Here is a 142,644-nt window from a genome sequence, read left to right on the forward strand (position 1 = left end):
GTGGGGTGTTGAATAGAAGCTCACTGTCTGCTAATCCTATGTACGCTAGTCATGTGAGTGTATAATGTCTGTGTGTGTAGTTAGGAATCTGTAATCTGTGTGGAAACTGAATATTTCTCTGCATGTGGTTGAGCATTGGGCAGAGCCCAGCCTATGGACATGCTAATTAGCGAGGCCCTGTGGGACAATGGCACTCAATGGGCCAAGGACACACCTAAAGAATGAAGGCTGACACCTGAGGGCTGCCAGCAGGGAACACAGGGATAGGCCGCTGGCCAGGTGACCTACTGCAGCCAAGAAGAGACCAGGAAGGATGTATAAAGAGTCCATGTGGTCGACTCCATCTTGGTACTCAGCTCAGCACTTCATCCCAGAGGCAGCAGTGCAGGGATCGAAGGGCCGGAAAGAACTGTGGACCCATCCTGATCCTAGGATGCGCAACAAGGACTTTTAAACCAGCAGCTGTAACATCTCTGCTAGAGCCTGCATCGAGAACTGGGGGTATGTCTACACTACAAAGTTAATTCGAACTAACGGATGTTAGTTCGAATTAACTTTGATAGGTGCTACACTAGCGCTCTGCTAGTTCGAACTTAATTCGAACTAGCGGTGTGCTTAGTTCGAACTAGGTAAACCTCATTGAACGAGGACTAAGCCTAGTTCGAACTTACTAGTTCGAATTAAGGGGTGTGTAGCCCCTTAATTCAAATTAGTGGGAGGCTAGCCCTCCCCAGCTTTCCCTGGTGGCCACTCTGGCCAACACCAGGGAAACTCGTCTGCCCCCCTTCCGGCCCCGGACCTCTTAAAGGGGCACAGGCTGGCCAGCACCCAGCTAGCAGACCCTGCACCTGGCACGGCTCGAGCCAGCCACCCGCTGCCACCCATCCATCCCCCTCTTCCCGGGACCAGGCTGGCGGTTCTCGGGAGCCTGCCCAGGACCGCACCCGCCTGGTTTAGTGCGGACATCATGGACCTCGTCCACGACCTCCGCACTAGGCACAGAAAAGGGGCCGTCTAGGGCAGGAGAGCTGCCAGCCTGGCCACCCAGGAGCAGGTGTGCATGAAAATGAAGGTGGTCCACTGAGACCCCCAACCCTGAGCCCTGAGCTTACAATGGGCGTATTGGGTCATACCAAAGGTCCATCTAGCCCAGTAGCCTGTCTGCCGACAGTGGCCAACCCTAGGGACCCTGGAGGGGATGGACCGAAGACAGTGATCAAGCCATTTGTCTCGTGCCATCCCTCTCCAGCCTTCCACAAACTTTGGGCAGGGACACCACTCCTACCCCCTGGCTAATAGCACTCCATGGACCCAACCTCCATCACTTTATCTCACTTCTCTTTAAACTCTGTTCTAGTTCTAGCCATCACAACCTCCTGCAGCAAGGAGTTCCACAGGTTGAATCTTTGCTTTGTGAAGAGCAACTTTCTGTTAGTAGTTTGAAGCCTGCTACCCATTCTTTTCCTTTGGTGTCCTCTAGTCCTTCTATTATGGGGACTAATGGAGAACTTTTCTTAATGCACCCTCTCCACCCCACTCATGCTTTTATGGACTTCTATCCTATCCCCCCTCAGTCTCCTCTTTTCTAAGCTGAGAAGTCCCAGTCTCTTTAGCCTCTCTTTATATGGGACCTGTTCCAAACCTCTGATCATTGTAGTTGCCCTCCCCTCTCCCACCCTCTCTCTTCCCCTCTCCCACCTCCTTTTCCCAGTCTCCCCCAGTTTTGTTCAATAAAGACAGATTCTATTTTTGACCACACGTTTTCTTTATTTTGTACATCAGGAAGGGGGGCTAGGGAAGGGTAAGTGGAAGGAGGTGAGGGAGGAATGGGGTACGAGCCCCCGATGGGGAGGACTGGGCTGGCTCTGCGGGCTTCTGGGGGTGGAAGCCCCCCAATTGCTCCCTCTCCCCAGATGGCAGCCTGCGGCAAGTGCAGCCGGTCTGATGGCCGAGTGCTGTGATGTGCCCAGTGTGGGCACTCCGGGCACTCCAAGCCAGGACTGCTTTACAAGCGGGGCACCCCTGAGAACAGTCTGTCCGGGGTGGGGGTCGGGTCCCTTTAAGCACAGCCCTTGGCTAGCCTGAGGCAGCAGTTCCACGCTCTAAGTCCTCATCTGATGCCCTGCCGGCACTGCTTCCGGCCATCCTTAACCCCGGTTCAGGGTCCACTTAATGTGGACATGCTAGTTCGAATTAGCAAAACGCTAATTCGAACTAGTTTTTTTAGTCTGGATCCGTTAGTTTGAATTAGCTTAGTTCGAATTAACTAATTCGAACTAAGTTAGTTCGAATTAGCGCTGTAGTGTAGACATACCCTGGGAGATTTGATGCATGTAATGTACTATCCTTTAACAACCTTACTCTCATGCTTTTCTTTCTTGTGGTAATAAACCTTTAGATGTTAGATGCTAAAGGATTGGCTCAGCGTGATTTATGGGTAAGGTCCAGAGGGTAAATTGACCAGGGGTCTGTGGCTAGTTTCTTGGAACCGGACAGAACTTGTTCGGGGTAGGTGGGATTGGGTTCTAAGACCCACCACCAGTGTATGAGGCCCGGGGCCATCTGGGGCACGGATATTGCTGGGGTGTCGGAGGGGTTTTGCTCGTGAGGCTTCAGGCAGGCAGCTGAAGCGCTCTGTGGGACTGGTTTGTGGCCTGTTTGGAGAGGTCACCAGTCTGGGGGCTGTAAGGAGCCCCGAATTTGAGCAATTCGCCATGAGCGGACGCCCTCAGCTGTGTCCAGACTCAGCCCAGTCCGTCATAGCGTGGTACCTGAGACCACGTCAAGAACACACGACAAGCAACCTTGTACTGGTCCTTCTGTTTCTGATAAACAAAAATTACAGCTGCAGACATACAATTGTCAACTATGCATATAGTTTAGGCAACACCCCAAATAGGGGCATTGGGTATTTTACATATCCTACACAATACGTAATCAATTGGTAAATATTATTAGAACGACCAAGTCTCACTTTGCTATAAATTGGGCTTAGTAAGAACAGTTGATGGGAGGGAATGGGCAGGATTGACCCACAGGTCCTGCTCCAGGTAACTAGAAGTAATTAGGCCCTTCACGCTGGCAACCCAGCACATGGCGTCACATTGTGTGGGAAGAAAATGAACTACGACCTCCTGCCTGGTACTGTAGGTAGCATACAGGTGAAGTATAAGTGAATTAGGCTTTATTATTGTATTATAGTAGATCTTCTATTAATTGCTTTTGCATTGATTTGTGCTGTATTAATTGCTTTAGAATTTACAGTATTTAAGGTTTAAATGGTGTAGTAATTGTTCTTAAAGCTTGTAAACTTAAACAACTGTATTAACTGCTTAAAGCTTGCAATAAATAAGAAAGTGGTTAAGTATCTCTGAAGGCTATGTCTACACTGGCGGGTTCTTGCGCAAGATTATCTTGCGCAAGAGTTCCTGCGCAATAACTCTTGCACAAGAACATGTCCACATGGCCATGTGCTTTTGTGCAAGAGCATCCATGGCAGTGTGGACGCTCCTTTGCGCAAGAAAGCTCTGATGGCCATTTTAGCCATAGGGCTTTCTTGCACAAGAAACTCCTGCAGCACGTCCACACTGCTAGACGCCTATGCCCTTATCCCCAGCCTCCTTCCAGCAGTGGCTGGTGGGGAGGAGAGCGTCTAGCAGTATCTAACACCTGTTAGAAAAGAGCGTACCTCTTGCGCAAGAAGCCCTCTCTTCCGATGCCGTACTGTAAATCTTCTTGCACAAGAGCGGGCAGGCAGTTTGGATGCTCTATGGAAGAACGGCCATTCTTGCGCAAGAACCCACCAGTGTAGACATAGCAGAAGTGTCCTGGTTTCCCTTGGACCTAAAATAAATCGAACCACACGACAGGTGGAGATGGGTGTAGGAGACAGACGTGTTGAGAGTCTCTGGATTAGGTTAAAAGGGGTAAAAAACAAGGGTGATGTCATGCTAGGGGTCTACTACAGACCACCTACTCAGGTAGAAGAGGTGGATGAGGCTTTTTTAAAAACAACTAACAAAATTATCCAAAGCGCAGGATTTGTGGGTGATGGGTGTTGCATAAAACCCCCGCCCGAGCTATTACTTGATTTACACACAAATTTTCTGGAACCGTATTAAACTGTAAGGGTATGTCTACACTAGCTCGTTAATTCGAGCTAGGTAGGCATATCAGGCAACCGGAGTTGCAAATGAAGTCCATGATTTAAATATCCTGGGCTTTATTTGCATGTTCCTATCCGGCCGCCATTTTTAAATCCCCCTTAGTTTGAATGAACTGCCCGCCGCTACACGTGGAAGTTTAAAGTTAATCCAAACTAAGTCCTTAGTTCGAGTTAACGTTTGACTGCCGCGTATAGCCGCGGGCAGTTAGCTCGGACTAGGGGGATTTAAAAATGGCGCCCAGACGGGAAGATGCAAATAAAGCCCGGGATATTTAAATCCCGGGCTTCATTTGCAACTTTGAATGCCTACATTAGCCTCCCTAGTTCGAACTAGGGGGCTAGTGTAGACATACCCTATGAGTGTAACCCTGGGGTGGTCTCCAGTAAAATTTGGGGTAACAATGGGGGACTTGACATATCCAGACCTATTTTGGGAAACTAACACAGCGGGGCACAGACTATCCAATAAGTTCCTAGACTTCATTGAAGACAATATTTTTATTTCAGAAGGTTGAAAAAGCTACTGGGGGGAAGTTGTTCTAGATTTGATTTTAACAAATAGGGAGGAACTGGTTGAGAATTTGAAAGGTCAAGGAAGCACAGCTCACGCTCCGGGGCAGGACCCCTTTCCTGCCCCTATTACGAAGAACTGCACCACATCCTGGGGGGCGGTGCAGTCCCTTCCCCACCCCTGGTGGTGGACTCAGGGCTGGAGACACCCGTTGTCACCTAGCCGGGGGGCTCAGCCCAGGAGGAGGAGAACGAGGACGAGGAGCCAGAGGAGGAGGAAGAGATGACCAGCACAGGCCCTGGGGTATTGGCTCCATCACTTTGGAGCTAGTACCCCAGGGCCTGGATGTCTCCCAGGCATCCTCTGAGGACAGGGAGGGATCATCAGGTGAGTGCTCTTAGTTTTTCACACACACAGGGCGGGGTAGGCACTGAGCGGCTGTGGTGCGATTGTCGCTTGGCCTGGCCCTCACGTTGCAGTCTGTGCATGTGGATGCATGTGCAGCACTAGCCTGCACCACGCAGCCCCAGGAGGCAGCCCCAGAGCCCCCCAGGCTCCAGCTCACAGGCTCTGGGGAGGCCAGACACGCTTCTGACCCCTGGGCAGGGACGCTCTCCTCCCCACCAGCCACTGCTGGAAGGAGGCTGGGGACAAGGGCATAGGCATGCCCGCGCACAGACTCTGGAGGGCCGCACACAGGCATGCCTGCCTGCTCGAGGCACCACCCGCTCCCGGGGATAGCGCTGCTAGGCGCAAGTGTGTGTGTGCAGCCCCGATGGAAGCCCAGGCTGCTTGAGGCCCCTCTCCCAGCCAGGGGATCTCACTGTGGCCAGACACTTCCCTTGCCTGCTTGTCCATGGGACGTGGGGGTGGGAAGCATCGTCCCCTGGGCACCTCTGGGCCCTTGTGAGGCTTGGCCTGCTGTCCAGGTCACACATGGCCTTGATCGTGGGACATCACTGTCCTCTGGGCTGAGGACTGTTGCTCTCAGCTCGCTGATGAGGGCAAGGCCTCAGGAACAATGTCTCCAGGGATGACTGATTACCTCTCTTATTCTCCACACCTAGGCCAGCCGTGACTGTGGAGCGATCACCACCAGGCGAACCAGCCACCTGACCCCAGGGGAGCCACAGGCATCGGAGGGTCCAAGAAGAAGTAATGAGGGAGCACATGTCCTTCATCTGGGACATGCAGCAGACGCTGGCCCAGAAGGTCCGGGATAACACTCAAGAGTGGCCCCACACTCAAGAGTGGCCCCTAGCTGCTGCAGCAGGTCCACAACATGTGTGCCACCGTCCAGAAGATGATGGCCTACCCGGATCCTGTCCCTGCCCCCCGTCCATGCCAGCCCCTGTCTCGCGCCATGCCTGACCCCACACCAGCCCCCCGTCGTGCCTGTCCCTGGACCCGAGGTGGAATTTCCACCTGCACCATGCGCCACTCTCAGTCCCAGCTCTGAGCCTCTCCTCCCCCTCCAAGGTTCTCTCCCCCCTCCTCATATCCAGGTTCTCAACCCCCTCCTCCCCAGTTATTTATAAAAAAAGACTTTTTCTAAATGAAAACTCTTGTTTTTATTGACTGTACAGGGAAGGGGAGAAGGGAGGGGTTGTTGTGGGGAAGGCAGAGAGGGGCAAGGCACAGGCCCTAGAGGGGAGGCCCTGGGGAAAGTTACTGGGGTCCTTTAGAGAAACTCTTCCACAGAGCCTCGTGGATGCACACCCCCACTTGATGGGCCTGGAGGATGGCAGCTGTGCACAGCTGTTCGAAGGCCCTTCCCTCCCGGCCCGCCTCTGCCCCCCACCCTGGAAAGAAGGCCTCCTCCTTCCTCTTCACAATGTTGTGGAAAACACAACATGCAAAGATCACCTGTGGGATGTTATGCTCCCCTACATCGAGGCGGGTCAGGAGGCACCTGAACCGCACCTTCAAGCATCCAAAGGCGCATTCAGCTTGTCTGCGGGCCCTGCCCAGGTGGGCACTGAAACTGAATGTGCCAGCCTCCAGCTTCTGGTAGAGGCTGGAGATTCTGAACACCCTAATGAAAATGTCTGAGAACTGTCTGTGGTGGTTGACCAGGGCCTGCAGGACCTTGGAAATATAGCCCTTTTGGTTGATATACTGGGGTGTTCTGGAGCCCAGATGGGGATGTGGATTCCATCTTTCGCCCCCTGCAGTTGGGGAAGCCCAGGGCGGCAAATCCGGCCACAATGGGGTCCAGGTTTCCCAGACGGATGACCCTGCGCAGCCGGATGGAGTTTGTTTGTCCCCTTCTGCAGGGGGTAAGGGCCATAAAGACACAAAACAGAGAATCAAAGGGGGTGCCTAACCCCTTGGGAAGTCCCCGAGTCCCCCCTGCCCCCCACAAACACCCCAGCAGTCACCCCCATAAAATCCACCCACCCCCTGCAGGGCTGTGTGAGGGTGGGACTGCAGAACCCCCTAGGGACAGGGCTTCCCCCCATCCCCCCTTTCCCCAGGGTCTCCCTTTCCAGTACTCCCCACCCCACCACCACCACCTCCAGGGACTGCAGCTCGAGAGTGCCTTACCTCCATGAGGAGGACCCCAATGGTGGACTTTCCCACGCCAAACTGGTTGCCCACAGATCCATAACCGTCTGGTGTGGCAAACTTCCAGATGGTGATGGTGACCCACTTCTCCAGGGGGATGGCGGGTCGCATCTCCGTGTCACATCGTTGGAGGGCAGGGGAGACTCAGGCACACAGCTCTGTGAACATCTCCTTCCTCACCTTGAAGTTGTGGATCCACTGCTGGTAATCCATCACCAGCCGGTCCCACCAGTCGGAACTGGTGTCCAGCCTTCAGCACTGTCTCTCTACCATGGGGTGTGGTTGCAAGGGCCTTGCTCCTGCACACAGGCAGAGGTTCTCAAATATGAGCTCAGAGTCGAGCTCCTGCAGGACCATGAAGGCAGCCTGCAGAAACTGCTGCAGAAACTGCAGCATGGCCGTGTGAGGCCATCACGTGTACAGAGGCAGCTCCGGCTCCATGGCAAGGAGTGCCGTGGTATCCTGAAGCAGGGCAACCAGAGCATGCACTGCAAATGCTTTGCTGTCCCTCGAAGAGGTAGGCAAGCAGAGGAAGCTGAGAAACGGCTGCCCAGGGGGGTCCCTTTAAGCACGCGTCTCAGATAGCCTTAGGCAACAGCACCCGGAAGCAACTGCTGACCTAATGCCCTGCCTGAACTGGTTCCAGGTGGCCTTAAATGCAAGATAGCGTCCAATCAGCGTGGACACTATGGGTACGTCTACACTACAGCGCTAATTCGAACTAACTTAGTTCGAATTAGTTAATTCGAACTAAGCTAATTCGAACTAACGCATCTAGAACTAAAAACTAGTTGGAATTAGCGTTTTGCTAATTCGAACTAGCGCGTCCACACTGATTGGACGCAGGGGCGCATTTAAGGGCAGCTGAAACCGGTTCTGGCAGGGCATCAGGTCAGTAGTTGCTTTGTGTGGCTGCTCTCTGAGGCTATCTGAGGCTCGAGCTTAAAGGGACCCCCCCGGACAGCTGGTTCTCAGCTTTTCCTGCTTGCTTGCCAACCTCGCCGAGGGACAGCAAAGCGTTGGTCTCTGTGCCCGTCTGTGTCGGTGCTTCCCTTCGGGGGGGCCGCCGCAGGTGGCAAAATGGAGCCAGAGCTCGCCCTGCACCTTCTGGTGCATTTTCTGGACTTGCTGCTGCAAGCCTGCCACCAATGGCTCGAGGCTGCCTGGCACCTCCTGGTGCACGTCAGCCCCCTGCCTCTCTGCCTGGTCGCCCTGGGGGCCGTGGAGGAGCCGCGGCGGCGCCCCGGCACAGGCGTGCCCCGCCGCGTCTGGCGTCTGGACACCAGCAGCGACTGGTGGGACCGCATCGTCCTGGAGCGCTGGGAGGACCGACAGTGGACCCAGAACTTCAGGATGAGGAGGGACACCTTCCTGGAGCTCTGCGAGTGGCTCGCCCCTGTCCTGAGCAGAAGGGACACTCGCATGAAGCCCGCCATCCCCCTCCAGAAGTGGGTGGCCATTGCCCTCTGGAAGCTCTCCACGCTGGACAGCTACCGATCCGTCGGGAACCAGTTCGGCGTGGGGAGATCCACCATCGGAGCGGTGCTCATGCAGGTATGGCACTCGTCGGCCACCATGCCGGGGGGGGGGGGGCTGCGAGGAGGGGATGGGCTGCCCCAGGGACAAAGGGGGGGCGCCAGGAGGCGGTCCAGGGCGTGGAAGTGGGGGCACGCCTCCGGGTCGGCCCCTGGCAGGCAGGCCCGGGAGTAGGACTGCCGCAGGTCTTTGATCTTGCAGCGCACCTGCTCCCGGCTGCGCTGGTGGCCCCTGGCGGCCAGGCTGGCAGCCATGCGGCCGTAGACTGCCGCATTCCTGTGGCTAGTGCAGAGATCGTGGACATTGGAGGCTTCCCCCCAAACCTCGATGAGGTCCACGATCTCCGCACTTGACCAAGCGGGTGCCCGCCTCTTGCGTCCCCGGGCAGGCTCCTGGGAGCCGCCAGGCTGGTCCGGGGGAGCAGTGGAGGGCTGGGTGTCCTCGGGTGGCTGGCTCATGTTGTGGCAGGTGCAGGGTCTGCTGGCTGGGTGCTGGCAGCCTTGCAACTGGCACAAACTGTGTAGCCAGCCCGTGGCCCTTTAAGGGCTCCGGGGCCGGGAGGGGGGCAATAGAATTTGCCTGGTGTTGGCCAGAGTGGCCACCAGGGCAAGCTGGGAAGGGCTAGCCTCCCACTAGTTCGAATTAAGGGTCTACACAGCCCTTAATTCAAACTAGCTAGTTCGAACTAGGCTTAATCCTCGTAAAATGAGCTTTACCTAGTTCGAACTAAGCGCTCCGTTAGTTCGAATTAAGTTCGAACTAACGGAGCTAGTGTAGCACCTATGAAAGTTAGTTCGAACTAACATCCGTTAGTTCGAACTAACTTTGTAGTGTAGACATACCCTATCTTTCGAAATAGCACATTGCTATTTCGTTGCGTTTTTTGTGTGTAGATGCGCTATTTCGAAAGAAGCTTTTCCAGAAGATCTCTTCCGGAAAAGCTTATTCCGAAAGAAGCTTGCAGTCTAGACGCAGCCTAAGAGGAAAAACCACTGACGAGAGTTGGCAGTTTTTCAAACGGACATTATTAAGGGCCCAAAAGCAAACTATTCTGCTGTGTAGGAAAGATAGAAAATATGGCAAAAGACCAGCTTGGCTTAACAAGGAGATCTTGCATGATCTAAAAAACAAAAAGGAGTAGAAACTAGGACAAATTACAAAGGATGAATATAAGCAAACAATACAGGTATGCAGGGTCAAGATTAGAAAGGCAGAGGCACAAAACGAGCTCAAACTAGCTACAGACATAAAGAGTAACAAGAAAACTTTCTACAAATATATTAGGGTACGTTTACATTTGCTCCCTAGTTCAGACTAGGGATGCAAATGCAGACGAGCGAAGTAGCTAATGAAGCTGGGATTTAAATATCCCACGCTCCATTAGCATGATCTTGCCGGTGCGCTAGTTCGAATCACAGCTGATTCGAACCAGGAAGTGCGTGCCAGGATGCTTTAGTTCGAACCAAAGCCCTTGGTTTGAACTAACGCATCCTGGCGCATTGCTCAGCGAGGAGGGAGAAACAATAACAGGAAGCTTGGAAATGATAGAGGTGCTTAATGACTTCTTTGTTTCAGTCTTCACCAAGAAATCTGACGATGAAGGAATGCCTAACATAGTGAATGCTAGTGGGAATGGGGTAGGTTTAGTACAGGGGTGGGCAATAATTTCGGAAGGAGGGCCACTTCACAAATTTCAGAAGTGATTGAGGGCCAACCCGGAAGGGGCAGGGCCTTGGGAGGAAGGGGCGGGGTTGATAACTACCCTGCTGCATATGGTGACCTAATTTTCTGAACCAGCTACAGCTAGTAAGAACAGTTTAATTTAAAGTATGAAACAGATTAAGCATTTTAACATTCTCATGTTAGTTTATCAAACTTCATTTTAAATAAAGTAAAATATGTCCAACACAAAAGGTTTCAATGTTTTCTTTATTTATGTCAGGGGTGGGGAACCCTTTTTGGGTCAGGGGTCACCGATCCACAAAAGAATCAGTTGGAGGCTGTGGCGGCACGTCGGGTACCCCCCTGATCCTGCAACCCGTCTGCAGCAAGATGAGACTCCGCCAACCAGTAGTATAGAAAGGGTTTATTGCTCCTCCCGGATACAGCACAGCATAGACGTGATGTGGTTTCAGGAGTCAGGGCCAGGATGCCTCAGACCCCTTGGATTAGGGAGGCCATTGTCATCACTAGACCCTCAGCCCTCAGCTAAGGCTGCTTCCTTCATGTTTTCCAGCCAGCAACTGCCCCTTCCCCCAAAACCTCCCTTCCTTTGTTCCCCGCCTGCCCTCAACTGGTCGGACAGGTTGGGTCTTTTTGCCTATGTGACTTAAGGCAGCCGTCCTGCTGGGCAGTGCTACAGGTACTGGCCAGTAGGGGTCCATCCCAGCCCACACACAGCCACCAGAGGATGCCCAGAGGGTATGGCCTGCCCACTACATCACAGAGGCCACATAAGTGAGAAGCAAAAAACCTCCTCCAACCCCCCCCCCCCCCCAATGCTCACTGATGTGGCCCCAAGTGAGACTCCTCACTCCTCTGGTGCCCCAGCATCACGGGGTGAGGAAAAGGGAAGGAGGGAATTGAGGTTCAGGGCTTCCCATAGACCAGATTTACTTTTCTGGGGTTCTAGAGTTAGTGGATTTTATGTACCTCCTTAGGCACTGGGGTAGAAACAAAAATGAGGGGTAAAGTGCATAAGACAGGGCTGCCATCAAGTAGGATAGAGATGGGGTGCAAGATCTGGGAGGGAGCTGGAGTACAGAAGCAGGCTGGGAGTAGGGTGTCTGGCCAGGGGGAGCGAGCAGGAACAAGGGAGGGTGCCAGAGCAAGCTGAGTGTCTTGGGGAGGAGGGAAGTGATGGGATTGGGGTGGGGAGGTCTGGGCATGAGGGGGAGCCTTACCTGGCTTCGTGACCCCTTGCAGCAATAGCTGCAGCCACGCTGTCCTGGCCGCCACAGTGCCTGTGCCAGTTGCCAGCATCCAGCCAGCAGACCCTGCACCTGGCACACCATGAGCCAGCCACCCGCTGCCACCCAGCCCTCCGCCTCTTCCCAGGACCAGGCTGGCAGCTCTCAGGAGCCTGCCAGGGGCCGAAAAAGATGGGCACCCGCCTGGTCTAGTGCGGAGTTCGTGGACCTCACTGAGGTTTGGGGGGAGGCCTCCAATGCCCATGATCTCCGCACTAGCCACAGGAATGCAGCCGTCTACAGCCGCATGGCTGCCAGCCTGGCCACCAGAAGCCACATGCGTATCCAGGAACAGGTGCGCTGCAAAATTAAAGACCTGCGGCAGGCTTACTCCAGGGGCTCCCAACCAGGGGCTGACCCAGGCACCTGCCCTCATTATGAGGTCCTGGACCGCATCCTGGGGGCTCACACAGTCCGTGCCCCCCGGGTGGTGATCGACCCTGGGGCAGAGGGCCCAGCCCCTGAAACAGGGGAAGAGGAGGAAGACGAGGAGGACGACAGCCAGGAGCCTGCAGGGAGTCTGCCCAGCACCCAGGACCCCCGAGTCATCCCACAGAGCCCATCAGCTGTGTCATCTGAGGCCAAGGAGGGCTCCACGTGTGAGTGCCATCATGGTCCCCTTATGTGTGTGGGGGGGAGAGGGAGCCCAGGGACCGTGCACCTGGGCCTTGCCCACCATGGAGCAGCAGCTGGGTGTCATGCAGGGGCCCTGGCCCGTTCCCCACACACTGACCTCGCCTTGCAGAGGGGGGCTGGGTTTCACCCACTGTGTCCCCAGGGAGAACTGACCACTGCTCTTGTTTCATCACAGCCGCAGCACCTGCGAGTGCAGGACGCACCACCCCGCCTGGACCAGCCACCCGCACCCGGGCTAGCAGGCTCACCCGGAACCAGGAGAAGTACCAGCGGCGGTACCTGTGGCTACTGGGGCAGCAGCTCCGCACCCAGGAGCACTGGGTCCGTGAGGACCTACGGCTGCGGCAGCGGAGCTTGCAGGCGCTGGAGGACCAGGGCTGTGCCCTCCGAGGCCACCTCCAGACCCTGGTGGACAGGTTCCTGCCTCCTCCTGCTCCAGTCCCTGCGGCCGCCCCAGCTCTCGCTCCTCCTCCCACCCCTGCTCTCCCTCCTGCTTCCTCCGCCCCCCCCGTCCCTCCTGCCCCACCCTCCACACCCACTCCCCCCCGATGCCCCTGCACCCGCAGTGCTGCGAGACAGGAGAGCCAGCAGGACCCCGAACCCTGAGCTTTCCCTTCCCTTCCTCCCCTTGCCTCCCCTTTCCAGCTCCCTCCTCCCAGGTTTCCCCCTCCCCTCTCCTCTCCCACCCTCATTCCCCCCCGCCAGTTCTGTGAAATAAACAGACATATTAGTTGGCAAAACAGGTGTTTTTATTTTACATGAGGAAGGGGGGTTAGGGAGGGGAAAGGGGAAGGAGAAAGGGGAAGGAGATAAGGGTGGAAGAAGGCCCCAGTGGGGCATGCCAGGGAGAGTTCAGTCCTCCTCCACCTGGAAGCTCTCCCGCAGGGCTTCCCGGATCCGGACAGCCACCCGCTGGGCCTCCTGGATGGTGTCGGTGTGGGGCTGCGCGTACTGGCCAGCCAAGTGTTCTGCCTCAGCCATCCAGGTTGGCAGGAAAGCCTCCCCGTTCCTCTCACATAAATTGTACAGCACCGTGACGGGCTGCCAACGGACTGCATGCTGGACAGACAGGACTGCCGGGAGATGGGCGGGGCCACTGGCAGAACACCCCCGCGCCCTGGGGCTGCCGGAGAATGGCAGCGGGGCCGGAATCTGCCGCCGCGCTTGCGCTGTAGGGAGGCCGTGGGCCCCCTCCCATGGGGTGGCGCAAGGAGGGGCCGGTGCCATGAGTGGCAGCTGGGATGTGGTTGGGGAAGCCGCCGCGTCACCAGGGGGGCGGGGCCTCCAGACCGCATCAGAACCGGCAGGCCCTTTTGAAAGGCATAGAGGGAGGGGGCAACCTCCTCCACGGCAGGTAGAGGAGGACCGGGGCAAAGGACAGACCAGGTGTGCGCCAGAGACTGGCAGGCGGGAGCGACCCAGCCGTCCACAGAGGGAGCGACCCGGCCGGGACAAGGCAAGAGGGAACGGATCTCCAGGAGAAGCATCCGCGGAGCACCCCAAGCACCGAGCAGCAGACTCCCAGTAGGCACAGGGGGCCAGCAGGCGGGCTCCGGGGTCCGGAGGAAGGGAGGAAGCAGCCCGGGGTGGGGTCCTTGTGGCACCTGTGAGCAGACGTGTTATGGGAGTGACCCCCCCCCGTCTGCCGTGCAGGGGCGATGGCGAGCCCCTGCACTTAGGGCCCCGGGCTGGGACCCGGAGAGAGGGCGGGCCCGGGTCCTCCTCCCACTACCCCTTTACCTCACAACCCCCTCCATCTCGGAGCACACACAAACGTGTGGTTGCACCAGCCAGACGCCCGGGAGAGGGCTGGCCAGGCTAGCCTCTTGGAGGGGCCAAACTCGGGGCGCAGGGCTGGGGCAGAGACGGTGGGTCCGCTGAATCCCCCCTTGCTCCGCAGAGAGGGGGTGATCACACCAACCTACTGGTCCCAGGACCCTAACCAGTAGGGGGTGATTGCACCCCGCGACTCGTCCACAAGCACACAACATGCTGCCACCACGGGAGGAATATTGTGCTCGGCGAGGTCGAGGCGGGTGAGGAGGCATCTGAAGCGGGCCTTCAGGCATCCGAAGGCCCCCTCCACCACAATGCGGGCCCTGGTGAGCCTGGCATTGAAGGCCTGCCGGGAGGGGTTGAGGTGCCCCATATATGGCTTCATCAGCCAGGGCTGTAGGGGGTAGGCCGCATCCCCCACCAGGCAGATAGGCATGTCCATGTCCCCAACCCTGATGTGGCGGTCGGGGAAGAAGGTCCCGGCGTGCAGCCTCTGGCACACAGAGGAGTTGCGGAACACCCGTGCATTGTGTGTCTTGCCGGACCAGCCCACATTTATGTCCGTGAACTGGCCCCGGTGGTCAGACATGGCCTGCAGGATCACGGAGAAGTACCCCTTGCGGTTAATGTAGAGGGAGGCACGGATGGGGATGTGCGTCCCGTTGATCACCCCCCTGCAGTTGGGGCAGCCAGGTCGGTGAGGCGGACAACCCTGCGAAGCTGCACCCTGTTGATGGCCTTGACCACCTGCAGAGACACACACAAAACCAAGAATCACTGGGGTGCCCGGGTGGCTGGGAGTGTTCGTTCCTTGGCACTGTCCCGCATCCCACTCCTAGAAGAAATCCCCGCTGAAATCCTGGCCACCGCGGGCAGTGCGTAGTACGGCTGGGACAGACCAAACCGTCCCATGCAGGGCACTTTTGCCTCCTTCCCCTGTTTTCCCTGGGGCGGCCCATCCCCTCCTTGCAGCCCCCCCTCCCCCCCGGCCCAGTGGCCGGTGAGTGCCGTACCTCCATGAGCACTGCTCCGACAGTGGATTTCCCCATGCCGAACTGGTTCCCGATGGATCGGTAGCTGTCCGGCATGGAGAGCTTCCATAGGGCGATGGCCACCCGCCTGTGGAGGGGAATGGCGTGCCTCATGCGAGTGTCCCGTCGCAGCAGAGCAGGGGCAAGCCACTCGCAGAGCTCCAGGAAGGTGTCCTTCTTCATCCTGAAGTTCTGGGTCCACTGTTGGTCTCCCCGGTGCTCCAGGATGATGCGGTCCCACCAGTCGCTGCTGGTGTCCAGACGCCAGATGCGGCGGGGCACGCTGGCATTTGGGTGCTGCTGCGGCTCCTCCATGGCCCCCAGGGAGGCCAGGGGGAGGGGCAGGGGGCTCACATGCACCAGATGGTGCCAGGCAGCCTCCAGCCATTGCTGCCGGGCTTGCAGCAACAAATCCAAAAACTGCACCAGAATGCCCAGGGACAGCTCTGGCTCCATGGTGCCAACTGCTGCGGTGTCCCCAGTGAGAACCACCGACACAGGCAGGCAGAGAGGAAAACGCTTTGCTGTCCCTCGGCAAGGTAGGCAAGCAAACGGAAAAGCTGAGAACTGGCTGTCCAGGGGGGGTCCCTTTAAGCACAAGCCTCAGATAGCCTCAGACAGCAACCACACAAAGCAACTACTGACCTGATGCCCTGCTGGAACCGGTTTCAGCTGGCCTTAAATGAGACCCAGCGTCCAATCAGTGTGGATGCGCTAATTCGAATTACCAAAACGCTAATTCAAATTAGTTTTTGTGTATAGATGCGCTATTTTGATGTAGCTTAATTCGTATTAACTCTGTAGCGTAGACATACCCTAAGGGTATGTCTACACTACCCCGCTAGTTCGAACTAGCGGGGTAATGTAGGCATACTGCACTTGCAAATGAAGCCCGGGATTTGAATTTCCCGGGCTTCATTTGCATAAGCGGGGAGCCGCCATTTTTAAAACCCCGCTGGTTCGAACCCCGTGCAGCGCGGCTACACGGGGCACGAACTAGGAGTTCGAACTAGGCTTCCTAGTCCGAACTACCGTTACTCCTCATTTCACGAGGAGTAACGGTAGTTCGAACTAGGAAGCCTAGTTCAAACTACCTAGTTCGTGCCCCGTGTAGCCGCGCTGCACGGGGTTCGAACCAGCGGGGTTTTAAAAATGGCGGCTCCCCGCTTATGCAAATGAAGCCCGGGAAATTCAAATCCCGGGCTTCATTTGCAAGTGCGGTATGCCTACATTACCCTCCTAGTTCGAACTAGGAGGGTAGTGTAGACATACCCTAAGAGAGGGAAGAGCATCTTCGCGGGCAGGCTTGCAAACCGAGTGAGGAGGGCTTTAAACTAGGTTCGTTGGGGGACGGTGACGAAAGCCCTAAGGTAAGTGGGGAAGTCGGACACCGGGAAGAAACACAAGGAGGAACGATCAACAAAGGAGGACCCCTGATTCAGATTGAGAAGGTAGGGCAATCAACTGGTTATCTAAGGTGTTTGTACATTAATGCGAGAGGCCTGGGAAACAAACAGGAAGAATTAGAAGCCCTGGCCCAGTCAAAGAACTATGATTTGATTAGAATAACCGAAACATGGTTGGTTGACTCGCATGACTGGAGCACTGTCATGGAAGGGTATAAACTGTTCAGGAAGAACAGGCGGGGGAGAAAAGGAGGAGTTGCATTGTATGTAAGAGAGCAGTATGATTGCTCAGAGCTCCAGTATTTAGAGGGAGAAAAGACTTGAGAGTCTATGGGTTAAGTTTAGAGGTGGAAGCAACAGGGGTGATGTTGTGGTTGGTGTCTGCTACGGACTGGTGGATCAGGTGGATGAGGTAGACGAGGCTTTCTTCAGACAACTGAGAGAAGCTTTCAGATCACAGGCCCTGGTTCTCATGGGTGACATTAATCACCCTGACATCTGTTGGGAAACCAATACCGCAGTACACAGACAATCCAGGAAGTTTTTGGAGAATGTTGGGGATAACTTCTTGGTACAAGTGCTGAAGGAGCTGACCAGGAGCCATGCGCACCTTGACCTGCTGCTCACAAAAAGGGAGGAACTATTAGGGGAAGTGGAGGTGGGTGACAACCTGGGAAGCAGTGATCATGAGATGGTAGATTTCAGGATCCTGACCAAAGGAAGAAAAGAGAGTAGTAAAATACACACCTTGGACTTCAGAAAAGCAGATTTTGACTCCCTCAGACACCTGATGGGCAGAATCTCCTGGGATGCTAACATGAAGGGGAAAGGAGTCCAGGACAGCTGGCAGTATTTTAAAGAAGCCTTATTGAAGGCACAAAAAGAAACCATCCTGACGCGTAGCAAGAGAGGCAAACATGGTAGGAGACCAGATTGGCTTACGGGGGAAATCCTTGGTGAACTTAAGCACAAAAAGGAAGCTTACAAAAAGTGGAAACTAGGACAAATGACCAGGGAGGAGTTTAAATGTATAGCTCGAGAATGCCTGGGGGTTATCAGGAAGGCGAAAGCACAAATGGAATTGCGACTGGCTAAGGATGTGAAGGAGAACAAGAAAGGTTTCTACAGGCATGTTAACAAGAAGGTGATCAGAGAGGGTGTGGGGCCCCTACTGGACGAAGGAGGTAACCTAGTGACAGACGATGTGGGGAAAGCTGAAGTACTCAATGCTTTCTTTGCCTCTGTATTCACGGACAAGGTCGGCTCCCGGACTAACGCGCTAAGTGACGCAAGATGGGATGAAGATGGACAGCCCGTGGTGGGTAAAGAACAAGTTAGGAACTATTTAGAAAAGCTAAACGTACACAAATCCATGGGTCCGGACTTAGTGCATCCGAGGGTACTGAGGGAGTTGGCAAATGTCATTGAGGAGCCTTTGGCCATTATCTTTGAAAAGTCGTGGACATCGGGAGAGATCCCGGATGATTGGAAAAAGGCAAATGTAGTACCCATCTTCAAAAAAGGGAAGGAGGACGATCCAGGGAACTATAGGCCGGTCAGTCTTACTTTGGTTCCTGGAAAAATCATGGGAGGGATCCTTAAAAGTAGGAATAAGAGCCTCCGGAAAAGGGCACTTTTTCCGGAGGATCGGGGCCAGTCTAGACGCTCTTTTCCGGCTTTTTTAAAAGCCGGAAAAAAGCGGCGGACATTTTTATTTAAATGCCGCGGGGGATATTTAAATCCCCCGCGGATTTCCCTACGACGACTCGTGAAATTTACATGCCCCTTCCGGAAAAGGGGCCAGTGTAGACGTAGCCGAGGTGTTTAAGTGACGGCTTGACAAAGCCCTGGCCGGGTTGATTTAGTTGGGATTGGTCCTGCCTAGAGCAGGGGGCTGGACTTGATGACCTTCTGAGGTCTCTGCCAGCTCTATGGTTCTGTGATTCTATGACTGCGGGGGCTGGCTCTGTGGGAGGTATGAGTGCATTGGGATGGGGGGATGGCTCTGTGTGAGAGCATTGGCATGGGGGGATGCTGGTGAGGGGCTGGCTCTGGGGGGAGAGGTGGGTGCATTAGGGTTACTTATCATTTTTTTAACTAAAAGATACTTTATACCAAAAACTTAAAAAAATAATAATCTGGTTACATTTTACAGACTAACAAACATATAGATCAGGCATGTCAAACTTGAAGCCCACTGAGGGCCACAAATGAAAACTGATAGCTTTCAGGGACACCAAAGAAAATGTACTTCCATTGGAAAGTTGTAATTATTTATTATTATAGATTATGTTTTAGGTATATTTTATAATATTTTTCAGGTCTTGTTTTAATATAGTACAATAATTTGATGTGTAAAATTGTTATTTACTCATAAAATAATTTTTAATTTAAATATAAATTTAAGGTACTTTTAAATTTTGTATATGACACAACTTGTTTTGTTGAAATAAAAACAAGTATAGACCATGGTCAATCAAATAGAGCAGGCTTCTGTGAAAATTTCAGCTACTTTGTAAGTTTGAGATTTTGCATAAACATATAATTATTCATGCAATTGCAAAAAATTGACATATATTTGATATAAAATTAATATACATTTTGTGATTTTATCTGGAAATAAATAAATAAAAACCAAAACATTAACAACATATCCCCCTCCACTGCCAGGCACTCCCATATCCCCGTTCTAACCCAATTCCCCTCTGTTCCCCCAAAGAACCCCCTCTAACCCAATGCCTCCTCCCTCCCCCAGCCCCAGGCACTCCCAGACCCTTCCCCCATACCTAATGCCTGGGTCCCAGAGCCAGTGTCGCTGCCGCCACACATTTCTTCCTCAGGCGCTGGGGAGGTGTGAGCACAGCAGCCAGCTGTGAGCAGGCACTTGATGCCTGTGCAGAGCAGCCCAGCCAGCCGTGATCTGCACTTGGCCATGTGTTCCAAGCGGCCAGTGGGCCACATTTTATTCTTTTATAAAATCTTGTGGCAGGCCGCAACAAATTTTGATTGGGCCACATGCAGCCCACCAGAAGCCTGTTTGACATGCCTGATATAGATGGTATCATGAGCTTTTGTGGGCACAACCCACTTCCACCCACAAAAGCTCATGATACCATCTACGTAAGGGGTGGGCAATAATTTTTGCCCGGGGGACACTTCAAACATTTTTGAAGTAGCACTGGGCCACCACGGAAGGGGTGGGGACTAAACAGGAAGGAGTGGGGCTACCCAGACCATCATTGGTCTGGGGTGGGGGAGCCCCTTTGCCTCCTCCTTCCCACTAGGCACCCATGTCTCTGGTAGGGCAGGAGGAGGCTTCGTGCGCTCCCCCACCTCCAGGCCAATCAAGGCTTGAGGGCGGGGGAGCGCAGGAAGCCTCCTCCTGCCTTGCGAGGAGTACATGGCGCTTGGAAGTGCCGTGTACTGCTCGCTGAGTGGGGGCAGAGCAGAGAAAGCTTCACATGCTCACCCACCCCAAGCCCTAATTGGCCTGGGGGCGGGGAAGCAGCAGGGCCTCCGCAGACCGGATCCGACCCACGGAGGCCCTTTTGCCTACTTCTGATCTACGTTTTGTTAGTCTTTAAAGTACTACTAGACTGTTCTGTTGTTTTTTAAGTTTTTCCTGTTACAGACTAACTCAGCTACCCCTTTGAAGCTTATAAAAAAGGTTCTGTGCTATTCCATTCCTTTTTGCCTCCCTGTTTCCTTTCTCCTTTGGCGAGTTGGGCAGGCAGCAGTTTTGGTAAAAATGTATCAGACGTGCACACAGTGCCCGCTCTACCTCAGCTGGTGCGGGATAATCAGAGCCTCAATTCTAAAGGAGTTGGCATTACTGAAGGGATAGATCACCCCACATTTTGTTGCCGATTTTCCATCTCCCAGTCATAGCAGAGACTTGGGATTAATGTGGCTTTCTCAACTAAAAGTCCTATACATGTTTGGATGTTGTGATTGTGAACACCTGGAGAGGAAGTCTGCTCAAGGCAAAGTTGGCCTTGAATCTTGATATGTATGGCTTCAGTTGAATGGCTTGGGTGAAATTTGGAAGAGCGGCTCAGAGAGACCTCTCTCCTTTACTTAAGGATAAAAGACAGGACTATGCAGCACTTTAAAGTGCTTGTGATGGACCGGGCCGTGTCTGGGCACAGCTGAGGGCGTCTGCTCAGGGCGAATTGCTCAAATTCGGGGCTCCTTACAGCCCCCAGACTGGTGACCTCTCCAAACAGGCCACAAACCAGTCCCACAGAGCGCTTCAGCAGCCTGCCTCTGACACCTCAGCAATATCCGTGCCCCAGATGGCTCTGGGCCTCATACACAGGTGGGGGGGGTCTTAGCACCCAATCCCACCTACCCCGAACAAGTCCTGTCCGGTTCCAAGAAACCAGCCACAGATCCCTGGTCAATTTACCCTCTGGATCTTACCCACAAATCACACTGAACCAATCCTTTAGAATCTATATATAAAGGTTTACTATCACAAGAAAGAAAAGCATGAGAGTAAGGTTGTTAAAGAATAGTACGTTACATGCACCGAATCTCCCAGTTCTCGATGCAGGCTCTAGCAGAGATGTTACAGCTGCTGGTTTAAAAGTCCTTGTTGCACATCCTAGAGTCAGGATGGGTCCACAGGTCTTTCCGGCACTTCGATCCCTGCATTGCTGCCTCTGGGATGAAGTGCTGAGCTGAGAACAAGACGGAGACCACCACATGGCCTATTTATCCCTCCTTCCTGGTCTCTTCTTGGCTATAGCAGGTCACCTGGTCCACCTTATTCCTGTGTTGCCTGCTGGTAGCCCTTAGGTATGAGTCACCACTCATTCTTTAGGTGTGTCCTTGGCCCATTGAGTGCCATTGTCCTACAGGGCCTCGCTAATTAGCATGTCCATAGGCCAGGCCCTGCCCAATGCTCAACCACATGCAGGGAAATATTCAGTATCCATACAAATTATAGATTCCTAACTACGCACACAGACATTATACAAACACATGAACAGCTTACATAGGATTATCAGATAACAAGCTTCTATTCAACACCCCACATGGCCCCCCTTTTATACCATTTTTTGGGGCCAGCACCCCCACCTATGGGTGCAGCAGTAATCAGTAACGTGACACTGCTCCATAGTCCTGTCTTTTGTTTCAGAAAGACCAGCCTAACACGGCTACATCTCTATTACTATTTTACTTAAGGATAGAATCTCATGGCAGCCTGAAGGGAAAAGTCCTCATGGCAGACAGAAAGCCACGCTTGCAGGGTATCCTCAGCCTTAGGCTACTTATTGATTCAAGTGCCTTCAAGAAAGCGAGGGTGTGTGTTGTGTGTGAGTTTTATTTAAAAGTTTTTTGGAGTGTTATTTTAACAGGTAAGTTAATCTCTTACACTGATAACTCTCGTGTAGTTTTTTGCTGTGCGATAATGTGAAAAACAATTAGGTTAACTAGGTAAGTAAATGGGCAGTTAGGAAACATTACAGATTGCTTATAATAAATTTATTAGGTCTTTTGTTAGTCTTTAAAGTGCTACATAACTTTTTTTTCTTTTTGTTTTCCCAAGATTCGACTAACATGGCTACCTCTCGATTACAATAAATTTGATATGCTCAAAATCTTTTTTACTTTTATTCATTAAAGCAACGTGTTACTCATTTGCTATAACAGTGGTTTTAAATGCTTAAATGAAATATAGTGATGAAATTCATATTTAGGTTGTATAACATTCACTTCTCATGTTTTATAAAACTTACATATTTAAGAATTTGACATTTTTTATGTAAAAGACATGAACCTAATGAGAATGGGATATGAACAAATTAAAGAGAAAAAAATATTTAACAGAATGTAAACCACAAAACTATATACAGTAATTTATATGTCTGTCGTTAGTAAAATAAGTAATTCATTAAACAATAAATAGCCTAAGAGGTGGATTATTTACAGTGGTGTAGTGAGGAGGGAGGGGGAAGTGGCCTCTGGGTGCCACACTAGTGAGATGCCTGTATAGTCCCCCTACACTCCCCCTGTCATCCCTCTGCTCACCTGCTCCTCCTCTGCCTGCCACCACCAGCTGGAGCTACCTCCTCCCCACCTTTCTGCCCCCAGCCCGACTCCCTCCACCTCTGCCAAAGGATTAGTGCATGCGGGACCCAGACCCAAACTGGAGGGGGTCGGGTAAGACTCGGTACAAGCTCCCCCCACTCCTCCCAGGGTCGAGCTCAGCTATGCGCCCCACCATTCGGGGCCCCACCATTTAGCAGGAGGGGGCGCCAATTTTGCCTTCGCCACCCGGGAGCCTAACACCCTTGCTACGCCTCTGTACACACCCCGGACTTCAGAAGAGCGGACTTTGACTCCCTCAGAGAACTGATGGGCAGGATTCCCTGGGATGCTAACATGAAGGGGAAAGGAGTCCAGGACAGCTGGCAGTATTTTAAAGAAGCCTTATTAAAGGCACAGGAAGAAACTATCCCAAAGTGCAGCAAGAAAAGCAAATATGGTAGGCGACCAGATTGGCTTACCGGGGACATCCTTGGTGAGCTTAAACACAAAAAGGAAGCTTACAAGAACTGGAAACTTGGACAGATGACTAGGGAGGAGTATAAATATATTGCTGGAGAATGCAGGGGAGTTACCAGGAAGGCGAAAGCGCAATTGAAATTTCAGCTAGCAAGAGATTTGAAGGGTAAGAAGAAAGGTTTCTACAGGCATGTTAGCAAGAAGAGGGTGATCAGAGAGGGTGTGGGGCCCTTACTGGATGATGGAGGTAACCTAGTGACAGATGATATGGAAAAAGCTGAAGTACTCAATGCTTTCTTTGCCTCTGTCTTCACGGACAAGGTCAGCTCCTGACCTAGACAAATGCACTAGGCAACGCAGTATGGGAAGGAGGTGGACAGCCCTTGGTGTGGAAAGAACAAGTTAGGAACTGTTTAGAAAAGCTAAACATACACAAATCCATGGGCCCAGATTTAATGCATCTGAGGGTACTGAGGGAGTTGGCAAATGTCATTGCGGAGCATTTGGCCATTATCTTTGAACACTCGTGGAGATTGGGAGAGATCCCGGATGATTGGAAAAAGGCAAATATAGTGCCCATCTTTTAAAAAGGGAAGAAGGACAGTCCAGGGAACTACAGACCTGTCAGCCTTACCTCAGTCCCTGGAAAAATCATGGCGGGGATCCTCAAGGAATCCATTTTGAAGCACTTGGAAGAGGGGAAAGTCATCAGGAGTAGTCAACATGGATTCACGAAGGGCAAGTCGTGCCTGACCAATCTGATTAGCTTCTATGATGAGGTAACTGGCTCTGTGGATATGGGAAAGTCAGTGGATATGATGTACCTTGACTTTAGCAAAGCTTTTGATACGGTCTGTCACATTACCTAATTGGAGGGAAGCAGCCAGATCGCTGCTGCACCCCTAGGTGGGTGTGTTGGCCCCAGTAATTGGTATAAAAGGGAGCCATGTGGGGTATTGAATGGGAGCTTATTGTTTGCTGATCTTATGTACGCTATTTATGTGAGTGTATAATGTCTGTGTGTGTAGGTAGGAATCTGTAATCTGTGTGGAAGCTGAATATTTCTCTGAATGTGGTTAAGCATTGCTATGGACAGGCTGATTAGCCAGGCCCTGTGCGACAATGGCACTTGATGGGCCAAGGACACACCCAAAGAATGGGGGCTGTCACCTGAGAGCAGCCAGCAGGAAACACAGAGATTGGCCTCTGACCAGGTGACCTGCTGCATACAAGAAGAGGCCAGGAAGGAGGTATAAAGAGGCCATGTGGTTGAGGCCATTTTGTTCTCAGCTCAGCACTTCATCCCAGAGGCAGCACTGCAGGGATCGAAGAGCCTGGAAGACCTGTGAACCCATCCTGATGATAGGATGTGCAACAAGAACTTTTAAACCAGCAGCTGTAACATCTCTGCTAGAGCCTGCATCGAGGACTGGGAGATTCGGTGCATGTAACGTACTATTCCTTTAACAACCTGACTCTCATGCTTTTCTTTCTTGTGATAATAAACCTTTAGTTTTAGATTCTAAAGGATTGGCCCAGCGTGATTTGTGGGTAAGGTCCAGAGGGTAAATTGACCAGGGATCTGTGGCTGGTTTCTTGGAACCGGACAGAACTTGTTCGGGGTAGGTGGGATTGGGTGCTAAGACCCCCCACCTGTGTATGAGGCCCGGGGCCATCTGGGGCACGGATATTGCTGGGGTGTCGGAGGGGTTTTGCTCATGAGGCTTCAGGCAGGCAGCTGAAGCGCTCTGTGGGACTGGTTTGTGGCCTGTTTGGAGAGGTCACCAGTCTGGGGGCTGTAAGGAGCCCCGGATTTGAGCAATTTGCCCTGAGCGGACGCCCTCAGCTGTGCCCAGACACGGCCCGGTCTGTCACACGGTCTCCCACAATATTCTTGCCAGCAAGTTAAGGGAATATGGATTGCATAAATGGACTGTAAGATGGATAGAAAGCTGGCTAGACTGTGTGGCCCAATGGGTAGTGATCAACGGCTCGATGGCAGGTTGGCAGTCGGTTTCTAGTGGAGTGCCCCAAGGATCTGTTCTTGGACCAGTTTTGTTCAACATCTTTGTGCAACTCTTCGTGCAATGAGGAGTAACAGTTAATTCGAGGGAAGGGTTTTGGATCGGACTGCTGCGTTTACACGCGGCAAGTTAAATCGGGCGACCAGCATTTTAAAATGGCGATCGGCTGCGGATATGCTAATCAAACGCGGGATATTTAAATCCCGCGCTTCATTAGCAACTTTGCCATGCTTCATTTGCCTCCCTAGTCCGAACTAGGGGGCAAGTGTAGACATACCGGCTACGTCTAGACTGGCAAGATTTTCCGCAAACGCTTTTAACGGAAAAGTTTTTCCGTTAAAAGCATTTGCGGAAAAGAGCGTCTAGATTGGCACGGACGCTTTTGCGCAAAATAACTTTTTGCGGAAAAGCATGCGTGCCAATCTAGACGCGGTTTTGCGCAAGAAAGCCCCGATCGCCATTTTCGTCATCGGGGCTTTTTTGCGCAAAACACTTTTTAGCTGTTTACACTGGCCCTCTTGTGCAAATACATTTGCGCAAGAGGGCTTTTTCCCGAACGGGAGCATCATAGTATTTGCGAAAGAACACTGACAGTCTTACATCAGATCGTCAGTGTTCTTGTGCAAATTCAAGCGGCCAGTGTAGACAGCTGGCAAGTTTTTCCAGCTTTTGCGGAAAAACTTGCCAGTCTAAACGCAGCTACCCTGAGGAATTTGGGTTTGTTTAGTCTGCAGAAGAAAAGAGCGAGGGGGGGATTTGATAGCAGCCTTCAACTTCCTGAAGGAAGGTTCCAAAGAGGATGGAGAGAGGCTGTTCACAGTAGTGACAGATGGCAGAACAAGGAGCAATGGTCTCAAGTTACAGTGGGAGAGGTCTAGGTTGGATATTAGGAAAAACTATTTCACTTAGGCTATGTCTACATTGGCATGATCTTGCGCAAATAGTCTTTAACGCAAGAGTTCTTGCGTTAAAGTATTTGTGCAAGAGAGCGTCTACACTGGCATGTGCCTTTGCGCAAGAGATGTGCTTTTGCGCAAGAGCATCCGTGCCAGTGTAGACGCTCTATTGCGCAAGAAAGCTCCGATGGCCATTTTAACCATCGGGCTTTCTTGCGCAAGAAATTAATGTTGCCTGTCTACACTGGCCTCTTGCGCAAGAACAGTTGCGCAAGAGGGCTTATTCCTGAGCGGGAGCATCATAATTCTTGGGCAAGAAGTACTGATTTCACACATTAGAACGTCAGTGTTCTTGCGCAAGAACTCCCCGCCAGTGTAGACAGGCAGCATGTTTTTGTGGAAAAGCGGCCACTTTGGCGCAAGATTGTGCCAATGTAGACACAACTTAAGAGCGTGGTGAAGTACTGAAATGGGTTTCCTAGGGAGGTGGTAGAATCTCCATTCCTAGAGGTTTTTAAGTTCCAGCTTGACAAAGCGCTGGCTGTGATGATTTAGTTGGGGTTGGTCTTGCGTTGGTCAGAGGGCTGGACTTGATGATCTCCTTGTAGTGGAATTTGCCCCTTGCCCGAAAAAGATAAGGAACTAGCCTAACAGCAATTAGGGGCCCACTAGCCTGTGAGCAAGAATGAAGCTGTATTTCACATTTTCTAACTTGTGACAGGCACAAGCAGGCAGAGTAAAACCGCACATAGGCATAAGATAAGAGTACCCCTCCCCAACTACTGGAATGTCAATCGTGAACGTTAGAAATAATGTATTGCTGTGCTTTAACCAATGAAATGTAAAAGCCAATCAAACTGTTATTCATGTATCCGATAAAAGGCTATGCACAGAGCGGCACGGGGTCGCTCCTCGCTATTTTTTTGCTGTAAAGCTCGAGGGGACGACCATCAGCGCTGATTAATAAAAGTCTGGTAAATCCTCCTTCGGGCATCCGTGTCATTCTGTTACACCGGTTTGAGTCCGGTACGGTTACATTTTTGGTGCCGTGACTCGGATGTCTTGCCGGTAAACTTGCCTCCCCTCGGTGTGCTCACGTGGGCCCTGGGTCGCCCGCCGGCGCCCACTTGGTCTCAGGCACCACTCCGAAGGTTGAACGGAGGAGACTCCTGGGCGAACCCGGGTGACTCCACGGCCCTGATGGGACACCATTATAAGGGGGCTACGAACGAGGTTCAGACCACTGCCGGCAGGAGCAACTCGGATGCCAGGAAAGTGAGTATCAAAGGGTCCCGGGACAATAGGAGTCCAGAATTCGCCCAACCAGATGGGAGACCTGGAATTCAGAGGGCACTGAATTGTTACCAGAGACATCTCCCCGCGGGTGGATCTGTGGGTTGGTGTATGAATGTTGTGTGAATCTGTGAGTTGAGTGATCGGGGGACTGTCAGACAGAAACCCAATCTGAATGTGGCACCGGTTTGAGGCCGGTCGGGACTTCCTAGTAGCGTGTTTCTTGTAACCCGGCGACGGGACAAGCCGCGAACGGAGGGTGTGAATTTAGTGTCTGTCCCCCATTGTGAACCGTTGGACCCCCTACCAACGGTCTGTATACCCTACCCTACTTGTGTCTGTCGGTGTGTGTGTGTGACGTCTTGGTCGCGGAGTAATGGGGGGAGGAGGTTCCAAATCTTGTACACCTCTACAATGCATGATTAAGAATTTTAAAACCGGCTTTTCCCGAGACTATGGAGACCCCAGACCAAAACCCGAAGTTTTGACACGTTTGTGCACTATAGACTGGCCGTCCCAGAGTCCCACCTGGCCGTCAGAGGGTTCGTTTGAGATTACAGAAATAAGGAAGGTCCACAAGACAGTCACAGACAGTCACCCAGATCAGTATGTCTATGTAGACCAGTGGTTGTTGAATGTAGTAGAGGGTCCGGGGTGGATTAAGCAATGCAGGAAGTCAAAGAATGGAGCAGTCCCCGTCATGGCAGTGAGAATCAAGAAGAAAGAGGTACTAAAATCAGGAAAAAGGGATACCCCTGAGAAAGAGAAGATGGAAAAGGAAAGCTTTGACCCTCTCCCCCAACCTGAAGAGGAAAATGACCTGCCCCCTCCCTACAATCCCGGCTATCCTAGAACGTCTCGGCGTCCGTCATCCGGCACCAGCCGCTCTAGTCCATCTGATTCCGCGTCTCCTAGAGATGAGACGCATAAGGTTGGAGGGGCAACGGTCAAAGACAAAATAGAAGAAATGAATCAGACATTATTAAACCTGACCGAGCTACTTTCCCCCAAACCAAATTTCCTCGGAGAAAAAAAGATATGATCTAAGGCACCAAGAGACAATGGCCGTCCCGGAGTTTCCCCTCCGTGTGACCCGTTACGAGGCAGAGGACGGAGATCACGCAGGTCCCTTTCTCCACCACTGACCTTATAAATTGGAAAAAGACTACGAAACCTTTATCTGAGAGTCCTGGCGAAATGGCCACCCTCATAGAGTCAATCATCACCACCCACATGCCAACGTGGCAAGACGTCCAGACTTTATTGACAACCCTCTTTACGGGAGAAGAGAGGAGTAGGGTCCACCAAGCCATGAGAGATATTGTAAATCAAGAAAACCCAACATTAAATGAGCAAAATAAACTGGCCTTACTGCCCATTATGGACCCAGACTGGGACCCCCACACGCAGCATGGCCAAGCAAGCCGAGGAGCTTATTGTAACTTGTTTGTAAAGGCGGTCCGAAAGGCAGGAAGAAAGAATACCAATTTAACACAAATTTCAGAAGTGGTACAAGGCCCTAATGAAACTCCAGGCGCCTTTATGGAAAGACTAAAAGAGGCTTACCGAGTATGGTCAAATATAAACCCGGATGATCCCACCAATAGGCAGCAAGTCAACACCACATTTATTGCCCAGTCAGCCAAAGACATTAGAAAGAAACTTCAAAAATGAGAGGAAGCCCCTGATATGAGTGAAGAGATGTTGTTGGGCCTAGCTCGAACTGTGTTCATGAACCGGGACACTGAAGAAGAAAAAACAGAAAAGACAGCCAAAATTATGGCAGCAGCCATCAGGGGGGAGGAGCCCACTAGACGCGGCCGCGGTGGCCGAGGCAGAGGAAGGCGAGGAAGATTCCAGGGAAAAGATGAGACAAGGCTACCACTAGATCGCAATCAATGTGCGCTCTGTCGGGGGTTTGGTCATTGGAAACGGGAGTGCCCCCAGGGACAAAATCAGGCGGCGAAAGAACTTAGCGTCACTGACCAATGACGGGGACCGGGCTCAAAAACTCTCTGGATTCCCCCAGAGCCCATGGTAAAAATGAAAGTGGGGGAATCAACTATTGACTTAATGATTGACAGTGGAGCATCAGTATCAGCAATCACAAAACCAATGGGACGCCCACTGACCACTACCCTCCCTGTCCAAGGGGCTACAGGGAAGGTTGAAAGACACTGTTTGTTCCAACTTGATGATTGCAAGTTTCAAGGACACACCTTTACTCACACGTTTGTGTATTTGCCAGACAGCCCAGCCCCCCTTTTAGGCAGAGACCTCCTGTGTAAGTTGCAAGCTACACTCACTTTTTCAGAAAACGGACAGTGTCAGTTGACGGTGCCAAGGTTTCACGCCCTGCAATGGCTAGAGCATTTCCAGAGGCCTGACCGGCAGCCTACAATAATCTGTGCAGTTACGGTGCCAAGCGAGGAATGGAGTGACCTTCCAAGGGATTTGTGGGCAGAAAATGGAGGATACGGACTAGCAAAACGGCAGACCCCAGTACATATTTTTCTGCGTCCCGGGGCGGAGCCAATTAGCATTAAGCAATATCCAATTCCGAAAAACAAACGGGAAGGTATTAAACCCATACTGAAAGGATTCCAACAGGCTGGAATCTTAGAAGAAATCAGATCTCCCTGGAACACTCCATTGTTCCCGGTAGAAAAGAAGGAGCCAGGGAAGTACCGCCCAGTCCACGATTTATGAGCAGTAAACCAACGAGTAGCGCCTATGACCCCTTTAGTAGAAGACCCGTATACCATGTTAACTCGAGTCCCAGGAACGGCTATGTGGTACAGCGTAATTGATCTAAAAGATGCATTCTTTGCCATCCCATTGGCAAAGACCTCCACCTCGTTATTTGCATTTACTTGGACGGACCCCGACTCAGGAAAGACTACCCAACTCGTCTGGCAAAGGCTACCTCAGGGTTTCATCCACAGTCCCACCATATTTTCTGAGGCTCTGGCCAAGGATTTGGAAGATCTGCATGCCCCTGAGGGGGGACAGTTACTCCAGTATGTAGATGACATCCTCCTGTGCGCCAGAACACAAGCAGACTGCACGGCCTTCATGCGGACAACTCTCCAACACCTAGCTCAATGTGGGTATAAGGTATCAAGGGCAAAGGCACAACTGGTCAAGCGGGAAGTAACTTACCTAGGATTTGTCATCGCAGACGGGTGTAGAAGACTATCCGGTGATAGAGTAGCGGCCATTTGCCAGTTAGCCCCTCCAACGACAGAAAAAGGATTGAGGACCTATTTAGGCATGACAGGCTACTGCAGACTGTGGATACCAGGCTACTCCAGCATCGCACAACCGCTATATGAGGCAGTTAAAGATATTAAGGAAGGGCAGGTGCAGTGGACGGAAGAAAGGAAGGCTGCATTTTTTGAGCTGCAAAATATGTTAACCAAAGGACCGGCCCTAGGTCTCTGTCACGGGGCGCGACCCCAGTCCGCCGCCCCCGCTGTCTTGTTTACAGTCAGGTAGTGCCCAAAGCACCGCTTGCTCGCACACCTCCTTGGCGGAGTGGGGGGTCCGGGCCCGCCCTCACTCCGGACCCCGACCCAGGGCCCTGACACCGAGAGCGTGCCTCTCGGTGGTAGCAGGGGGGTAGCACCCCAAACGCACCTGCTCCCGGGATACACGACCCGCCCTGGGTCCTACTCCACTCCGCCGGCCGCTGCCCCGCTTACCGGGTTGCTCCGCTTCCTGCCTTCCCGTCCGGGACCGCTCCGCTCGGGGCTCCTCTGCCCGTGGCTCGCCTTTCCTCCTCCTGGCTTCCCCCCTTGCCGCTCTGGTCCCGGCCCTTTTCTGCTCCTCTCCACTTCCGGGTTCCCCCCTCCCCCTCCGTTGTCGCGCTCGTGACGTCACCCGCCACGCTCCCGGGCGCGCCGTGATGACGCGCCACGGCCTCCCCGTTCCTGTTCCCTGCGTCCTCCGGCGCTGAGGCGTCTGCGTCCCTCTCTCCCGCGGCCCCCGCTGCCGCTCGCGAGTGGCGGGGCGGTTCTGCCCCGTCACACATCTCCCCCCTTCCTACGGTCTGTCCGCCCTCCGGTTGCTCGTCACCCGGCAGCCGCGAAAGACAGTCCGCGTTCACGTTATCTTTACCAGGTCTGTGTTTAATGTCAAAACGGAAAGGTTGCAAGCTCAGGTACCATCGCATTATCCGTGCGTTGTTATCCTTCATGGACTGCATCCATCTCAGTGGCGCGTGGTCCGTCACCAGCGTGAAGGTGTTGCCTGTAAGAAAGTAGCGTAAGGAGTCTATGGCCCATTTGATGGCCAGCGCTTCCTTCTCTATCACGGCATAGTTCCTCTCCCTAGGGAACAGCTTCCGGCTTAGGTAGGCTACGGGGTACTCTGCACCCTCCTCCTCCTGTGCGAGGACTGCCCCGAGCCCTACCTCGGAGGCGTCAGTCTGCAAAAGAAACGGCTTCTCGAAATCGGGGGACCGTAGCACTGGCCCCGATACCAGGCATTGCCGGAGCGCCTCAAACGCCCGCACCCCTTGGGGCGTCCACACCACCCTCTGGGGTTTCTCTTTCTTTGTCAGGTCTGTTAACGGGGCCGCCAAGGAGGCAAAATGTTTTATAAACCGTCTATAGTACCCCGCAAGGCCCAGGAACTGGCGTACTTGCCGTTTGGTGTGGGGTCGGGGGTAATCCCTAATGGCGCATACCTTGTCTAGTAGTGGTTTTAGCCGGCCCCTCCCCACCGTATACCCGAGGTAGGATACCTCCCTCTTCCCGAATTGGCACTTCTTGGGATTAGCTGTAAGCCCGGCCCGTTGGAGCGTTCGCAGGACGGCTCCCAGCTGCTGTAGATGCTCCTCCCACGTCCTGCTGAAGACGACGATGTCATCTATGTATGCTGTGGCGTAGTCGCGATGGTCCTCTAGGATCTCGTCCATCAGCCTCTGGAATGTAGCTGCTGCGCCGTGTAACCCGAACGGCATGGTGACGAATTGGAATAGTCCGAACGGGGTGGCGAACGCTGTCTTCTCTCTGGCCGCCGGCGCCAGGGGTATTTGCCAGTACCCTTTCGTAAGGTCGATCGTTGATAAGTATTCCGCCCGCCCCAGGCGCTCCAGTAGCTCATCCACCCTGGGCATGGGGTATGCATCGAACTTTGATACCGCGTTTAACTTACGGAAGTCGATGCAGAACCGTACAGTTCCGTCCTTCTTCGGGACCAGTACGATGGGGCTCCGCCACTCGCTCCGTGATTTTTCCACCACTCCCCACCGCAACATGTCCTGCAGCTCTTTTTGGACCGTGTCCCACAACTTCCGGGGGATGGGGCGTACCGGATCCCTCACTCGACTCCCTGGTTCTGTCGTGATCTCGTGGTATGCCCGGGTCGTCCTCCCTGGCCGGCTCGTCAGGCTGGCTGCCGCTTGCTGCAGTACCGCCCGAAGTTGTGCCTGTTGAGTATGGTTTAGTTCCCTCCCCATGGGGCTGGCCGCCCAGGTGACCTCCTCCTCGCCCCAGGGTCCGAACTCGATCTCCGTACTAAGGGCTTCCGATGGGGGCTCCTCCCGGGGTACCCATCGTTTTAACAGATTGACGTGGTACACTTGGCTCTGCCGGTGTTTTCCCCCTACCTGGACTTCATAGTCCACCTCCCCAATCCTCTTGGTCACCCGGTAAGGTCCCTGCCACTTGGCCAATAATTTAGACTCCCCTGCCGGCAATAGGACCAACACTGGGTCGCCCGGGTTGAAGACCCTCAGCCGCGTCCCCGCGTTGTAGTGGCGGGCCTGGGTTTCTTGGGCTTTTTCCAGATTTTCTTGCGCCCACCTGCCTATAGTTCGCATGCGGTCCCGCAACTTGATTACGTATTGGACCGCCCCCAGTGCAGTGGATGCCTGCTCTTCCCAACCCTCCCGCACCAGATCTAGTATGCCCCGCGGGCGTCGGCCGTACAATAGCTCGAACGGAGAGAACCCTACCGAGGACTGCGGTACCTCTCGTATTGCGAAGAGCAGGGGTGGCAGCAGCTTGTCCCAGTCTCGTGGGTCATCTTGGACCAGCCTCCGCAACATGGCTTTTAGGGTTTTGTTGAAACGTTCTACCAGCCCGTCCGTCTGAGGGTGGTAGGCTGCGGTGCGAATCTTCTTTATCTGCAGCCATCTGCACAGCTCTTTCATTAGGCGCGATACCAAGTTCGTCCCCTGGTCCGTCAGGATCTCTTTCGGGAGCCCGACGCGGGCGAACATTTTCACTAGCTCATCGGCTATCGTGGCCGCGTTGGTCTTGCGTAGGGGAACAGCCTCCGGGTAGCGGGTGGCGTAATCAACCACCACTAATATATACTGGTGCCCTCTCCGAGTCCGCTCCAAGGGCCCCACAAGGTCCAAACCTATCCTCTCGAAGGGTTCGGACACTAGCGGCATGGGTACGAGGGCCGCCCGTGGGACCCGGGCCTCCGCTGTCCGTTGGCACTGGGGGCATGATCTACAAAAGTTCTTGACATCCTGGTATACCCCTGGCCAATAAAACCGTTGGATCACCCGTTGTTGCGTCTTCTCAATTCCCAAGTGCCCGGCCCAGGGATTGTCGTGGGCCATCTCCATCACCCGCCACCGGTACGCTTTTGGGACGAGTAGCTGGGTTTCCCCGCCTGCTGTCCCTGGGACCCGGTACAGCCGGTCCCCTTGGATCTCGAAGTGGGGTCCCTGTTCGCTTTGCTGTTGGGCCCCCTCGTCCTCCACCCGGGGCTCTACCGCGTTTTCCCAGGCGTGCTGTAATGACGGGTCCTCCCGCTGCAAGGCTAAGAAGTCGCCGGTATCGACCTCTAGGGTCATCCGCGTCTCTTCCCCATCTAGCCCTTGTGGGGGCATCGTCTCCTCCTCCTCCTCCTGGGTAGCCCACGCCTCCCGCGTGTCCCTTACGCCGGTAGGGCCCCGTTCCCCTAGCAGCCGCCGCAGCCCGGGCCAATCCCGGCCTAGTAACACGGGGTAGGGTAGTCGGTGAGCCACTGCTACTCGTAACTCCCCGCCCTGGCTCCCGTCGTGTAGCCTCACCCGGGCCGTCGGGTACGGCCGGGTGTCCCCGTGTACGCACTTGATCCAAACTTGGGCCCCCGTGTGCCCTGATCTTCCTAACGCGTCTCTCCGCACTAACGTTTGTCCACACCCCGAGTCTAGAACGGCCTCTACTACCTCCCCGTTCAAGCGTATCCGCCTTATCATGCGGGCCCGGCTTACCTCCTGCCGCGGGCCCTTCCGGGGTCTAGGTTGGCCGTAAGTGCAGTCCATCATAGGGCAGTCCCGACGGATGTGGCCTTCCTGGCCGCACTGGTAGCACGTCGGTTTTGGTTGGATCTTCTGTGTGTCCTCTGCCCTCTTTCCGACTTCGGCCCGGGGTTCCCCTTTTCCGTGGTCCTCGGTACCACGCCATACCGGGGCCAATCGCCGCTCCGGTCCTCGGACTGGGGGGCTTCCAGCCCTAGGCCCCGTGTTGTCCCGCCCTTCCTTCCCTTTGGGGCTAGGGCCTCCCCGACCCACCGGGTTGGTCGTTGCGCCTACCTTGCCAGGTCCTTCCAGCGTCTCGGCTGCCATGAAGTGCTCCATGAGCGTGACCGCTTCCTCTAGGGTCCCGGGCAGGTGTCGCCGGACCCACTGTTGGCCCTCCGCGGGGAGCACTTGCAGGTACTGCTCGAGTACGACCAGGTCGGCCACCTGAGCCGCGGTCTTGGTGGACGGTTCCAGCCACCGAAACCCGGCTTCCCGGATCCGCTGCGCCACTGCCCGCGGCCGCTCCCCTGTTGCATATCTGGCCGCCCGGAACCTCTGCCTATACGTCTCGGGCGAAATACCAAGTTGGTCGAGAATCGCCTCCTTGACCTTGTAGTAGCACAGCGAGTCCCGGTCGGACAAACTCCGGTAGGCGAGTTGGGCCGGACCGGACAGGTAAGGGGCGAGTATAGTAGCCCAGTGTTCTTGGGGCCAACGGGCTGCCGTGGCCACTCGTTCGAAAGTTACCAAGAATGCCTCGGCGTCGTCCTTGGCCCCCAGTTTGGTGAGCCTGATGGGGAGTCGCGCTGGGCCCACCGTCTCCTCCTCTTCTTCATTGGTGGGTCCGACCAGTCCTGTCCCGTCCTTCAGCTCCCTCACCAGCTGCTTCTGCTGCTCTCTAAACTCGGAGGTTAGTTGTCGCAACGCCTCCGTTTGTTGTCTCTGGAGCTGGCGCTGGCTATCCACCAGCCATTCTACAATTTTGTCGGCATCCATGGTGCCGTGTCCTATTTGAGATGGCAGTTAGGATAGAGTGGTCATCCGCCAGTGAAAACGAAAGGCAAAACAAACCACCGCCCTCGCACCCTCGGTTTCAGGGGCGCAAAATTGCCCACATTCTCCACCACGTGTCACGGGGCGCGACCCCAGTCCGCCGCCCCCGCTGTCTTGTTTACAGTCAGGTAGTGCCCAAAGCACCGCTTGCTCGCACACCTCCTTGGCGGAGTGGGGGGTCCGGGCCCGCCCTCACTCCGGACCCCGACCCAGGGCCCTGACACCGAGAGCGTGCCTCTCGGTGGTAGCAGGGGGGTAGCACCCCAAACGCACCTGCTCCCGGGATACACGACCCGCCCTGGGTCCTACTCCACTCCGCCGGCCGCTGCCCCGCTTACCGGGTTGCTCCGCTTCCTGCCTTCCCGTCCGGGACCGCTCCGCTCGGGGCTCCTCTGCCCGTGGCTCGCCTTTCCTCCTCCTGGCTTCCCCCCTTGCCGCTCTGGTCCCGGCCCTTTTCTGCTCCTCTCCACTTCCGGGTTCCCCCCTCCCCCTCCGTTGTCGCGCTCGTGACGTCACCCGCCACGCTCCCGGGCGCGCCGTGATGACGCGCCACGGCCTCCCCGTCCCTGTTCCCTGCGTCCTCCGGCGCTGAGGCGTCTGCGTCCCTCTCTCCCGCGGCCCCCGCTGCCGCTCGCGAGTGGCGGGGCGGTTCTGCCCCGTCACAGTCTCCCAGATATGGCCAAGCCATTCCAACTCTATGTGATAGAACATGCAGGTCAAGCGAAAGGAGTTCTAACCCAGAAAGTGGGACCGTACTCACGCCCCTGCGGATATCTCTCCAAAAGACTGGATGCTGTTGCTAGAGGACTTCCAAGCTGTCTAAGATGCTTAGTGGCAGCTGCCACACTCCTGCAAGATGCAAAGAAACTCACGTATGGAGCCAGGACTACCATCTATACCACACATGGAATCAAGACCCTCCTGAGAGATACCAGCCTTAAATGGATGACCAGTGCAAGACTCACAAAATACCAGCTTCTGCTGTTAGAAGATCCAGATGTGGACCTGGAGGCAGTGGTCGGATTAAACCCAGCTACTCTGCTGCCGGAGCCCCACATGGACCCTCGCCCAGTATGCCATGACTGTACCACCTTGCTGCAGTATACATGGGCTGCCAGGCCCGATCTCAAAGAAGTTCCTTTGAAAAATGCAGACTATGAATGGTTTACTGACGGCAGTTCCTTTGTGGAAGAAGGGGAACGAAAAGCAGGGTATGCAATTGTCAATCAGCATGATACGGTAGAGGCCCAACTACTGCCCTGCGGAACATCAGCTCAGTTAGCTGAAATAATAGCCATTACCCGAGCATGTGAATTGGCAGAAGGAAAAAGACTGAGCCTTTGGACTGATTCTAAATACGGGTACCTCACCGTACATTCACATGCAGGGTTGTATAAAGAAAAAGGAATGATAGACTCTCGAGGAAAACCTATTAAATATCAAGGAGAAATACAGGCCTTACTGAAATCTGTCTTAAAGCCAAAGGAATTGGCGGTAATGCACTGCAAAGGACACCAGAAAGGATCAGCCTTTGAAGCCGAGGGAAACCGAAAAGCAGATGTCGCCGCAAAACAAGCGGCCCGTGCCCCTATCATAAACTGCTCACTGACGGTAGACCCTACTAATATGAAAATCTCCCCACAAGCCTACAGTCTAGAAGACCGCAATATGGCTACAGCTATTGGGGCACAAGAAAATCAAGAGGGGATATGGACACTGCCTAATGACCGAAGTGTAGTGCCAACCCATGAACTCTTACCCATGGTGCAAGCTCTACATGAAGGAACCCATATGGGAGCCGAGGCCATGTACCAGACTTTTAGGAAGGTTGTCTATGCCCCATATCTGGCTAATGCAACCAGAACAGTAGCCAGGCGGTGCATCCAATGTGCGAAGGTCAATCCCAGGACAGGAAGGATCGGGGCACCAGGACAGGTTGCAGTAGGAGCGGGACCCATGGACATCCTGCAAATAGACTATACAGACATGACTAGGTGTGGACCCTATAGATATCTCTTAGTAGTGATTTGTACCCTCACAGGGTGGATTGAAGCTTTTCCTACTAAATCAGAAGGATCTAATGGGGTTGTTAAATACCTCCTTAATCATCACCTCCCCACACATGGGCTACCCATACAAATAAACTCAGACAATGGGGGGCATTTGTTAACCAAGCAGTCCACAAGGTAGCACAAGGGCTAGGCATACAGTGGAAATTACACGCTGCATGGAGGCCACAGTCTTCGGGAAAAGTGGAGAGGGCCAACAGGACCCTCAAGGCCACTCTAATCAAAATTATGGATGAGGCACAGCTAAATTGGGTTACGGCTCTGCCATATGCATTGTGCAAGATCAGGAACACCCCCAAAGGTACCACTGGTTTGACCCCATTTGAACTAATGTAGGGAAGGCCCTCCCCTATAACGCGAGAACTGTTAAGAGAACCGTCAGGTCAACCCCCCAGCATAGAGGTATGGGCAAAGCTCTTGCACCGACTCAGGAGGCAGTTGCAACAGACTGTGCCCTTTGTGGTAATGGAACCAGTGCATGAGTTTGAGCCTGGAGACTGGGTATGGGTTAAATGGTGGAAACCTGACCCTCTAACAGTGAAATGGGAAGGGCCTAGACAAGTTCTTTTGGTCACACCTACCGCTCTAAAATGTCATGGTATCAAAGCTTGGGTCCACTACAGCAGGGTCAAAGCAGGGACCGCCCCGAGACCTGGAAAGCTAGAGCAGTAGGACCTTTGAAACTCAAGATCAGCAAAAGCCCTGCCGCACCTAACCAGGACTAGGTGCCCAGCGCATGGCTCAAGATTAGTCAAAACTACCCCCTGTTGCACCCCACCGGGAGTGGGTGCTCAACGCACGGGAGAAGATTTCAAGACATCAAGCCCCTACTGAGGTCTACCTGAAATAGCCTCTCCCCGTACGGGCCACCTAACACCACATGGACCAGGAAGATTGGATAATTGACAACAATGCAGTAAATGCCTATATAAACTTTATAATTGCCCCCACTGCACAAAGGCGGTGGACTCTGGTGATTTAAGGCATCCAAAATTGTGGTCATTACTCCTACAAAATTAAGCAGTGTATAGTAGGAGAAATTCCCCAATTCCTTTTTCTACGAAAGTTATTGCAAACTCGTAGGCGGAATAAGAAGCACAAACCGCGGTACTTAATTAGGATCGTTAATAACCAATACCAGGCTTATCATGTCTCAACAGAGGATGAAGAAATTAATTACAACCCAGATCTCTCAAAGGACACTGAGTTCTGCAGTGCCATGGCCTCGCAAAACAATTCACAACCTAACAATGTCCCCTGCGAGAGATGTTCAAACTTACACGACGGGTCCAGTGAGGAGAGTGACCTATATGTTTCCTCTGATGATGACAATGATACCCCTGATATTTCTGCCCCTTAAAGTTGTAAGCACCCAACCCATAGATTCCCCTAGCTGTACCCCTTGTATCCAAACCACCAGACACGGCACTCGAGTGCAGCAAACTTTGTTTTATACAAAACCCTATAAATGTACAAAAAAAATTACACAATGTACCTATAACTCAACCCAATATTCTATCTGTGATGGCAAAACCTGTTTTGACCCTCAGCCACCGGCCACCAGAACAATTGTCAAACTAAAGGTCGGAGGGTCATCAGGAAATGTTTTAGCAATTACTCCAGTGCCAGCAACGGGGCCAATATCTCTCTTATTTGACGCATGTTCGGCTATGCACACATCTATAATCCCATGCAGTACCTTAAGCTGGGAACGATACTACATGCATTCCCCTAAATACATGGGATACCAAGGGTTCAATAGAGACTGTAATAGTGTAGCCGATTTCTTCCTAAGTTACTGGTCGTGCGTCGCCTGGGGAACCTGGCAACAGCCAGGTCAAACAGCCGATCTTCGACCCGGGGTCACACGATTAAATTGCCAAACAAAAACCTGTACTCCACTCAATTTTACTATCAAAGACCCCCGCAATTGGCCATACTTTAACCGACAGTTCGGCCTTCGAATAGACAGTCCAGGAGTAGACCCCGGAACCCTGTTATGGATCGAAAAAGTAGAAGAAACAATTATAGGTACGCAGCATAAACATTTCGCTGAATTTTGGGAGGAAGTAAACAAGAGTCCATGGGATGACATCCCTAAAAGTACGAAGAATTTATTTATAGAATTAGCAGAACAGGTGGCGGTATCATTAAATATAAGCAATTGTTTTGTCTGTGGAGGCACTAACATAGGAGATCAATGGCCATGGGTTGCAGAGGAGTGGGATAGCACATACAATATCAGTTATGACCAAATGCAGTATCCACCCCATACAGATGCCGTATGGTGGACATTACACACTAACCTAGTAGGAAACAATTGTATTCAAGTACCTCAGGCGCCCAACCACACCCATCATATTGGAGACGCAAACTGCTTAGCTATCCGCATTCACAATGGCAGCACAATTTCCAACTGGAGTGCAAACAATACCACTTTTCCTAACAACCCATGGGCCATGCTGCCACCTCAAATGCAGGCATTCTGGGACAACGGTACTTATCCACCGCAAGGCCGAGCTCCCAATGGATTATACTGGATATGTGGTACCATAGCATATTCTCAACTACCACCTCATTGGTGGGGAACATGTTACCTCGGGACCATTCGTCCTGCATTCTTCCTCATGCCCCTAGAGATTGGCCAACAACTCGGCCAACGCGTATACACTAGAGAAAAACGGAAAATAAAAATAGGAACTTGGAAAGACAATGAATGGCCCCCCGAGCGTATAATCCAATACTACGATCCAGCATCATGGGCACAGGATGGCAGTTATGGATACCGCACCCCTATTTATATGCTTAACCGAATTATCCGCTTACAAGCAGTTGTTGAACTCATAACCAATGAAACTGCTCAAGCTTTAAATTTATTGGCAAAACAACAAACTACAGGCAGTCCCCGGGTTACGTACAAGATAGGGACTGTAGGTTTGTTCTTAAGTTGAATCTGTATGTAAGTCGGAACTGGTGTCCAGATTCAGACACTGCTGAAACTGACCGCCAGTTCTGACTTACATACAGAATCAACTTAAGAACCCCAGGCGTCCCCAAGTCAGCTGCTGCTGAAACTGATCAGCAGCTGATTCCAGGAAGCCCGGGGCAGAGCAACTCTGCCTGGGGCTTCCTGTAGTCAGCGCTGGTCAGTTTCAGCAGAAGCTGACTTGGGGACGCCTGGGGCAGAGCAGCTGGGGTGCTGCCGTTGGTCCAGTAGTGCCCAGAGCGGGCGCTGCAGGACCAATCGGCAGCGCCCCAGCTGCTCTGCCCCAGAGTCCAAAACAAAAGCCTGGTCTGCTGGGGGGGGGGGGGGGGAGAGCACACTAGCTGCGCCCCCCCCCCCCCCCAGCAGACCAGGGACACGGGGAGCAGAGCCGCAGCGGCAGCGGGGTGCCGCGCCTCTGAGGCTTTGCTCTGGCAAAGCCTCAGAGGCGAGGGACCCCGCCGCGGCTGCCGCTTCAGTCTGGGTGCCTGTGGTCTGCTGGGGATGGTCCCCAGCAGACCACAGGCTCCCCGACTGAAGCCGCAGCCGCGGGGGGGTCCCGCGCCTCTGAGGCTTTGCCAGAGCAAAGCCTCAGAGGCGCGGGGAACCGCCGCTGCTGCCGCTTCAGTCTGGGTGCCTGTGGTCTGCTGGGGACGGTCCCCAGCAGACCACAGGCTCCCCGACTGAAGCCGCAGCCGCGGGGGGGTCCCGCGCCTCTGAGGCTTTGCCAGAGCAAAGCCTCAGAGGCGCGGGGAACCGCCGCTGCTGCCGCTTCAGTCTGGGTGCCTGTGGTCTGCTGGGGACGGTCCCCAGCAGACCACAGGCTCCCCGACTGAAGCCGCAGCCGCGGGGGGGTCCCGCGCCTCTGAGGCTTTGCCAGAGCAAAGCCTCAGAGGCGCGGGGAACCGCCGCTGCTGCCGCTTCAGTCTGGGTGCCTGTGGTCTGCTGGGGACGGTCCCCAGCAGACCACAGGCTCCCCGACTGAAGCCGCAGCCGCGGGGGGGTCCCGCGCCTCTGAGGCTTTGCTCTGGCAAAGCCTCAGAAGCGTGGGAACCCGCCCGGTGCCCCTGGTCTGCTGGAGACGGTCTCCAGCAGACCAGGGGCACCGGAGCAGCTTACGAACGGGGCTTTCTCGCCCCGACCTCCGGGGCGAGAAAGCCCCGTTCGTAAGTGCGGATCCGACATAAGTCGGATCTGCGTAAGTCGGGGACTGCCTGTATGTTTAAAAACGCAATTTACCAGAACCGCTTAGGTCTGGACTATCTGTTAGCCAATGAAGGAGGGCTATGTAAAAAATTCAACTTATCTAATTGCTGCCTTGAAATTGGGGATACACAAAATGCAATAGCGGAAATCACACAAAAAATGCAAAACTTAGCCCACGTGCCAGTCCAAACATGGACAGGCCTTGACACCTCCTGGCTTACCTCTTGGCTACCAAGTATGGGGTGGGTCAAGGCCATACTTGGATGGCTAGTGTTTATAGGAATTTTAGTCTGCATATTGCCCTGCCTTATTCCTTTGTTCATTGCATGCGTACGGCGAATGGTGTCCCAAATTGTATCCCAACAAACAAGTCCTCACATAATGGCACTCTATACCAGACTGCCCTTAAAGGATGAAGAAGAGCCTGACAAGTAAGGCTCTTGAGGGGGGAATGTAGTGGAATTTGCCCCTTGCCCGAAAAAGATAAGGAACTAGCCTAACAGCAATTAGGGGCCCACTAGCCTGTGAGCAAGAATGAAGCTGTATTTCACATTTTCTAACTTGTGACAGGCACAAGCAGGCAGAGTAAAACCGCACATAGGCATAAGATAAGAGTACCCCTCCCCAACTACTGGAATGTCAATCGTGAACGTTAGAAATAATGTATTGCTGTGCTTTAACCAATGAAATGTAAAAGCCAATCAAACTGTTATTCATGTATCCGATAAAAGGCTATGCACAGAGCGGCACGGGGTCGCTCCTCGCTATTTTTTTGCTGTAAAGCTCGAGGGGACGACCATCAGCGCTAATTAATAAAAGTCTGGTAAATCCTCCTTCAGGCATCCGTGTCATTCTGTTACACCGGTTTGAGTCTGGTACGGTTACATCCTGAGGTCTCTTTCAGCTCTATGATTGTAAATAGAGACTACTAACTCTCTCTACGCCTAGGGCTGTGTCTAGACTGCAGGGTTTTTTCAAAAAAAGTAGCCTTTTTTTGAAAAAACTTCACCTGCGTCTAGACTACAGCCGCGTTCTTTAGAAATTAAATCGAAAGAATGTGGCTTTTCTTTTGATGGCCGTACTCCTCATTTCACGAGGAAGAATGCCTTTTTTTGAAAGTGCTCTTTCGAAAAAAGGCGTCCTTGAATGCCAACAGGGCTTTTTTGAAGGAAAGCATCCAGACTGCCCGGGTGCTCTCTTTCGAAAAAGTGGCTCACTTTTTGCCAAAGAAGAGGTTGCAGTCTAGATGCTCTTTTTTGAAAGAAGCTTTTTCGAAAGTATTTTTAGAAAAAGCCTCTTTCGAAAGAGGCTTGCAGTCTAGACATAGCCTAGGAGTGCCACAGTTTGCCCCCCCCCCCCGTTCCCGAGGGCTCATGGGAGTTGCAGTCTCTAGGGCTAGGGGGCAGCACAAAGGATCCTCCCAGTAACAGTCAGAGGTTCCTTTAGTAAGGAGATTACATTAACAATAAAAATAAGCTTGTGTGGAAACTAAGCACTCGCTCTGCCTAATAAATCCCCATCAGAGTGCTTGCACATGGGCCTTAATCATACCCCCTTCCGCACAGTATGGGTAGCGAGGGAGCGTCAGCTTCCATTGCAGGGGTGGTCGGTGATAGTGCCTGAGTAGTCCTCACAATTTGTCAAACCGTCCGTTGATTATGGGTAGGTCTATAAAAATCGGGCCCAGGCCGCGATTTTCTTTTGAAGCTCAATGTAAGGAGGTGACAAATCGCCATACCGTGGAAGACTGTGCTTTTAAGTCCGGCATTACAGCTGTGTTCCCGGGCCTGCCGAGTAAGCCGCGCCTGCGCGGTGGCTATTAAAGCGGCGAGGAGTAAGCGCCAGAAAGCTCTATTTCCTGTGGTTGAGATGAAGCACGGGAGTTGAGCAAATCGGGAGAGGGCGCTCGAATAAAATAGAGAAGGGGGGGAGTAGTGGTGGTAGAGTGATGTGAGCAAGTGGGAGGGAGGGAGGGAGGGAGCCAGCCAGCCAGCCATGTGTGGAGAGAGCGGCACGGGACGTCTCTAAGACGCGGGGGGCGGGGCGGGTAAGATAGAAGCTGGTTGCCAGAGCTAAGGAACGCCGTAGGCAGTGGCAAGGCCTTGTGAGTTAGCTGAGCGCTGTGGAGGGGACCTCGCTTTCCGCATAGTGAGTACCTCCTTTATCTGGGGTTGGGGGGTCTGGTTGCTAGCTGAGACGTTACTTGTGTCCGTGCTTCAGCGTTCCCCGCTCAACACTGGCGTGTTGGTGTTTGGGCCTAGTAGGACAGAGAGGCCCTCATTTTTCTTTTTTCTGGGCTAGGGCCTCCATGCAGACCTATTGCTGCGTGGGCAGGTGGCGAGGGGTTGGCACCTGCACGGGGTGGGGAGATGCTCTGGTTTTACTAGCCGTGAGACTGGGAGGTGTTCTCTGCATTGGCCATTGTGCCTTGGTTTGCCAACAGTCCCTTATTCCAGTCTTCATTTTTTCACTTCTATACAAGAAGGTTAGGAGCTGCCAAGTGCAGCAAAAACAGCCCGAAATACCTGTGCTGAATGTAGGTGCTATTAACAATAATCATTATGGTCCTATTGGGAGGAGAGATGGGTGGGGTGTTAAAGAACTGGTATTTTTTTAAATAGTGTTGGCAACTCGGGGTTTGCTCTGCAAGCCATGGCTTGAGGGATGAGGCCCTTCCATGGTCCACATGTGATTGGGTACTGTCCTGTACTGTACAAAATGGGGTGCAAGTGACTGTCAGAGCCAGGATGCGTGGGTCCCTAGGACTGCCCACCTGGGGTGGGGGGGCTTCCTATCCAGTCTCTTTCATAAACTTCCCTTCTGTACTCTGGTTCTGCCCCTGTGATAATCTTTGTTGCTCTAAAGCCATTTAAGAGCTGTGTCAGAACTACAGGGAAGTCCAAGCACCTAAGATAAATGGAAATATTTATTCTAGAGATGTTAGAATTAAGCTTTTTTTATTGCTAGTTAGTTTGGGTACATAACCAAAATGTCAAACAGTGGAAATATCTGTTATGGAATGTAATTAAGTGTTAAGTTGGTGACAGGGTTCCAAGGTGTAGACCATAAAATCTTCAACTGTACTGTCTTATTAACATAGTTCTGTTTTTTTAATCAGGTCAATAGTCAAGGCTTTCAAGTAGACATGGATAATAGAGGGGCTATAGCAGAAGTTGAAAATGGTGACACTTCCCTTGACTTGAACAGACTAACATTAAAATCTCATCGTTACACAAAAGTAAGCTAACTCACTCTTAAAACTGTGAATTGAGTGTTTATGAAACCAACTTAGAGCTGGATTAAAATGGAAACAGTATCAATTTTTAGAAAAAAATAGCCTACTTTCCTCTTAGGCTTTGTCTATGGTAGATTTGAAGATGTGATATTGGTGTATCAGGGGTGGCCAACCTGTTACAGACAGGCCCAGGGAGCCGGGGGCCCTTTGTAGGGGCATGGAGGTGGCTTTGTGGACTGCGGGGTATGCTTTGTGAGCCACGTTTTCTGTGGTGAAGAGCCGCATGCAGCTCGTGAGCTGCGGGTTGGCTGCCCCTGGTGTGTATATTAGCTAGCATCTTTTTAAAGGCCTAGTGTAGCAAGGGAGACAGCATCACCTCACTGTAGCATTAGTGTGGTCACATGCTAAACTGATTGAATTTGATGCCTATGTTTGTCTTCTGCTAGACTTGTAAATGTGTTGGCAAACGTGATGAGTAACCTGTGATGTCTTAAATTCTAGTCTGGTCAAGTTCTAAATAAGCTAATCCATGAAAGAGTCCTAGGAGGAAGGATAGGTTAGTCTCCTTGGAATGTTCAGTTATAGTGTGTATAGCTGTATCAAATATGGCTTGTAAATATGTATACTATACTCCAATGCCTTGTGCAGTGAATGCAGTTTCAGAACTTATGAAGTGAGTTGCGTTGTGAAGCATGGGAAAGCTAAGGCCCTCCATAAGACGATAACCGATTTAGAATTGGAAGAAACTTTCAAGTATTGACATAAGCTTTATAGTTCTTGCCATGTTATCAGTTCATGCACTTAAACTATTCAGTTCTTGTATATTAGAGATAAGATGGTATCTCACTTTGTTAATATTGCTATTCTGGGTTTTCAGCACTGCTGAAAGCTTTCAGGGTGGACTGACTTTAAACTTTTTAATCACCCCCAAAAAAAAAACCCCAGCCTTTTTGAGAAGGTGATTTAAATAAGACTGACTGCTTAGAGTGCACTTAATTTTGGAGTAGTCCCCATTAAACTCTAGCACGTTTTGTCAAAAAAAAAAAAAAAGAATCCGTCTCCCTTGGGAAAGTTGAATTATGCTGAAGTAAAATAGGGAATAGACTTAAGGCATCACCATTACAGTCTGTGGTCATGATGTTCTAAAATAAGGGGGCATGTATTATGTGTAATAAAATAAGACAATGACACTCATTGGCAATTGGAAACTCTAGATTTCTCCTACTGCTGCTTTCTGTACTCTATACTTGGGTGATAGATTCTAAACCTAGCTAACTAAATGAGCACTAAGGATTAGCTGAAATGTTTCTAGCAACACCTGACAGCAAACAGTTTGGGAATTTACTTGTCAGATCACACTTGCACTAAAAGGCATAATCTTGAAGAAACGATGCATTGCAAAGTTTATTAAAGTTACTAACCAGTTGATCCACTCAGCCATATCCATCTCATTTGCTCCCAATAAATAGTTTTTCTTGCATTTCATTCTTGTAACTAGGCCCTGTATCCTCTTGCAGTGTTTACACTTGTACTCTTTTTACCCAGGGAATTAATTTCTTCAGAATATTCCCAGATAAGGTGTCTCATGTCCAGAAGCCAGGACAGTTTTTCTTGTGACAAGTGTAGGGGGAATATAGAAAGCTCTGTGTCGAATATCTTCCCTTTTTCCTGCCAGTCCACTCCACTGTTCCTTTCTATGCTGCCTCCATCCTTTCCTGCATTTTGTCTGTCTGAAGATCATGTCTTCACTAACTCCTCTGCCATGCTTGGCCAAGGTACACCACAAGCACAGAACAAAAACAATCCTATACATATTGTCTGTCTCTGCACATGTTACTTTTTAGTCTGCTGAGAAACAAATTGAAAGCCCAGAACTTTCAAGAAGCAATTGCTAGTAGTTAGTCTGGACCAGGCATGTCCAAAGTCCGGCCCGCGGGCCAATTGCGGCCCGTGTTCCGGTTTAATACGGCCCCCAGGTAATTTGGCAATATCTATCTTTTATGGCCCCCAACAAATCCATATGTATTGAGATGAATACATTGTAAAATCTCAGTTAATGTCAGTTGGTCTAAATCAGTTATAAATATATTTGGACACAACATGTATACTTGGTGTTATGTTCCTGTTCATATTTTTTGAACTTAAAAGTTGACAGACAACCTTTATTACCAATAATATATAATGTACTTTACAATGTTCCTGACATATATTTCAGCTTCCTGGATTTTTTCATCTGGCCTTCAGATATGAAAGGCAGAGTGATTTAACACTTGTTTAGATGTGTCATCCATGTGACGAAATGAAAAGTATGCCATTTGCAATAAACTTTGCATAAAATAGTTAATTTGCATTTAATTTTAATGGTTCAAAGAATGTCAGGCAAAATGGTCGGCCCTCACGCTTGTTCACTTCATCAAATCTGGCCCTCTTTGAAAAAAGTTTGGGCACCCCTGGTCTGGACGGACTAGAGCCATAGTCTCAGAAATGAATTCATCTGTCCTATGTTTGTGATCAACTTGTAACTGTTTTCAAATGAGAACTGTAGGGTTTTTAATTGAATTTTAATCTATTTTTATCCACCCTGGTTGGTTTCACTGTGGGAAGACATAAGGAAGTTGTTTTTGTTATGGTGATTAGGATTTAACTGTGGTGGATGCTATGCAAACAAATTAAAAAGTTGATTCCTGCCCTCAGTTTACTCTTCGGTTCACTGATGAAAGACTGGTTTCTTCCAGCATACCTTTTTAAACACGGATTCAAAAATACGCCTATATGTAAATAGGAATTAGCAAGATGTGCACAAAGAGATCCTTGCTGTTGGTAAGACCTGGGCTCCTCTTATCCCATATCTGCATTAGTTTTACTTGTCTGCAGATCACTGCTCTGCAGATGTGTAAAAACATTCACTTCCCTATGACAGAGTTAACTTTAAGTGAGGGACTGAAATGTTGATCTGGCAGAGTTTTTAATGGTTTAAAATCAGTAATGATTTGTCAACTGCCTAAAACTTCTTGATCGGAGAGGTGGAATTAAGTTGCTTAAGTCTTGTGCATGTCTTCACCTCAGTCTTTAGTTGTGCCAGTGTGCCTAGTCTCCTTTGCTATTGCCTTGCTCAGTAGTTTTGAGATTGTACTCCCCACCCCCATACAGGCCAAGTATCACAGCAGTTTTCCCTAAGACTGAATACAGTATGTGGCTTCCTTTTATTTGGGGGGGGGGGCGGGGCTGTGCTAGTCTGGACTACAAACTGGTCCAATTAGTGGTGGTTTAGCTATTCATTCTCCTTGTTCCTAGGAGCTAGAAACAGTTAAATGTGGATTAATATCTGCCATGTAAAGATGGCACTGCAGGGCTATTACAAAGATCACAAGTGGGAGGGCAGTTGGTCCACACATTACGAAAGCTTACAAACTCTAATTTCTATTTCAAAAGGTTGCTAGTACAAATTTTATAACTAAAACATAGTTATTTCAACAATGCTTAGCATGTTTGGCTATGTCTAGACTGGCATGATTTTTTCCGCAAATGCTTTTAATGGAAAAGTTTTTCCGTTAAAAGCATTTGTGGAAAAGAGCGTCTAGATTGGCACGGATGCTTTTCCGCAAAAAGTGCTTTTGTGCAAAAGCATCTGTGCCAATCGAGACGCACTTTTGCACAAGAAAGCCCCAATTGCTGTTTTCACCATTGGGTCTTTTTTGTGCAAAATGGTTCTCAGCTGTCTACACTGGCCCTCTTGCGCAAAAGCATTTGCGCAAGAGGGCTTTTTCCCCCGAACGGGAGAGTCATTGTATTTGCAGAAGAACACTGATAATTTTACATTAGATCGTCTGTGTTCTTGCACAAATTCAAAGCGGACAGTATTAGACAGCTGGCAAGTTTTTCCACAAAAGCAACTGCTTTTGCGGAAAAACTTGCCAGTCTAGACGCAGCCTTTGTGTTAGTGTTGTGCCATACTATTATTCGCATTTGATGATGAATAAGGGAACTGAGGCAGAGATGAAATTGCATAGTTAGTAGGGATGTAAAATCCTGTTTAATCAGTTAACTGACTAAACAGGATCCCATGGGCAGGGGCCGGCAGCTGTCTCCCAGCCCTGCAGGGTTGCTGGTTATCAGGGTACTATCACACAGTAAGGGTGATGCTTACCATGTAACTGGTTAACCAGTTACCCATTGACATCCCTAATAGTCAGTCACTGAAATGGCCAGGGCTAGAATACACATGCTCATGATTACCAACCCAGGGTCATTGTTATAGCTTACTAGAAGATTTACCTGGTGTTACTTGGGTTATTAAACAAAACCAAAAACCCCCACTTATTTGAGTTTTGTTTTTCTTCATTTAAATCAGTGGTTCCCGACTTTTTTTTTTTTTTTTTTTTTGGTCCCAACTGGAGAGTGGCAAACCTATTCTCAAACTTTTTTGGCAGACTGGTAACATTTTATTTGCATATTCATTATGTAAATAAAACATTTCTGGTCTGCCAAAAGCCCAGCCACCACTGCCAGTGCTAACCCTAGAGCCCCCTGCCCCTTAGAGCCCACCACCAGACCATCCCAGTACCAGCCTCCTGTTTCCAGAGCCCCATAGCGCGCGCCCCCCTGCAGCTAGACCTGCCCCTTGAGCCCCCAGTACCTGCAACCCCCCCCCCCCCACCTAGCCCTGCACTGCTGCTTGCATCGCAGTGGCTCTCTCCAGGGTACATTGCCCCCCCTCTCGCCATGGCTCTTGGGAGAGGGGTGTCCTGCCTTGCCTCTCAGCCAACCAGCACTGGGCAGGGGCACGGTCTGCCTGCCTGCCTGGGGAAGAGCGCTTCCCTGTGCTGTGGGAGGGCTCTTCCACAGCTGGGAGGAGACTGTGTCCCATGCTGGTTTGCTGCCTGCCTCTCAGCCCATGCTTCTCCCAAGAGTAGTGGTGAGAGCAGTGTACCTCAGCCCTGGCATCCAGAGGTCTGTGGCCTGGTGGTTGGGAATGGCTGACTTAAATCATTGTTCTGGGGATGTGGGGTTCAGTGTACAGGTAGCCTTGTGGAAAGGACAACTCCAGTCCCCTCACCACACAGCTTGGGGCCAGGTGAGAAGCACCTGTCCACGGCTGCAGTGGGCAGCAGGCTGGGGGAGGGATGCCTGTGTGTCTGTCTCCCAGCGGGGGGGCGCGCGCGCGCACACACACATATATAGTAGAGTGAGCCCTCCTTTCTCCACCCCTGCTGCCCCAATGGAGTTATAGCTGTTCTGGTCCTCGTGTCTAGCCCCTTGTTGCGCCCCATGGTCATTATACAGTATAACTGTGCCTGCTAGCAGCCCCCCCCCCCTTTGTTTCTCATAAAATGGAATCTCATTTCAGGGAAATCCCATTATCCTGTGAGACAGCCTGCTGGCTAAGCCAGAGCTCTGCCACTACAGCCTGGCTGAAAAGGCTGATTACAGCCAGCTGAGCAAGTCCAGGCCTGAAGGGCTAATGGAAGCAGCTGTGGGCCTCATTAGCCAGAGGGCTAGATAAGGGGGTGGCGGGTAGAAGGAAGGAAAGCAAATCAGGGAGTTAGTGGGTGGCTGAATGTGCTCCCAAGCCAGAAGCAGAGGCTGGCTGAGTTAGCTGCTAGAAAACCAAAGCTCTGTAAATAGAAAGTGGTGGGAAACTGACAATAAAAGGCACAGGTGACTGCACCAGAAAGGGTCTCTGGTTGATTTGTGAACAAAGAAGGTGTCCCAGGGTGAGGAGCCTGAGTGAGGACTTTGCCACACCTGGCACAACCAAGCTCTTAACTTGCTTTAAGTTATAAGAGGAAGCTGTGTAACAAATTTGGTGGTCCTAGTTCTTGAACAAATGGACCCATAGATGGGGGAGATGCTTCTAAAATTATATAGTAAGATGGTGTCTCATGCTATTTTGAAACTAGTAAACTAAGTTTCTGCTTTTGAGCTTCCTATTAATAGAGGATTTGGTAAACTTATACTATTTAGGCCTGGTCTGACTAAAATGAGTTCTGGATTTTAATTTTTTTAACCCATGGTCAACATAGCTATAATGACCTAACCTCTAGTGTGGAAGCATTCTTTAGTCCTCTTAGCTGCATCTATTCACCTACATACTTTCCTTTGGGCAAGTGGTGGTCCTGCATTGATGGAAGAACCCTTTCTGTTGATTCAGGTTGTATCCACTAGAGGATTATGCCAGCATAGCTGGGGTGCTATATGGCCAAAGCTGTATGGTGCTGTGCATGTTAACCATGTTCATATCTTCCCTGTTTAGGTAAATAAAGTGCTAGCTTTTCAGCCTCACGTATTCACTGATATTTCTAATTTGTTTAAACTTAATGTTTGTCAAATGGCTCAATGTCTCATTGATTTAGCAAAATGCAAATTTTAATCTGGGTGGATGGGGGTGTGTGATTTTTTTTTTTTTTTTTTTTTTTTTAAATCTGAGGAAGTGGGTCTGGCCCACGAAAGCTCATCATCTAATAAACCATCTTGTTAGTCTTTAAAGTGCTACATAGTCCTGTATTTTGTTTCAGCTACACCAGACTAACACGGCTACATTTCTATCACTATTCTGTGTGTGTGTGTGTGTGTGTGTGTGTGTGTGTGTGTGTGTGTGTGATGCACTCATGTCAAGCCTCAAGCATATGTAAGGACATTAGACTGGTTATATCGGGTCTGACTAGTGGTCCAGCTAGTTTAGTATCTGGTCTTCCCTCTGAAACACATGCCACTGTTAGAATAAATGGAACAGGGCGATTGTGTGATCCATCTTCTGTAGTCCAGGTCCAGCTTCTGGCACTCTGAGGTGTAGGGACACCAGGGTGTGCAGTTACATACCTGAATCATTTTGGTTAATAGCTATTGGGGGACCTATTCTACATGATATCAAATTATTTTTGAACCTACTTATTCTTTTGGCCATCAGTGCTACAGGAATGTCTTTGCTGTGCAAGGAACTGATGTTGCTCACCTCCATTATGCTTAAATGGAGCAAATCAGAATGACATGATAGCTGGTCTTGTAGCTCAGTGTTTCTCAACCTTTTTTTATTAAGTACCCCTCTTTCCAAAAAAAGTACCCCCAGTACCTACCGTTTTCAGACGCAATGGTAGAAAAATCATGTAACACATTTGTTTAGACAACTTAATCATGGCCGGGTGGGTGGTGAAATTTTTGTTTAAAAAAAAGTACAAAAATAACACTAACATTGAAAACAAATTCAGTTTTCTCAAATGTCAGTTGTTGACTTACCCCCCCCCAGACTTCTCTTGAGTACCCCAAGGGTACTCGTACCACTGGTTGACACACTGTTCTAGCTATCTTAAAGTTCACTACAGCATAGTTTCTGAAGTCTAGTTTCTGAAGTTAACTTGATACTCTTTATTTGAAGACTTAAATGTGTGGCATAGTCATAATTTGACATTGGCCAGTTAATAACTAGTACAATATCCATTTATAATAGAAATAGTCACTATATCTAGGGTACATCTACACAGCCGGGCTTAACTCTAAATAAGCTACGTGATTGACATAGCTTATTTCGGAATTGGGAGCATCTACACAGCACTTATTTTGAAAGAGCACTCTTCCAATTTCACTTACTCAGACTCGTGTAACCCTCATCGTACGAGTAGTAAGAAGCCTTCCAGCTTGACAGTATTTCAACATCATTTTGAAATGTTGCTTTCTAGACATACCCCCTAGAGATGAGCCAGTACTGTTGAGGAATGTGTCGGTTTGGAGTTAAGATCTTCCAAATTTTAACTCCAGCGCTACCTCTATTTGAATCGCTATAATTGGGAGAAAGCATGTCTGCTTTGCAAGAGTGATTGTTTACTAAATATTTTCACAGCCCTGTGAACATAATTAACCCCGAGTAATTTGCCTGGTACTGACATTAGACTTACCAGTCTGTAATTGCCAGGAAGTCTAACGTCAGTACCGGGCAAATTAGTCAAAACAGTAGTAAAGAATAAAATTGTCAGGCATGTAGAAGAACACAATTTGTTGGACAAAAGTCAACATGGTTTCTGTAAAGGGAAATCCTGTCTTACTAATCTGTTAGAGTTCTTTGAAGGGGTTAACAAACATGCAGACAAGGGGGATCCAGTAGATATAGTATACTTAAATTTTCAGAGAGCCTTGGACAAGGTCCCTCACCAAAGGCTCTTGTGTAAATTACATTGTCATGGGATGAGAGGGAAGGTCCTTTCATGGATTGAGAACTGGTTAAAAGACAGGAAACAAAGGGTAGGAATAAATGGTAAATTTTCAGAATGGAGAGGGGTAACTAGTGGTGTCCCCCAAGGGTCAGTTCTGGGACCAGTCCTGTTCAACTTATTCATAAATGATCTGGAGAAAGGGGTAAGCAGTGAGGTGGTAAAGTTTGCAGATGATACTGAACTGTTTAAGATAGTCAAGACCGAAGCAGACTGAAGAACTTCAAAAAGATCTCACCAAACTGAGAGTGGGCAACAAAATGGCAAATGAAATTTAATTTGGATAAGTGTAAAGTAATGCACATGGGGGCAGGAAATAACCCCAACTATACATACAGTATGATGGGGGGGGGGCTAATTTGGCTACAACAAATCAGGAAAGAGATCTTGGTGTTACCGTGGCTAGTTTTCTAAAAACTTTCACACAGTGTGCAGCGGCGGTCAAAAAGGCAAATAGAATGCTAGGAATTAAGACAGGGATAGAAAATGAGACACCGAATATCTTGCTGCCCTTGTATAAAACTATGGTACACCCACATCTTGAATACTGTGTACAGATGTGGTAGTCTCACCTCGAAGATAATTTGGCCTTGGAAAGGGCAACTAAAATGATTAGGGGTTTGAAATGGGTCATATGAAGAGAAGCTACAGCGACTGGGACTTCTCAGTTCAGAAAAGAGGAGATGGGGGGGGGGGGGGGGGGGGAGATAGGATAGAGGTCTATAAAATCATGAGTGGTGTGGAGAGGGTAAATAAAGAAAAGTTATTTATTAGTTCCCTAAATAGAAGAACTAGAGGACATCAAATGAAATTAATGGGTAGCAGGTTTAAAACTAATAAAAGAAAGTTCTTCACACAATGCATAGTCAACCTGTGGAACTCCTTGCCGGAGGAGGCTAGGACTATAATAGTTTAAAGAGAAGCTAGATAATTTCATGGAGGTTAGGTCCATAAAAGGCTATTAGCCAGGGGATAGAAATGGTGTCCTTGGCCTCTGTTTGTCAGAGGCTGGAGATGGCTGGCAGGAGACAAATTGCTTGATCGTTGTCTTCGGTCCACCCTCTCTGGGGCACCTGGCCCTGGCCACTGTTGGCAGACAGGATACTGGGCTAGATGGACCTTTGGTCTGACCCAGTATGGCCATTCTTATGTTCTAAGGTAATGAAACCTAGAATTAAACTAGTTTCCTGCTTTTAAAACCAGTCACTGAGACTAATATTTGCCCCAGCAGGTAAAATTTTGCAAAGCTGTTATATAAAACACCTTCCTTTCTAATGTGTACTTGCTGTAACTTAAGCTTTACAGCATGCTGTAATTAAGAAAACACAGGAGAATTGAAAACAGCATGTAGGTCCACCTGAAGGAAAGGCCTATCAGGTCAACTGTAACCTTGCTTGTGGCTGAGCAAAACATCCCTCTAAATTTAGTCATCTAACCCTGTGCATCTGAAATAGTTGTGAAATGTATGAAAACATCTACAGTTAAACATTGCAGTAATTAAACATTTAAAGAGTAATAGGCTAAAAAAGTACTCTTATTTTTAGCTGGTAAATAGCAGGAAGGCTGTTAAATTGTGCTTACCTAGCTAATCATATAGTCCACACAATTTGTATCAGCTATATGATTAGTTGATGGGACCGTTCTGCACAGCTGCAGCAGGGGTAGCTCCAGGAGCCAGCTTAAGCCAGGACCAGGCAGTCACAGCTCAAGCCGGCTCTGGGAACCACCCATGCTGTGGCTGTGCATTTTAAATGTAGTAAGAGCTGCCGGGTTCTTACTAAGCTTCAAATGCAGAGGTGCAGCATCCTGGACTAGCATGAGCCAGGACTTCTTGGTCCTGGCTTGTGCTGAGTCCAGCTGCTGCAAACAGGGGCTTGTGCCGGAGCAACCTCTGTTCCTGGCAGAAGGCAGGCTGGCTGGGATTGGTCCTGCCTTTGGCAGGGGGCTGGACTCGATGACCTTCTGAGGTCTTGTCCAGCTCTATGATTCTATAACACAGGCTGCTCTGGTACCAGCCCCTGTCCATGGTGGGGGGGGGGGGGGGTGGTGAGCTCCCCACTGCAGACAGCCTCCCCATTCTCTCCCCTGCCACCTTTGATAGAGGCAGTGGGGGGGAGACAGCACCCCAGAGAAGGGGCTGGGGGGAAACCAGCTTTTAAGCTGGTTTCCCCCAGTGCCAGCTCCTGTTCTCTTCTCTTCTCCCCCCCCCCCCCTTGCTGGGGGGGGGGGCCTGTGTGGAGGGCAGAGGCACAGTGGGGAAAGAGCCTAAGTGGGGACTGAACCAGTCCCTGCTCGTGCTGGTTCCTGCTGCAGTGCTTCAGCCTTTGAGATGTAGCAAGGGCTTTCGAAGTTGAAGAAATAGAATCTGGACGCTGTATGTGAAGCAAGCAGGAGAGTTTATTACACACACAGTGCTGGGTGGAGTGTCACTTGCTAAGCTCAGTGAACACTACCAAACAATAGGTTACTACTAGTTATATAAGGTGCTCAATGGGCAGATCAAAGTGATTGGGGGGGAGGGGGAGATCCTGGACTCATTGGATAGATGCTAATAGTAAGGCAAGATAAGAGCAATAATATAAAGTTACATAGTGTTTCCAGTAGAACAAGTATTTAAACAAAGCAGACATCAATCACCAGTTAAGTGGTGATATGTCTGTCAGCTTTGAGCAGGTATCTCTGCAGGATGTTGTCCATCTGGGGATTAAAGCAGAAACATTGAGTACTTAACAATGGCACAATTGTGCCTAGCAGCACTGAATGTGTCCTGTCCTGTTCTGTCTTCCACCCTGGGCTAGGTAGGGGTGTGTGTGGGCGGGGGCGTTGGGGGGGGGGGGGGGAGAAACTATCATGTACTGTTTGTGTGCCAGTCCCAGACTCCAAATTTACAATAGGGGTTCTTAACAGAATATCGTAGTCTGCCTCAGAAATTTTCATCCTACACAGTCAGAGCATGAGAGTATGAGGACGTTGTCACCTGGCAAGAAAAACTGTAAACGTATGAGAGCGCACCTCTAATTTGTGTGTGTGTGTGTGTGTGTGTGTGTGTGTGTGTGTGTGTGTGTGTGTGTGTGTGTGTGTGTGTGTGTGTGTGTGTGTATATCAAGCTGCCTTAGCTAGTACGTTAAAAGCATCATTGCTAAAAACAAGAATTTTTTTTCTTCTGCCTCCAAAAAGTAAAGAACACTGAAACTCTTCTAGCATTTTTGTTCTAAGTTTAGTAGAGAAGCCATTTTAGACATACTTCCATCCATTCAGGGTATTTATGCCACTTTTTAAAAGTCCTTTTAATCTGCTTCAGCCTCAAGTTATTCCAGGATGTGTACATCCCAAATGTTTCTAGTACACTTAAAATTAAATGCCTTCTGAGTAGGGGTGTAGGCAATTAGGTGACTATCCAATAAGCAGAAGCTTAGTTGACTAGTGATTCATAGACTTTAAGGTCAGAAGGGACCATTATGATCATCTAGTCTGACCCCCTGCACAGTGCAGGCCACAATCTCACCCACCCCTCCTAGAATAATCCTCTCACCTATATCTCAGATATTGAAGCCTTCAAATACTTTGAAGACCCCAAGATGCAGAGAATCCTCCAGCTGTGAGCTGTACCCCATGCTACAGAGGAAGGCAAAAAACCTCCAGGGCCTCTGCCAATCTACCCTGGAGGAAAATTCCTTCCCGACCCCAAATATGGCGATCAGCTAAACCCTGAGCATGTGGGCAAGACTCACCAGCCAGACACCCAGAAAGTTCTCTATAGTAACTCCTATCATCCCTCCATTGACCTATTTTCCACTGATAATGAATGGTCAAATGTTACCAAGATCATGTTATCTCATCAAACCATCCCCTTCATAAACCCATCTAGTTTAATCTTGAAACCAGATAGATCTTTTGCCCCCACTACTTCCCTTGGAAGGCCGTTCCAGAACCTCACTCCTCTAATGGTTAGAAACCTTCGTCTAATCTCAAGTCTAAACTTCCTACTAGCCACCTTCTATCCATTTGTTCTTGTGTCCACATTGGTATTAAGCTTAAATAATTCCTCTCCCTCCCTGGTATTTATCCCTCTAATATATTTAAAGAGAGCAATCATGTTCCCCCCTCAGCCTTCTTCTGGTTAAAGTAAACAAGCCAAGCTCCTTGAGTCTCCTTTCATAAGACAGGTCTTCCATTCCTCGGATCATCCTAGTGGCCCTTCTTTGTACCTGTTCCAGTTTGAATTCATCCTTCTTAAACATGGGAGACCAGAACTGCACACAGTATTCCAAATGGGGTCTCACCAATGCCTTGTATAATGGCACTAACACCTCCTTATCCCTACTGGAAATACCTCGCCTAATACATCCCAAGATCGTATTAGCCTTTTTCACGGCCATGTCACAATGGCGGCTCATAGTCATTCTACAATCAACCAGGACTCCGAGGTCCTTCTCCTCCTCCATTACTTTCAACTGATGTGTCCCCGGCTTATAACTAAAATTCTTGTTATTAATCCCTAAATGCATAACCTTACACTTCTCACTATTAAATTTCATCCTATTGCTATCACTCCAATTTACAAGATCATCCAGATCTTCCTGTATGATATCCTGATTCTTTTCTGAATTGGCAATAGCTCCCAATTTTGTGTCATCCGCAAATTTTATTAGGACACTTCCACTTTTGGTGCCAAGATCAGCAATAAAAAGATTAAATAAAATTGGCCCCAAAACTGATCCCTGAGGAACTCCGCTAGTAACCTTCCTCCAACCTGACAGTTCACCTTTCAATATGACCCGCTGTAATCTCCCCTTTAACCAGTTGCTTATCCACCTCTCAACTTTCATATTGATCCCCGTCTTTTCCAATTTAACCAATAATTCCCCATGTGGTACTGTATCAAATGCCTTACTAAATTCGAGGTAGATTAGATCCACTGCATTTCCTTTAGCTAAAAAAATCTGTTACTTTCTCAAAGAAGGAGATCAGGTTGGTTTGGCACAATCTACCTTTTGTAAAACCATGTTGTAATTTGTCCCAATTGCCATTAGCCTCAATGTCTCTAACTACTTTCTCCTTCAAAATTTTTTCCAGGATCTTACATACTACAGATGTCAAACTAACAGGCCTATAGTTACCCGGGTCGCTTTTTTTCCCTTTCTTAAAAATTGGAACTATATTAGCAATTCTCCAGTCAAATGGTACAACCCCTGAGTTTAGAGATTTATTAAAAATTTTTGCTAATGGACTTGCAAGTTCCTTTTAATATTCTTGGATGAAGATTATCTGGGCCCCCCGATTTACTCCCATTAAGCTGTTCAAGTTTGGCTTTTACCTCGGATATGGTAATATCTATCTCCTTATCTTTAGTCCCATTTGTTAACTTACCATTATCTCTAAGCTCTTCATTAGCCTCATTATCTCCGTCAACTCTAGTCTCTCCGGCTGCGCGCACACGCGTGCGCGCCCCCCCCCCTTGCTGTCTCTATCATAGAGGCAGCAAAGGGGCGGGGGGGCTGGAGCAAGAGTCGGTGCTGGGGGGAGCCAGGCACAACGTGCAACACTACTTCAGTCCCCACTTCCGCTCATGCCGCTTCTGCTGCAATTCTGCCTTTGAAATGTACAAGAGCCCCAGCAGGGCTCCATACACTTCAAAAGGAAGCCCCGTGATCCCTGCGGGGCTTCTGCTTTTGAACTGTAGCAAGAGCCCAGCAGGGCTCCCTTCTAGACTAATCCTATTGTTGATGGAAATCCCATTGACGACTACTTGATTGATCTAAATTTAACATCCCCACTTGAGTATCCTGCAACTAATGAAGCTTCACTTCTGTCTTAGTTTAACTTGTCTCCATTACTCACTGGATTGATGCTGCAGCGATTGATCCACCATTGGTTGGTTTTTTTCATTTCATCTAAGCGGTAGCGCTAAACTGACCTCCAAATGCTCTATTGTTGACTCCACCTACTCTTCATCCCGCGGGGGTGGGGGGGGGCAGGGGAATTACTGCAGTCCCTGGGAAAGCATCTGCTTCTGACCTTACTGCATGGAAGACACCATGGTAAGTAGGTCTAAGTGTGTCAACTTCACTATGCTATTTTCATAGCTCAAGTTGCATAATTGGGGGGGGGGGGGGAGAGTATAGACCAGGCCTTAAGAGTTTAGGAGATGGGATTAAAATTTTCTTTTTTTAAATTTACCATGGGATGTGAATTACTTGCTCCTAGTATCAAAGCAAATAATCTATTTAAAATGGCTCAATCCTCTGCTTCCACTCCTTGTTAAATTGTGTTCTCTGAACAAATTGCTCCATCACCATTCTAGTGGTTATAAAGGCATGATTTCTCAAAGGATAAGCAACTTGAAAAAGTTCTCATGGGCTGGGGAACCTTTTCTGGGTCGGGGGCCACTGAGCTGCAGAAAAATCATTCGGGGCTGTACACAAGTGAGATGTGAGGGGACTGGAGCACCAGCACAGGTTCCCCAATGCTGCGGGGGGGGAGGAACCCTGAAACTTGGGGGCCAGAATCAGGTATGCTGGGGGTCACATCCCACCCCTGCCAGAGGTTCCCCACCCCAACCTAATACTTACATTTCTAATTATCACTTTAACAACCTTATTTTTTTTCCACTGAAGCCCTCCCTCCCCAGCATAGATGCAAAACAGTTTGTTGCTTTTGACCAAGCAGAGTGTGTCACCAAATCTAATCTTTTTTTGGGAATACCATCTGCTAGATACCTGTTTAATTTTTTTTCCCCCGTATGCTAAGCTCTTTCTCCTCAGGCAGAGTGTCCTTAAATTGTAGTCTAACATCTAATAAAGATTTGCATTGATCCTTTTATGTACAAAAGATCACTTCACGTTCATAAAAGTTTGAACAGACAGCATAGCAGTTGGTTGGTTACTTTTTCACTTGTCTTGCCTCCAGTTGGCATTAATAGTGAATCCTGCAAGTATCCAAAATAACTAGTATCTTAACCTCTTATCAAATGTCTAATCTATTGGTAATCTAGCCAAAAAAAAAATACATAAAATCTAAGTGAAGTGATACTGTGGATTTAGGGGGTCTTCGTCGAACCTGTCAACTCACAGGGCCATGGACTAACAGGATTATGGATTCGCTTCAACATAGTCGACTAGGGATAGTTTGTTCTATTAGTCTCACTACGTCACTGCTACTATAGGCTGGCTGTGTCTACACTGGCACCCTTTTCCGTAAAAGGGATGCTAATGAGACACTTCGGAATTGCAAATGCCGTGGGGGATTTAAATATCCCCCGCGGCATTTGCATGAACATGGCTGCCCCGAGCCAGAAAAAAGCGGCAGCCATGTTCATGCAAATGCCGCGGGGATATTTAAATCCCCCATGGAATTTGCAATTCCGAAGTGTCTCATTAGCATCCCTTTTATGGAAAAGGGTGCCAGTGTAGACACAGCCACAGAGTGCACATCAGCAAGCACTGCAGAGCAATGCATATAAGAGTAAAAGGCACTTAGAATGCTTACGTCCTTTCTACTGCGGGGAGTCCTGTCTCTGGTCGATGTGGCTCCAGTTGGGGGAATCCAGGGCACCCTCCGAGGCCTAGGTCCCTGGTGAAACTCACCAGGCATGGGACTCCCAACACTAGTTATATTACAGTTGTTTACCGGGTGTGCACGTACTGGCTCAACGCCATTGTTATTGCTCTTATGAGCTGAGACGGAGGTCAAACTTGTTTATGGCTCAGTAGTTTCCCAGCTTAAGTGCATGGATTAAAGCTGATAAGGGCCAGCTGGTGTGTGTTTGCAGTGTACAAGGCTGTACTAGGCTGGGTACAGCAAGGATGGAAACTTCCATCCCAGCCTGCTGAGCTGCAGGCCCCACATATTGCTTGTGACAGAACCTAAGTCTAACTCTTCTTGATTCAAAACTCAATTGCCCTTTTAATTTGAGCTTTGACCTCAGTCGAACTTAAACTTGACTCAGATCTAAGCTCCTTGTATGTAGAGAATTCTATCTTAATTGTTTCTTCTATAGAGGGATTCAATCTTATGGCTGTGCGGTAGTCCATCTAGATATAGTTTGTGTTGGAAGGATAACATCTCTATTATGGCTGAAATTAAAAATAGACATGTTTGTAGAATCCTTCAAAGTACAAGTCAGCGTACAGTGACTGCAATACATGAACAAAAAAAATCAGTTAATTTCATCCATGATATTTAAATAAACCTATATTCTGGAATAAACTTTGCTCTCTGTTTATATCCTACCCAGGTGAGAGTCAGAACTTACCACTTTTCCTTTCCAGGCAGAACTCTTGGATATTAAAGAGCATCCCCACTCTAAACGGAGGCCTTCATGTCTTTCTGAAAAACATGACAGGTATTTTCTTGTCTTAAAATAAATTAAACTGTTTTAACTGTGTACTCTTAAGTTCCACAAGCAAAACCATGAAAGCACTTGTGAAGTCCCCAAACAAGGCTTGTTTTAAGCTAATGCCTTTCAAAAAAATAGGCATTGGGTAGTCAGAGTATATTCAGTGCTATACCTGGTATCTCTACTACTCCTGTGTGTCTGCATGGTGTATGATTTGTAGCATGAGAGAAATGCCTTGGAGGATAACTGTACGTAGTACAGATTTTTGATTTATTTATTTATTTATTTTATTTATTTACAGGCTCTCAAAAAAAAATAGACTTTAGGCCTTTTCTTGACCCCAATATTTCCTTTCTCCCTGGTCCTTCAGTACTGGCAAAAAAAAGACCCTTCTTAGAATTGAACTGTCTGGAGGCAGACTTTGGGGGGGGGGGGGAAGGGGAGCCAAGTTCAATACAGCTGTCCTAATACACCCAGGTTGAGCTTTGAAATTGTTTTGTTGCAGTAGGAACCATTACAACTTCTTGCTGACTTCCTGGTAAAATATAGTAATGATAAATTGTCATGGCAACTTTGCTTTCTCATTTCATTCACTTTGAGTGCAAGGCATGTGCCTTCTACCTATGAATGACTTGCTAAAGAGAGACTGGTATACCAGTAAGGTTAGTGTGTTACAATTCGGCCATTTGCCCAAGAGAAGTTATTTGGGGTGAAAGGAAGTCCTGTTGACATCTAACAAGATTGGAAGAAAACATCTTATTCTTGGAAGACAAATAGGTGATCGAAGTGTCAACTGAAGCGTTGTAAACTACTTAAGATATTGAGCGCATATCTGTGCTATCTTTATACTGATATTTGACAAGAAAATGTGGAACAATTCTAACTTCATAAAGATATCTATAACACCATGTATTTGAGCCAATTTAAGGTAGGAAACTGGATGCAGACTTGAATTGAATTGAAAATGCCGTAGCACAGATCATTCTAGTTCAAGTATTATAATGGATTAGTGGCTTGAAGTGAAACCTTTTAAAGGGTTTTGTAACTTTTATTTGCATAGTGATGGAGTTTGGGACCCTGAGAAATGGCATGCATCTCTGTACTCAAGTTCAGGGCGAACTTCACCAGTGGAAGGGTTCAAAAGAGACTTGGATTCAGACTGCACTTCTCTCGTGCACAGGATAGTTGGTGAGTGCACCACTTTTACCATATGGGGTACTCAATAAGAAGCAGCTAGGATAGTGGCAAAATTAGTCCCTCATGGTTTACAGTGGTGATATAACACTGAGTGTTCCTTTCCCCACAACTTTAAGCAAAATCTGTTGCTTTGGCAACAGTCGGGGTGCTAGTATAGACAATCCCCCTTCAAAAAAGTTGATGACCTTGGGGGGGGGGGGAGAAGCCATCCACATGTCTATCCTATTGCCCTTCCTAGTAAGGATGTTAAGGGCTAGTAGACTATCTGATAAGCAAATGCTTATCGGATAGTCAGTCAACTAGTTGATTTCCCCCCCCCCCCCCCCAGCTGACCCTAGGCTCCGTGTGGCGTTTCAAACATTCTGAGTCCCCCGTTGACCCCGGGGCTCCATGAGGGTGCTTCTGCTTTGAAATGCACAAGAGCCCCCACTGCGGACTCTTGTACACTTCAAAGCTGGCTTGCGTGCAGCCCAGAGTCAGCGGGACTTCCCGCTGGCCCTGGGCTGCACGCGGAGTTCTGCATGCCTCCTTTGAAATGTAAATCGACTAGTAAATTAACTGCTAATTAACATCCTTACTTCCTAGTGGAACTATACTATTGGACTTCCCTGTAACTGAAGTTTAAGGCCCCCGTGAACCTGTCTCGTGGGGAAAAACGCTTGGTTACGATATTGAAGTCTTGAATTCCTCTGGTAAATAACTGCCATGTTCTAGTTTGAGTTGGTAGTCTTTTTGCTATAGTTCCATAAATATGGTAAATCCTACTGCTTCACTTCTCATCGCACTTTGTGGCAGTGCTTTGAGGTTAGATTAAAGCAAGAAACTGCTTGGAAAGGATTATGGCTCTGTAGACATGTATCACTAGATGTGAACCATTTTAACTTCTCCATAAATGCTCCGTATTTCTGTAAAGTGTCCATTTTCAAGTACTTGTAGCTAAAACTGTAGCTACAGTCTAGTGTTTTACAAATGGCCTCTAATTCAAGTGGCTACTTTTCAAGCTTCATGTTGATCTGTTCTCTAGAACACATCTCTTACATAGACAAGCTTACTCTTCCAATCTGCAGATCCTAGGGAGTGGGTGAAAGATGATGCTTTGGATGTAGTCCTAAGTCCTCAAAGGCGGAGCTTTGGAGGAGGCTGCCACGTGACTGCAGCTGTAAGCTCACGTCGAGCAGGAAGCCCTTTGGAGAAGGAGAGTGATGGTGTTCGTGTTACTGGTGGACGCAGGATTGGCAGTGGGAGAATAATCTCTGCCCGTAATTTTGATAAAGACCATCGGGGCAGTGAAAAGGGCATGCATGATACTAGAGATGTGCGGGACAGAGATCGTGAGAGGGACTACAAAGACAAACGTTTCAAGGTTTGTTCTCATAACTCTGCTTTCCATAGCAAATTTGATAGGCTGGTATGGTCTCAATGCCTATTCAGTCTCTGGTATTTCAGATAAAATTGTGAGCTTGTGATGGCTTGTGGTGTTGGACTATCTCCTAGATGAGATGGAGATTTTTAAACTTTCTTGTTAGAGCTGTCGCACTTAAACTTGATGGCAATAACCTAAGTGAGTGAAACAAATATGACTAGGGCTGTCAATTGACCTGCGTTCAATGTCTGTGATTAACATGTTTAAAAAAAAAAAAAAAGCATTAATTGCAGGTGTTAATGCTGTGCTGCTGTTTTGAAGTGCTGCTCCAGCACTTCAAAGGGGCAGCACAAGCAGAGCCAGGGATCAACTGGAGTGCCCAGCTGATCCCTGACTCCACTTGCACTGCTCCTTTCAAGTGCTGCTGCGGCAGTGCTTCCAAGGGGCAGTGCTGCATGGAGCCTGGGGTCAGCCGGGAACTCTAGCTCATCCTGGGCTCCATGCAGTGCTGCCCTGTTGAAACGCCACTGTTGTGTTTCAAAGGGGAGTTGTATGTGACACAATCTTTTAATTGTGCAACTAAAAATTGTAATCACTTGACAGCCCTAAATATGACTAAGGAATTTTTGGTGGTTCTGGTACCCCCAAAAGTTTGACTTTGTCTTTCCATCAGACTAGAACACTGCCTAGTAGACAGTGTATCAGAAAGCGGAGTTGCATAGCTTGACTACAACTTTCAGTCTTATGTAGAAGGTGACATGCTGTCTTGCCACAGTTCTCATTAAGAAATCCATTTCATAACTTCAGTGGAAGCTAGACTTCTCACCCGCCATTAGGAAGTAGCTTATGTCCTGAATTTATTTTATTTATTTATTACACAGGTAAGAGAGACTCCCAAAACTGTTTTAATCCTTAGAGCACGGTTTCCCAACCTATGGGTCGGGACCCAAATATGGGTTGCCAGGTGTCTCCCCAGGTGGCTTTTAAAGGAGCCATTCACACATTTTTTTTTTTGAGTTGCTCTGGGTCACCAAGTCTTCCTGAATTGTCAAAATGGGTCCCCATCTAAAAAAGGTTGGGAACGGCTGCCTTAGAGCAACTGTGGATATTAATATAGTGCTTAACAGGCTTGGACATCTATCTCCATGGTTGTCTTATGGCCATGGGTTCCATAGGCTAACCTGTGTTGTGTGAGAGCATTTTGTCAGCTGTTTACATTTGCTGCCTTTCAACTTCACTAAGGGGTACGTCTACACTGCACACTTATTTCAAAATAAGCTATTCTGGAAGAAATACTCCGAAATAGCACATCTACACTACAGGGAAGCCTCATAATTAGTCCAAGGCAGGCTTCCCTAATGTGGATGTGCTACCTCGATTTAGAGCCCCAAGAGGCACTAGGGAGTAATTAGTTTGAATGGCCCTGGGGTGGAGCTATTTTGACACAGCCATTTCAAAATAGCTGTAGTATGGATGCTCCCCTGCTGCTATTTCAGAATAGGCGGCGTTCTTTGTGGAATGAGGTTTACAGAAGTCAGAATAAGCTGTCGTTTCAAAATAACAATTGCTGTGTATATGCATTATTTCAAAATGTCAGTTATTTCAAAATAACTGTGCTGTGTAGACACACCCTAAATGTCCCTGTGCCTTTCAAAGAATGTATCCTGTTAAGTAGGATAACAGAACTAGATGCAATTTAGGGATGTGAACTTGTATCCTTGGACTGTTAACCCTCACGGTTCAATGCAGCCCCCCCCCCCCCCCCCCCCCCCCCCCCCCCCCCGTATTGGAGGCAGTGGGGGGAGGCAGGAGCCAATGCGCGTGAGCAGCTAGCTTTTAATCATAGAATACTAGAACTGGAAGGGACCTTGAGAGGTCATCGAATCCAGTCTTCTGCCCTCATGGCAGGACCCAGTTCTGTCTAGACCATCCCTGATAGACATTTATCTAACCTCCTCTTAAATATCTCCAGTGATGGGGATTCCACAACCTCCCTGGGCAATTTATTCCAGTGTTTGACCACCCTGACAGTTAAGAACTTTTTCCTAATATCCAACCTAAACGTACCTTGCTGCAGTTTAATCTGGCTCCTCGTGTGTGCTGGCTCCCACAGAGCCACCTGCTGCTGCTGCTTCTATGCGAAGGGGGGGGGTGCCGCCAGGCAGCAGCTGGTGCTTACGGGGAGCTGTCTTAAAAGCCAGCTCTCCACAAGCACTGGCTCCCATCTGCCCCTGTGTGTAGAAGTGTAACTGCTGAACTTCAGCAGTTACAGGTTTACAGAAATAAACTAATTTTAACACTCCTAATGGAACTAGACTTAACTTGATGTCATTTAATGACTTGGAGGGATGTGTTCAATGTTTCTGCAATACTAAATTGGGTGGTGTCAGCTGTATCTTGTATAAAGGCCCAGAGTAATGGAAAAATGAGCAGAAAACATTCTCCTTTGAGCTAGAAAATACAAACTAATGTGTCTGGGGAATAAGTTTGCATTGTAATATGTCAACAAAACAAGGGTGGATCTTAAAAAAATCAGATTAGCTTTTTTTTAATAAAGCTGCTTTCATACTTAAGCAGGAACTTAAGGTTTAAACTTGCCATCTATTAGTAATTGAGTGTGTTTGCTAAGCTCTTAAACAAAATTCTGGACTAATGGAAGTCCCTGAGTAAGCATCTGGAACAAGTTGGTTGAAGTGCTCAACCATTTTTTGACCGCAAGAGCTCATGAAGATGCAGTGAACACTAGCATTTATTTAAGTCATTCAGTTTAATGACTGAAGACAAGGAAGGCTTGTTTTTCCTCTTAGTCTAAGAAATACAAACTGGGACTCTCTAGTTTAAACTGTTTTTGGTCACCACCTCCTTCAACCTTTTCCAAGTGAATGCTATTGATACTTGCATAAGAAAAGTTTATTAAAACAATGAATTGGCACACTTCAGAAAGCTTTATTAAATTATGCACAAAACCAGTAGTTAGGTGGAAGTTAAATACAGCTTAAACAATTTTACTAGTAAACTATATATAATCGAAAATGAATGATGCACCTGTTTAACAGAATTATTTAGACTTAAGATTTTAAGTTATGCAATTGCTTGGATGTATGTAGGTACCAAATTTAGTGCAGAAGCTATACTGCTGTGTTTACACTAAATGGAGGATTGATGCTCCGGAAATCTATTTTTCAGCATTTGACTCGGCTTTAGCATGTTCTCACCAGACCTGCTAATGCTGAGGGCACATCTGTTGACTCCCGAGCTCATTGCAGTTGTGGGGAATAAGGGAAGTTGATAGGAGAGTTTCTCCTGTCAGCCTCCAGCTGTGGGGCTATCCCAGAAAAATCAATGAAGGGTATGTCTCCTCCAGCTAAGCAATTCACGTAGCTGGAGTTGCGTATCTTGCATTTATTTTTGTCCGCTAGTATAGACCTGGCCTCCGTTGCAAATCACTGTGTTCAATGAGTAAACATTCATTAGTAAACATTTTTTCCTAAAAAGTCTTACATTTGTACTCTAAAACTAACTTTTCTTTTAAATCCAGGTTTCCTGCTTGCTGATTTTAAATGGCTGACTTAAATCACCTTGCTGGATTTGAATCCAGAAAGCCCTACAATTTGAGGGAGTATAGAGTGAATAGCTGTGTATAGCCCCCATAGTGTAACTACAGCTCATCTGCTCTAAGTACCTTAATGCCAGAAGAGTATTAATAAAATATAGTTGAGAGAAGAACAACAAATGACTAGGGCAGGGCTGGGTAAAATATCGCCTGAGGGCTGGATTCAGCCCACCAAGGCACCAGATCTGGCTCGTGGACACAGTGGGGAGCCCCAGGCAGGCTCCCTGATTGCCTTGCCCCACCTACATGCTGCTCAGAAAAGCGGCTGCTGGGCCATTTCTCTGTCACTACTGAGTGGGGGGTTGGGGGTCGGCTTCATGAGCTGTCCCCACCCCAGGAGGATCCCATTGGCCAATGGGAGCTGTCTGTTAGAATAACAAGTAGCACATAAAGCGTGCGCTGCGCCCCCCCCCCCCCCCAGCACATTTAGTTCTTCACACATGCACATGGCTGCTGCAACCTGTGTCCGGGCAGGCAGGCAGGCTGCCTCAAACTTGCTGGGCTGCTGGCTAGCAGTCATCCAGGTAAGTCTCCCAGCCAGAGCCTGCCTCTGGCACTCCAGCCCAACCCTCTGCTCCCCCACTCCTGTCCCTCACCTTCACCTAACCCAAACCTGCACCCATACCCCCTTGCAGAACCTGCACCCCAGTCCCCTGCCCCAGGTCACAACCATCTCCTTCACCCAAACTCCCTCCCAGACCCCACACCACCTCCATTAATATGGAAGTGTGTGCGGCCCTCTGCCACTTTACAAAATCTTGGAGTTGCGCTGCGCCGCTGCGCCGCCGCGCCCCCCCCCCCCCCAATCAAAAATTGTTGCCCACCCCTGGACTAGGGGATGTAGAATAACTAAATGTGTAACTTGTCAAAATTCACTAGGGAAACTACATGTGCTCAAAGACTATACAGTATAAATAGTAGGTTGATGCTATCTGCGATTTATCTACATTTCAAATGTTTTCAACAATTGCTGGTGAACCAATATGAAAAAATTGCGAGTGTTTGAAGTATAAAACAAGTTCTAATTTTCCTTCTCCATGCTGTAACTACCAACTTCAGAGGGAATTTGGGGATAGCAAACGTGTCTTTGGGGAACATAGAAGGAATGATTCTTATGCCGAGGAAGAGCCAGAGTGGTTCTCTGCTGGACCCACAAGTCAGTCTGAAACCATTGAGCTCACTGGATTTGATGATAAAATACTAGAGGAAGATCATAAAGGACGAAAACGAACAAGACTGCGCACAGCCTCTCTGAAGGAAGGTATGTAACACCCAAACTGGAATGGCAAGCGCTGTTCTCCTTTAACTTCAAGTTGGAAGGCAAACTTTGTCTGGTAATACTAATGGGTGACATGATTTTCATCGTGGATAGAGTGTCTGACAGGTCACAGGCAATAGTCACAATCGGACTGGTCTGACTCATTTTGTCAGGAATGTTTTCAGTTACTAAAATGGGGAGGGAGGGAGGAGGGTCTAGCTAAGCTGCAAGAACCCCATTGACCACTGGCTGGGAACTGGCACAGGGGATGCTATCCCAGGGAGGAGGCCTCAGTCAGATTCCATGACCTCTAACATCATCATCAGCCTTAATAATGGGTATATAGATGGGAAGACTAGATGAAATTTAATGTTTTTTTTTTTTTTTGCTTAGCAGCATTGAAGGCTGCATTTGTACTCATGCTTTCCCAAAAACCTCGGTCTTCCATTAATAGATTTATATTGGGTTGGAAAATACTCATCCTGACACATGGCTCTTAATCATTCTGAATCACACAACTTGAAGCAAGTTTCAACAACTTTATTGCTGTGAAAATATTACCACCCTCTGGCAAATCTGGGAGTGTCATGTGGTGGGGATCCTGAGATTAAATCATGCACAACCTCCCCAGATGAAGATAAGATTCTTGTAGTAATATCTCTTGACTGGTGATGCTTGCAGGGGGGAGGGGAGGGGAGGGTTAGCATGCTACCCATAACCTGGTCTGTTTGTCTTTGCTATCTAGTCATTAGATGCTGCTTTGGTTGAAGCAGTAGCTTTGGATGCTTGACTATCTGTAGAGCCCTAAACAGATAAGTTTGTGGGGATATAAATTGGTATCTGCAGAACTTCAGGGCTCTCTTGGGAACTGCAGCTGCAAAAGGATCAAAACATGGAGATGCTGCTCCCTAGGAGTCCACACCCTGCTCCCAGCCCTTCCATGCAGCTGTCCAGAGGTGATCTGGTGGCTGCCCCAGTGGAGAGTGTCCTTGCTGCCAGGCCCTGATGGCAGGAAGATGTCCTGGGGGGAGGAGGCTGTCTCCGAAACTTAGGTCTTGGCTGTCAATGGTAGCAGGCAAGTGGCGCATCTGATATCATCCTCCACACTGCTGCTAGAGGGAGTGTCTTGGGAGGGAATCCACTGACTGGCTTGGGAAACTAGTTGGGTCACCCTTAGAATCCCATGCAGCTGCTTATACAAGCAGCACATTTGTGGCGCTGACCTAGATTGTTTGCCTCCTTTGTCTTCTGGTATACTTGCCTGAAGTCTTATTTTCACGTGGCACTGCTGGGCATCCCTGGTGTATACTTTCTCCACCATGCCCTGTGCAATCTTGGCATAGATATCTGCATTTTCTTCTCCTGCTTCATAGTTCTGCCTGAATTGATTCCTCTCCCCATATAGCAATGCGGTTCAGGATCTCCTGCATGCTCCATGCTGGAGATCATTTGTGACCTAGGGTATTCATGGTCAGGTGTGCTGCATGGCAAGCAGATGGAGAAACAAAATTCAAATTTGCCTGGGGCTCTTCTTGTGCACCTGAAAAGCAGCAGAGTCCTGGCCAGAGCAGTTGCATCAGGGTACTGCAGAACCAACCTAAAGCTGACCATGCAAGTACAAAGCAAGAGTACCAAAATTGCCTTTAATGGCCCTTAAAGTTGCTCTTGCGCAAAAGGAGCCATCTACACAGCTTTTTTGCGCAAAAACCTCTTGTGCAAAAGGGATCTGAGGAAATGCAAATGAGCACTCCATTTGCATGCCTCTTGCAAAAGAGGCTTGTAGTATAGACACAGCTTGAGTGTGTTTGGAAAAACTTTTTTGCCTCTTTGTGGAGTGGGCAGGGTGAAGGAGTAGATACTGCAGCAGCAGGCTCATGAGGACAGCAGGAAAGAGCTGTTTTTAAAAATAGGGTTTGTATAAGAATCTGTCTGATCTACTTCAAATATCTAGGGCAGGGTTTCCCAATTTTTATTTGGCCATGGAACCCTTTTTTTAAAAAAAAAAAACGCTGGGGGAAACTGGTCGACCAAAAAACCCCCCAAAAAGCTGGCCCACCCCTAAGACTGCAGTGGCCAGCAGCCCCAGGTGCCTGCCCCTAAGACAAGCATGGGGGGCGGGGGGGAAGTGATCAGGTTCTCGCAGAACCCTTCCACTTTGCAGAACCCTGGGGTTCCGCAGAGCACTATTTGGGGAAACACTGATCTAGGGATTCATGTGTCCAGTAAGATCTGTACAGATCTAAGGGTATGTCTACACTACAGTGCTATTTCGAATTAGCTTAATTCGAAGTAATTATTTCAAATTAAATTAATTTGAAATAACGCATCTATACACAAACTATTTCGAAATAGCACATCCACACTGAGTGGACCCTGAACCGAAGTTAAGACTGGCCGGAACCAGTGCTGGCAGGGCATTAGGTTATGACTTAGTGTGTGGGGTTGCTGCCTGAGGCTAACTGAGCTCCGTGCTTAAAGGGACCCGACCCCCACCCCGGACAGACAGTTCTCAGGGTTCCCCGCTTGCTTGTCTAACTCAATGAGGGACAGCAAAGCAGTCCTGTCTTGGAGTGCCCTGAGTGCCCACAGTCGGGACACCACAGCACTCGGCCACATGGAGCCAGAGCTGCCCTGAGCACACTGGTGCATCTCATGGGGTCGTTGCCATCAGCCCGGCTGCACTTGCTGCAGGCTGCCATCCGGGGGGGTCTATCGGGGGGCTGTCAGGATCCAGGAGGCCCTGAGGGAGAGCGTCCACCCCAGGAAGCCCTTAGAGCCTCCCCAGTCCTCCCCACTTACCCCTTCCTAGCCCCCTTTCCTGATGTCAAATAAGACCCGTATGTTCAAAAATAGAAACTGGGTTTATTGAGCAAAACTGGGGGGGGGGGGGGGGGATGAGCCTCTGGGGAAAGGAGGTCGGAGAGGGGAGGGGGAAACCTGGGAGGAGGGAGCTGGAAGGGGGAAGCCAGGGGAAGAAGGGGGAGGGGAAGCTCAGGGTCGGGGGTCTCACCGGACCAACCTGACTTTCATGCAAACCTGCTCCTGGGTTCGCATGTGGCCTTTGGTGGCCAGGCTGGCAGCTATCCTACCATAGACGGCTGTGTTCCTCCATCTAGTGCGGAGATCATGGATGTTGGGGGCATTCCCCCCCCCCCCCCCACCCCCGGGGGGGGGGGGGGGGGGGGGGGGGGGGGGGGGGGGGGGGGGGGGGGGGGGGGGGGGGGGGGAAAAAACCCCCCCCCCCCCCCCCCCCCAAAACCTGAATAAGGTCTGTGATCTCCACCTTGGACCAGGAAGGTGCCTGCCTTCTCCAGCCCTTGTCAGGCTCCTGGGAGCTGGCAGACTGCTCCTGGAGATTGGTGGAGGGCTGGGGCTGCCAGTGGCTTGCTGGTTCATGTTTTAGGGCCACTGGGTCAGGGGCCCCGGTACCCACTGCTGGCTGTGGGCTGGCAGGCTTGGAGCTGGCACAGGCACTGTGGCCAGGGTCTACCCCTTTAATGTCTCCGGGCATTAAGTGTCGACACAGCACTTATATCGAATTAGCTATTTCCATTTTGGCATTACTCCTTGTAGAATGAGGTTTACCAAATTTGAAATAGTGGAGCCCTTATTTCGAAAAAGTGGCTTGCCTGTGTAGACTCTATTAAAGTTAATTCAAAAGAACTCCTGTTATTTCAAATTAACTTTGTAGTGTAGACATACCCTAAGTCTCAATTCCTATTTGTGCTCTTTGGCTGCTGCTTGCAACATAAATTGGGTTAAATTCATGTAGTTAGCCAGACCAAAGTCTGGAACAAAAGCCACTTCTGAACATTAATCCTGTGGATTAACCAGCAGATAATTGCTCCTGATATTTCCAGAGAATCAACTAATCTCTTCCCCCCCGGGAATAGAATGCAGTGGTGGAGTGGCAGAAGAGGATGAAGTGCAGTCTGTCCTTGCCCCTGAAACTGCAGCAGATCGTGAAGTTCCCAGGGAAGCTGTTCTACAAGAACCACCACCACCAGGAGAGTTTGACTTCAATGAGTTCTTTAACCTGGATAAGAGTGTTCCTGGTTTGGCTTCGGTGAGTGACATTTTAGGCCAGGTATGTACATGTTGGCAGAAGCACCATTTTTTTAATCTGTCTCATTCTGAACTAAAATTACTCGTTTTTTGGCCTTGTATTTATTTATATATAATAAAAGACACTTCAAAATGTGTCAATGCTCAAGATTTGGAAAACTCTCATCCTGATGGCCAAATGAAGTACATATTATAGCCCATTTAGTAAACCATTGATGCTTCGAAGGTCACTTTCCTTCTTGGATCACTACTTCAATTTTTGGGGTTAAAGAGAAGCACCTAATATGTGACACAACTTAATTCCTTACTTTTCTCACTCTTCTGGTAAATGTTGCATGAGTTGCTTTTCTAGGAGTTCCAGAATATTGATTTGTAGGGAACAGTTATGGTGGAGTTAGATTCCCAATCAAGTCTTCTGCTTTGATTTTCTTCAATCACTATTTTGGTTCAAAATTATAATTGTGACCAGAAAAAACAAGACTATTGGAATAGATCAGCCTTAATCATGATTCTCAAACACCTGATAATAAGCCTCTGAAAATGTACCGTCTAGGAATATTCGGGGGTAGCTGAGTTTGTTTTAAGTTTTTCCTGTTGCAGATTAATAGTCTTTGAGGTACCACTAGACTAACAAAACAGGTAGATGGTGGTATGAGCTTTCCTGGGCACAACCTACTTCAGATGACAGGAGTATTAGAAGTCCTGAGCCAAGAATAAATAACGGGGGAGAGGAGAGGAGAGGAGAGACCCTGAGTAGATGGTTCCAATAGTTACAAGAGGCTGATAACAATTAGCACTTCCATTGGTTGGTTGGTCACTGTTTTGTTTTCAGGCCAATTCCACAAGCCAAATACAATGAGAAGGGTTGAAACTTAACTTCATTGGTATGAATAGGGATATCAGCTGGCTTGCACACTACCTTCCACATCCTAATGACTTGACTTAGCACCTCCGTTGGTTGGTTGGTTAATTGTTCTTATCAGCCTCTTGTAACTATTTGAGCCATCTACTCCCGTGGTCACCAACCGGTTGATCTCAGGGGCTCTAAGAGTAGCTCTTGAGCCCTCTCTGAACTGCGCGCCTGCGCAGTACATTTACATTTAATTTCCTCATTTGAGGAGCAGCTACTCACCGAGCAACAACACAGGTGAGTAGCTGTGAGGAATGGTGGGAGCTGGGAGGTCGGGAAGGCTGAAACACCCCAGCCAACTGACTGTGGCTTTCACAGCTGAAAGAGGCTGCCCTGTGCTCCAGCTGATGGGGCAGCTTCTCCTCTGTGCCTGCCTGCGTGGGGCACCCTGGCTGAGTGCCATGGCCAGCTGCCCATGGTGCTCAGCCAGGGTGTACCACGCTACACGTGGGCAGGCGCAGAGGAGAAGCCACCCGATCAGCTGGAGCGCAGGGCAGCCTCTTTCAGCTGAGACACACAGCCAGCTGGCCAGGCAGCTTTCCCTCTGCACCAGCCCACGTGGCGCATGGTGCACCCTGGCTGAGCGCCATGGCCAGCTGGCCGGGAAGCCGCTTCTCTTCGCTCCAGCCTGGCTGCCCTCTGCTCAGCCCTGGGAAGCTTGCTCCAGCACAGCTGGAGCTAGGCACAGCCTCCCTGGGCTGAGCACAGGGCAGCTGGGCTGGAGCAAAGAGAAGCAGCTGCCCGGCCAGCTGGCCATGGCACTCAGCCAGGGTGCACCATGCTCCATGTGGGGTGGTGCAGAGGGGAAGCTGCCTGGCCAGCTGGCTGTGACATTCAGCCCTGAAGGTGGGGCTTCAAGGAAGGGGCGGGGCGGTAGATCTTCGCCTGTTCTGAGATTTAAAAAGTGATCTTGGGTGTAAAAAGGTTGGAGACCACTGGTCTACTTGGTCTCTTCCTTTGTCTAGGAAGAGCCAGTGTGTCTCTCCTCCTCCTCTTCTTCTCTTCTCTCCCCCCCCCCCCCCTTGCTAATTTATTTTAGCCTGATGGATTCAACTTGAATCAAGCTAATGGCTTGGAGCTATATAGCAGATTCTGTGCTAGTAGGATAAACTGACCTGGGAGTCTCATACTTAGTTGATGGGGCTTATCAATGTCCAGAGGCATTGTTAATTACATTTTACATGGAACAAAATCCCTATGGGAGGCAGAAGAATGGATACCAAAAATGTCAGATTATAGGGTGAAGGAGTTGGAATCTGTGCAATAGTATTAGCCTGCCTTGTGGTTCTAGAATATCTTCACTTGCATAAATCTGGAGTAGTTACTCTTTGGTAAGAGACTGAACACAAGTGCAGAGATGTTTCATTTAAATGTGCTTTTCACATATAGATGTTGTGGACCTCAGCAATATAGCTGGTCACTAAGTTCTGTTTGCACCACAAGTGTTTTGTTTTCCAAAATTAAATCAACTGTTAAGTTATTCAGTATTGTAAGATGTGTATTGATCAATTTTATTTTGGCTTCTGACAGTCTGCAGCCCAAAATTACTTGTCACTGCAAATCATGGACTGATCCAGTCTATAGACTGGAAAAAATCCTCTGATTGTCGAAGGTCATACTACCTATTTTCCTATGAGTTTCCTTTCCCTCATGCCACTATAAACCAACTAAGCCCTGTGACTTGAGAACAAAATAAGCAATAAGCTGAAATGCTACCTCAGAGGCCAGCGGTAGTAGGAACTGCTATCCATGTTTATCCCTGCCCTCTTCAGCATTGAGGCAACAAAACTGGTAAGGATGAGGAATAAATCTCAGTCCCAGTTCGTTGGGTTTTTTTTTAAATTGGGTAATGGTTGCAGAAGGATTTGAAAGGGTGGTGGCTTTCATAGTGGAGAAGGAGCAGAAATTTTGTCCCCTTGGAAGGATACCGTGAAACAAATTACCCTAATAGTGTTTAGGCTGTAAAATGCAAGCACTGAAGTTTGGAAACTCGAGTCCTAGCTTAATATTTAGTGTGATATGAACCAACTTTATTGCTGAAATGCGAGACACCTGCAGATTGTCTACTTTTTTCATAAAGGGAGCTAATATAAAGTAGGGGAAGGCATTCAAATGTTCTTAAATGAAGGTTGGAATTTTAAGCAGATCCTAAAAGCTCACAGATCAAATTTGTTTTTGTTTTTTTTTATTCCGAAGCAGAAACTTCACTGTCTACTGAATACACAGTAGGAAAGCATGTGTTCCACTTGTTTAAATTCTTAGGTAGCTGGCATAATCTTATGCTGGCAATGTTGTGCTTTAAAAGCTATTCCAACTATCAACAGCTATCCTATCTGTAGGCATTCTTGTGAAGATTACTTTCCCTATTGTACCATATGTGTATGAAACACAGTTTATACCTTTCTATAGAATGATTAGATTGAGCTGGAAGAACCTGAAGAACTTCTTTGTTTTTTCAATGTCACATGTATGATATGGCCTCTTGATGCTAACTGAGTGAATGGTTAGCATGCTTGGCTCCCTCTGGCAAAGAATTGAATTTTTTTTCTCCTCTTGGGCTGAATGAAATGCCAAGGAAACAGGACAGTGCTTGAGTTATGCAGTGAATGAGGTCGTCCCAGGCTGTGGGGCAGTAAAGCTTGCTTAGGATAAACGTGAGTCTTTGGAGTCTGAAGATTTTTGTGGAAAACTAATTTTTCCATCTGTCACAAACATGCATTAGTGAAAACTAGCTTGCAAAATGAAAGTGCTTTAGCTTTCATTTTTAAAATGATCTCTTGGCACATTTCACTGCTTCTGAACTACTTGTAACAGACACTGTAGAACTGTTGCCTGCACTGACACTAGTGTTAAAATTATTTGGCTGTTCAGCTTCTAGAAAGTCATTGACTCCCCCTGCCCAAGAATGAATAAACTCTACTGGTCTCTAGAGTAAAATAGCTCTTGCTTGTTTACTTCTGCATATGTAAAGAATATTTGACAGAACTCAAGGTGATTGTTTGTTTAACCAGCATGGTACACAGTACAAGGGGTTGGATAACTGTCCAAGATCATGTCAATATGCTCCTCCCCCGGCCCCCAATCTCCTGAAGAACCATTTCTAAATTTTACAATAAGCCCAAGTGAAGAAAGATCTTCTACTGCAACAGAAGATATATTTTTATGTGGGTCCTTCACTGCAGCTGACCCCTTATAACCTGAGTGCTCCATAATAGGTCATTGAACTGTGGAATCAAGTGTTAATGACTAACAGGGTAATCTTTCAACTAGTGACTGAGAAGATTACCCTTTGCCAGAAGATAAGAGCAATCAAATATTGATCTGTCCGCTGTTCTGGTACAGTGGCACTTGCAATAATGGCTTAATCAAAATTTCAGAATATCTACTATATTTGAGTCTGTTCAAGAACCTCCTTCTAAACCGTAAGAGGACTACCAAATTCGGTACAGTAAAACCTGTGTTATCTGGCATGCTTGGGGATTAGGGCGTTCCAGTTATCTGAGGGTTCCATCAACCTAGGAAAAACCAATGGACAATAATAGTAAAACTCAAATTTTTAATATTGTAGTGTGAGGCAGTTGGTGTCTCATTTCTATTTTGAGTTAAAGATTATTAGTACTACTTAAATAAAAAATTAAGCCAAGCATGGTAAACCAAGCCAGGCCTGTGCGCCTGAAGATGTGATAGTATTGTGGCTGGGAGCAATGCCGATTAACAGTGCCAGATGATAAAGGTTTCACTGTATATAGCTTTCTCTTGTAACTTTTAAAGCAAGGTAAGGGATTGGTTGTACCTGGAATGGGATTGAGTCTCATAATACAGAAAAAGAATCACTAGGCTACTGGTTATCTGGTAAGCATTTGCCTCTACTGGGTAACCTTTTACATCCCTAACACGCACCCTTTCCCTCCCCCATATGCCATGCCAGCTGGAGCTTCAGCAGCCATGGAGAGGCATTTCTCACATGGCCCCAAGCTGCTGGGGTGAGATGGCTGGGGCTAGTCCCTTCTCGCTGAGGCACCCTGTGTACTGAGCACACTCCTCCTCAGCCCTACCTCAGAGCAATGATTTTAAATGAAGCATCTATGCTTTTTTCCATTTTATTTTCTGAAAAACAAATTAAGGACCCAAGCAATGCTGGGTGAATCTTCTAGTAAAATATAAAACTGGCTTGTATCTTCTTTCTTCAAAATGATTGATATTTATACCAACACACTGCTTTCACAAATATGGCGCAATTTCTGCAGAAGAGAAATGGTAGCTTAAACCATTCCAGGCCCTATATTCTGGGAGTAACATCCGGTCAGTCGCAAAAGAATTTTTACAAGTTACACAGTCTCTCTTGTATATCAAACCCTTCCATTCTTTTCTGTTGACTTGTCTAAAACTTTTTTCTTCCTCCTCACCCCTGCCCCCCAATGATGCAGATGATAGAGGATGTGCTCGGGGAAGGTTCAGTGTCGGCTAGCAGGTTCAGTAGGTGGTTCTCTAATCCTAGTTCTGGAAGTCATTCTAGCAGCCTGCGATCCACACCACATGAAGAACTGGAGAGGCTAGCAGGTAAAATTCTCTTAACACTTATCTTTTTAATCTCCGTACTCATGTCTCCTATTTGCCTGTCCATTCTTTCAATGAACATGATAGTGTGGAAAAGTAATTCTTACCTTGAATTTTTCCAAAAGTATTTTGGAAGCATCTGGTGTATACAGCTCTGTAGTCACCTCTTAAAGAGTTCTCCTCACTTATTTCTTTTCATCTGATGTCAGGCAGGGGGCTCTAGTCATGGTTTTCAGTGAAGTATGAAGCTTGTTATCCAGTGTGTATTCATTGAGACATTTAGTTTGTAAACTGATGTGGCAGTGCTCCTGGTTTTGCTGTTTCAGGTCTAGAGCAAGCCATTCTCTCCCCTGGCCAGAACTCTGGAAGCTACTTTGCACCCATTCCATTGGAAGACCACTCTGAAAACAAAGTGGACATCCTTGAGATGCTGCAGAAAGCCAAAGTGGACTTAAAACCGCTCCTCTCAAGTCTTTCAGCCAACAAGGAGAAGCTTAGAGAGAGCAGTAAGTGCCTCTTCTGATATTGTGGCGTTCCTGTGATGCCAGATCAAGGCAGGAGGTTTTCCAGAACATCAACCCTTGATTACTGAGGTTCAGATGTAGGAAGTACTACAAGTTTACTTACACTTCAAAAACCCCACTGGCCCACAAATCTGTTATGTTGCTACTGTTGCTGACTCTTTCCTTCCATCATAATCCTAGGATGACGACAGCTGAATTTTCATCGTGAACGTGGTCATTAGCCTGTGCTGCTTTAATACATTAAGATTGTGTAAATGAGTCTCCCAGCTTCACTGTTCCTGGCATCTAGACTGGTCTTCGCACTACACAGTGGTAAAATGTCAGCAATCCTAAATTTACTTAATACTTAAACTCAAATTATGCAGCTCTTCCTGAAACTTGTACCACAAGAATTATATTTGCAAGTACCTGTATGCTGGATCAAAGTGATCATCCTGGAAGTCTCAATATTTATCTAAAATGGGATCAACAAGAGGTTTGCATGCATTAAGCTACTTTGGGCCCTTGTACACCCTTTTCAGGTGTACCTGGTAATATTTCCCATTAACCATTCAAACTGTTCTGGAAATGTTAGGTACAATCTAAAAGTTCACTTCAAAGAACTGTGGCTCAAACAGGCATTCCTGCGCTACTGGAGTTAGTTTTAACAAGTAGAGCTGCTACTGAAAGCAACACAAGACTATAAATGTTTGTTTCTTTTGTCTCCTCTTCCCCCCCCCCCCCCCCCAATAACTTATCATACTGTTAAACCATTTTGTAATGAAGGGAACTGATTCTATTCTGCTGGAGCCAATGTAACCTTTTCCGTATTCATTCTAGTAATGTATTCAGTGCCAATTTTAAGTGCATGCACACAGCTGCCCAATGAGCATGCAAATTGATACTGTTGCATGTGCATACACAAACTGAACGTAAGTTCATATACTATTGTGAAACTTGATGTCTACCTTACAAATCTTTCAGTCCATATTGGAAAGTGGGATGTATTGCCATCTAAACTTTAAATTCCTGTGTTGAGCAAAACTTTAAATACTGCTTTGATTTGAGTGGTGGAAATATGGCGAAACAGGGAATTCATCCAACCAAGTATTGCAAACATTTCTGACTAGCATCCTGTTTGTGGAGCAGCAAGTACCTGGTGAACATTGGAGCAAAGCTCTCCCCATTTTGGCTTAACTAAATATTTTTAGGTCTCAATCTCTACTCCGACTTCTACCTTTCCCAGAACAGCCTTCTAACGTTACATCAGGCCCGCACAACATGTGGCCCGCAGGGGCTCACTGTGTGGCCCCATCCGATCTGCCAGCCAAGCAGAGGAGTGGAGTGCTGCTGGGGAGGGGGAAGTGTTGCAATTCTTGCCACTGGGCTGCCTGTGTGAGGAGGCGGGGTGCGAGCCAGAGGGCGGGATGCTGGCGTGATGTGGCATCGTGATGTCACGGCCGGTGACCGCCGAATTCAAAAAGTCTCTGGCAGCTCCACAAACTGGAAGGCAGAAGCCAGGTAGGGGAGGGGAAGGGGCTTGTGCTGAGGGGAGGGGGGCAGGTCAGGAGAAAGGGGTAGGCACCAAGGGACAGGGTGCAGGAGAGACAAATGCCAGGGGGCCAAGTGGAGACAATGAGGAAAAGGGGCAGGAGTGGAGGGGGGACAGGGTGATGCTGGGGGAGGAGAGGGTAAGGGCATTGGGAGCTGTATGTTGTGCAGGCCTGATTTAATTGAAAAATTCTTAATAAAGTATCCCCCTGCCCCCAACCTATCCTTGTGACTAGGGTTGCCAGGTGTCTGGTTTTCTACCGGACCATCCGGTATTTGCGCGTTCGGCCCAGTAAAAAAAATTCAGAAAATATTGGCCACGTGCAATGTCCGGTATCTTCTGAATTTCCGGCTGGGCACTGGACGGAAGCCTGGTGGAACCTCCTGTGGTTGTGTGCTGAAGCTGGGTGTTGCGGGGTTTTTTGTATGCCCGACACGCGTGGGGGGGGGGGGGGGGTTGGTTTTTTGCTCGTGTGTTCGGTATTTCTTTGGGAGGGCATCTGACAACCCGACTTGTGGCCTGCAGCTGTTTTCTTTGGAGTAATATGGCCCTCGCCACTTTCCGAGTTGTGCAGGCCTGTGTTACATATTTATCACAGACCAAGGGTAAAGATCTCCCAATCATAGCACAGACTTTTGTGTTCACTTGAGTGTCAAAACTCTTGACCTGTTTGGTCCCCATTGATTGATTAAAATACTAATCAAGCACTTGAGAAGTTACTGGGATTTTTTTCTCTATTGGCTAGTATCCCCTCAGCATTCAGTCTCTTTCCTCATGCCCTGTAGTGCGTGTCAGAATAGCATCCCTCCCCTGCCTTGTGGCCATATTTCCAGTAAGTCTCGCTTTCTCTAGACCACCATCTCCTACAAAACCCATTGGACATGGCTATTTTTCCTCCCTCCCTTATTCAAAGTACTCGCATGATTACACACAGATGTGAACATCTGACAACAAAGAATGGTATACAGAGAAAATAATAAACGGTGCTTGTTCCTTACTTTGTTGGTGCATATACAAATCTTTCCCATGATCCATAATAGCTTTAGTTTTCTTTGGGGAAACAAACCCCATTGAGAGAACATGCCATTCAAATTCTAATGTGACTTTAGAAAAGTGTGTAGGCTTCCAGGTATGTATTCTCTTCAAACAATAGCCATTACTTCTGTAGTTGTAAAACTGGTTTTCTGAAGTACTTGAGAAGTACTAAATCATAACCTGTGCATGTGTAACTGTAGCAAATGACTTGAATTTACAAGAACCTAACTTATTTGACTGTACTTCCTGCTAAGCATGTACTGTCAAAGCTGCAGTAGGAAATGTCTTTGCTTCCTAAAATTCCAAGTCTCAAGAGCTAAAATCTTAATCTAAAATTTAGACTTGTGCTTAATGGTTCATGGCTCGGCTATTTTTAGCCTGAATTAGAATATTGTAATGTAGCTCAAACGGTGATTTGAAACCAAAGTGACAGACAGAATTAGCTTCACATTCGTGGCACACCATTAAATCCCCCCACCCCTTCTAGGTACTGGTGCATATGCTTGTAAATTGAACACCTAGTTTAACTGTCTTCATCCCTCTATTTCTCAGCACATTCAGGAGTTGTACTTTCAGTGGAAGAAGTAGAAGCTGGGCTAAAAGGCCTGAAAATGGACCAGGAAGAGAGAATTACTACTCCGTTTATGGCAGAACAGATGGAGGCACTGAATGTAGCTGGCTCCAGACCACTCAAAGATGGAGATATGTCTGCATTTAATAAACTAGTCAGCAGTATGAAGGCAAGTGGAACTTTACCTTCACAACCCAAGCTCAATGTAAGTAACCAATTCCTGGTGTTGTTAAAATATAAATGGATCAATGACACAGCACTGAGTGAACTGGGAGCTTCTCAGCATGATTCTCATGATTTTTGTACCAGTCATTGGCTAAACATGACACATTGCGGGGCGGGGGGGGGGAGATGGTAAATATACTGGCCCTGAGACTGATGTTGGTAATATTAAGATTATTTCTGGGGAGATGTTGGTAACAGGACTGCTTCCATTTAGGGGATAGCTAACCAGAAGTATATGTATGTTTTTTCCAGTTCAGCAGTTGGTAGCTTAGTCTGTAGCCAAACAGCTGCTAAAAGCTTCTGGTAGTTTAAACAGACTGTTTTAAAGCAGACACAGATGCTAGATTTCACAAAGTGGAGATGGGTCAGTCTGACCTGTAAGTTAATAGGCAACTTTCTTGCTGGATGAAAAGATGACCTCTCATGCTACACAAAAATTGGCCATTTTGGTTAGGGGAGAAGGCTTATCTCTGCACTTAATCTTAACATACCCCAGTGAAGGCAATGTATAGCTTTCTGTAGAAGATGTGCTGTGTGCAACAAATACATGTTAGTGATGTCCTAGAATGCTAGGTAATACTTGGTTTCTTGTTTTGTATTAGTGGGAGTGTTGGGCCAGTTTCCCGTGTGTGCGCACGCACATACCCCTTAGTAAGACTTCACAGGTCAACTCATGCCCTTCACTATTCCCGTCCAACCTCTAATTTTCAATGCTGACGCATATATGAAGGCAAAATTAACAGTGGGGTTTCAGGAGTGTAACTTCAAGCATGGATTTGGCCTGTAGAATTATTGCTGGGAGCCTCGTTTGATTTGTAGTCCGGCCATCTTGCTAAAATGGCAAAACGTGATAAACTTGCACAGTTAATCTTGAAGGTAGTGAGACATGCCCAACTCACTGTTCTTAGATGTTTCTCAAAAGAACCACACTAGTGAGTTAAAATTCAGCTGTCATCTAATCCAGTGCACTCTCCAATCTGCAAACACACACAAACTGATGTATCTGGAAGCTGTGGGGTTTATTACTTGTGGGTGTCTCTCAAGGCTTCTGGAACTAGGAAGTGTGTCTACAGAAGTGCAATAGAGCTCTCTTCTTCTCTCCCCCCCCCCCCCCCCAATACTAAAATGCCAAAGTACACTCATTCAGTACTGGTCTCTCTCCTGGAATTGGACCCTTCTCTGAGACAAAGGATTGCACAAATTAAGAGGCAAGACTGGGGGGGAAAACTGAAGAGTTGGCAGTTTTTCAAAGGGACATTATTAAGGCCCCAAAAGCAAACTATTCCGCTGCGTAGGAAAGATGGAAAATATGGCAAAAGACCGCCTTGGTTTAACCAGGAGATCTTGCATGATCTAAAAATAAACAAGTCCTATTAAAAAATGGAAACTAGGACAAATGACAAAGGATGAATATAGGCAAATAAAGGAATGCGGGGCAAGATTAGAAAGGCAAAGGCACAAAATGAGCTCACACTAGCTACAGACATAAAGGGAAACAAGATGATGTTCTATAAATATATTAGAAGCAAGAGGAAGACCAAGGACAGGGTAGGCCCACTGGTCAGTGAGGAGGGAGAAACAGTAACAGGAAACTTGGAAATGGCGGAGATGCTCAATGACTTCTTTGTTTTGGTCTTCACCGAGAAGTCGTCTGAAGGAATGCTTAACGTAGTGAATAGGGGGTAGGTTTAGAAGAAAATAAAGAACAAGTTAATCACTTAAAGTTAGATGTCTGCAAGTCACCAGGGCCTGATGAAATGCATCCTAGAATACTCAAGGAGCTGATAGCTAGAGGCTCAGATACCTCCTCTATCATCTTCAGAAAATCTTGGAAGAAAGGAGCGATTCCAGAAGACTGGAAAAGGGCAAATCTAGTGCCCATCTATAAAAAGGGAAATAAGCACAACCCAGGAAACTACAGACCAGTTAGTTTAACTTCTGTGCCAGGAAAGATAATGGAACAAGTACTTAAGGATATTCTCTGGAAACACCTAGAAGATAATAAGGTGATCGGGAACAGCCAGCATGGATTTGTAAACCAATCTGATAGCTTTCGTTGATAGGATAACGAGTCTTGTGGCTAAGGGAGAAGTGGTGGATGTGGTATACCTAGACTTCAGTAAGGCATTTGATACGGTCTCGTATGATACTCTTATCAATAAACTAGGCAAATACAATTTAATGGGGCTACTATAAGGTGGGTGCATAACTGGCTGGATAACCGTTCCCAGAGAGTAGTTCTCAACAGTTCACAATCCTGCTAGAAAGGTATAACAAGTGGGGTTCCGCAGGGCTCTGTTTTGGGAGTGGTTCTGTTCAATATCGTCATCAACAATTTAAATATCGGCATAGAGTACTCTTATTAAGTTTGCAGATGATGCCAAGCTGGGAGGGGTTGCAACCCCTTTGGAGGATAGGGTCATAATTCAAAATTATCTGGGCAAATTGGAGAAATGGTCTGAGGTAAACAGGATGAAGTTTAATAAGGACAAATGCAAAGTGCTCCACTTAGGAAGGAACAATCCGTTTCACACATACAGAACGGGAAGCGACTGTCTAGGAAGGAGTACGGCAGAAAGGGATCTAGGGGTTACTGTGGACCACAAGCTAAATGCATCAACAGTGTGACGCTGTTGCGAAAAAAAGGAAACATGATTCTAGGATGCATTAACAGGTGTGTCGTGAGCAAGACATGAGAGGTCATTCTTCCGCTCTACTCTGCGCTGATTAGGCCTCAGTTGGGGTATGTCTGCACTACAATGTTAGTTCGAACTAACGGATGTTAGTTCGAACTAACATTCATAGCCGCTACACTAGCGCTCCACTAGTTCGAATTTGAATCGAACTAGCGGAGCGCTTAGTTCGAACTAGGAAACCTCATTTTAAGAGGATTAAGCCTAGTTCGAACTAGCTAGTTCGAATTAAGGGGTGTGTAGCCCCTTAATTCGAACTAGTGGGAGGCTAGCCCTCCCCAGGTTTCCCTGGTGGCCACTCTGGCCAACACCAGGGAAACTCTATGCCCCCCTCCTGGCCCCGGCCCCCTTAAAGGGGCACAGGCTGGCTACGGTGCCCGTGCCAGGTGCAAGCCTGCCAGCACCCAGCCAGCAGACCCTGCACCTGGCATGGCACAGAGCCACCCACCCGATGTCCCCCAGCCCACCCCCTCTTCCCGGGACCAGGCTGGCGGCTCCCGGGAGCTTGCCCTGGACCGCAAGAGGCGGGCACCTTCCTGGGCTAGTGCAGACATCGTGGACCCCGTCCACGATCTCCGCACTAGGCACAGGAAAGTGGCCGTCTAGGGCAGGAGAGCTGCCAGCCTGGCCACCCAGGAGCAGGTGTGCATGAAAATCAAGGGGGTCCACTGAGACCCCCAACCCTGAGCCCTAAGCTTACAATGGCCGTCCTGGGTCAGACCAAAGGTCCATCTAGCCGACAGCGGCCAACCCTAGGGACCCTGGAGGGGATGGACCGAAGACAGTGACCAAGCCATTTGTCTCGTGCCATCCCTCTCCAGCCTTCCACAAACTTTGGGCAGGGACACCACTCCTACCCCCTGGCTAAGACTACTCCATGGACCCAACCTCCATGACTTGATCTCACTTCCCTTTAAACTCTGTTCTAGTTGTAGCCTTCACAGCCTCCTGCAGCAAGGAGTTCCACAGGTTAACTATTTGCTTTGTGAAGAACAACAACTTTCTCTTACTAGTTTGAAGCCTGCTACCCATTCCTTTCCTTTGGTGTCCTCTAGTCCTTCTTTATGGGAACTCAGGAAGAACTTTTCTGTGTGCACCCTCTCCACCCAACCCCTGCTTTTAGAGACCTCTATCCTGTCCCCGCTCCATCTCCTCTTTTCTAAGCTGAACAGTCCCAGTCTCTGTAGCCTCTCTTCATCTGGGACCTGTTCCCAACCCCTGATCATGTTAGTTGCCCTCCCCTCTCCCAGCCTTTCTCTTCCCCTCTCCCACCTTCTTTTCCCAGTCTCCCCCAGTTTTGTTCAATAAAGACAGAGTCAATGTTGGAAGAAACGTTATCTTTATTTTGTACATCAATAAGAAGGGGGGCTAGGGAAGGGTAAGTGGAAGGAGGTGAGGGAGGAATGGGGTACGAGCCCCTGATGGGGAGGACTGGGCTGGCTCTGCGGGCTTCTGGGGGTGGAAGCTCTCCTGCAGCCCCCCGATTGCCCCCTCTCCCCGGATGGCAGCCTGCGGCAAGTGCAGCCGGGCTGATGGCCGAGTGCTGTGATGTGTCCAGTGTGGGTACTCCGGGCACTCCAAGCCAGGACTGCTTTGCAAGCGGGGCACCCCTTAGAACTGTCTGTCCGGGGTGGGGGTCGGGACCCTTTAAGCGCAGTCCTCGGCTAGCCTGAGACAGCATCTCCACGCTCTAAGTCCTCCTCTGATGCCCTGCCGGCACTGCTTCCGGCCATCCTGAAGCCCTGTTCAGGGTCCACTCAATGTGGACTTGCTAGTTCGAATTAGCAAAACGCTAATTCGAACTAGTTTTTAGTTCTAGACGTGTTAGTTCGAATTAGCTTAGTTCAAATTAACTAATTCGAACTAAGTTAGTTCGAACTAGCGCTGTAGTGTAGACATACCCTTGGTGTATTGTGTCCAGTTCTGGACACCATTTCAAGAAAGATGTGGAGAAATTGGAGAAGGTTCAGAGAAGAGCAACAAGAATGATTAAAGGTCTAGAGAACATGACCTATGAGGGAAGACTGAAAGAATTGGGCTTGTTTAGTTTGCAAAAGAGAAGATTGAGGGGGGACATGATAGTGGTTTTTCAGGTATCTAAAATGGTGTCACGAGGAGGGAGAAAAATTGTTCTTCCTGGCCTCTGGGGATAGAACAAGAAGCAATGGGGCTTAAACTGCAGCAAGGGAGGTTTAGGTTGAACATTAGGAAAAAGTTCCTAACTGTCAGGGTGGTCAAACACTGGAATAAATTGCCCAGGGAGGTTGTGGAATCCCCATCTCTAGAGATATTTAAGAGCAGGTTAGATAAATATCTATCAGGGATGGTCTAGACCCATGAGGGCAGGGGACTGGACTCTAGGACCTCTGGAGGTCCCTTCCAGTCCTAGTGTTCTATGATTCTAAAACTTGTGTGGTAATTGTAGAGAAAGGAGGGCTCTTCCATGTACTAGTTTATTAAACCCTTTGCTGGCAGTTATCCAGGAATATAATCTTGTGTAGTTACAAAGTTTAACCTCTGTCTAAGCAATCTTTATTTAACTTTTAAAATTCAATGAAGTAGTTGACATTTTTAGCTGTCTTCATGCAGTTTTAGCAGATGGAAGCTAGTAAAGTCTTCACTGAGAGCACTCAATGATACAGTTGAGAATCTGTTTGGAACAGAGAACTACAATCATCTGTCTTTTTAACTTGGCCCCCATCTGAGCTGGTTAGCTAGCAGTGCTTATCAGAAGATTTAATTACAATTTCATAATGTATTGGTGGGATAAGAAAGTGGTTGTACTGTTAATGAAGTAGGTACAGGATGAACCTTTAAAATCCAGGACTATTTGGTCCGGCGACATCCGTGGCCCAGCAGGATCACGGGTATTGTTGGACTGGAGAGCCCTGGCTGGCCAGGTTCAGAAGTGTAGCCCGTGGAGGGCACAGGTCAGGGCTAGCAGCAAGGAGCGCAGTCCCAGCCAGGCACAGTGGAGGGCTGGAGGTTGCAGCAGGCAGCCAGGAACGCAGAGCCTACAGCTGGGTAGGGAGCCTAGTACTCCGGAAAAAAATTAGGTCGGGTTCTTTCGAAAAAGGGGTCTTTTTCCAAAAGAACCCCATCTAGACTGCGCTTTCCCTTTCGAAAAGCCATTTTTTGAAAGCGCTTGGATGCGAATATGTAAATGAAGCGTGGGATATGTAGTTTATACATAGCCTAAGTGTGTACACTAAGCGTTGGTCAAACTGTAGCATGTCTAGCTATTACCTGACATATGTACTACTGTCTGCAGATTGTATGAAGATTACAATACAGTTAATATTTGACAGCTGTTACTTTTTCCTCCAAGGAGCTGCTTGGTCCACTCATTGCCAGACCTACTTCATCAAATGTTCTTAGTGGCTTGATAGGTGGCTTGGAACCTGCATCATCTTTGCTGAGCCAAAGAGCACCGTCCCCTTTGATTTCACAGGTGTTTCCAACTCAGGCTGCTTCTGCAGACTACCTCCATCATAGGATCCCCTCGCCAATTGGTAAGCGAGACTGCTTCTAACATGCAGAACTTATAGGGAAGAGACTTTTTTTTCCCCACTTTGACCTTTCAATTTTAAAACTGAATTCAGAGAAGGACTTTGGACAGCATTATCTAACACTTAATGGATGACCACCTCCAGGGCCATTTGTCTTCCCCTGCCTCTTCAAACAATCTGCTGACACTAAAGTTTGAAAATCCAAACTGACCAAGTTGGGCCTTGTTAGTACTTGCATATTAAGGACTAATTTTACTTCATAGCATTGTGGTCTACAGTTTAAACAAGAAAATCCTCTCAGGCACTGGCTGGCACTCTGTATTGCAAAATAAGAGGATAGCTTGCTTACCAGCTTGCACAGATCTGTAAAAGCAAGAGTGGTGTTGAGGTGCTTCAAAAGAAACCCCACCTAGCCACCTTTGAAATCAAGGAAAGGAACTGTGGGAGGAGCTAAAGTTGTCAAAGAATAAATACCAGTTCTAAAACTTTTAGATGTTGTCGTCCTGTAGGTTTTGGACCAAGTTCTCAGCAATTGCTCCATGATCCGTTTCAGGGGATGCAGAAGTCAATAGGCCCAGTTGCTGCACAGGTTAGATTTGGTGATTACTGAAACTTAAATATTAATGAGCACCTTTTTTACCCATTTCTTGTATAACCTGGGGTTTGAATGGTGGGATGCTAATTCCTATTTAATGGTTACATATAGATGCTATTTCAGTTGATTAAATCACTAGTTTTGATGAAGCATGCTATTCAGCACATCACTCTTGGGAGGAAGATGCACCTGCCATCATTTCTAGTCCTAGAACACGGTTGCTGTGCTAAGTGGCATTTTGCAGCAGTGCATTGAGATGAATTGGACACTAACTCAGTGGTGCAAATTTAACTCTTTCAGATGAGCTTGTTTAAATGTCTGCCACACCTGTTGACTGTAGTGGTGAATACTCATGACTGTTTCAAATATTTGAATTCCCCTTCATGGAATAATGCAAGATCTGGGATTAAAAAAGAGTTCACTGAGATTCTAATGCTGTCTCCTCTTTCTTGATTTCAGATGAGTCCACTGGGGATGCAGCAAGCGGCTTTAGAGGGATTAGCTCTACCACATGACTTAGCCATCCGGGCAGCGAACTTCTACCAACCAGACTTTGTCAAACTACAAATGGACAAAAGCAGAGGTGGCTTTAGGAACAGGTGAAATTCTAGAAACTTGCTGGACTGGAAAACCCTTAATTGTGTACAGTAGTGCAATGTTTCTCAACCAGTGGTACGAGTACCCTTAGGGGTACTTCAGAGAAGTCTGCGGGGTACATCAACACAACTGAAAACTGAACTTGTTTTAAGTTGTACAGTGTGTTTATTTGTACTTCTACACCCAAAAATTTAATTGCCCGCCCAGCTACGATTAAGTTGTTTAAACAAATGTGTTGCAACGGTTGAAAAATGTAGGTACTGGGGGTACTTTATAAAAAAAAAGTTGAGTGCATGCTTTTCAGTGGAGCCCATAGCTCATTACCGTTCCTCAATAAGGGTACATCTAGACTACACGTGTCTTTCGAAAGAGATCGTCTAGACAGCCACAACTTTTTTGAAAGCGCACCCAGGCACTCCGGATGCTCTTTCGAAAAATCCCTGTTCGCGGTCAATGTCTTTTTTTCGAGAAAGCTTTTTCAAAAAAAGGCGTTCTTCCTCGTAAAATGAGGTTTACTGCTGTCGACTTCTGGACCTGGGTCTCTGGTACCAGGTCTGCGGTGCTCCTTGTTGGGGCCAACCTCTGTAGGGGCTGGAACCGGTTTGCAGTGGGAGGTGTGAATTCAGGCGGGCAATCCCTTGCAATTTACAGCAGTATGAGTGGTAAGAAGGACTTTGTAGGGACCCTTTCACCTGGGTTCCAGGGCAGTCTTTTGCTGGTGAATCTTCACACAAACCCAGTCTCCTGGTTGTAGTTTATGGCACGGCTCAGTTGGGACCTCCTGGAAGGCGTCCTTAACCTGTGAATGATAAGACTTGTACACACCTCATAAGTTCCTGACAATACTTGACTATGCTTCCTTTAACAAGTGTGGCATCAGCCAGGTTAATTTCTGGGCTGCTTAACAGTCTCATAGGTCAACCACGTGCAATTTCATGTGGACTGAGTCCAGTTTTCTGATTAGGAGTGGCTCTCATGCTCATTATGGCAATTGGGAGTGCTTCTACCCATGTTAAGTCAGAGTTCTCGCATTTCAGCAAGTTTGTTCTCTAAAATCCTGTTTCATCTTTCTACTGCTTCTGTGCTCTCCGGGTGTCATGCACAGTGCAGTGCTTGTCTGGTAGAGTAGTACTTTGCCAGTTTTTGAACAATTTGTCCAGTAAAGTGTGTACCTTTCACTGGAGATCACAAGGGGTATTCCCCATGATGGGATGTAATGATTTAGAAGTTTCTTTGCCACTGTGATGGCATCAGCTTTTCTGCAGAGATAAGCTTCTACTCATCTCAAAAACAAGCAAACATTAACCAGCACATTATTTAAAAGATTGACATTTAGGCAATTGAATAAAGTCCATTTGTAAATTCAGAAATGGTCCCAAAGGCGGAGGTCTGGTTGCCGGAACTGTCTTTACAGGTTTACCCATGTTATGGGCTTGGGAGACAGGGCAAGCCAGACAGTAATCTTTGGCTGCTTGGGAGAATTTGGGAGCAAACTTTTTTTTTTTTTTTTTTTTTTTTTAAGGATTGCTACCATCTCCCCCTTTGCCAACGTGTGACAATCCAGGGAGCACAGGGGCAAGGTGAGGTAGCAAGACCACTGGGGCAACAATGTGGCCATCAGAGCTGCACCACAAGTGGTCTGGGTGCAAGGTGCACCCCGCCAGTCTCCACTCCTGCTTTTCTGATTCTGGGGCTTGGTCTCTCAGGAGGGCCAGTTCTGAAATAGACGGCAAAGGAGCTGGTGATGGTAGGAGAGAAGGGAAAAACAGCAGGTAGAGGAGCAGATTTCACTACATTCAGACAGTACAAACTGCATAGCAGCTAAAACTCCACTAGAATTATAAAAGCAAAAAAAGCCAAAAAAAGCACAAAGTTAAGATTATTCAAGGGACTTAAATTATTCTTTCATTAAAACAACAATATTGTACACACAACAGTGTTTGAAATACATATATCACAATCAACACACACAACAAATCTGGACAGAACACAAACTTATGTCATGACACAACCATGGTGGTTTTTTTTTTTCTTCCGTTAATTTTCAGCCGATATTAGCGCTTTCTGATCTGAAAGACAAAAACATTTCTATCCACATTGGAGTGGTGCATTATATTTTAGAACACTGTTTCTTTATAGATTTTTGCTACTTTTGATCAGACTGCTGTTACCCAATGGTATGCTTTTATTTTGAACACCAGCTTCAGAGGGTTTGAGTAAATTACTTCATTGTTGAATTAAGTTAAAGGTGGCATGCCTCAGTTTCCCTCTTGAACTGCAGACCAGGCTTTTTTTTTTTTTTTTTTTTTTACTGCTACAGAAACTTTCTTAGAACAAGATGCTTGTTAGTTACTATTCCAGCAAGCAAAAAGGTTTTCTTTTCCTGAAAAGAATCACATGCAATGTTACAGGCTTACTTACAAGGGACAGTGCCCCCCCTCCCCCTCCCCTTCCAGAACAGACAGACAGTTTGCAGACACACACAACCTTGGATCTGAAAGCAAGCCAAAAGTGCTATCAACTCAGCCTTGAACAGAAACACCGTGAAGTTTCTGGGCTTGGATTTTTAAAACAATAATTAGTTTCCTTGGAAGAGACCTTAAGGTGCAGGTTTTACAAATTTACAGTGTATAGATTCTATTCTTTTATGCGGTTAACCAATTAAGTTTCAGTAGAATTCCTTACTTTCCCTTTAATAGATTTAACAAAGTGTCTGTAGCCAAATATTTAACTTGGTTGTTTCTTTGCTTAGATGATTAAAAGAGGCTGCAAGAAACAAGGAGTCATTTCTTAAAGCAGGTTGTTGTGTGTGGTTCTCCTCCCCCCCCCCCCTTAGGATTTGGAGGAACACTTTCCTTAAACTGTTAAACTTATTTTAAACTTGGTGTTTTGCTTTGGATTGGGCAAGTTTGTTACAGGAGCCCGTGTTTTCAAAGGGAAGAGCTAATTCCTTTCAGTTATTTTTCATGTTTCCTCTCTATCTGTATATGCGTTATATAGAGGGGTGATGTTGTGCCAAATTCTCCCCCCCCCCCCCCCCCCACCATACGTATATCTTGGTTGATACAGGTGTGCCAACTGAGATTTTTCTCCCCCCCCCCCCCTTCTTGTGCATTATTTTGGCACAGAGGCGCTGCAGCAACTTTTAAGTTACATATCTTACTGCAGGGAGGATTTTTGCTTTTCTGAGCTTCACTTTATCCCTCAGGGCTTTAATTTTTTCCTCTTTTCCAATTTGTTAAATGCTTACAGGTCCTTGGACCATTATGCACATACATGTAGTACACAGGGGTGCCTTTCGGCAGAGTGGGGAGTGTTTAGACTAACCCCCACCTAAGCTAACTTTACACACTCCAAAGAAAGAGTCTGCCGGGTCTAGAGTGTCAGACCTTAGCAGCTCATGAAATAAGGGGAGTCGTCACTCCCTCTCATATCCACTGAGTCTCAAGGTTCAGCTGACACCCCCCCCCCCCCCCCGGCGTTCAGAGCTCCCTCGTGGGAGAGCCCTGGTGCAGCTGGGATCAGCTCAAGTCTCAGACCTATGCAGCGGCATTCATTCTTCACTCATTACATTCATACTCATTTTTCTCTCTCACTTTTTTTTTACAAATTTTTTTTCTCCTTTTTCACATTTTTCCTACAGTTTCCACATTTAGATGCATCTTTCTTTGTCCAATTCTCATGGGTGTTTCTATTAAGTGGTGCTGCCCTAAGACATCCGGCACTTAATGTCAGACTTCATTAGGATCCTATACCAGAAGGCTTTTATCATAAAGTTACTGGAATTCCTATACACTGACCTACCTCCATTTTCTGCGCGCACTTAAAAGATTCTGTAAGACACCGAACCAAAAGTCCGCCTGCTTACACTATTCTCTTCTGCGAGTCACCAAATTAAGAATTCGCCTGCTCGCACTGATTTCCCCCCCCCCCCCTTTTTGGTTGCGAGGCACTGGACTCAAAGTCCACCTGGCTCGCAGGGGTTTCCGGCACCTGCCCCAGCCCGGCAGAACACCACGTCCTGGCGCCTGGAGACAGCCTGGCGGAATGGGGAAATACTATGGCCTGGGGTTAGCCTCAGAGGTCAGTACTACGTCCACAAATAACAGAGAGAGACAACAAAGCTTTCCCACAGTTCCGTGTGCTGAGAGAGTGTAATGGCACCACACCAGCTTTTAGCGTCCGAACACAGAGGGTCCAGCGCATGGCTGCCTCGCTAGAGACACCGGTGTGCCCTTTTGGAACTGTGACACATAAGACAGGCCTAATAGACAAAGACAGACAGACAAAACGTTAGCCGCTCCACAAAATTGAATTCTGTAGCTCCCCTTACCCCAATGGCCGGCCGTCACTCCAAATCCAAAGCCCTCACCAGGAGATTTCGTAACAGGTATCCCCTTACCTTCTATTGAGCACTCTGAGAGGTTTGGAAGTGGAGTGCTGGTCCGTCCATATGGGCAAGCGGCGTGTTAGGAATCTCGGTGGGACCTCCAAATTGTTGAAGCAAAAAAACGCTCCTCTCTGTTTAGGCAGCTAACAAACAGCTTTATTAATTAATAAAGCACAGCATGAGCCAAACATGGTCCCAGCAGAGCATGGCATCCAATTACAGAAATCCTCAAACTTGGAAAAGCAAAGCCTTATCAACAAGATGGCGGACAGGTACGAGGGAGTACATCTCCTGTCCCAACCAGCCCAATTAACACATACCAATAGCCCATTCTGTAGGCCTCTTCTCACGGGGTGATAGTTTACTCTGGTCTATGCGCTTGAGAGAGAAGTTAAAATGGTTTCTGTTTTACAAGATGGCTTCTAGCTAAATATGAAAATGGTTTCTACAGCTTCTACACTGTCTTGTCACAAACCAGTTCTACAAGCCAGATCCACAGGGAAGCGTTGGAATTAGCATGTGAATTGAATTTGCGGATGAACTCTAATGGACTCAATTGTGATGAAAGTTGGTTGGTAATGTCCCAACCAACAGCCATTGAAGGTGCAAACAGCTTTGTGTAGACTCCCATGTCAGGAAGGATACTATCTATTGACTTTGGGTAGCTAAAACGAAGCAGATAAGAATCAGTCTTCAGATACTTACTGATTCCCTCTAGCTCTCTTGTCTCCAACCCCCCTTCCTTCCCACCCCCATTTATTTTGGGTCTGCACATCCTAAACTCATAATTCCGGTCATCTGAAGAAGTGGGCTGTGCCCATGAAAGCTTGTACCATCTATGTGTTTTGTTAGTCTATAAAGTGCTACCAGACCATTTTTTTTCTGTAACAGACTAACTCAGCTACCCCCTGAAGCTTCCTTTAAGAATAGTCTCTCAAGATGAGTGCTTTGCTACAATTAGAATAAAACTAAGAATGAGAAGCCAAAACTAGAACTACCAGAAGATGCATGGAACGTTAAGCTTATTCTGAAGCTAATAGTGAGACGGTTATTAAAATCTTCTTATAAACACCAAGACTACTTGATAGAAAATTGAATCTACAGTCCTCCTTTCACCACAAGTGAAAATAGTGACAGGAAAAATCCACTGTACAGGTTTCTTTCTTGAACAGCTCAATAACTAGTTCATTGTTTTTGTTTGAAGCAGGAAGTGATTAGTATTGAAATTCCAGTGTGATCTCTAAAGGGTGAACTTTAGAAATACTGCATCAATACCAAAAGTAGCAACTGCCCAGGTATATCCTAAATTTGTACCGGTTTTTAGCTTGAAAAGCAGGATTACTAAAACACCAATTCTGCCTTGGCCTCTTAATATTTGTCTATTTATAGGCAGCAGCAAGTGACTAAGTCTCCTGCACCAGGCCACAGAGGGAATGTATCTTCTCCAGCTCCTGCTGCCTCCATCACTAGCATGGTCAGTACTTGCATCAGTGTTAACATAGCATTTTCTTAATAGGAAGAGAGCTTTAACTTTAAAGCAGCATACTAATTACCATTCTTGAAATACCTTGTTGTAAACAACTTAAGGTACGATTAATGCAGCTTGAATAACTACTTAGGACAAAATATTAACCTGTCACATCAAATGGCCGTATAAAATATGGTAATTTTAAAAGACAGTGGAGCATGTTCTCGGTGGAGGCCATGTTCAAAGGATCCCACCTGTGGGCTGCGTGTTGAGCCCTGCGTAAACCCAAACTGCCCCGTGTGGCTCAACACGCAGCCCACTACAGTATAGTAAAGTCCTCTTGATATAAGGACAGTCATTTCCTAGCTGGTCTACAAGGCACTTGTGGTGGCCCATGGCAAGAACTCTGGCCACCGCATTGTTGCTCTTTAAAGTTATTGCATCAAACTTAAATACACCTTCCGAATGACTAGATCCACGTAAGCAAGTGTTTATAGCTGCAACAAAGATGTCGAGTCCCTTTTGGAAGGGAAGCATGTTTCCATGCAAATCTAAGGGCCTGTGTACTTCAGGAGTTCTTCTGTAGTCACTGAAGGTGGATTAGAGCTAAGCTTGGAATAAGACTCCTGTTACCACATGGAGTTAATCAGGAATAGCTACTGTGCTTTAACTTCATAATCTGAATTGCCTCAAGTGCTGACAAATCCTTAAGTGAACGTAGAGCCTTGGTTCTAATAATCTCTGGGCTGTTTTTACAAAGTAAACCCATGCACTTCTGCAAACCTTGGGTAAAATGAGATTTACGAGAAAAAGTAAAAGCAGGAAATAAGCCAGGAATAGTGGAGATGGCCAAACAGAATTGGAGTTGAGTTCCCTTCATGTCTAATGTAGTTGAAACACTTATTTGAAAGGTATATGCTATGACTACTAGTGATCATCTGCTACTGGGATACAGTATGGCCTTGTGCAGGGTTGCAAGAAGAGCCTGATTCTGTATTTGCAAACTTGACAGATATAATGCTTAATACCTTATGCTAGCTGTTCTTGGTATTCTTGGCTCACTATCAGTTATTTTCACAGCTCTCGCCTTCCTTTACTCCCACCTCAGTGATTCGCAAGATGTATGAAAGCAAAGAAAAAAATGAGGAGCCAGTGTATGGGAAAGTGAAATCCAGTGACAGTAAAGATGAAGGTCAAAGGACAAATGAAGGTACTGTAATGGCTTCTTTCTTGAAGAAAAAATCACCAATCCACAACTTGGATTCTAGCTTTGTGGATTCCTACTCCTTAGCACTGTTAGAAGGCCAGATGTGAATTTAAGACATTCCTAACCTCCATGACAGTGTTATGAAAGGTGTACTTCAAAAATTTCCTATAATTCTTAATAAAGTAGTTTGCTTCTTCCAGAGCAAAATTCCACTGCTATTGAGTTCTGAATTCACTTTTCCTTAAGATCAGGTGGTCTTGGATATGGTGTTATAATGGTGTCAGTGACAGAACAGCTACTTTCAAGTTCACCTGAAAATCTAAATGCTGCAGATGGCAGAGACTTGCAAACAGGGTTCTTTAGCCTCTATTAACACTACCATTAGAACAGGGTAGTTCTGTTCAATAGGAATAATGTGTATTTTACCATGTTAGACACTTACCTTTTTTGAGTTGAATTCTTGGGGCTCAGGTGCAGTCTAGAACTCAAGACCTCTCTTAAATGACTGCTCTTCCAGTTGAGGTCTGTCCCCCCCAGCAAGGTGACAGCCTACTGAATGAGATGGCCAGAACAGAAGTTACATGTTCAAAATAGCAATTTAACACAATTAAAACAGCATGCCAGAAGGAATTGCAAAATATACTGTGAAGATTCTGTGACTGTATTTGACTAGTCATTAAAGAAATGATTTTTCCTCTGATAGTCACTTGAACTGACTAAATATAGCATCACAAAAGATGGTACTCACTTTCACAGTGATACAGTAGTAGATTTTTTTTTTTTGACACCTCAGCTACACCTTGTAATGTGTGGTTGCAGAACCAGCTACAAATGCAGTGGACGATTGAGGGGTGAAGGGGGTTGTAATGGTATTGAGACAAATAGAATAACTAATGTGACAGGGTCAGGCTAGAGAGCTACAGGACAATGATAGAAGGAAAATATATTAGCCCTAGATTAAATAGTTTACCCTGGGAACAGGGATCTAACAAAGGCTAATTCAGATCCAGCAGGAATTTGCCAAATCCATCAGGGCAATCAAACCAATTAAACACCTGGAGCCAATTAGGTTTCCAGAGTCAAGTGAGTCAGACTAATCAGAACACCTAGGGCAAATGAACCAGTTGAGAGGTTGAAAAAGGGCTCCCCTTCTGTTAGCTGACTGATCAAGCAGCTGAGGATAGAAGGTGCTGTGGAGGGTCTGGGAGGAGCAAGTGCAAGTAGGTATCAGGAAGAAGTACTTGCAGTAAGGAAGGTGCTGGGGAGGGCCGTGGGGAAGTAGCCCAGCTGCATGGACTGCTATGATCCCTTGATACTGAACATTGGAGGCAGCAGATATTGCAGGGTCCTTGGGCTGGAACGCAGTGTAGAGGGTGGACCCGAGTCTCCCCCCATGCTGACTCCCAATTTCAGCACCAGAGGATGACACACTTCCTTTTTAGTAAAGGGGTTTGTCCTGCCCTGAATTGCTTGGAGGAGCCACAGAGACTGAACTCTATAGTCTTCCCTTTATACCCGTGCTGGCCAATGATGAATGGCTCAACAAACGGCAAGCTGGTGCCCTAGAGCTGTGGTTCTCAACTGGTGGTCCACAGGAACGTTGTCCAAAGTCACACAGCGTGAGCAGGCGCCGCTGTTGGGCTGTCTTACGCTGTGTTCACAAGCATGCGGCGTGTCATCCATAGCGTCACCTAGGACGCAACCGCGTTGTGTTGCCAGTAACTTCCGTCTGAGGTTTTGAGCGTCAGTGTAGCTGCCGCCATCGTGCTGAGCGGTTGCTGTGTGATTTGTCCTGTGCTACATGTGCTGTTTTACAGGTGTGGTGTAGTTTGTTTATAATGGCAATGACAGGAAGAAATGTCAAGCACAAGTATTCAGAGGAGTACATCAAATTTGGCTTCGCTTGTTAAGAAAAAAGGCATGGATTTGCCACAATGTGGTGTTTGTTTCAAAGTCTTGGGGAATGACTCAATGAAGCTGGCTAAGCTGAAACTCCATCTCCGTGTCACCCCAACTTGTTGCAAAAGGATGAAGATTATTTTGAGCGGCGGTTATCAGGTCTGAAACGACAGCGCCTCGACTCAAGTGCATTCTACAATAAGAGAAGCAATGCAGTACACGCTTCCTACATTGTTGCATACCAAGTTGCACAGGCCAAGAAGCCTCATACCATTGTGCTCCCCTGTGCAAAAGAGATGGTGCGGCTTGTTCTTGGCAAGGAAGCTGAATGATCTAGCTGTCTCTAACGACACAGTATTGAGACTGATAAATGAGATCTCTCAGAACATCAGTGAACAAGTTGTGGTGAAATAAAGAAGTCTCCATTGTTTGCCATACAATTGGATGAATCGACTCACGTCGCATTGTGCTCTCACTATTGATGTTTGCACGATACATGGTTGAGGGAGACTTCAAAGACGAGCTTGTTGGGGTGTGGGGGGGGTGTGTGTGTTTTTTTTGTTAGACTCTTGATACCACCACAAAGGCTCAGGATGTGATGGAAATTGTTAACAAATTTCTTTGAAGTACGTGGTCTGGATTGGGTAAATCTTGTGGGTGTCACCACTGATGGTGCACCTGCCATGCTGGGCTCAAGATCGGGCTTCCAAATGCTGGTTGAAACAGCACGCTCCAATGGTAACCGAAGTTCATTGCTTCATTCATAGGGAAGCTTTGGTGTCAAAAACCAAAATGTTCGTTGTCTGCGCTTTTTTTTTTTTTATCATCATGTCTCTAAAAGGAGGTGGTCCACGAAAATTTTTTGATTGGCCTGGTGGTCCATGGACTGAAACAAGTTGAGAACCACTGCCCTAGAGGGAGCTTCTGTGAGCCTCTGAGGCAAGTAATCCACCTGAAAACACAGGACCTGCTCAGGTGGGAGTTTCACACAAGGTACAACATCTAACCCTCACGCATCACATTTTAGAATCTAATGTGCCTTACTGTATCTTATTCCAGATGGTTAATCCATCCATTGATTAACTTCACTACAAAATTGAGCTCAGGTCTCAAGTAATCCTTGAATCGCCACCTTAAAACTCACATGAGTATACACTGGAGGAGTAGGTCTTAGAAGTTGCTGCAATGGAAGAGTATACTCTGTTGGGGAGGAGACACCCCTCTTAATATCTGGAAAGCATGATTCTCTCTCCACCTTCAGTGAACATGGCATCCTAAGTTGATACGGCCCTTGGTTACCAAGATATGCAGGAATATCCTCCAGTGTAACCACTTCTATTTCTCTGTGCACATGCATTGTTGCCCCTTCATTTCTACTTGTTAAGTTACATTTTTTGTGGAAGTTGGCTTAATAGATAATGACAAGCTTGCGTTTGCCTGTAAATTTTTTTCATCTTTGGGAAAGAATTGATGATCCTGTGCATTCTTTCTTTCCTTCTAACTCTGGAAATACAGGCTCGACCTCTGGAAATACAGGCTCGACCTCCCTGGTCTGGCACCCAATGAGGGGATTTGCCAGACCAAGGGAAGTCGCCTGCTGCCGGCCCACCACCCTGCTGCCAGCTCCACTTCATGCCCTGGCCAATCACCCTGGTGCCATGGCCCTCCCAGTCAGGCTGCTGCCAGCCCCGCTGAATAGAGCTCCAAGCTGCTGGCCCTTGTGATGTCTGACTCATGGCCACCAGGGCACTCTGGCCCAGGAACATCCATGGTCTGCTGGACCAGAGTCCCAGTTTAGGGAGGTGCAGTTTGTGTTCAGTGTGGTTGTGGGTGCCTTCAGCCTCCTAAGAGGCTACGGATTTAGTGCTAGAAAGTAAGGACTGCCTCTAATTTTGCATGTGACTTTTAATTCCAGTCGTTTGTAAGACTAGAGGTCTATCCAAGAATACGAACTTAATTGTCTTGCTTGTATCAGTTTATAAATAGTAACTAGTCTACTGCTAGAGGAGCATGCCTGGAAATCCACTTAAGACTGCCTGCAATTCTGGAGCTAAAAGGGCATGGTTCTATGTTCATAGAGCTATTCTGAAGAACTTGGGTTTGAGGGAATATTGCTGTACTGAACTAGATTTTCAGATGAGACCTTGATAAGCTATACAAGAATGTTAACATGATCTTTTCAATAAAGCTGAAACAGTGGATTCTTTAATTCAAGAATATGGACTCCTTTGTCATTAGTGCTTGAGCAATCAAAGGAAAGCTGAAGAAACCAGATGAGGGACGTGGTTAGACATCTGACTAATCAGACTTTTGTACATCTTCCAGACTAGCTTTAGCAAATATTACACCTAGCTTTAAGAGACTTCTGCCTCTTTGTACACTGCACAACTAGAAATCCAGTTTAATGGTCCCATTTCAATTTGACTGCAGATAGCTTGGTGAAGACTGCAGATCAAGATACTTCACCTGCTGTAGGTACCAAACTATCTGCATTGCAACGCTCTGCATGTTCTACACCACTTTCTCAGCCAAACCATTGTACCAAAGAACAAGACTACAGACCTAAATCAACTGGCAGAGACGCTCCTGCAACAGCCTCCCCTGTACCAGGGGCTCCCTTCCTCTGTCCTGTTCACCAGGTACCCCATGTACCAGTTGTACGACCTGCTCATCAACTGCATCCAGGACTGGTCCAGTGGATGCTGGCACAGGGAGTACATCCACAACATCTTCCACTGCTGCAAGCAGGTAATGCTCTTGTACCACTTAACTGCTAGGTGACATTTCAAAGTAACTTATTTGTAGCCTCATCAGAAGCACTGATGGCTTTATGTAATGCTAGGTACAGACTAAGACCTGTGGTGATGGGGAAAATAACTTATTTGTGGCAATTACAAATTCCTTTCAGAAGGCTGACAATCTCTCAAACCAGCTAAACAAGTGTGCCTTACCAATAAAGAGCCTTAATTATATTTCTGACTCCTTAATGAGCCTCCCCCAACTTTGTCTAATCAATAGGTATGATTTCTCTAGGAATGGACTTGTCTCTCGTACAGGGGATATCTACTCCCATCCTTGGCCAGCCTTTTTATCCAACAGCCAGCCATCACCTCTTAAACCCACGCTTGGGAACACCTCTGCAGCTGGCAATGATACAACAGCACCTACAGCGATCAGGTAGGTTAAACAGTATACCTCAAGGTAATCATGGCCTTCTAGAACAGACTAATCTGCACCATAGGAACTCTTTCATACTGGTCTCAGGCCCACTCATTGGCGGGGGAGGGTGCGGGGGGCAGCAGTGATTTGCTGTGGTGGCTTGAGCCCTGGGCCTTTCAAATGACTGCGGGAGTGCTGGGCTGCACATGTCCCCTGCCGCCTCCTTAGCACTGCCTGGCAATGCTCCAGGCAGCACTGAGGGCAGCTGGCCCTTAGCCCTGCCCATTCCAGGAGCAGAGAGCTGAGTGTGCCTACCTGCCCCCCCCCCCCCCCCCCCCCCCCCAGCCCCACACACCTTGCCCAGGGGCCCATGGAGGCTGTTGGCTCCCCTGACTAGTCTGTGTTCAATTAATGAACATGGCTAACTGAAGGTACTTGGTGTCTCTGCTATAGGGAAAACTTTTCAAAGCTATCTACGCTCTCCCCTGAAGCCTAGGTCTCATGGATTAGTTTCCTAGATAGGTTCAGACTTTCAAAGCTTCCTTTCCACTTAACTGTAGCATGATTATACTCCCCCTCTATCATGGGGTGATGGTTTCTCGCCTCTGTCTGCTGGTGGGAGTGAATTTTATGCCGTGGTACAGTTAGTGCTTATACCACCTACTCAAGCTGAGCAGCTGCTTTACCTTTTCCCTTATCGGGGGGGGGGGGGGGGGCGTGCTCCTGTAACCCACAACTTTAAAACACTCTAGTCAATCTTTGTGAGCATGAGGGAACCACATGCAGATCTCATCTAAAAGATGGAGATCAATGTACTACTTGAAGTCAACAAATGCATGTTGAAACTACTGTGCAACAGCAGTTATTAATCTAGAAAAACACTGAACCCCATAGTAGCTTGTTTGCCCTGTCCATTTTCCATATTGATTGTGCATTCACAAGTCCTCTTGAGATGTGAAAAAGGTTTCCTGGCTCTAACTTTTCTGTTCCTACCTCCTAATAGTTCTCCACTCTCCAGCCTCTGGAGCACAGGGACCTGCTGTTGGTGTTCAGAATGTGGCATCTCGGACTGGGCTGCCTCATGTATCCTCACAGCTTGACCATTGCACCAACCAGAGAAGTGATTCACCTATTGGCCTTGCAAAATGGTTTGGCTCAGATGTTTTGCAACAGACCCTTCCTTCCATGCCATCCAAAGTAATCAGTGTAGATGAACTGGAATATCGGCAGTGACTTCTAGGAGAGTGGGTAGCTCTTTGTTTAGATTGGAACGAGTCCTGATAGTATGTTGTACTTCACCTGTTTGTTTTGGGGCTTTAATATTCTGTGCAGAACTTTTCAAGAGACTAAAGCACATGGCACCTGTCCTGGTCTCCATGGCTTCTTATGGCTTGGAACCATGAAGCCTGAAGACATGTGGGTGCAATACAAAGCCAATTTAATCCTGGAAATCTCTATTTTTGTGTTTGTAAAATATGTGAATGAAGGGTTATCCTTTTGTGTAGAGGGAGTAGCTAAGGGCTCCTCCTGCAGAAAATATACAAACATTGTGTATATACCTTTTTTTGTACAGATGTACATAAGATTAGCTGATAAGTTGAGCTTTAGTTGTACCTATGGTTTGGATCTCTTCATTGTTTATGTGGGACTTCTGTTTAATCTTAAAGTTGCAGATGTGAAGTGTGAGAGTGAACAAGATAAAGCTGATTTACCTCTTGATATCTTTCACATCTCCCTCTCCGAGCATATTTCTCCTTGTCTTATGTAATGTGTAGGTTCAGTGTAGCTGAACCTTGAAGTAAAAGCCTACAACTTGCTCCTTGTACAACATCTGATTCATTGTGTTTTTCCATCAAAGTAGGTGTGATGGGACCCTGGGTTCTGAATGGGCGGAGCACCCGGTGCCCCGCCCTTTGCAGCTGCTGGGGGAAGCGCTCCGTGGCGATGGCGCCACGGGGGGAGACAGAGTCTGGAGGCAGCTGAGCGCATGGCTCCCTGCGCTACACACGGGTGCTCCGGGGCCAGCAGGGACCGGGAGGAGGCCGGCGGAGAGACTATGTCCGCTGATGTCATGGGTGAGCGCCAGGGGAGGGGCTGAGCATGGCCATGTCCGGCGGCAGTTTAAATGGTGCCCCGGCCCACTGGGCCGGGGAGGGGGAGCACCAAAAGGCCAGCGGCAGAGGGAAGGGGGCTGAGGAGGACTCCCAGTGGTGGGGGGGAGTCACGGAGGACCCTACACGGATCCGTGCTGGATCGATAACCACAGCAGGAAGAAGGAAGCGGCCCAGGATGGGGACAGGAGGTGGAGAAACACCCCCCCACACACACCCCCTGAGGGTTGGTGGGTTATGGGGAAACTCCCCACCAACCAGACAGCGAATCCTATTCGCTGCCTTTAGGGTCCCGGGTCGGGACCCGGAGAGGGGGCGGGCCTGAGTCCCCCAGAACTGAGGCGGACTCATGGAAATCACTAGTTGACTGGTGGACGGAGAGATCTGGGAAGGGGGGAGCACCAGGGTTTGTGGAAAGGACGACTGCCCATTTGCAGGTACCTCTGATGAGGGGGCTGTAAACCTGAGGGGGAACCTGCGTTGTAACAGATGGTGGAGAATGCGGGCAATTGATTGCAGTCCTTGGGTGTAGGGTTTTAAATAAATAAACCACCCAGTCCATCAGAAGATGGATGTCAATAAAATGTTTGAGTGGCTGGTGGAGCAGCAGCAACAAACACAATTACTGCAACAGTTAGCTGCCCAACAGGAGCAGCAGAGGCAGTTAATTAGGGAACTGGTGGACCAACAGCAGTCCCAGAGGGAGAGATGGCTTCAACAGGGTGTGGCCTTAGCAAAAGCAAGTGGAGGGGTGAGTGGCAGTGCCAACGACAGATCGGGAGGAGTGCTGCAGTTGCCCATACGGTTGACCAAAATGGGACCGTAGGATGACCCTGAAGCGTATCCAGAGACATTCGAGAGGGTGGCAACAGTGGCCAGAGGACCACTGGGCCACCTTACTTGCCCCCTATCTGTTGGGGGCAGCGTAATTAGCATACCTGAGTTTAGACCCCCCAGGAGCTGCTAAACTATCATAAGGTAAAGGAATTTATCCTCGACCAAGTTGGGGTAAACCCCGAGACATTCAGGCAGAAATTTAGACAGGAACACTACCCTGCCGGGGCATGCCCACGGGGGGTTGCCCAGAGGCTCAGGGAGGCCTGCTGGAGGCGGTTAGAACCCAAGAGGCGGACCAGTACTCAGCTGGTCGACATAATAGTACTCGAGCACTTACTCCAGATTTTGCCAGGTGAGGCGCAGAAACGGGTGCAGGAACAGCAACTGTCAACCCTGGCCGAGGCAGTTACCTTAATGGAGGCCTATTTGGCAGCTGAAGGGATCGGAGAGACGAGCAGGACTCCATCAGGCGGACATGGGCAACGCCCACTGTTAGGATGAGCCCGGACCCCGCAAGGAGGTAGGGGTTGGAGCCTTGGAGGGTTCATGATGGGGGGGGGGGGGGGGGGGTCGGGAAGACGGCTCCGCCAGGTCTGCAGAAAATCAGGTAGACTAAGTGGTAAAGAGGGACAAAGCCGTTAGGTGAGAGGAACTGGGGCGAGCCCCTGAGCTAGGGGTAAGCACCCAGGCAAGTTGCTATGAGTGCGGGCAGGAAGAGCACTTTTGCTGGGACTGTCCTTTCATGGACTGCTCGTTTGGGCAGATCGTGAACTCAAGCCCCCAGGCACGGCCGTGGGATAAAGAAAAGCTGTTGGTGCATGTCAAGGTAGAGGGGCAAGCCATCTGGGCCCTATTAGATTCGGGTTGCGGGCAGACTATGGTCTGGGCCACGCTAGTTCCCCAGCCTGAGCCGGCGGGAGCCCTGGTGTGGCTGAAGTGTGTCCACGGGGACGTCCAACCCTATCCCACAGCCTGGGTATGGATGGCCGATGACTATGAAGAAATAATGTCAGGTAGCGTTAGCTGCAAATTTGAAATATGTTGTTGGGGTGAGACTGGCCCGGATTCCAATGCCTGAGAGGGGCCTGGAGACACCAAACAACCCGGGGGCCCGAGGAGGACGGAGCAGAGAGCGCGCTAGCGGTCTGAAAGGTTACGAGGAGCCGGGAATGCGATCCTCCAGCTGCGGACGAGGGAGCTGGAGAGCTGGCAACCCCTCTGCCACCACAAGAGATCCCTGAAGGATGGAGGGATGGTGACTTTGTACAGGAGCAAGGGGAAGACCCTTCACTGAGCCAAGTGTGAGCAGGCGTGCGAGAGCGCCATGGGCGTAGAGGAGACAGACTAAAGCAAGGTCCCTACTTTGAGGTATGCAGGGACTGGCTATATCGTGTAACAGAGGCCAGGGAGGGTTGTGGCCTGCTGAGACAATTGTTAGTACCAGCTAGCTTTCGGTGTCCGGTCCTAGAACTGGCCCATACCAATCCCTGGGCTGGGCATATGGGGCGAGAACCCTGCAATGCATAGTACAGAGGTTTTTCTGGCCCGGGGTGCATAGAGAGGTGTAAGACTTTTGCAGTTCCTGCCCCGAGTGTCAACTCACTCAACCTTGTGGAACTACCAAGGCCCCCCTGGTTCCCTTACCCATCATAGGAGTACCCTTTGACTGGGTTGCCCCGAATCTGGTGGGTCCCTTAGAACAGACAAAGGCGGGCCACCAATACATAATGGTGTTGGTAGACTATGCCACTCGATATCTCGAGGCGGTGCCCCTGAAAAACACCACCACCCAAACCATAGCGAACGAGCTCGTGAAAATCTTTGCCAGGGTGGAAATATACCCCTCAAAACGCTAACCGATCGAGGGACGAATGTAGCTTCTAAACTTATGGCAGAGTTATGTTGCTTACTGCGCATTAAAACGTTGCGTACCTCTGTCTACCACCCGCAGACTGATGGGCTGATAGAACGATTTAACCTCACACTAAAGAACATGCTCTGCCGGTTCACTGAAGGGGACCTCCAGGAGTGGGACAAACTACTCCCCGCACTCCTGTTTGTGGTTCGGGAGGTACCCCAAGTGTTGACGGGTTTCTCCCTGTTCAAGCTCCTCTATGGGAGGCAGCCCCGGGGTATTTTAGATTTGTTAAAGGAAGCCTGGGAGGACCAAGAGACTCGAGTACAGGGGACGGTGTCGTATGTCCTACGCCTTACAGAGAAGCTACAGCAGCTCGGGGAGTTCGCTAAAGCGAACCTGCTGCAGGCACAGGATAGGCAAGCCTTTTATTATAACCGGGATGCCAAGATACGAGAGTTTAAGCCCGGGGAGAGGGTCCTTCTCCTACACTCAAGTGAGTCTAAACTCTTAGTAAAATGGCTGGGGCTGTACGAGATTGTCCATAAGGTGGGCACCATAGACTCTGAAGTCCATTTGGTCGGAAAGAGGCGGGATACCCAGGTATACCACGTTCATTTGTTAAAGAAGTGGAACCCAAGAGAAGGGCTTTTCCTAGACCCGCAGCCACGGCCCACGGACCTGGGGCCCTGGGCTGGGGATCTGACGGTAACACGATCTCTGGATCTAGGGCCAGACCTCACGCCTGTCCAAAAACAGGAGGTACAAAAGCTGCTCCAGGAGTATAGCTCGGTCGTAAAGGTTAATGCCAGGGCGTACCGGGTGGATAAACCACCATGTCGCCACCAAACCAGGATGCAGGGTCCGTGAACCAGTACGTCCACTCCCTAGGAAGATGTGGGAAACAGTGCAGAACAAAATCCAGAAAATGCTGCAGTTGGACGTAATTGAGGTGTCATGCAGTGACTGGCGCAGCTTGATCGTCCTGGTTCCGAAACAGGATGGCTCAATATGATTTTTGTATCGATTTCTGGAAGATCAACGCGATCTCCCGGTTCGATGCCTGCCCCGGGTGAATGAGCTTTTAGAGCGGTTAGGCCAGGCCCAATATATTTCCACCTTAGATTTAATGAAAGGGTACTGGCAAATCCCTCCTGACACCTGCCTCTAAGGAGAAGACCTTGATCTCTACCCCCTTCGGGCTTTATCAGTTTAAAACTATGCCGTCCGGACTCATGGGGTGGCGGCAATGTTTCAGAGACTGATGGAACGGGTTTTGTGGGGCCACCAACAATATGCTGCAGCATACATTGATGACATAATCGTATATAGTATGACCTGGGCAGACCACCTCCAACATTTATGTGCAATTTTGGAAGCCTTGCGGGAGGCAGGGTTAACAGCAAACCCAGAGAAATGCTATCTGGGGTAGTGAGAAGTGACACATGTGGGGTTCACAGTAGGAAGGGGCCAGCTGAAACCCCTGGTGAGCAAAGTGCCGGCCCTGGTGGAGTACCTCCCCCAAGACGAAAAAGCAGGTCCGGCAGTTGCTAGGGCTAGCCAGATACTATAGACACTTCATTCCTAACTTTGCTTCGGTGGCTGCGCCCTTGCCCACGTGACGAAAAACAACCACCCGAAGCAGGTGATATGGACTGAACAATGCGCGCATGCTTTCCAGCGACTAAAGACAATTCTAATGCAGGCCCCAGTATTATTACAACCAGACTTTTCAAAGGAATTGATCTTGCAGGCCAACGCTTCTGCAGTCGGGCTGGGAGCAGTGTTAGCACAAAACGTCGAGGGACAGGAGCATCCCCATAGCCTACCTAAGCCGTAAACTGCTCCCACGCGAACAACGGTACGTCACCATCAAGAAGGAAGCTCTAGCTGCGAAGTGGGCGATAGAGACCTTGAGGTCTCTATTATCTACTTGGAAACCCTTTCACATTAGTGACGGATCATGCGCTGCTGCACTGGATCCAAGCGATGAAAGATTCGAACCCTCAGGTGATGAGGGGGTACCTGGCTTTGCAGCCATACAAGTTCGAGGTGCAACACCACCCTGGGACAAAACACAAAAATGCTGACTTCTTTTCAAGGGCAATGGAAGACAGAGACCCCTGCGACACACCTGTGAGGGTAAGTCTACACTAGCTCGTTAGTTCTAGCTAGGTAGGGTAATGAGGGCAAGCAGAGTTGCAAATGAAGCCCAGGATTTAAATATCCCGGGCTTCATTTGCATGTTCCCGGGTCCTGCCATTTTTAAATCCTCCTTAGTCCGAACTCGGTGCCCCCGGCTACACGCGGCACGGAGTAGGTAGTTCGAATTAAAGATCCTAATTCGATAACCGCAGCGGGAAGGAGGAAGCGGCCCAGGATGACTGCCTGTTTGTGGGTAACTCCGCTGATGAGGGGGAACCCGTGGTGTAACAGTAGGGAATAGCTTAGTTATTTCTTGAAACTGCTTTGAAAGTGAGACCTGGAGCAGTAATCAAACCATCAGTGCTTCAGTTGGCAGTCATTCTGTATATTGCTCCATTTTCAGTCAGGAGAGATACGTCCTGCACAGGTTGTTACAGTGCTCACAGCAGGGTTTAGCTGCACTCCTGTTTTTTAGTTTGAATTTTCCAAAATGTGTAAAGGTCAACAAATTGAGCATTTAAATTGTTACTCTTCCTAGGACCCTCAATTCTTTACATTAACCATAGCCCCTAGAACAAATTACTGCTATCAAATTGTATTTTTGGAAGGGAGTCTGTAACTGTTTGAGGCAACGAGAGGCCATGCTGACTCATGGCAAGCCCCAAGTCGGGAGCCTCAATGGCTGGGTGGCTGCTAATTAGCCGTTCTAATGGTCTGCTGGTTCAGAGCCAGGCAGTAAATCAAGAATTTAACAGTGTTCCTGCAGGCTACCCCACAGTTGTGGAGCCCAGGCCCTGAGTCAGGGCAAGGGAGCAACAACACAGGGAAACAATAGGGTGGTTCCTTGATGCAGGCTGAGCCAGGGGTTGGTGCTCCTTGCTGGTGGAGAGTTGACAAGTGCAGGGGTTTTGCCCCACAGGGGGAAACCTGCCACCCAGGAAAAGGAGTGGCAGGGGTGATGCAAGCCCTCCCTACTCCACTGCATCCCAGCCCAGGGCCCTAACAGTGGCAATGTGGCAGCTGCTGGACCAGCATGGCTCCAGGCCACAACATGCTGTCCAGCTCGGTGGGTCAGTGGGGGTCCGAGTTGCAGCACGCTGCCCACCCAACCTCCATTTCTTCAGCAGTCCCAGGGTTGGCTGTCTCTGGACCATGTCCTTGCTCCTCTTAGGGGGCCTACCTGAATTGGCTGCCATTCCTCGTCAGCTAAGAACGGGGGCACAGTGTCTATCTGCTCGGGATCCGGGGTAGGCAAGGGTCCAGGTGGTCCAGCCCACTTGGTGGAGTCTCATGCAAGTCTTGAAGGTCCTGGCAGATCAGTGGGCCTGGGTGGTGTCTCCCAGGATCTAGGTCCAGCAGCAGCTGGGGCGATCTAGGCATGGACTCAGGGCCTGGTAGTGGCCTGGGAGGCCAGACCCAGTCATTTATCTGGGTGCAGTGCAGCAGAGCCTTTCTATGCTGGGGAAGAGCCTATGCCCTGCTCAGCAGCTGGACTCTGACTGAGCTAGGAGCTTCCCTTCTTATACCCCTAGACTACGTCTAGACTGGCATGATTTTCCGGAAATGCTTTTAACAGAAAAGTTTTCCGTTAAAAGCATTTTTGGAAAAGCGCATCTAGATTGGCAGGACGCTTTTCCACAAAAGCACATTTTGCGGAAAAGCGTCAGTGGCCAATCTAGCCGCGCTTTTCTGCAAAAAAAAAAAAAAAAAAAAAAAAAAAAAAAGCCCCTATCGCCATTTTCACGACCGGGGCTTTTTTGCGGAAAACAAATCTGCTGTCTACACTGGCCCTTTTGCGCAAAAGTTTTTCGGAAAAAGAATTTTGCCCGAACGGGAGCAGCATAGTATTTCCGGAAAAGCACTGACAATCTTACATGAGATCGTCAGTGCTTTTGTGGAAATTCAAGTGGCCAGTGTAGACAGCTGGCAAGTTTTTCCAGAAAAGCAGCTGCTTTTCCGGAAAAAGTGGCCAATCTAGACATAGCCCTAGTGCTCTCTTCCTGGGGCTGGGTGATTCTGCCACTGCCCACCAAGGGGTTTTGAGGGGCGTTTCTTCCTCTGCGTCAGGGAGAGGCCCTGCTGTCTCATTCCAGAGGAGGAAGGTGTGGCTGCTGCTCTCCTGACTTCCCCACCCTGCTGCTGCCTCGGCACAGGTTGGAGCTCTCCCTGTCCTGACCATCCACCTTGAGGGGCCCCTGCTGGGCCTTCTCCCTTGGAACTGCTGCTGCTGCCGCCTAGGGCCAGGCCTGCCCCTCCCCTCCAGAGGAAGAGGACTCCACCACCAGCACCCCCTCTCTCAGTTGGCTGCCTCATTGAGGAGGAAGAGAGATGCCACCCCCTGGACTTGTGGAGGGGGCTTTCAACAACTCAGCTACACCATCTATGCTCCTGGGGTGGTGGTAAACTGAGTTGCTGATCCTACTTGCTTGTGCACTCCTCCCTCGCCTTCAGGTGGGTGGGGAGTAGTGGCTACCACTCCCTTCCCTTGGTCATTCCTTTTCTTCCCCTCTCCTCCAAACTTTGGTGCCCTCTTCCCCTGTGTCTATTTTAGTGGGGAGGAGTGGCTATCATCCCCTTCCCAATTGGGCATCCTTCTCCCTGGCTGAGCATAGTGCTTGGTTCAATCTCCTGTTGCCCTCCCTTCCACTGACTCCCCCCGTCTGCTGATGGACGAGGAGCTAACCCTCTTCCCCTTGCCCTGCTGCCTATACCCTCTACTCAACGCTGCCATCACCGCTGCCGACTGCTGCAGCCAACCTACCCACTCCTAGTCTGGATTCTGCTGTGCTCGCTGCTGCCCCCCCCCCCCCCCCCCGGGAAAACCTTCCACCTTGTTGGGCAAGAAGGGCCTGAGCAGGAACAAGGGCAAAGGCGCATGACGGGGTGGTACTGAAGGGGTCGTTCCTGGTGCCCTAGCAGGGGGCCCTTTACCGGGTCCACTATACCACAGAGGAGACTCGGTGCTTCGTCTGCTGGGTGACAGGGCATGGCTTGAGGGACTGCCCTCTGGCCCACTCAGAGGAAGCATCCGGGGCCCAGGAGGGCACCATCCCCAACACCGCCAGGCCCCCGGTAGTGCGGTGAGCAGGTGGGCCTTGCCTCTATGGAATCCAACTCGGTGGGGCCTGAGGAGGAGAGGGTGGAGTGGTCGCTGCTGGGCGAGGGAGAGGGCTCCCCCCAGGGGCAGATTTCCTCCCCCCCCCCCCCGAAAAACATCTGCACCCCGGCCTAGCTGCTGCTGACCAGCCCGCCACCTCAGAGGGCTGGATGCTTGTTTGGGGGAAGCACTGAGTCCGCAAGCTCAGTCTTTTCTTCTCTCCCTCTCTCCTCCACCCCCCGGAGGAGGGCGGGAAGGCCCCCCCTCTGCAAAATACGGGGGGGGGCAGTGCTACCAAGAGCACCCCTAATGAGTGCCAATGGGAGGTGCCAGCTGAGGCAGCCATGGCAGCAAGGGGGGGGACAGTGCTGTCCCCCCTGCAGAGCCCACTCCCAAGGAGGCCTCTGGTAGAGCTCCCCCAGCACCATCTGTGCCCCTCATTGTCACTGCTGAGGTAATTGTTGCCTTGGCGGCCGGTGGGGAGAACTCTGGGGTCGTGGGGATGGAGCTCAGCTCAATCTTTGAGGAGATTGAGACCCTGAGTCTGACCCCACTTGCCCAGATGAAGGACAACCCTCTGCCAAAGGGCCTCGGTCTGGGCGGTGGAGTTCTGCCGTCGCCTCCTCCCCCACGTCCCAGGTGGCTGCCTGCATCCTCAGCTCCATGTAGCCCATCGGCCTGGCTACTTCGGATGCCCCATCTGAGGTTGCCAAGCCTTCAAGGGCGACGGCCAGCACACGTTGGCCAGGTCCTGGGCTTAAGGGTGCCCCCTCCTCCACCTTTGAGGCGGGGCAGTTGCCTTCCCTTTCTGTTGGGGGGCCGGCAAGTGCCACTCTCCCAACTGATGCTGTGGCTGTGGACCCAGGGTCTCCCTGGTCAATCTGAGCCTGGTGTCGGCGTGGTCCCCCCTCCCTACTCCTGTCCCCTCGGTTTCTGTTCAGGAGGCACCACAGCCTGGTGGCCTGGATCTGGGGGACCTTTCCCGTGACCCTGCCCAAAGCTCTGGTCCGCCTCCCTGTCCCAATCGTCTCTTCGCCCTGCCCCAGCTCCCCTTCCCAGGCCCCGTTCACACCCTTGGGCCTGACCCCACCTTTTTTACAAACCCATTTCCAGCCCTGAGTCCACCCCCTTTCCTGATCCATCTCCCACCACTGTCATCCCCACCTCTGTTCCCAACCTATCATCCAGCCCCGATTCTCTCCCCACGCCCCCCGCCGCCTCCACCGTGAGGCCCACTCCCCCTCCACCATCCCTCCATTCCACTTATTGCCACCCCCGTGGGGGCTGTCTCATTCCCACTATCTGTGGGCGGCCCTCGGGGTGGTATTTGTGTCCCCATCCCTTTAAGGGCTGCCTTGTTCCCTCTGCCGCGTGCCTGTGCGCCACCCCCCCCCCCCACTTGCCGGGGTTGGGGACGAGCAGCGCGGTGTTGTCGCTCTTGGTGCCGCGCTGGGGATCGGATCCCAGTTTGTCTATCTCCGTAGCCCCCAAGGTCCATCTAGGGGCCCAGACAGAGGAAAAAGCCTGGTGCCCCTTTGGTGCTTGGGCCTGAGCTTTGCCAGTTTCTCGCGGACACCTGTGGGGGTAAGGGAAAGGAGGAGCTCGGGGAACTTTCACACCGTCCTTCGGGCCACAACAGCCCTCTTGACAGAGGAGAGAGGGACCAAGAGGCAGGACATTGCGGTTTACCGCCAGACCCACAAATTCTGAGACACTTTCCTGGCCTTTGGGTCGGAGAGAGGCCTATTGTGGGGCCTGCGGGGGGGCTGACGATTACCTTGCCCGTGAGGATCCACCCTCGCCCTCACCATGAAATATACAATCATTGCAACTTTAAATGCCCCGGGACTGTAGAGCGGGTCTCCGCAGGAGCCGGTTGCTCTCCTTCCTCTGGGAGGGGGGGTACTTGGTGGTTTTCCTGCAGGAGACCCACACGACTCCAGCTGTCAAGGCTGGCTGGCAGCTGGAGTGGGGGGACGGTGTATTTGTCACCTCAGTGCCCACTCGGCTGGGCTGGTCACCCTGCCCTACGGCCTGAGGCGCTGGGGGTCACCGAGGTCATCCGGGCCTGCCTGCTGCATCTCCAGGCCTGCGTGGAGTGGCTGACATCGAAACTGGTCAACATTTATGCCCTGACTTTGGGCCTGGACCGGGTCACGTTTTATCAGCAGGCGGCCACCTTCCTCTGCACCCTGGATCCTCGCGAGTGTCTGGTCCTAGGCAGGCACTTTAATACCACCCTTGATGACCGGGACCGCTTAGGGCTTGAACTGCCAGGTCACGGCAGGCATCCTCTGGGAGATGATGGACCACCACTCCCTGGTGCATGTCTGGCAAGACCATCACCCGGATGATGACACCACCTTCATATTCGTCTGGGTGGGGGACGATCAGTCGAGCTACTCCTGGTTGGATCGCATTTATCTCTCTTGTTTCTATCTAGCACGAATCCACTCCTCCAGCATCCGGACAGCCCCCTTCACGAACCATTATTTGCTGTCCATGAAAGCTTCTCTCTGCGGAGAGGCTGGGGCCAGCCTACTGGCACTTTAGCAATAGTCTGCTGGAGGATGTGGGCTTTGTGGCATCCTTCCAGGAGTTCTGGCTGGCCTGGCGGGGGCAGCGGCCTGCCTTTCCCTTGGCATGGCGATGGTGGGACGTGGGGAAGGTGCATGCCTGGCTCTTCTACTCTGACTACTCCCGGGGTGCCAGCGGGCGGAGGGACGTGGCAATAGGTTGGAGTGAGGTTTCGAAGCTTGAGGGGCACCTGGCATCTGACCCCAAGGATCCGCCCCTCCGCGAGGCGTACCGGGAGAGGCGGGAGGAACTGAGCCTTCCAGGGCCACTGGGCCCGGGGTGCCTTTGTTCGATCCCGCATCCATCTCCTGTGGGCTGCTTCTATGCCCTGGAGAAAGAAGGTGGCTAAAAGGCATGTCACGTGCCTTCTGGCGGAGGATGGCACCCCCCCCCCCCCCCCACAGATCCAGAGGAGATGCGTGGAAGGGCCAGGGCCTCCTACGCCAGTTAGTTCTCCCCGGATCTGACAGAAGCAGGCGCCTGCAGGGTGCTCTGGACCGAGCTCATGACAGTCGTCGCGGGCGACCGGGACCGGCTAGAGCTGCCTCTAACTGGCAGAGTTCTCGGAAGCCCTCTGTCTCATGCCTACCAACAAAACCCTGGGCATGGACTGGCTGACCGTGGAGTTCTACCATGTGTTCTGGGACATCCTCGGCCCAGACCTCATCACCATCTGGTCTGAGTCCTTGGAGAGCGGGGTCCTCCTTCTGCCGAAGAAGGGGGACCTCCGCAACCTTTGGAACTGGCATCCCCTCTCACTCCTTAGCATGGACTACAAGGTCGTAGCAAAAGCCATTTCGCTGCAACTGCGGTCCGTGCTGGCAGATGTAGGTCTGCTCGGGGTGGATCACGCCATCCCAGGCTGTAGTATTTTCGATAATTTATACTTGGTCCGGGATCTCCTAGAGCCCGGGCGTAGGGACGGTCTGTTGTTCGCCCTCCTGTCCTTGGACCAGGAGAAGGTGTTCGACGGGATGGACCACGGGTATCTCCTGGGCACTCTGCAGGCCTTCGGCTTTGGGCCCTGTTTTGTGGGTTTTCTCCAGATACTGTACGCCGTTGCAGAGTGTTTGGTCAGGCTCAACTGGACCCTGACTGAGCTGGTCAGCTTCGGGGGGCGGGGAGGGGAGTACGTCAGGTGTGTCCACTGTCAGGCCAGCTGTACTCCCTGGCGATAGAGCCCTTCCTCTGTCTCCTCTGTTGGAGGTTGATGGGGTTGGTGCTCTGAGAGCTGGAGCTGGAGCTGCTGCTGGTGCTGTCGACGGACGCCGATGACGTGCTCCTTATGGTCCAGGACCTGGGTGACCTGGAGCGAGTGGAGGCCTGCCAAGCTGTCTACTTGGCGGCCTCCTCCGCCCAGGTCAACTGGGTCAAGAGCTCTGGCCTGGTGGTCGGGGATGGGTGGCAGGTAAGCTCTTTCCCACCCGTGCTTTAGGCCATCAGGTAGAGTATGGGTCCGCTGCTCTATCTGGGCGTCTTTCTATCTGCCACGCATCCTTCTCCGCCGGAGAACTGGCAGGGTTTGGAGGCAAGGGTGGGTGAGTGGCTGTGGAGATGGACAGGACTGCTCCAGTGTGTCTCCCTTTGTGGGAGGGCACTAGTGCTAAATAACTGGCCCTGTCCATGCTCTGGCACCGGCTCAACACCCTGAGCCTGGCCCTGGAGGTCCTGGCCAGGCTCCAGGGGGTTGCCCTGTAATTTTTCTGGCCAGGACTGCACTGGGTCTCTGTAGGCATCCTGTGTTTTCCCCTGGAGGAGGGGGGCCAGGGCCTGGTCTGCATGTGCAGCCAGGTCCAGACCTTCCTGGCCTTGCAGAGACTTCTCCATAGTGCGGGTAGTCCGGCATGGACCATTTTGGTGTATGCCTTCTTCCGCCGGCTCCAGTATGACAGGCAGCTCTTTTTCATCTACCCGAGGGGTCTTCTGTGAGATATCTGAGCTTCTGGAATTCTACCAGGAACTCCTCCAAACCTGGAAGCTGTTCTCTGCAATCAGGTCCTTTGTGGCCACTGAGGGAGCAGACCTAGCAGAGCCCCTGCTCCACAATCCAGCCTTGTGCGTGCAGGAGGCGGAGTCTCCCTCAGTGCACCGGAGGCTGATCCTGGTGGAAACCACCAAGTTCAGGGACCTCCTGGAGTATGACAGAGGGGACTAGGTGGACCCCTGAGCACTCGTTCAGTGCATGGGGCTCGCCAGCCCCCAAACCCCTCCATGCATATTCCAGGAGGTGAAGGCGGCTTTGTTGCAGCCCGCTCTCGATTTCCTGCAGCGGTCCCTGCAAGAGGGTATGCCCCGCCCCTCCCTCCCCTGCAAATTCACCATCCCTTATCGGGCCCCTGTTCCTTGGGCCCCTCCAGCCTCCCCATCCTTGGACCCCCAGCTGGCTGCAGGATCTGGCAGCTGGTCTGCTTTTGAACCACGCCTAGGGAACACGTGTACACGCTCGTGCTTCGTACAATGCATTTCCTCACCCTTGTGTCCTGCACCAACATCAAGTGACCAGACTACCTTAGACCAGTTGAGGGTGGGGAATCCCAATGGGCCATTGTGTATTCCACCCTAATCATGTGGCCCCTCAGGTACAGTAGTTGGCAGCTCCTATCCCAGACACCTGTCCTTTCTGCGGCGTGAAGGAAAACCTGGCGCACGCGTATTTGCAATGCGCCAGGTTGCAGCCCCTATTCCGGCTCCTCCAGAACCTCTTATTGAGGTTCTGGTTGCACTTTTCCCCACGCTTTTTCATTTATGCACACCCCTTCCGTGGCCCCACAAAGTCGCAAGACCTCCTCGTCAACCTCCTGGCCCTGAACCAGGAGGAGGATGCTGGAGGAGGGGTGCTCTGTGACTGTGGGGCCTACTTCTGTTCCTCCCTTGAATCACGTATCCGAGCAGTTTCTCTGGGCATCATCCACTGGCCCAATCAAAAGCTTTGAGGAGCAGTGGGCGCTGTCGGGGGTTCTTTGCTCGGTGTCCTCATCTGGTTCCCTTATTTTGAACCTTTGACCCATACACCCTGACCTTTTGTCATCATTTGTCCCTTGAGATCAGTTGGGCCTAGGTCTAGTCACCTGTCCCACAAGGCTGGGGGAGGGGCTTTGAGAAGTGGGTGGGCTAGTGCCTGCCCACCCTGCCCATGGCTTCAAATAGTGACTCACTACACTTCTCCCCCTCCCCCGCAAGTCCAGTCTGTGGTCTCTGGGGCTGGATTCTGGCTTTTCCCCTGGGCGGGAGAAAGTCAGCATTTATATGTTCCTTACCAACTCGGTGTCGGATTGAAAAGGTGTATTGCTGCAGTGTTAGGTACCAGCGTGTGAGGCGGGCCTTGGTGTCTTTAATCCAGTGCAGTCACTGTAGGGGAGCATGGTCTGTCACGAGGATGAACAGGGCACCTAACAGATAGTAGTAGTGGAGGGCCTCAATGGCCTATTTGATAGCAGGAGCCTCTCTTTCAATTGTGGAGTATTTACGCTCCCGTGGGAACAACTTCCTACTCAAATATAGGATAGGATGTTCATCTCCACGGCTCGACAAATAATGTAATCTACCCGCCCGTGGGGAGTAGATTACAACCCGGAAGAGCCAGCGCAGAGCGCAGAACCGCGTGGCTGGTGAGCGGGGCTCGCTGCTGCTTGGCGAGCCCTGTTCATCTCCATCCACTTCTTGTGACAGGACTGCCCCCAAGCCTACTTCTGAAGCGTCTGTCTGTAGCACAAACTCCTTAAAATGTGGATTAAAAAGTACTGGTTCCTGTGACAGGATCCTTTTCAACCTACAAAAGGCCTCCTCACACTCTGTATTCCACCTAACCTGTCGGGGGCTGTCTGTCTTCAGGAGTGAGGGGAGGGGGGCCGTGATGGTTGCAAATTGGGTAACGAATCTCCTGTAATAGCTGGCCAGGCTGAGAAATTGCCAGGCTTGGCATTTGGTCTTCGGGGCTGGCCAGTCTTGCAATACTTGCGCCTTTTTGCTAAGGGGTCATACCTGTCCTCTGCCCAAGGTATACCCCATAAGTCATTTCTTGCCACCCTACCCTACTTTTTTGGGGGATTGGCTGTAAGCCCCGCCCGCTGTAGTGACTGAAGGGCCGCTGTTACTTGCCTCAGGTGCGTGTCCCAGTCTTTGCTGTAAATTGCGACGTCATCTAGATAGGCTGCCACGTATTTAGTGTGGGTGCTCAAGAGGTGGTCCATTAATCTCTGAAACTTCGCTGGAGCCCCCGTGTAGCTCGAAAGGCATTCGGACAAAGTGGTACAGTCTGGTGGGGGTAGCAAAAGTCGTCTTTCTCATGTTTGTGGGTGTGACGGGGCAAACAGGCCCCGCACTGCAGGGCAGGGAGTAGCCCAGGCCCAGCTGGCGGAGAGGGCATGCTCCCAGCAGAGGCCAGGTATAAAGGCAGAGGGAGCCCAGCAGGCAGGCAAACAGCTGGGTGAGGGAGGAGACCAGGCCAGGTCAGTGTTTTTGCAGCCGCTGGGACCAGAGTCGCTGCCAGTGCTGGACCCTGACACCAAGGAAGCGGACCCCGACCCCGGTAGACCGGAGCGTACCCACAACCCTGGCAGGTACTGCCTCAGAGGCCAATGGGCCCCAGGGGAACCGGGGCGTGGTAGGAAGCAGCCCAGGGCAGGGGATACAAAGCGTGGCTCGGCGTGTATCGGCCGGATTCCCCGCCGAGACAGCAGGAGCCACAGACCCTGCCTAAAGGGCCCTGGGCTGGGACCCGGTGGAGAGGGAGGGCCCGGGTCCCCCTACCACGCAGGCCCCCCCCCCCCCCCCCCCCGGATAACCAGGCCTGGGGCCAGGAGAGGCTCCTCAGAGGGACTAGGCCTTTGATACCGTATATCCCCTGATAGAGGGGCCTGGACTTTTGGGGACTTTGGGTGCGGTATAGGCCCGGACTGAGACGCGGGCCAGTATAAGGGGGGGCAGCAGCCCCCGTCAGGGGTGTACCCCCTGACAGTGGGTCAAGGGGTATTTGTCAATACCCCTTTGTCAGATCCAATGTTGTAATATACTTGGCTGTCCTCAGGCGCTCCAGCAGTTAATTCACTCGGGGCATCGGGTAGGCATCAAACTTGCGAAAGTCGATGCAAACATGCAAGCTTCCATCAGGCTTTGGTACCAACATGATGGGCCTCTGCCATTCGCTCTAGTAGGGTTCTATCACCCCTGGTTCCAGCATTATCTGGATTTCCCTCTGGACAGCCTCCTGTCTTTGCCGGGGGAGAGGGCGGGTTGCCTCCTGGACCATGGTCCCTGGGGTTGTTGGGATCTTATGATAAACAATAGTTGTGTATCCTGGGTGGGCTGTAAACATCTCCTGAAAGGAGCTCAGCAGGCGGTGAGCATCAGCATGTTATTGGGGGGGGAGAGGGTGGTGTTGAGAGCAGGTTCATCTGCTGCCTCCCCGTTTTCCAGATCCACTGCCTGAGGCCCCAGTGCGGGGTCTGGGGGGTGAGGGGCAATTATCAGTCCTCCTTGGACCTGCCAGGGCTTTAAAAAGTTCACATGGTAGATTTGTCTTTTGCTACGGTGATCGGGCTGCCGGATTTCATAGGTAACAGGGCCCACCTGCCGGATCACCTCATAGCGGGCAAGGAGTTTTGACTCCTCTGACGGTAGGAGTAATACTACCTTCTCCCTGGTTTGGAAAGTATGCTCTTGAGCCCCTTATTATACTGACTTTTCCTGGGACCTTTGGGCCGCTCAAAGGTTTTCTTGGGCCAACACCCCCACCAGTGCAAGACAGTCCCGCAACTCGAGCACATATTGTAGCAAACTCTGGGAGGCAGGCAGCCTCTACTCCCACTCGTCGCACACAAGGTCGAGGACCCCCCGTGGCTGGCGACCGTATAGCATCTCAAAAGGAGAAAAGTGGGTTGAGGTCTGGGGTACCTTGCGTATGGCTAGGAGTAGCGGTGGGAGCATCTGGTCCCATTGTCGTAACTCCTGCGGAGGAAATCTTCACAGCATGTCCTTGAGTGTTGTATTAAATTGCTCTACGAGCCTGTCTGTCTGGGGGTGGTGGGTAGATGTTTGAAGCTTTTTAATGCCTAACAAGGCACATACCTGTCACAGGAGTTGAGAGAGAAAGTTTGTTCCTTGGTCGGTTAAGAGTTCCATCAAGTCCCACCCGAGTGAATATCTTCACCATCTCAGCTGCAATGGTCCAGGTGTGAATATTCCAGATGGGGACTGCTTTGGGGAACCAGGTTGCGTAGTCCAGTAAAACCAATATGTACTTATACCTATCTGTACTCTTTGCAGGGGACCTACTATGTCAGGGGTTCCCAACCTGGGGTATGCATACCCCCAGGGGGTACGAGAAGCTTGTCAAGGGGGTATGGGGAATATTTGGTAAATAACTAATTATCCTAACTGAAATATTCCCAAAGTAGTAGTGTTAGTGAAAAAAGTTGTGGGTTTTAGAGTCTAGAATTTATTTCCTTTCATATTGAATAGGGGGTATGGGAAGGTTTACTAAAAGCCAAGGGGGTACGGGGACCGAAAAAGGTTAGGAACCCCTGCACTATGTCCATGGCCACCCGCTCAAAAGGCATGCCCATCACTAGGAGAGGAATCAAGGGAGCTTTAGGCACTCACGAACCTGTAGCAAGTTGACAGGTGGGGCATGAGTTGCAATACTCCCAGACCTCTTGGCAAATCTCCAGCCGAAAAAACTGTGTCAAGACCTGGGCAAGGGTCTTCTCGTGCCCTAGGTGCCCAGCAGCCGGGATGTGCTAACTGCAGAACCGCCCTCCAGTGCCGACGAGGTACTACCAGCTGAGTCTGTTCTTCCTGGGTCTGCGGGTCTTTGGCAAGTCGATACAAGTGGTCTGCAACCAATTAAAAGCGGGGCCATTGTACTGCTCATTGGGAGTCCTTTGTTACCCTGTTGACCCGTGTCACTACTTCAAATGCTCGGACTAGTGTGGGATCTTCTCGTTGATCTCGGCTAAAGTCTGCGCTGGGGTCCAGAATGGAGGTCCCTGGGTCCCGGTGGGTGGGTGGGGCTGAGTCTGAGTCGTCACCCGGTCTAAGGTTCCCATCTCTTGGTGGTTTTCCACCGGGTCCCCTTCTAAAGCACTCTGTATCTCAGGCTGTCCCAAGCTGATCTCCTGTAACAGTTCTCCAAAGTTGGGCCAGTCACATGTGAGGATGATGGGATAGGCCAGGGTGGGGGCCACACCCACTGCCATCTCTATTGTTTACCCCCCCCCCCCCAACTGTCAGCGGTACATGGATCTGGGGATAGGTCTGGATGTCTCCATGAATACATTGTATTTTTACTTCGCCGTCAATTGGCCTGGGGCCGGGGAGTATTTGCCGTTGAACCAGGGTTTGCACGCAGCCGGAGTCAAGAAGGGCAATCCATAGTTTTGCCTCAATCGTAACATGGGTTGTCAGTTTAAGGGGAGACTGTGGGCGGACCCGAGATTCCCCAGCACAGACTTGCCCAAAGTTACAGCAGGACTGCACAGACCTGGATTGTAAGTGCCTGTATCACCCACAGGAAAAACAGGGTCCTACTTTGGTCAACCCCTTCCTCCGCAGTCGCTGGTGCCTGCTTCAGTTTCCCTCTGGTTTTGTGTCCAACATGGGGCATGGAGCCCTGGCTGTCCAGCTGTGGTGTTGAGCTTGGCCACTGCCACTCATCTCTGGGGAAGGGTGTGATGTAGTGGGGGTACTTGCTGGGCTGTGGTGACCTCTGCTGTCCGGAGCAAGACCCAGCAGGGAAAACCTCATTATGCAAAGGTGACTCAAAAACCTGTCTGACCTGCGGCCCCCCATGGGGAGAAACAAAGGGAGGTGGAATGCTGCCCTGGCTGTGGGCAGGGCTGGAAGAGGGGGAGTTAGTTCCTGGCTGGAAGGCAGGGAAGAAGGAGCTGGGGAGGGGGGCTGGGACTCCCCTATCTCAAGGGGGGCACTGAGGCCTCTTAGCCCCAGTTCCTGTAACCAGATTACATCTGTGCTGCGCTGTGCTGGAGGAACAATAAACAACCTCCATTCTACTGGCTGGTGAAGTCTGTTCATGCCATTTCGGGGTGCAGGAGATGGGAAAACCCCGACGCGTCGTCACACTGGTGTCAGAAGTGGGATCCACTGCACCCCGTGGATGAAGCTCCCAGCGGCAAGCGACAAGGCGCCGTAGAAGCAAGAGCCCTGGAGCCAGGCGTGCTGGAGGCAGAGCGAAGCGGTTCCGGGGAATCGTGGGGCGCTGCAGCACTAGACTGGTGAGTCTGCACCGAGGGGACCAGCGGGCAGATGGCCTACGCCCGACTCTTGAAGGCAGAGCTGGTGGGGCTGTGCAGAGAGAGGGGCTTGCCTGTGCGGAAAGCAACCAAGGCCCAGCTGATTACCCAGCTGGAAGAGAATGACCAGCCACAGGGCCAGGATCTTGTCCCCAGGGGAAGCAGCCAGACCCCCCCCCCGAGAGTGTGTCAGTCTCTGAGAGGGGGAGGAGCATTGAAACCCAACGGAGAGATGAGACAGCATCTCCCGGGAGGCCTGCAAGCCATAGCCCATCTAGGGCAGGGACCAGCCCAGCGGAGCTGCGGCGGCTGGAGATCCAGCTGCAGATGAAGGAATTGGAAATACTGGACCGAGAGAAGGAGCGCCAAGACCGAGAGAGGGACCGCCAGGACCGAGAGAAGGAGCGCCAAGATCGAGAGAGGCAGCGACAGCATGAGCTGGCCATGGCAGAGCGGAGAACCTGCGGGGCCCCGGCTGCGCCAAGTGCGGATGGGCCCCAGGGTCCTGGGGTTGCCAGGCGCTTGGAGAGGCTCACGGTGGCCCAATTGAAGGACGTGGGCGACATAGACGGGTTCCTCAGCTCCTTTGAGAGGGCCTGTGGACTGCAACGGGTCCCCCCAGCTGACTGGCTACAGGAGCTCGTCCCCGCACTGAACCAGGAGGCGGCCGGAGTGCTCAGTCAGCTGGAGGACCTACAGCCAGGGGATTACAACCGAGTCAAGGAGGCCCTGCTGCACAAGTTCGGGCTGACCCCCGAGATGTACAGGGAGAAGTTCCGGGGGGTACAGAAAGGGCCACGGGAGACCTATGTGGACCTGGCCTCCCGCCTGTCGCAATACTGCCGCAAGTGGGTGTCTGGAGTCGGAGCCCAGACCGCAGAGGAGCTGCTCAAGCTGGTCATGATGGAGCAGCTCTATGAAGCATGCCCACCCAAACTGAGGCTGTGGCTCAAGGACCGGAGACCAGAGAACCCCCAGGAGGCCGAGAGACTGGCGGATGAGTTCATGGAGAGCTGGTCCGGGTGTGAACGGGAGTCCCGGAGAGAAAGAGAATTGCGCAGAGACCGGTTCTTGGCTGAGCAACAGAGAGACACACCTCCGAGGCGAGCCCCAGGGACCAGGACCAGTCATCGATACCCCAGAAAACCAGCCAGGGCCCGGGCAGAGCCGACCCGAATGGGCCCACAGAACCTAACTTGCCATCGCTGTGGGCAATGAGGCCACAAGAGGGCTCAATGCACCAGGCGCAAGAACAGGTCCCATGACCTGGGACTTTCCAGGGTTAACTGGCTGGGGCAGGAGGAAGGGCAGGCTGCCCCAGAGGCAGGGGCTGGCCGGCAAACCTCCGCTCGGGGAGGGGGGAAGGATGCTCAGTGCACCACCCCTGGGAGGTCTGACCCTTGGGAGACAGATTTATCCGTGCACCGGGTGGGGGCAGGGCGGCCCCTAAGGAGAGACTGCCTCGTACCCCTGGAGGTGGATGGCAGGAAGGTGACGGGTTTCTGGGACACGGGCGGAGGTGACGCTGGCCCGACCCGACATAGTGGGCCCAGACCGTATGCTACCCGACACTCAGCTGACACTGAGGGGCATAGGGAGCACCCCCTTTAAGGTACCCGTAGCCAGGGTGCATCTGAAATGGGAGGCCAAGGAGGGCCCCAAGGAAGTGGGGGTGCACCCGCACTTGCCCACCGACGTGCTAATGGGGAGTGACCTAGAGGAGTGGCCAGACGGACCCCACAGGACGCTGGTCACCACCCGTAGCCAGAGCAAGCGAGGGGCTGGCGGCCCGGAACTCGAGGAGGTTCCCCAACAGGGGGCCCAGAGCCCCGTCCCAGCAGACCTAGAGTTGGACCTAGGCAGTGGGGGGAACCACGGCCCTGTCCCAGCCCCAGCCGCTGAATTCCAGACAGAGGTGCGAGCGGATCCCTCCCTGCAGGCCCTGAGGGACCGGGCTGACCTGGGTGCAGCTCAACCCCTAGGAGGAGATTGCCAGGAGAAGTTCCGGTGGGAGAGGGGATTTCTGTACCGGGAATGGCTTTTCCCCCGGGACGGTAGGGAAGTGGGGGCTCCAGCGGCAGCTGGTGGTTCCCCAAAGGTATCACCGCAAGCTGCTACACCTGGCCCATGACATCCCGTTCTCGGGACACCAGGGGATCCGGCGCACGCGGCTGAGGCTGCTCCAAAACTTCTACTGGCCGGGGATGTTTGCAGCGGTACTGCCGGTCCTGCGACTCCTGCCAACGAGTGGGGAAGGCCCAAGACAGGAGGAAAGCTGCGTTGAGACCCCTGCCCATCATAGAGGAGCCTTTCCAGAAGGTGGCGATGGATATTGTGGGGCCCTTCAACAGAGCGACCCGGACAGGGAAGAAATACATCCTGGTGGTGGTGGACTTTGCCACCCGCTACCCCGAGGCCGTGGCCCTGCCCTCTATCGAGGCAGACACGGTGGCAGACGCACTGCTGACCATTTTCAGCAGGGTGGGGTTTCCCCAGGAGGTTCTCACGGACCAGGGATCCAACTTCATGTCGGCCCTGCTCCGGTGCTTGTGGGAGAAGTGGGGTGCAACACACCTGGGCCTCGGCGTATCACCCCCAGACCAACGGGTTGGTGGAGAGGTTCAATGGGACTCTGAAGCAGATGCTACGGACCTTTATGCACAAACACCCGCAGGACTGGGACAAGTACCTACCCCACCTGCTGTTTGCATACAGGGAAGTGCCCCAGGAGTCCACGGGGTTCTCGCCGTTCGAGCTGTTATATGGGAGGTGAGTGAGGGGCCCCCTGGACTTACTGAAAGACGAGTGGGAGGGGAAGGTCTCCCCAGAGGGTGAGCCGGTCGTGGAATACGTCCTGACAGTCCGGGAAAGACTTGCCGAGCTCATGGGCCTGGCCAGAGAGAACCTGAGCAGGGCCCAGAGGAAGCAGAAGGTCTGGTACGACCGCAATGCACGGGCCCGCGCCTACGCTACCGGGGACCAGGTGATGGTCCTGATCCCCGTGCGGAAGAACAAGCTGCAAGCCGCCTGGGACGGCCCCTTCAAGGTGGTTAAGCAGCTGAACGAGGTGAACTACGTGGTGGAGCTGACGGGCCGGACGCGCGGCCAGCGGGTATATCATGTTAACATGATGAAGCCGTACTGGGACAGGGAGAACTTGGTGCTGGCCGTGTGTAAGCCCTGGGAGGAGCAGGGGAGGATCCCCTGGTGGGCCTGTTCCCTGGGACCGGAGAGGACTCTTCGCTGGAGTCAATTTCCCTCTCGGACCAGCTCACTCCGGCCCAGCAGGCCGAGATCCGGGAGGTGCTGCGCTCCCACCAGCAGCTGTTCTCCGACAAGCCTGGTCTCACCAACCTGGCTGTCCACCGGGTGCAGACGGGCACTCACCCCCCGGTGCGCTGCTCCCCATTCAGGGTCACAGGGAAAACAGCCCAGGACCTGGAGAGAGAGGTCCAGGACATGTTGGCCCTGGGGGTGATCCAGCCATCCTCCAGCCCCTGGGCCTCTCCTGTGGTGCTGGTTCCCAAGAAGGACGGGTCGATCCGGTTCTGCGTGGACTACCGGAAGCTCAACACCATCATGGTGTCCGACGCCTACCCGATGCCAAGGCCCGACGAGCTCCTGGACAAGCTGGGGGGAGCTCGCTACCTCACCACCCTGGACCTCACCAAGGGCTACTGGCAGGTGCCGCTAGACCAGGAGGCCAGTCTGAAATCGGCTTTCATCACGCCGCTGGGGCTCTATGAGTTCCTGGTCCTGCCCTTCGGCCTCAAAGGGGCGCCGGCCACCTTCCAGCGCCTGGTGGACCAACTGCTGCGGGGAATGGAGAACTGTGCCCTAGCGTACATCGATGACATCTGCGTCTTCAGCCAGTCCTGGGAGGACCACGTGGCCCAGATCAACCAGGTACTGTATCGGCTGAGGGAGGCTGGGCTGACCGTAAAGGCTGGGAAGTGCAAGGTTGGAATGGCCGAAGTGTCCTACCTGGGCCATAAGGTGGGGAGTGGCTGCTTGAAGCCGGAGCCGGCCAAAGTGGAGGCCATCCGGGACTGGCCTGTGCCCCAGACCAAGAAGCAGGTCCAGGCTTTCATTGGGATGGCGGGGTACTACCGGAGGTTTGTGCCCAACTTCAGCTCCATCGCTGCCCCGATCACAGAGCTGTGCAGGAAGGGGAGGCCAGACAGGGTGGTCTGGACGGAGCAGTGCCAGAGGGCTCTCTGTGCACTGAAGGAAGCCCTGGCCAAGGCCCCAGTGTTGGTAAACCCAGACTTCGACAAGCCCTTTATCGTGTTTACGGACGCCTCGGACACTGGGCTGGGGGCGGTGCTGATGCAGGCGGACGAGAAAGGGGAACGTCACCCCATCGTGTACCTGAGCAGGAAGCTGCTGCCCCGGGAGCGGAGCTACGCGACCGTAGAGAGGGAATGCCTGGCCATGGTGTGGGCCCTGCAAAAGCTGCAGCCATACCTGTTTGGCCGGTGTTTCACGGTGTTCACCGACCACTGCCCCCTGACCTGGCTACACCAGATGAAAGGGACCAACACCAAGCTGCTGCGGTGGAGCCTGCTCCTACAGGACTACGACATGGAAGTGATCCACGTCAAGGGGAGGCCAACATCATCGCCGACGCGCTGTCCCGTAGCGAGGGGCCCGAAATTCCCTAGGTCACGAGCGGAGTGACCCTGCTCAGTTTGCTCTCGGAGGGGGGAGAACTGTGACGTAGTGGGGGTACTTGCTGGGCTGTGGTGACCTCTGCTGTCCGGAGCAAGACCCAGCAGGGAAAACCTCATTATGCAAAGGTGACTCAAAAACCTGTCTGACCTGCGGCCCCCCATGGGGAGAAACAAAGGGAGGTGGAATGCTGCCCTGGCTGTGGGCAGGGCTGGAAGAGGGGGAGTTAGTTCCTGGCTGGAAGGCAGGGAAGAAGGAGCTGGGGAGGGGGGCTGGGACTCCCCTATCTCAAGGGGGGCACTGAGGCCTCTTAGCCCCAGTTCCTGTAACCAGATTACATCTGTGCTGCGCTGTGCTGGAGGAACAATAAACAACCTCCATTCTACTGGCTGGTGAAGTCTGTTCATGCCATTTCGGGGTGCAGGAGATGGGAAAACCCCGACGCGTCGTCACAACGGGCCTTCCCTTTGGGATCCTGCCTTCAGGTTTGCCGGTTCAGGAGGGGAAGCCCCATCTGAGTGCGGGACCCACTGGAGCTTCTGCTGCTAAGAAGTCTTCCATGATGGTGTCCCTAGCCTCGGTTTGTCAGAGGGTGGAGATGGTTGGCAGGAGAGAGATCGCTTGATCATTACCTGTTTGATTCACTCCCTCTGGGACAGATGGCACTGGCCACTGTTGGCCGACAGGATACTGGGCTGGATGGACCTTTGATCTGACCCAGTATGGCCGTTCTTATCATCTGCTCCTGCCCCCACAAGGTTACTTTCCCCTGGCCTCACACAGATATGCTCCTGTCCCTCCACCTCTGGGGAAGACTCACACCCCGAGGAGGACATCTTGCCCTGATCTGAGGCTGTTTTCACCTTGGGGAGTCACTTAGGAAGGGTTGGTTGCTTTAGGGCTACCGTGACTGACCTCAAAAGCATGCACTGGGCTGTTTCCCTGCCCTATTTTAGCCTAGCTATTCAGTTGCCCCAAAAGCTAGAGGGGGCGAAAAACCTGTTTGGGTTGGTCTGTCTCGCTTTACAGGGTTAACCTGTGTGCCTTTCCCCAGGGCAGCAACGTGGGGGGGGGGGAGAAAGGGTTTTCTTGTGACTGGTTGAGAGTTTTGGGGAGTGTTTTTTTTTTTTCCTGTGTCCTCTTAAAATTATGGGTTCTCAAAATGATCCCACCTCTACCACCATGTCACGGCTCAATTCTGCAACCTGACACTCCGAGTGCAGAGATGGGGAGCCGGCTAGTAGAATAAACTCTGTAAAACCTCTCTTCGACTCCTAGGCTACGTCTACACTGCAGGCTTTTTGCGCAAGAGATTTTGCGCAAAAACTTCTTGCGCAAGAGCACGTCCACACCTCAAAGCACATCACTTTTGCGCAAGAGAGCGTCCACACTATTGGATGCTCTCCTGCACATAAAAGCCACCCGGAACCGGTTCTAGCCAGGCTAGAGGTCACCAGTCGCTCTTCAATGCTGTTGCCGGAGCCCTCCAGAGATGTGCGCTTAAAGGGACCCCCTGAACAGCTGCTTCTGCTGCCTGCTTGTGGACCTCTCTTTGGCAAAGCTAAGCTTCAGCAGTGCCTGCTGTGTCTGCCCTATGCCTTTTTGGGGGCGACACAGCTTCTTGCTGTTTGCCATGGAGCCCGAGCTGCCCCTGGGCACACGACGGCCCCACACGGCCATGCTGCAGTTCCTGCAGCACTTGATTCCAGCAACCTACTTGTTGCAGCTGGATGTGGACACTGAACTCCTCCTCGCATCCCTCTGTGTGGCTGTGGCTGCTCCGGTCTGGTTGCCGCACCCCACCATACCCAGGAGGCTGGAGACCAGCTCGGACTGGTGGGACTGGCTGGTCATGGAGCGGAGGGATGACCAGCAGTGGCTGCACAACTTTAGAATGCGCAAGGCCACCTTCTTCGAGCTCTGTGCCTGGCTCGCACCCACCCTCCAGAGATGTGACTCCCACCTGCGGCCCGCCATTCCTGTCCAGAAGTGCATTGCTATTGCCCTCTGCAAGCTGGCCACCCCAGACAGTTGCCAGTCGGTGGCCAACCAGTTTGGGGTGGGGAAGTCCACCGTCAGGGCCATCCTCGTGTAGGTAAGGAGCTTCCCTATGGGGAAGGCAGGGAGCAGAGGCATAGCAAGGTGGGCAGATGGATGGGCGAGGGCCATAGGAGGGTGGAAGGCAGGGGCAGTGGCATTGGGCGGGTGTTTCCCCGTGCGGGACAGGATGTTGGTAAAGTTGTTGCAAGGCGACATCATCTGTCCATGCACGCTCCTGCCATTCAAGGTCTGCACTGAGCCTGTGTGACAGGGTGTCATGGATGTCACGCATGATGCCAACGTGTTGCTGCATGAGCTTCTCCCCAGGCCTGGCCCGTCTGTGGCTCCCCTGGACTCTGACAGGTGACTGCGATGGTGTGGCTGGGCCCTGCGTCCTGGCTGGTCAGGCTGTGGAGAACACACAAGAGGGAGGGGCGGTCAGTTGTCGCTGCACACACATTCCCTGTCACTCTGCCCTCCTGTGTGAGCAGCGACCACACCAGTCCGCGGCCCACAGGAGGGAGATGTCCCAGGTGCAAGGCCATGTGTGGCCTGCACAGCACACCCTGTTTCATGGGCTCTGAGATGGCCAGAGGACCGTGCTGCTCTCTTCTCCCCCTCCCCCCCCGGACACACACACATACCATGGCCAGGCAGGCAAGGGAAGTTTACGGTCACAGTGGATCCCCTCATGTTCTGTGTGCAGCACTCCAGGGTGTGTGTGTGTGGGGGGGGGGGTGCGCTTGTGCCTGTGCCCTTGCTACTAGCCAGCTGGGTGCGGGCTGTCCTTCCCTCCTCCCCCCCCCCCCCCCCCCGGCAGGGGCAGGATTCCTGTAGCTAGGTATGAGGCTGGCAGCAGGCTCCGGGGCACGTTGAGGAGCTGGCTGCTGTGGCTGCGAGCCGCACCCTCACGCTGCACGTGCCCAGACTGCAGCAGCATGTGCTGGCCTAATGGCCTGCATGACAGTGTGCTCCCCACCCCCTGTGCGGCCACCTCCCCTGCCGTGTGGGGGTGTGTGTGTGGGGGTGTGTGTGGGGGGGGGTGTGGGGGGGTGTACCTGAGGAGCCCTCCCAAGCCTCCTCTGAGGCTTGGGAGATGTCCAGGGTCACAGGGACTGGCTCCAGGGACAGGGTGATGTTCCCGCTGTCCTGGTCATCATTGTCGTTCTCCTCCATCGGGGGCTGGACCTCCCTTTGTTTCCTCCAGGTCAGGGACAGGCTCTGGGTGCTGGACTACCTGCTGCTCCAGGCTGGAGTCCATCACAATGGAAGGGAAAGAGGGTTCCCCCCCCAAGGATGTGGTGGAGCTCTTTGTAGTAGGGGCAGGTTTGGGGGCCTGCCCCTGAGCACCCCCTCTGCTCCCTGGCCTTAATGTACTCCTGATGGAGCTCCTTCACCTTGCTCCATGGTCCAGGCAGGGTGATCTCACTCTGCCAGGGATACAGCCATGTGGGAGTAGATCTCCGCATTGCGGTGTTTGGCCCTGGGGTCTTGCAGGGACTCCTCACTCCACATCTTGAGGAGGGTGGTGATTTCAGGGACACTCCAGGTGGGATCATGTCTTTTGGTCCCCCTTGGGGGGGGGGTCCTGCTCGCCCCCACCATGCTGAAGCTTGCCGGGGGTTGGTCGGGGTCTGGTGCATGCATGGGGCGCCGTGGATGAGCAGGCCCTGCACGGCTTACCGCGGCAGGCGGCTCTCTCGCTGCTGAGCGCCTCCGGCGCCTCAGTGCAAGTGCCGGTGAGTCCCGTCGGCAGGGGCTCCACCGCCCCGTCACAGATGTCAACTCACAGGGCCATGGACGAACAAGATTATAGATTTGCTTCAACACAGTTGATTTTGTTTTATTATTCTCACTACATCACTGCTACTATAGACAGAGTGCACATCAGCAAGCACTACAGAGTAAAAGGCACTTGGAATGCTTATATCCCTTCTATCGCAGGGAGACTTATCCCTGATCCTCACTTCAAGGGCCACGGTCGCCGTGGCTCCAGTGGGGGCGGGGCAGGAATCCAGGGCACCCTCCGAGGTCTAGGTCCCTGGTGAAACTCACCAGGCATGGGACTCCCCACACTATATCGCAGTTGTTTCCTGGGTGTGCGCATAGTGCCCCCACATCACTATTAGCATTCTCATGAAGTTGAAATCAAGGTAAATGTGATTTACTCCTTACTACAGTTCCAGCTCAACTGCATGGGCTGCAGCTGATACGGGTCATCTGGTGTTTGTGTTTGCAAGGTTCAAGGCTGTACTAGGCTGTGTACTCCAAGGATGGAAACGTCCATCCCAGCCCTCTGGGCTGCGGACACTGCGCATGGCTTCTTATATGACATTCTACCAGGTGTAGCATGCATACGATATGTGATTTGTTGCACACGTGTATATATACAGAAGGCGCCAACAGCGATAACATGTTCCAATGAAGTCAAAGCCAATCAATATGCACAGAATAACAATTGGATGAAGGGCGAGGTTGAGGAGGGCAGGGGCCTTAGGCCTTGAAAATATCCCACCAGTGACGTATGGTTAGATCAGACTTCTCTTTGGCCAAACGTAATAATTCGCCTGAGGCATACTACATACAGACATAGGTACGTACCAAGCGCTGCCCCTGTGCAGCCAAGAATTGAGTGACTTCGGGTTTTTTTGCAAAAAGTTATCCAATTGAGGGAATGCTAGCTGCAGTGGGAATGAGATATGTGGGAGTGAGAGGGACAAATTCAAGAACTGCTGATCATATCTGGTAGCCCAATACACACTGCCTATTGTGCGGTCTAGCATGAAAGTTACCTTGCAATGGCACACTTGCACAGGGTGAGCATGAAGAGTTTCGTCCTCCCACTCTATAGTGTTCACAGCCTTGACCATTATCGTGCACCCGGGTGGTGTTGCTTTCAATAGGGTGCCATATGCAGGTTGCTGCACTACGCTTTAGACTGCAAGGTTCTGGTGTTGAGGGGTAGGAGGGGGCAGACCCATGCCTTGCCCCACCACTGGCATTCATGATGCAGATATGTACCATTTGAGCCTACCAGTAGTTTTATCCCCAATATCTCTGGTGTCCATATTGTATCTCTACTTTTCGAAGTTGCACCATGTCCTCGGGGGGTTGAGATGGTCGGGGAACAGCTATCTCAAGACCCAGGAGCAGTATGTCCTCCCCCAACTGCGGGTCGGCAGTACGCCGGACATACCCGCTCAAATACATACTGTGGAGCTGAGCTAACACAGTTTCGAGCTGAGTGCGGGCAGCCATGCTTAAAAGCGAATACAAGTTTTGGTACTGGATAGTAGACAGGAGCTGATCCACCATACATGCTGGGGCAAAGCTTATGTTGGAGGTGAGGCTGACATAAGTGCTCCATAAGGAGGCTTTTGCCACCTTCCAAAGTTTCCATTGTCCCTCCCACATGTATAGGGTACCCAAAATGTGGTTTCTAACATCTGGTCTTGTGGGGTAAGTGCCCCAGCATTAAGTCCGCCCAATTTTTGTAACTTATTCCTAAGGGTTTCGATGTCAAAAGAATTCAGGATACCTGTCCCTGTCCCCACCCCTCCCAATATGGTGTCTGCCACACTTCAATGATTACGTCACAGTGCTGGCAATTGCCATGGGTACCAAATGGGGTCTGCCCAAACAGCACACACTTTGTTATATGTACTGACACGAACCGTGCTAACATTAATTTGCACAAAAAGCTTATGAATATGAGGCCCAAACAGGACCGGGCTACAGGTGTCTAGCAATAATAGTGCCATGGGAGGGGTAGCATTAGCAGGGTATTGGGTAGGGAGAGGCCAAAGGTATATCAGGAATACCAAATAACTACGTCCCTGAATCTCGCTATTATCGTAAAAATAGACCGTATGATTTACAAGCAAGGTAACATTTGGCTTAGGGGGAGAGCAAGTATGATTAATTAGTGAGAGGAGATAGGTCTGGTTAGCGAAAAGTATAATAGAAGCTCTACTGTCCCAACACCAGTTTGTGGTGGTGTTCATTGCAACCTGGTGGGTAACATTTTGCTTGTGAGTATACAGGTACAGAACGCAGGTTCACGGTGATGGGCCCCTCACAGCATCATGCAGGGTTACAGTGCTGACTGGGAAGCTGTGGCCAGCATCACAGGTGTAGTTGTCGATGGTACGGTTAACCTCTGCATGTTTCATAAGGAGAGTTATGGAGACATGGTCCTGGCTTGTTGTACCCCACCCCCTGGCCAGGGAGGGAGGGCCAGGTGGCGAAAGAGGACCAGGAGGCACCACACATGAACTGCCATTCTATTGTCAGAGAAGTTTTTTTCCTGTCAAAACATCATAGATGTGGCTTGTTAGTGAGGCTTACCCAATAAGTATCACCTGGCCCTTCGGGTACAATCCCTCCAGTTTGCAACCGCTGCCCTGGGTAACACACCCAGATCTTTTGCCCTGCTTGGGGCCTGGCAGCGTCGGAGGACCTGAAGCCAGCAGTCCCCCGGGCCGAAGGTTGCGGTGGCGGTGTAGTGGAAGGGCACTTCTGGGGAGATAGGACACCTATTTTCTCACCCAGGACATGCAGCCTGGCGGTAACCACCAGGCCCGACCGCAGTGCTATACGGTCATAATAGCCTCTGGGTATGCCCAGGCGTAGACCGGTGAGGACCAAGGCTCACTGGCCTGGTGCCAGGGGGACATCCTCTACAGCATAGAGGTCTACTCCAGCTGCCTCCAGGGTGGATCTAGAGGGCAATTGTGCCTTGGGATGCAATAAAGTGACAGTAAGTGGTGGGGATTCTCCTGACAGAGACAGGCTGTGTCTACATTGGCATCCCTTTCTGGAAAGGGGATGCTAATGAGACACTTCGGAATTGCAAACTTGAAAGTAGGAATAAGGGATCCTCCGGAAAAGGGTTTATTTTCCGCAAGATCCCGTCTAGACTGGCGCTTTTCTCCGGCAAAACCCCGAGCCGGAAAAAAGCGGCAGCCATGTAAATGCAAATGCCGCGGGGGATATTTAAATCCCCCGTGGATTTGCAATTCCAAAGTGTCTCATTAGCATCCCTTTTCCGGAAAGGGATGCCAATGTAGACACAGCCATAGTGTCTCACCTTTCTGCCTAGCGAGGGGGGCTAGCCTATAGTACGGATGCTGGTTCAGTAGATACACTGCTTGGGACAGAACAGGAGCCCACCCCTTGAAGTCGGGCGCGCCAATTAATAGCCTTGTGACGGGTTGTGAGCAACCCGCATGTTAATGTGCGGGGAGGGGCCAGAGGAAGCCGTGGCCCCAGTGGCGGCGCCGGGACACCGTGGTCTTGCCGGGAGCAGGCAGCGCCGGCAGAACCTTCCCCCGCGCATGCGCAGCCGAGCGGCGGCTGGCCCCGCCTCCTGCATGTGTCCGCGGGGGGCAGACGTGCGGATTGACGGGTGGGAAGAGGTGGGGGAGCCCACCATGTCCTGAGGGGGGCGAGGCCCCGAGGGCACGTCACAACCGGCGGGCCATTTCAAAAAGGCCCGCCGGCAGCGAAGGGGGGGCAGCCTCCAGGGCTGGCCGCAGGGGAGCCCTGGGCCGGGTTCGGGACGGCGCCGCCCCTAAGGATGGTTGGCCGCCAGACGCAGCCTCGCGGAGGCCTAGGATCCCCGCAGACGCCTCCTGCCTTCGGGCCCGGGATCAGATGCCGAGTGGAAACATCCACAGAACTGGACATCAGAATCACGGTAGGCCCCGGGGACCTCCCAGGCGGGGTACAGGAACACATGTAGGGGAGGAAGCAGCCCGGGGCGGGGTCCTTCTGGCGCCCGTGGACAGACGTGTTTAGGGAACGCATCCCACGTCTGTCGTGCAGGGGACGAGTGGACCCCTGCACTTAGGGCCCCGGGCTGGAACCTGGAGGAGAGGGTGGGCCCAGGTCCCCTTCCCCCTCCCACATCACTTCAGGAGTCGGTGCCACCCCGACCCCGCGAGAGAGAATCGATCCATTGGGGCGAAACACAAAGGGCCCTACTGAGGGGAGCGGCTACTGGGTTCGCAGATCCCCCGGACTCGTGGGAGCGAGGTGATCGCCACCCGATGGCGCAGGCCTGGGCCCAGACCTGGCAATAGGCGCCACAGAGTTGGATGACGGGGTTCGCCGAACCCCCCTGCCAAGTGGCAGGGGGCGATTGCACCTCAAAACCCGTCCACAAGCCTTAATTGGGGTTTGAGCAGGCCGTTAAAGCGCTGCCTGTGGATGATAGGGAACATGAAACACCCAGCGAATCCCCAAGCCCTTGGCCCATTCCTACAGGTGGTTGCTGATGAAATGCGGACCATTATCCGAGTGTAGCTGGTCAGGGAGACCGTGATAGTATTATATACCATCGGTTTTGCCCTGTTAGGTGGCACCTTGGGTGGCACGTTGCGTGGCCCATACCTCAGCAAAGCCAGTGCCTGTATCTACCATGGTCAGTATGTACCGTTTGTGTTGGCTCTCCGGCAATGGGCTGACAGTCAAGTTGCCAGATCTGTCCAGGGCCATCCCCTTGTGGTACCATCTCGGGCACCCCTTTCTCCACACAGTATGGCTTGAAGGCCATGCATGCTCTGCAGGCTAGCTTTGGATGCCTGTAAGAATGCTGAGTCACAGGGAGCCCCCGGGATTGGGCCCACTGATAGAGGGCATGCAGGCCAAGGTGGCTTGCATGCTCACGGGCTCACATAGCTAGTTCATCGGGGGCAGCAGCAGCAATCTGTACCGCATCAATTTGCGCTACGCGGTCAGCTTGGTCATTATAGTAGTGCTCTATTGTTACTCGCTGGTGGGCATCCACATGCATGACGTATATAGGTATGTGTTTGGCTGCCTCCTGTAGCGCCTACCACAGCTCTTTGCTCCAAACTGGCTTTCCCTTGATAGTCCAGTCATCCTGGGCCCATACTGATGCCCAGGTGGTTTAGCCCTGTGCCACTGCCCAGGAATCAGTATAAAGCCGGATTTGGGAGTCCCCCAATTTGAGTGCTGTATCAATGGCCAGGGCAGCAGCTTTCAGTTCAGCATATTGACTAGACAAGCCCTGGCCTTGATCTATTTCTTGTGGGGCTCACTCAGGGTTGAGGGCAACAGCCCTCCAGCAACGCCGCCTGGCTACTTATTTAGCTGACCCATCCATAAATCAGACATAAGTGAAGTTGAAATCGAGGTCAATGTGATTTATTCCTCACTACATTCCCAGCTCAATTGCATGGGCTGCAGCCGATAAGGGCCATCTGGTGTTTGCGTTTGCAGGGTTCAAGGCTGTACTAGGCTGTGTATTCCAAGGATGGAAACTTCCATCCCAGTCCTCTGGGCTGCAGGCCCCGCATATGGCTTCTTATATGACAAAGGACACAACAATCAACCAATACCGGTTAATCAAAACCAAAAGGAAAACACTTTTATTATCAAAACAAAACTACTGTTGCAAGCATTGTAAATGACCGTGTGTTAAAAAGCCATGGAGTGAAATAGACTCGGGAAATCCCTGGGTTATAATCCTTAGTTACAAAGAGAAAAACAATTAACCAGCTGGGCTACGTCTACACTGGCCCCTTTTCCGGAAGGGGCATGTAAATTTCAGCAGTCGTCGTAGGGAAATCCGCGGGGGATTTAAATATCCCCCGCGGCATTTAAATAAAAATGTCCGCCGCTTTTTTCCGGCTTTTAAAAAAGCCGGAAAAGAGCGTCTAGACTGGCCCCGATCCTCCGGAAAAAGTGCCCTTTTCCGGAGGCTCTTATTCTTACTTCAAAGTAAGAATAAGAGCCTCCGGAAAAGGGCACTTTTTCCGGAGGATCGGGGCCAGTCTAGACGCTCTTTTCCGGCTTTTTTAAAAGCCGGAAAAAAGCGGCGGACATTTTTATTTAAATGCCGCGGGGGATATTTAAATCCCCCGCGGATTTCCCTACGACGACTGCTGAAATTTACATGCCCCTTACGGAAGAGGGGCCAGTGTAGACGTAGCCCTGTAGTATAGGCTGTAAGTGGGCCCGCAGGTCCGAGAGCTGAGGATGGACATTCCCAGCCCTGTATTTCAGCCCTGGAACCTGAAACACCAGCTGGCTCTTATCAGCTTTAACCCATGCACTTGAGCTGGGAAACTACTAAGCAGTAAACAAGTTTGACCTTGGTCTCAGCTCATAAGAGTGATAAGAATGGCACTCAGACAGCACGTGCTCACCCAGTAAACAGCTGGGGTACAAAGATGTTGGTGGGTCCCGTGCACGTGAAGTCTCACCAGGGACCCAGACCTCGTGGGTTCCCGGACCTCCCCTAGCTGGAGCCATGTCCACTACAGCCCTTGAAGCAAGGACAACGGGGACGGGACTTCCCGCAGTAGAAGGGACGTAAGCATGCCATAAGCCCTGTAACTCCTATCTGCTTTGCTTTGCTAAGTTACTGCTATTATAAAGTATCCCTACTCATTAGAGGCTCTGTGTCGAAGCGAATCCGTACCCCTGTGGGTTTACATAAGTGAACTAGACTTTATTATTGTATTATAGTAAATCTTCTATTAATTGCTTTAGAATTTATAGTATTTAAGGTTTAAATTGTATAGTAATTGTTTTTAAGGCTTGTAAAACTTAAACAACCGTATTAACTGCTTAACCACTTTCTTATTTATTGCAAGCTTTAAGTTTCCCTGGGTGTCCTGGTTTCCCTTGGATCTAAAATAAATTGAACACCATGACACCAGCGAAGACACGATTTCCAAACCCCCAAACAAGGAAAACAATAAAACCTGACGGGCTATATAAACTTTTCCCTACTTACACATTTCAAGACGTCCATTCCTGGGAAAGCCCGTCTCTCTTCATACCTCGAAAAAAACTGCTCTGATCTTAAACAAAGAAGAGAGAAAGAAAAACCCCTCTCTTTCAGGCTATGTCTAGACTGCAAACCTATTTCAGAAGAAGCTTTTCCAGAAGAGATCTTCCAGAAAAGCTTATTTCGAAAGAGAGCATCTACACAGCAAAAGTGCAACGAAAAAGTAGAATTATTTTTCCTTTGGTGTTGATAGGGGGGATCTGGTAGGTCAGATTGATGTTCAGTGGTGGTTTGGAAATATTCTCGGAGACGGAGGCGGCGAAAAAAAGCCTCACGGTCACCACAAAATTGTATCCAGTTTGTGGGGGACGTGGGGCAGAAAGAGAGACCCCGGGACAAGACAGACTCTTCTGCTGGATTGAGTTTGTAGCTGGAGAGGTTAACAATATTATCCGGTGGGTTGAGGCAGTTGCTGTTGTAGCCAGTGGTATGGAGCAGGTTAGAAAATTTATTGTCTTTTCTTTGTTGTAGGGAATAGAAGTGTGTATAGTAGATTTCTTGTCTGGTGGAACAAAAGTCTTGCAAGGTGTCAGTCGGTGACAAGAAATCTACTATACACATTATCAACACATTATCAATAAACTACAGCCTATATTGGAACAGGATCCAGAGCCTCTTTGAGTATGGTGAGACAGACCCATAGTCTCCTATAGACAACCACCTAACCTCAAGATGATTCTTACCAACCACCACAGGACATACCACACTAATACCAACCCTGGTACCTTCCCTTGCAACAAACCCCGTTGCCAGCTTTGTCCACATATTCATTCTGCTGATACCATTATTGGACCTAACCAAGTGAGTTATAAGATCAAGAACACATATTCCTGCGCATCCAGAAATATAATCTATGCTATCATGTGCCGAAAGTGTCCGTCTGCTATGTACATTGGACAAACATCTCAGACACTTCGCCAAAGGATCAATGCCCACAAAACAGATATCAGACAAGATCACAAAGAGAAAAGTTTCTTGCCATTTTAACCAGAAAGGACACTCTCTCAATGACTTAACCACCTGCATTCTGCTACAAAGACCTTTTACATCTGCACTTGAAAGGGAATCCTCTGAACTGTCATTCATGTTAAAATTCGACACTTTCCAACAAGGACTTAACAAACATTTGAACTATCTCACCCATTACCAAGACAGTTTCCCCAATTATCACCTCTAATACCATTAACTCACAAACATCCCACTCTCCCTACCTCTAATATCATCAATTCACAGACACTTACCTTCCTTCCTCCCCCCCCCCCCGCATCCCCCTCCTGTTCTGCAATGTGATTTGTCCTTTTCATATTTGTTCATTTTTTCTAATTGTATCCTTTGGTATATATGGTTGTGACTACTTTCTTCCACTATTTGATCTGAGGAAGTGGGTCTGGCCCATGAAAGCTCATCATCTAATAAACCATCTTGTTAGTCTTTAAAGTGCTACATTGTCCTGCATTTTGCTTCAACTACCCCAGACTAACACGGCTACATTTCTATCACTAACAGCAAGTTGTTCTTCACAAAGCAAAGAGTCAACCTGTGGAACTCCTTGCTGCAGGAGGCTGTGAAGGCTAGAACTAGAACAGAGTTTAAAGGGAAGTGAGATCAAGTCATGGAGGTTGGGTCCATGGAGTGGTATTAGCCAGGGGGTAGGAGTGGTTTCCCTGCCCAAAGTTTGTGGAAGGCTGGAGAGGGATGGCACGAGACAAATGGCTTGGTCACTGTCTTCGGTCCATCCCCTCCAGGGTCCCTAGTGTTGGCCGCTGTTGGCAGACAGGCTACTGGGCTAGATGGACCTTTGGTCTGACCCAGGACGGCCACTGTAAGCTCAGGGTCGGGGGTCTCACTGGACCCCCTTGATTCTCTTGCACACCTGCTCCTGGGTGGCCAGGCTGGCAGCTCTCCTGCCCTAGACAGCCACTTTCCTGTGCCTAGTGCGGAGGTCGTGGACGAGGTCCACGATGTCTGCACTAGCCCAGGCGGGTGCCCGCCTCTTGTGGTCCCGGGCAAGCTCCCGGGCGCTGCCAGCCTGGTCTCGGGAAGAGGGGGAGGGCTGGGGGGCATTGGGTGGGTGGCTCGATCCGTGCCAGGTGCAGGATCTGCTGGCTGGGTGCTGGCAGGCTTGCACCTGGCACTGGCACCGTAGCCAGCCCATGCCCCTTTAAGGGGGCCGGGAGGGGGGCAGATGAGTTTCCCTGGTGTTGGCCAGAGTGGCCACCAGGGAAAGCTGGGGAGGGCTAGCCTCCCACTAGTTCGAATTAAGGGGCTACACATCCCTTAATTCGAACTAGCTAGTTCGAACTAGGCTTAATCCTCGTAAAATGAAGTGTTCCTAGTTCGAACTAAGCGCTCCGCTAGTTCGAATTAAATTCAAACTAGCGGAGCGCTAGTGTAGCGCCTATGAAAGTTAGTTCGAACTAACGTCCGTTAGTTCGAACTAACTTTGTAGTGTAGACATACCCTTATTCCTACTTGCCCTTGCACCCACACCCCACAGTACAGAGAAGGTTCTGAAGGCTGGACACCAGTTCCAACTGGTGGGACCAGCTGGTTATGGAGCGGTGGGCCAATCAACAGTGGCTCCAAAACTTCTGCATGCAGAAGGCCACCTTTATGGAGTTGTGTGCCTGGCTTGCCCCTGCCCTCTGATGATGGCACACCCAGATGTGACCTGCCATCCCCCTGGAGAAGTGGGTCACCATCACTGTATGGAAGCTTGTGACCCCAGACAGCTACTGGTCAGTGGGCAACCAGTTTGGCATGGGAAAGTCCACTGTCAGGGTCCTCCTCATGGAGGTAAGGCACTCTTGGGCTGCAGTCCCTGCAGTTGGGGGACCCTAGGGAAAGGGGGGTAGGGGTGGGCTGGGGGGGAAGCCCCATCCCTGAGGGGTTCTACCATCCAGCTCTCACACAGCCCTGTGGGGGGGGGCTCGGGGGGGTGGCTCCTGGGGTGTTTGGGGGGGGGAGGGGAGGGGGGCAGGCAGCTACCAAGGGCTCAGGCACTTCCTCTCATTCTGGGTATGTCTACACTACCCCGCTAGTTCGAACTAGGAGGGTAATGTAGGCATACCGCACTTGCAAATGAAGCCCGGGATTTGAATTTCATTTGCATAAGCCGGGCGCCGCCATTTTTAACTCCCGGCTCGTTCGAACCCCGTGCCGCGCGGCTACACGCGGCACGAACTAGGGACCACGCTTCCCGCCTCCCTACCCCCCCCCCCCCATCCCACGGACAAGCAGGCAAGGAAAGTGTCCAGCCACACTGGGATCCAATGGGCAGGAGAGGTGCCTGGAGCAGCTTGGCCTTCCATGGGGCCCACACACACACCTGTGCCTAACAGTGCTGTCCGCGGGAGCGGGTGGTGCCTCATGTGGGCAGGCATGCCTGTGTGCGGCACTCCTCAGTCTGTGTGGGGTCATGCGAGCACCCTTGTGCCCAGCCTGCTTTCAGTGGTGGCTGGTGGGAGGGTGTCCACGCCAGAGGCCAGACGTGTGTGTGGTCTCCTCAGAGCCTGTGAACAGGAGCCCAGAAGTGCTTTGGGGCTGCCTCCTGAGGCTGCATGGTGCAGACTGGCGCAGCACATGCTTCCATGTGCACAGAGTGTAGCACGATGTCCAGGCCGAGTGACGATCACACCCTGTAACTGCTCGCGTAATAACCCACGTGACCCTCCACATAGTTTGTAGGAATTACAAGTTTATTCGTGCCCACCTGGTGCAACCTGGGGGACCTCCCCCTAATCTACTTGCACTATAGCGTGACACACAGCCGGCTCAGCTCCTTGGCTGCGGGAGGGGGACCTGGGCCTGCCCTCTCTCCAGGTCCTGACCCAGGGTCCTAAGGACGGAGAATCCTCCCTGTCTCGGTTGGTGGGGTGTTTCCCCTAAATGCACCAACCCTCGGGCGTACACTCAGCCCTACCCTGGGTCACTTCCTCCCGGCCGGCCTCTTTCCGGCCTTTGCTTACCTGTCCGCCTGACAGGTTCCTGCTCCCCCATTTCTCCTTCCCCTCTCCCTCATTTATCCTTGGAACCTTATCGGCCCCACCCCCTGCGCCAGCATCCCTTCCTCCCCCTGTGGGGCTTGCCAGAGCGTTCGCTGGACTGGGTCCTGTGCCCCCCCCCCGGTCCTCCTCTGCTCCCGGAGGGGGTGTGGTGACGCCCTCACCCCATCACCAGCCCCTGACGTCACTCCTAGGTGCCGGCTCGGCTTCCAG

At 50.4% G+C, this 142,644-nt stretch overlaps 2 protein-coding genes across 3 annotated transcripts; both read left to right on the forward strand.

Moving 5' to 3' along the window:
• Positions 1 to 35,589: 35,589 nt before the first annotated feature.
• On the forward strand, positions 35,590 to 38,208 carry LOC149520839 (uncharacterized). The gene is made up of 2 exons (XM_089775083.1): positions 35,590 to 35,633; positions 36,292 to 38,208. Exons 1-2 carry the CDS (start codon positions 35,590 to 35,592, stop codon positions 37,814 to 37,816), a joined length of 1,569 nt encoding a protein of 522 aa, XP_089631209.1. The 3' UTR covers positions 37,817 to 38,208.
• A 5,660-nt stretch (positions 38,209 to 43,868) lies between these two features.
• Positions 43,869 to 103,840, forward strand: LOC102450726 (eukaryotic translation initiation factor 4E transporter-like). Of its 2 annotated transcripts, XM_089775054.1 has the most exons (18): positions 43,871 to 44,032; positions 45,003 to 45,122; positions 61,591 to 61,664; positions 62,719 to 62,846; positions 63,923 to 64,218; positions 68,891 to 69,092; positions 72,983 to 73,155; positions 78,492 to 78,624; positions 78,948 to 79,127; positions 82,264 to 82,487; positions 88,529 to 88,712; positions 89,219 to 89,298; positions 89,764 to 89,903; positions 95,681 to 95,765; positions 96,840 to 96,969; positions 101,296 to 101,613; positions 101,899 to 102,042; positions 103,028 to 103,840. In XM_089775054.1, the coding sequence occupies exons 2-18, from the start codon at positions 45,030 to 45,032 to the stop codon at positions 103,255 to 103,257; spliced, it is 2,814 nt and encodes a 937-aa protein (XP_089631180.1). In that variant the 5' UTR covers positions 43,871 to 44,032; positions 45,003 to 45,029; the 3' UTR covers positions 103,258 to 103,840. The 2 variants fall into 2 exon arrangements, with proteins under 2 accessions (XP_089631181.1, XP_089631180.1); XM_089775055.1 differs by lacking the exon at positions 101,296 to 101,613 and having other exon boundaries at positions 43,869 to 44,032.
• The last annotated feature ends 38,804 nt before the right edge of the window (positions 103,841 to 142,644 follow it).

Source organism: Pelodiscus sinensis, chromosome W, assembly GCF_052426305.1.
Source record: "Pelodiscus sinensis isolate ZL-2025 chromosome W, ASM5242630v1, whole genome shotgun sequence".
Classification (NCBI taxonomy): Eukaryota; Metazoa; Chordata; order Testudines; family Trionychidae; genus Pelodiscus; species Pelodiscus sinensis.

What these genes read in the sequence shown, in the direction of transcription:
- LOC102450726 (XM_089775054.1), top strand. Translation starts at nt 45,030, where the DNA reads ATGGATAATAGAGGGGCTATAGCAGAAGTTGAAAATGGTGACACTTCC. An exon ending in CTTTCTGAAAAACATGACAG is followed by an intron (nt 61,665 to 62,718) that starts GTATTTTCTTGT and finishes TTATTTGCATAG; the next exon opens with TGATGGAGTTTGGGACCCTG. An exon ending in TCTCGTGCACAGGATAGTTG is followed by an intron (nt 62,847 to 63,922) that starts GTGAGTGCACCA and finishes TCCAATCTGCAG; the next exon opens with ATCCTAGGGAGTGGGTGAAA.
- LOC149520839 (XM_089775083.1), top strand. Translation starts at nt 35,590, where the DNA reads ATGGCAGTTAGGATAGAGTGGTCATCCGCCAGTGAAAACGAAAG. An exon ending in TCCGCCAGTGAAAACGAAAG is followed by an intron (nt 35,634 to 36,291) that starts GCAAAACAAACC and finishes GCCCCGTCACAG; the next exon opens with TCTCCCAGATATGGCCAAGC.